At 44.6% G+C, this 144,179-nt stretch overlaps 1 protein-coding gene across 1 annotated transcript; it reads right to left on the bottom strand.

Annotated features, from left to right (window-relative positions):
• Nucleotides 1-29,094: 29,094 nt before the first annotated feature.
• lad1 (ladinin) lies at nucleotides 29,095-141,826 on the bottom strand. The gene is made up of 12 exons (XM_055891092.1): nucleotides 141,641-141,826; nucleotides 138,011-138,187; nucleotides 135,886-136,132; nucleotides 111,076-111,134; nucleotides 110,753-110,885; nucleotides 110,469-110,558; nucleotides 95,816-95,859; nucleotides 75,616-75,661; nucleotides 65,194-65,237; nucleotides 64,974-65,040; nucleotides 58,479-58,703; nucleotides 29,095-29,585 (listed from the first exon to the last, which is right to left on the bottom strand). Exons 1-12 carry the CDS (start codon nucleotides 141,676-141,678, stop codon nucleotides 29,484-29,486), a joined length of 1,272 nt encoding a protein of 423 aa, XP_055747067.1. The 5' UTR covers nucleotides 141,679-141,826; the 3' UTR covers nucleotides 29,095-29,483.
• Nucleotides 141,827-144,179: the final 2,353 nt, after the last annotated feature.

Genomic DNA, 144,179 nt, shown 5'->3' with positions numbered 1-144,179 from the left:
AGGTTCTAGGTGTTGGTTCGAACCATATAGGTTCTAGGTGTTGGGTAGAACCAGCTAGTTTCCAAATGTTGGGTAGAACCAACTAGTTTCCATAAGTTGGGTAGAACCAGCTAGTTTCCAAATGTTGGGTAGAACCAGCTAGTTTCCATAAGTTGGGTAGAAACAGCTAGTTTCCATAAGTTGGGTAGAACCAGCTAGTTTCCATAAGTTGGGTAGAACCAACTAGTTTCCAAATGTTGGGTAGAACCAGCTAGTTTCCATAAGTTGGGTAGAACCAGCTAGTTTCCAAATGTTGGGTAGAACCAGCTAGTTTCCATAAGTTGGGTAGAACCAGATAGTTTTCAAATGTTGGGTAGAACCAGCTAGTTTTCATAAGTTGGGTAGAACCAGCTAGTTTCCAAATGTTGGGTAGAACCAGCTAGTTTCCATAAGTTGGGTAGAACCAGCTAGTTTCCATAAGTTGGGTAGAACCAGCTAGTTTCCAAATGTTGGGTAGAACCAGCTAGTTTCCATAAGTTGGGTAGAACCAGCTAGTTTCCATAAGTTGGGTAGAACCAGCTAGTTTCCATAAGTTGGGTAGAACCAGCTAGTTTCCATAAGTTGGGTAGAACCAGCTAAGTTCCGGGGTGTTGGTTAGAGCCAGCTATGTTCTAGGTGTTGGTTAGAACCAGCTAGGTTCTAGGTGTTGGTTAGAACCAGATAGGTTCTAGGTGTTGGGTAGAACCAGCTAGTTTCCAAATGTTGGGTAGAACCAACTAGTTTCCATAAGTTGGGTAGAACCAGCTAGTTTCCAAATGTTGGGTAGAACCAGCTAGTTTCCAAATGTTGGGTAGAACCAACTAGTTTCCAAATATTGGGTAGAACCAGCTAGTTTCCATAAGTTGGGTAGAACCAGCTAGTTTCCAAATGTTGGGTAGAACCAGCTAGTTTCTATAAGTTGGGTAGAACCAGCTAGTTTCCATAAGTTGGGTAGAACCAGCTAGTTTCCAAATGTTGGGTAGAACCAGCTAGTTTCCATAAGTTGGGTAGAACCAACTAGTTTCCATAAGTTGGGTAGAACCAGCTAGTTTCCAAATGTTGGGTAGAACCAGCTAGTTTCCAAATGTTGGGTAGAACCAGCTAGTTTCCAAATGTTGGGTAGAACCAGCTAGTTTCCACATAATGGATAAAACCAGCTAGTTTCCAGATGTTGGGTAGAACCAGCTAGTTTCCAAATGTTGGGTAGAACCAGCTAGTTTCCAAATGTTGGGTAGAACCAGCTAGTTTCCACACGTTGGGTAGAACCAGCTAGTTTCCACATAATGGATAGAACCAGCTAGTTTCCAAATGTTGGGTAGAACCAGCTAGTTTCCATAAGTTGGGTAGAACCAGCTAGTTTCCATAAGTTGGTTCGAACCAGCTAGTTTCCATAAGTTGGGTAGAACCAACTAGTTTCCAAATAATGGATCGAACCAGCTAGTTTCCAAATGTTGGGTAGAACCAGCTAGTTTCCATAAGTTGGGTAGAACCAGCTAGTTTCCATAAGTTGGTTAGAACCAGCTAGTTTCCAAATGTTGGGTAGAACCAGCTAGTTTCCAAATGTTGGGTAGAACCAGCTAGTTTCCATAAGTTGGGTAGAACCAACTAGTTTCCAAATAATGGATCGAACCAGCTAGTTTCCATAAGTTGGGTAGAACCAGCTAGTTTCCATAAGTTGGTTAGAACCAGCTAGTTTCCAAATGTTGGGTAGAACCAGCTAGTTTCCAAATGTTGGGTAGAACCAACTAGTTTCCATAAGTTGGGTAGAACCAGCTAGTTTCCATAAGTTGGGTAGAACCAGCTAGTTTCCATAAGTTGGGTAGAACCAGCTAGTTTCCAAATTTTGGGTAGAACCATCTAGTTTTCATAAGTTGGGTAGAACCAGCTAGTTTCCAAATGTTGGGTAGAACCAGCTAGTTTCCATAAGTTGGGTAGAACCAGCTAGTTTCCATAAGTTGGGTAGAACCAGCTAGTTTCCAAATGTTGGGTAGAACCAGCTAGTTTCCATAAGTTGGGTAGAACCAGCTAGTTTCCATAAGTTGGGTAGAACCAGCTAGTTTCCATAAGTTGGGTAGAACCAGCTAGTTTCCATAAGTTGGGTAGAACCAGCTAGTTTCCAATTCTTGGGTAGAACCATCTAGGTTCCAGATGTTGGGTAGAACCAGCTAGTTTCCATAAGTTGGTTCGAACCAGCTAGTTTCCATAAGTTGGGTAGAACCAACTAGTTTCCAAATAATGGATCGAACCAGCTAGTTTCCAAATGTTGGGTAGAACCAGCTAGTTTCCATAAGTTGGGTAGAACCAGCTAGTTTCCATAAGTTGGTTAGAACCAGCTAGTTTCCAAATGTTGGGTAGAACCAGCTAGTTTCCAAATGTTGGGTAGAACCAGCTAGTTTCCATAAGTTGGGTAGAACCAACTAGTTTCCAAATAATGGATCGAACCAGCTAGTTTCCATAAGTTGGGTAGAACCAGCTAGTTTCCATAAGTTGGTTAGAACCAGCTAGTTTCCAAATGTTGGGTAGAACCAGCTAGTTTCCAAATGTTGGGTAGAACCAACTAGTTTCCATAAGTTGGGTAGAACCAGCTAGTTTCCATAAGTTGGGTAGAACCAGCTAGTTTCCATAAGTTGGGTAGAACCAGCTAGTTTCCAAATTTTGGGTAGAACCATCTAGTTTTCATAAGTTGGGTAGAACCAGCTAGTTTCCAAATGTTGGGTAGAACCAGCTAGTTTCCATAAGTTGGGTAGAACCAGCTAGTTTCCATAAGTTGGGTAGAACCAGCTAGTTTCCAAATGTTGGGTAGAACCAGCTAGTTTCCATAAGTTGGGTAGAACCAGCTAGTTTCCATAAGTTGGGTAGAACCAGCTAGTTTCCATAAGTTGGGTAGAACCAGCTAGTTTCCATAAGTTGGGTAGAACCAGCTAGTTTCCAATTCTTGGGTAGAACCATCTAGGTTCCAGATGTTGGGTAGAACCAGCTAGTTTCCATAAGTTGGTTCGAACCAGCTAGTTTCCATAAGTTGGGTAGAACCAACTAGTTTCCAAATAATGGATCGAACCAGCTAGTTTCCAAATGTTGGGTAGAACCAGCTAGTTTCCATAAGTTGGGTAGAACCAGCTAGTTTCCATAAGTTGGTTAGAACCAGCTAGTTTCCAAATGTTGGGTAGAACCAGCTAGTTTCCAAATGTTGGGTAGAACCAGCTAGTTTCCATAAGTTGGGTAGAACCAACTAGTTTCCAAATAATGGATCGAACCAGCTAGTTTCCATAAGTTGGGTAGAACCAGCTAGTTTCCATAAGTTGGTTAGAACCAGCTAGTTTCCAAATGTTGGGTAGAACCAGCTAGTTTCCAAATGTTGGGTAGAACCAACTAGTTTCCATAAGTTGGGTAGAACCAGCTAGTTTCCATAAGTTGGGTAGAACCAGCTAGTTTCCATAAGTTGGGTAGAACCAGCTAGTTTCCAAATTTTGGGTAGAACCATCTAGTTTTCATAAGTTGGGTAGAACCAGCTAGTTTCCAAATGTTGGGTAGAACCAGCTAGTTTCCATAAGTTGGGTAGAACCAGCTAGTTTCCATAAGTTGGGTAGAACCAGCTAGTTTCCAAATGTTGGGTAGAACCAGCTAGTTTCCATAAGTTGGGTAGAACCAGCTAGTTTCCATAAGTTGGGTAGAACCAGCTAGTTTCCATAAGTTGGGTAGAACCAGCTAGTTTCCATAAGTTGGGTAGAACCAGCTAGTTTCCAATTCTTGGGTAGAACCATCTAGGTTCCAGATGTTGGGTAGAACCAGCTAGTTTCCATAAGTTGGGTAGAACCAGCTAGTTTCCATAAGTTGGGTAGAACCAGCTAGGTTCCATAAGTTGGGTAGAACCAGCTAGTTTCCATAAGTTGGGTAGAACCAGCTAGTTTCCATAAGTTGGGTAGAACCAGCTAGTTTCCATAAGTTGGGTAGAACCAGCTAGGTTCCATAAGTTGGGTAGAACCAGCTAGGTTCCATAAGTTGGGTAGAACCAGCTAGTTTCCATAAGTTGGGTAGAACCAGCTAGTTTCCATAAGTTGGGTAGAACCAGCTAGGTTCCATAAGTTGGGTAGAACCAGCTAGTTTCCATAAGTTGGGTAGAACCAGCTAGTTTCCATAAGTTGGGTAGAACCAGCTAGGTTCCATAAGTTGGGTAGAACCAGCTAGTTTCCAAATGTTGGGTAGAACCAGCTAGTTTCCAAATGTTGGATAGAACCAGCTAGTTTCCAAATGTTGGATAGAACCAGCTAGTTTCCAAATGTTGGGTAGAAACAGCTAGTTTCCATAAGTTGGGTAGAACCAGCTAGTTTCCAATTCTTGGGTAGAACCAACTAGTTTCCAAATGTTGGATAGAACCAGCTAGTTTCCAAATGTTGGATAGAACCAGCTAGTTTCCAAATGTTGGGTAGAACCAGCTAGTTTACAAATGTTGGATAGAACCAGCTAGTTTACAAATGTTGGATAGAACCAGCTAGTTTACAAATGTTGGGTAGAAACAGCTAGTTTCCAAATGTTGGATAGAACCAGCTAGTTTCCAAATGTTGGATAGAACCAGCTAGTTTCCAAATGTTGGGTAGAACCAGCTAGTTTCCAAATAATGGATAGAACCAGCTAGTTTCCAAATGTTGGGTAGAACCATCTAGTTTCCATAAGTTGGGTAGAACCAGCTAGTTTCCATAAGTTGGTTAGAACCAGCTAGTTTCCATAAGTTGCGTAGAACCAGCTAGTTTCCATAAGTTGGGTAGAACCATCTAGTTTCCATAAGTTGGGTAGAACCAGCTAGTTTCCAAATGTTGGGTAGAACCAGCTAGTTTCCATAAGTTGGGTAGAACCAGCTAGTTTCCATAAGTTGGGTAGAACCAGCTAGTTTCCATAAGTTGGGTAGAACCAGCTAGTTTCCAATTCTTGGGTAGAACCATCTAGGTTCCAGATGTTGGGTAGAACCAGCTAGTTTCCATAAGTTGGGTAGAACCAGCTAAGTTCCGGGGTGTTGGCTAGAGCCAGCTATGTTCTAGGTGTTGGTTAGAACCAGCTAGGTTCTAGGTGTTGGTTAGAACCAGATAGGTTCTAGGTGTTGGGTAGAACCAGCTAGTTTCCAAATGTTGGGTAGAACCAACTAGTTTCCATAAGTTGGGTAGAACCAGCTAGTTTCCAAATGTTGGGTAGAACCAGCTAGTTTCCAAATGTTGGGTAGAACCAACTAGTTTCCAAATATTGGGTAGAACCAGCTAGTTTCCATAAGTTGGGTAGAACCAGCTAGTTTCCAAATGTTGGGTAGAACCAGCTAGTTTCTATAAGTTGGGTAGAACCAGCTAGTTTCCATAAGTTGGGTAGAACCAGCTAGTTTCCAAATGTTGGGTAGAACCAGCTAGTTTCCATAAGTTGGGTAGAACCAACTAGTTTCCATAAGTTGGGTAGAACCAGCTAGTTTCCAAATGTTGGGTAGAACCAGCTAGTTTCCAAATGTTGGGTAGAACCAGCTAGTTTCCAAATGTTGGGTAGAACCAGCTAGTTTCCACATAATGGATAAAACCAGCTAGTTTCCAGATGTTGGGTAGAACCAGCTAGTTTCCAAATGTTGGGTAGAACCAGCTAGTTTCCAAATGTTGGGTAGAACCAGCTAGTTTCCACACGTTGGGTAGAACCAGCTAGTTTCCACATAATGGATAGAACCAGCTAGTTTCCAAATGTTGGGTAGAACCAGCTAGTTTCCATAAGTTGGGTAGAACCAGCTAGTTTCCATAAGTTGGTTCGAACCAGCTAGTTTCCATAAGTTGGGTAGAACCAACTAGTTTCCAAATAATGGATCGAACCAGCTAGTTTCCAAATGTTGGGTAGAACCAGCTAGTTTCCATAAGTTGGGTAGAACCAGCTAGTTTCCATAAGTTGGTTAGAACCAGCTAGTTTCCAAATGTTGGGTAGAACCAGCTAGTTTCCAAATGTTGGGTAGAACCAGCTAGTTTCCATAAGTTGGGTAGAACCAACTAGTTTCCAAATAATGGATCGAACCAGCTAGTTTCCATAAGTTGGGTAGAACCAGCTAGTTTCCATAAGTTGGTTAGAACCAGCTAGTTTCCAAATGTTGGGTAGAACCAGCTAGTTTCCAAATGTTGGGTAGAACCAACTAGTTTCCATAAGTTGGGTAGAACCAGCTAGTTTCCATAAGTTGGGTAGAACCAGCTAGTTTCCATAAGTTGGGTAGAACCAGCTAGTTTCCAAATTTTGGGTAGAACCATCTAGTTTTCATAAGTTGGGTAGAACCAGCTAGTTTCCAAATGTTGGGTAGAACCAGCTAGTTTCCATAAGTTGGGTAGAACCAGCTAGTTTCCATAAGTTGGGTAGAACCAGCTAGTTTCCAAATGTTGGGTAGAACCAGCTAGTTTCCATAAGTTGGGTAGAACCAGCTAGTTTCCATAAGTTGGGTAGAACCAGCTAGTTTCCATAAGTTGGGTAGAACCAGCTAGTTTCCATAAGTTGGGTAGAACCAGCTAGTTTCCAATTCTTGGGTAGAACCATCTAGGTTCCAGATGTTGGGTAGAACCAGCTAGTTTCCATAAGTTGGTTCGAACCAGCTAGTTTCCATAAGTTGGGTAGAACCAACTAGTTTCCAAATAATGGATCGAACCAGCTAGTTTCCAAATGTTGGGTAGAACCAGCTAGTTTCCATAAGTTGGGTAGAACCAGCTAGTTTCCATAAGTTGGTTAGAACCAGCTAGTTTCCAAATGTTGGGTAGAACCAGCTAGTTTCCAAATGTTGGGTAGAACCAGCTAGTTTCCATAAGTTGGGTAGAACCAACTAGTTTCCAAATAATGGATCGAACCAGCTAGTTTCCATAAGTTGGGTAGAACCAGCTAGTTTCCATAAGTTGGTTAGAACCAGCTAGTTTCCAAATGTTGGGTAGAACCAGCTAGTTTCCAAATGTTGGGTAGAACCAACTAGTTTCCATAAGTTGGGTAGAACCAGCTAGTTTCCATAAGTTGGGTAGAACCAGCTAGTTTCCATAAGTTGGGTAGAACCAGCTAGTTTCCAAATTTTGGGTAGAACCATCTAGTTTTCATAAGTTGGGTAGAACCAGCTAGTTTCCAAATGTTGGGTAGAACCAGCTAGTTTCCATAAGTTGGGTAGAACCAGCTAGTTTCCATAAGTTGGGTAGAACCAGCTAGTTTCCAAATGTTGGGTAGAACCAGCTAGTTTCCATAAGTTGGGTAGAACCAGCTAGTTTCCATAAGTTGGGTAGAACCAGCTAGTTTCCATAAGTTGGGTAGAACCAGCTAGTTTCCATAAGTTGGGTAGAACCAGCTAGTTTCCAATTCTTGGGTAGAACCATCTAGGTTCCAGATGTTGGGTAGAACCAGCTAGTTTCCATAAGTTGGTTCGAACCAGCTAGTTTCCATAAGTTGGGTAGAACCAACTAGTTTCCAAATAATGGATCGAACCAGCTAGTTTCCAAATGTTGGGTAGAACCAGCTAGTTTCCATAAGTTGGGTAGAACCAGCTAGTTTCCATAAGTTGGTTAGAACCAGCTAGTTTCCAAATGTTGGGTAGAACCAGCTAGTTTCCAAATGTTGGGTAGAACCAGCTAGTTTCCATAAGTTGGGTAGAACCAACTAGTTTCCAAATAATGGATCGAACCAGCTAGTTTCCATAAGTTGGGTAGAACCAGCTAGTTTCCATAAGTTGGTTAGAACCAGCTAGTTTCCAAATGTTGGGTAGAACCAGCTAGTTTCCAAATGTTGGGTAGAACCAACTAGTTTCCATAAGTTGGGTAGAACCAGCTAGTTTCCATAAGTTGGGTAGAACCAGCTAGTTTCCATAAGTTGGGTAGAACCAGCTAGTTTCCAAATTTTGGGTAGAACCATCTAGTTTTCATAAGTTGGGTAGAACCAGCTAGTTTCCAAATGTTGGGTAGAACCAGCTAGTTTCCATAAGTTGGGTAGAACCAGCTAGTTTCCATAAGTTGGGTAGAACCAGCTAGTTTCCAAATGTTGGGTAGAACCAGCTAGTTTCCATAAGTTGGGTAGAACCAGCTAGTTTCCATAAGTTGGGTAGAACCAGCTAGTTTCCATAAGTTGGGTAGAACCAGCTAGTTTCCATAAGTTGGGTAGAACCAGCTAGTTTCCAATTCTTGGGTAGAACCATCTAGGTTCCAGATGTTGGGTAGAACCAGCTAGTTTCCATAAGTTGGGTAGAACCAGCTAGTTTCCATAAGTTGGGTAGAACCAGCTAGGTTCCATAAGTTGGGTAGAACCAGCTAGTTTCCATAAGTTGGGTAGAACCAGCTAGTTTCCATAAGTTGGGTAGAACCAGCTAGTTTCCATAAGTTGGGTAGAACCAGCTAGGTTCCATAAGTTGGGTAGAACCAGCTAGGTTCCATAAGTTGGGTAGAACCAGCTAGTTTCCATAAGTTGGGTAGAACCAGCTAGTTTCCATAAGTTGGGTAGAACCAGCTAGGTTCCATAAGTTGGGTAGAACCAGCTAGTTTCCATAAGTTGGGTAGAACCAGCTAGTTTCCATAAGTTGGGTAGAACCAGCTAGGTTCCATAAGTTGGGTAGAACCAGCTAGTTTCCAAATGTTGGGTAGAACCAGCTAGTTTCCAAATGTTGGATAGAACCAGCTAGTTTCCAAATGTTGGATAGAACCAGCTAGTTTCCAAATGTTGGGTAGAAACAGCTAGTTTCCATAAGTTGGGTAGAACCAGCTAGTTTCCAATTCTTGGGTAGAACCAACTAGTTTCCAAATGTTGGATAGAACCAGCTAGTTTCCAAATGTTGGATAGAACCAGCTAGTTTCCAAATGTTGGGTAGAACCAGCTAGTTTACAAATGTTGGATAGAACCAGCTAGTTTACAAATGTTGGATAGAACCAGCTAGTTTACAAATGTTGGGTAGAAACAGCTAGTTTCCAAATGTTGGATAGAACCAGCTAGTTTCCAAATGTTGGATAGAACCAGCTAGTTTCCAAATGTTGGGTAGAACCAGCTAGTTTCCAAATAATGGATAGAACCAGCTAGTTTCCAAATGTTGGGTAGAACCATCTAGTTTCCATAAGTTGGGTAGAACCAGCTAGTTTCCATAAGTTGGTTAGAACCAGCTAGTTTCCATAAGTTGCGTAGAACCAGCTAGTTTCCATAAGTTGGGTAGAACCATCTAGTTTCCATAAGTTGGGTAGAACCAGCTAGTTTCCAAATGTTGGGTAGAACCAGCTAGTTTCCATAAGTTGGGTAGAACCAGCTAGTTTCCATAAGTTGGGTAGAACCAGCTAGTTTCCATAAGTTGGGTAGAACCAGCTAGTTTCCAATTCTTGGGTAGAACCATCTAGGTTCCAGATGTTGGGTAGAACCAGCTAGTTTCCAAATGTTGGGTAGAACCAGCTAGTTTCCATAAGTTGGGTAGAACCAGATAGTTTTCAAATGTTGGGTAGAACCAGCTAGTTTTCATAAGTTGGGTAGAACCAACTAGTTTCCATAAGTTGGGTAGAACCAGCTAGTTTCCAAATGTTGGGTAGAACCAGCTAGTTTCCATAAGTTGGGTAGAACCAGCTAGTTTCCATAAGTTGGGTAGAACCAGCTAGTTTCCATAAGTTGGGTAGAACCAGCTAGTTTCCAATTCTTGGGTAGAACCATCTAGGTTCCAGATGTTGGGTAGAACCAGCTAGTTTCCATAAGTTGGTTCGAACCAACTAGTTTCCAAATAATGGATCGAACCAGCTAGTTTCCATAAGTTGGGTAGAACCAGCTAGTTTCCATAAGTTGGTTAGAACCAGCTAGTTTCCAAATGTTGGGTAGAACCAGCTAGTTTCCAAATGTTGGGTAGAACCAACTAGTTTCCATAAGTTGGGTAGAACCAGCTAGTTTCCATAAGTTGGGTAGAACCAGCTAGTTTCCATAAGTTGGGTAGAACCAGCTAGTTTCCAAATTTTGGGTAGAACCATCTAGTTTTCATAAGTTGGGTAGAACCAGCTAGTTTCCAAATGTTGGGTAGAACCAGCTAGTTTCCATAAGTTGGGTAGAACCAGCTAGTTTCCATAAGTTGGGTAGAACCAGCTAGTTTCCAAATGTTGGGTAGAACCAGCTAGTTTCCATAAGTTGGGTAGAACCAGCTAGTTTCCATAAGTTGGGTAGAACCAGCTAGTTTCCATAAGTTGGGTAGAACCAGCTAGTTTCCATAAGTTGGGTAGAACCAGCTAGTTTCCAATTCTTGGGTAGAACCATCTAGGTTCCAGATGTTGGGTAGAACCAGCTAGTTTCCATAAGTTGGGTAGAACCAGCTAGTTTCCATAAGTTGGGTAGAACCAGCTAGGTTCCATAAGTTGGGTAGAACCAGCTAGTTTCCATAAGTTGGGTAGAACCAGCTAGTTTCCATAAGTTGGGTAGAACCAGCTAGTTTCCATAAGTTGGGTAGAACCAGCTAGGTTCCATAAGTTGGGTAGAACCAGCTAGGTTCCATAAGTTGGGTAGAACCAGCTAGTTTCCATAAGTTGGGTAGAACCAGCTAGTTTCCATAAGTTGGGTAGAACCAGCTAGGTTCCATAAGTTGGGTAGGATCAGCTAGTTTCCATAAGTTGGGTAGAACCAGCTAGTTTCCATAAGTTGGGTAGAACCAGCTAGTTTCCAAATGTTGGATAGAACCAGCTAGTTTCCAAATGTTGGGTAGAAACAGCTAGTTTCCATAAGTTGGGTAGAACCAGCTAGTTTCCAATTCTTGGGTAGAACCAACTAGTTTCCAAATGTTGGATAGAACCAGCTAGTTTCCAAATGTTGGATAGAACCAGCTAGTTTCCAAATGTTGGGTAGAACCAGCTAGTTTACAAATGTTGGATAGAACCAGCTAGTTTACAAATGTTGGATAGAACCAGCTAGTTTACAAATGTTGGGTAGAAACAGCTAGTTTCCAAATGTTGGATAGAACCAGCTAGTTTCCAAATGTTGGATAGAACCAGCTAGTTTCCAAATGTTGGGTAGAACCAGCTAGTTTCCAAATAATGGATAGAACCAGCTAGTTTCCAAATGTTGGGTAGAACCATCTAGTTTCCATAAGTTGGGTAGAACCAGCTAGTTTCCATAAGTTGGTTAGAACCAGCTAGTTTCCATAAGTTGCGTAGAACCAGCTAGTTTCCATAAGTTGGGTAGAACCATCTAGTTTCCATAAGTTGGGTAGAACCAGCTAGTTTCCAAATGTTGGGTAGAACCAGCTAGTTTCCATAAGTTGGGTAGAACCAGCTAGTTTCCATAAGTTGGGTAGAACCAGCTAGTTTCCATAAGTTGGGTAGAACCAGCTAGTTTCCAATTCTTGGGTACAACCATCTAGGTTCCAGATGTTGGGTAGAACCAGCTAGTTTCCAAATGTTGGGTAGAACCAGCTAGTTTCCATAAGTTGGGTAGAACCAGATAGTTTTCAAATGTTGGGTAGAACCAGCTAGTTTTCATAAGTTGGGTAGAACCAACTAGTTTCCATAAGTTGGGTAGAACCAGCTAGTTTCCAAATGTTGGGTAGAACCAGCTAGTTTCCATAAGTTGGGTAGAACCAGCTAGTTTCCATAAGTTGGGTAGAACCAGCTAGTTTCCATAAGTTGGGTAGAACCAGCTAGTTTCCATAAGTTGGGTAGAACCAGCTAGTTTCCAATTCTTGGGTAGAACCATCTAGGTTCCAGATGTTGGGTAGAACCAGCTAGTTTCCATAAGTTGGGTAGAAACAGCTAGTTTCCATAAGTTGGGTAGAACCAGCTAGTTTCCATAAGTTGGGTAGAACCAACTAGTTTCCAAATGTTGGGTAGAACCAGCTAGTTTCCATAAGTTGGGTAGAACCAGCTAGTTTCCAAATGTTGGGTAGAACCAGCTAGTTTCCACATAATGGATAGAACCAGCTAGTTTCCAGATGTTGGGTAGAACCAGCTAGTTTCCACAAGTTGGGTAGAACCAGCTAGTTTCCAAATGTTGGGTAGAACCAGCTAGTTTCCACAAGTTGGGTAGAACCAGCTAGTTTCCAAATGTTGGGTAGAACCAGCTAGTTTCCACAAGTTGGGTAGAACCAGTTAGTTTCCAAATAATGGATAGAACCAGCTAGTTTCCAAATGTTGGATAGAACCAGCTAGTTTCCAAATGTTGGATAGAACCAGCTAGTTTCCAAATGTTGGATAGAACCAGCTAGTTTCCAAATGTTGGATAGAACCAGCTAGTTTCCAAATGTTGGGTAGAACCAGCTAGTTTCCAAATGTTGGATAGAACCAGCTAGTTTCCAAATGTTGGATAGAACCAGCTAGTTTCCAAATGTTGGGTAGAAACAGCTAGTTTCCATAAGTTGGGTAGAACCAGCTAGTTTCCAATTCTTGGGTAGAACCAACTAGTTCCCAAATGTTGGATAGAACCAGCTAGTTTCCAAATGTTGGATAGAACCAGCTAGTTTCCAAATGTTGGGTAGAAACAGCTAGTTTCCAAATGTTGGATAGAACCAGCTAGTTTCCAAATGTTGGATAGAACCAGCTAGTTTCCAAATGTTGGGTAGAACCAGCTAGTTTCCAAATAATGGATAGAACCAGCTAGTTTCCAAATGTTGGGTAGAACCAGCTAGTTTCCATAAGTTGGGTAGAACCAGCTAGTTTCCATAAGTTGGTTAGAACCAGCTAGTTTCCATAAGTTGGGTAGAACCAGCTAGTTTCCATAAGTTGGGTAGAACCAGCTAGTTTCCATAAGTTGGGTAGAACCAGCTAGTTTCCAAATGTTGGGTAGAACCAACTAGTTTCCAAATGTTGGGTAGAACCAGCTAGTTTCCAAATGTTGGGTAGAACCAGCTAGTTTCCATAAGTTGGGTAGAACCAGCTAGTTTCCAAATGTTGGGTAGAACCAACTAGTTTCCATAAGTTGGGTAGAACCAGCTAGTTTCCAAATGTTGGGTAGAACCAGCTAGTTTCCATAAGTTGGGTAGAACCAGCTAGTTTCCATAAGTTGGGTAGAACCAGCTAGTTTCCATAAGTTGGGTAGAACCAGCTAGTTTCCATAAGTTGGGTAGAACCAGCTAGTTTCCAATTCTTGGGTAGAACCATCTAGGTTCCAGATGTTGGGTAGAAACAGCTAGTTTCCATAAGTTGGGTAGAACCAGCTAGTTTCCATAAGTTGGGTAGAACCAGCTAGTTTCCATAAGTTGGGTAGAACCAGCTAGTTTCCATAAGTTGGGTAGAACCAGCTAGGTTCCAAATGTTGGATTGAACCAGCTAGTTTCCATAAGTTGGGTAGAACCAGCTAGTTTCCATAAGTTGGGTAGAACCAGCTAGGTTCCTGGTGTTGGCTAGAGCCAGCTATGTTCTAGGTGTTGGTTAGAACCAGCTAGGTTCTAGGTGTTGGTTAGAACCAGCTAGGTTCTAGGTGTTGGGTAGAATCAGCTAGTTTCCAGATGTTAGGTAGAACCGGCTAGGGTTGAGATGTTGGGTAGAACCAGCTAGTATCCAGGTGTTGGGTAAAAACAGATAGCTTCCAGTCCTTCATTGGAACCAGCTGGTTTCCAGTCCTTCAGTACAACCTGCTAAGTTCCATTCTTTGAGTAGAACCAGCTAGGTTCCAATCCTTCAGTAGAACCAGCTAGGTTCAAGATGTTGGATAGAACCAGCTAGGTTTGTGGTGTTGGGTAGAACCTGCTAGCTTCCAGGTATTGGGTAGAACCTGCTAGGTTCCAGGTATTGGGTAGAACCAGTTAGTTTCCAGGTGTTGGGTAGAACCAGCTAGTTCCCAGGTGTTGGGTAGAACCAGCTAGTTCCCAGGTGTTGGGTAGAACCAGCTAGTTCCCAGGTGTTGGGTAGAACCAGCTAGTTCCCAGGTGTTGGGTAGAACCAGCTAGTTCCCAGGTGTTGGGTAGAACCAGCTAGTTCCCTGGTGTTGGGTAGAACCAGCTAGTTCCCAGGTGTTGGGTAGAACCAGCTAGTTCTCAGGTGTTGGGTAGAACCAGCTAGTTCCCTGGTGTTGGGTAGAACCAGATAGTTTCCAGGTGTTGGCTAGGTTTTAGGGTTCTCTTATCAAACATGCATACCTTTCTAACTCAATTCTGGCTTGCGTGGAGATTCTAGAATTTGCTGAGCAAATTTTGTGGGGGGACTTTTCAACTTTTGCATGCAACATATATGTATGCTTTCATTGATAAATCAGAGACATACTATATTTGAGTTTATAAAAGAAAGCACAATGGCAAATTTGATCGCATGTCTCTAGAGGTGTGGGCAGAATGTTGTAATTTTTTCAGTGACTTAAATGCTTGCAGCCGTTAGCGAGTTCTAAACACTGGCATTGTTCAATATCGATTGTCTGTTGAACATTTAAAGTAAATGCTGCCTACAGGCCAAACTTCTATGCAAAACACAAATTGTTTTTCAATATTAGCTTGCAATACAATTGATCAACCACTAGATGGTGTGCATGCACATGGTTTGTCTTTTCACAGTCCCTAAATCCAGAACACATTCAAGAAAGCATACAGTATTATATAGAGCCAGTATTAACAGTACTAACCCTAGAACGCGTACAGTATTATATAGAGCCAGTACTAACAGTACTAACCCTAGAAAGCATACAGTATTATATAGAGCCAGTATTAACAGTACTAACCCTAGAAAGCATACAGTATTATATAGAGCCAGTATTAACAGTACTAACCCTAGAAAGCATACAGTATTATATAGAGCCAGTATTAACAGTACTAACCCTAGAAAGCATACAGTATCATATAGAGCCAGTACTAACAGTACTAACCCTAACCCTAGAAAGCGTACAGTATTATATAGAGCCAGTATTAACAGTACTAACCCTGACCCTAGAAAGCATACAGTATTATATAGAGCCAGTATTAACAGTACTAATCCTAGAAAGCGTACAGTATTATATAGAGCCAGTATTAACAGTACTAACCCTTGAACGCGTACAGTATTATATAGAGCCAGTATTAACAGTACTAACCCTAGAAAGCATACAGTATTATATAGAGCCAGTATTAACAGTACTAACCCTAGAAAGCATACAGTACTATATAGAGACAGTATTGCATGGAACTTCGTTCCGTCTCATATTACTCAAATGAAAAGCAAACCTGCTTTTAAAAAACAGATAAAGTAACACCTCACGGCACAACGCCTCTTGGGTTTAGTTAGTGGTTTAGATCTGGTCTCTTTTGGGTTTAATTAGCGGTATAGGTTATGTTCAGTAAAGTAGACCTTTAAAGTTGATGTGGTTGTTACTGACAAGAAGCACATGGCTGAGCTCTTTAATCACCACTTCATTAAGTCAGGATTCGTATTTGACTCATCCATGCCTCCTTGCCCGTCCAACATTTCCTCATCTCCCACCTCTTCTAATGCTACTACTCCGAATGCTCCTCCATCTTTTCCCCCTGCCTCGCTACAAAGTATCTCCCTGGAGACGGTCACTGAGTCCAAGGTGCAAAAGGAGCTCCAGAAACTTGACCCCTAAAAAACATCTGGGTCAGATGGGTTAGACCCTTTCTTCTTTAAGTTTGCTGCTCCTATCATCGCCAAGCCTACAGTATCTCTGACCTTTTTAACCTGTCTCTCCTCTCTGGGGAGGTTACCATTGCTTGGAAGGCAGCCATGGTGCCTCCTTTATTTAAAGGGGGAGATCAAGCTGATGCTAACTGTTAATGGCCAATTTCTATTTTGCCCTGTTTATCAAAAGTGTTGGAAAAACTTGTCAATAATCAACTGACTGGCTTTCTTGATGTCTATAGTTTTCTCTCTGGTATGCAATCTGGTTTCCATTCAGGTTATGGATGTGTCACTTTAAAGGTCCTCAATGATGTCACCATCGCCCTTGATTATAAACAATGTTGTGCTGCTATTTTTATCGGCTAAGGAGTATTGGTGTCTCTGAGGGGTCTTTGGCCTGGTTTGCTAACTACCTCTCTCAAAGAGTGCAGTGTATAAAGTCAGAAAATCTGCTGTCTCAGCCACTGCCTGTCACCAAGGGAGTACCCCAAGGCTCGATCCTAGGTCCCACACTCTTCCCAATTTACATCAACAACATTGCTCAGGCAGTAGGAAGCTCTCTCATCCATTTATATGCTGATGATACAGTCTTATACTCAGCTGGCCCCTCCCCGGATTTTGTGTTTTAATGCTCTACAACAAAGCTTTCTTAGTGTCCAACAATCTTTCTCTACCCTTAACCTTGTTCTGAACACCTCCAAAACAAAGGTCATGTGGTTTGGTAAGAAGAATGCCCCTCTCCCCACAGGTGTGATTATTACCTCTGAGGGTTTAGAGCTTGAGGTAGTCACCTCATACAAGTACTTAGGAGTATGGCTAGACGATACACTGTCCTTCTCTCAGCACATATCAAAGCTGCAGGCTAAAGTTAAATCTAGACTTGGTTTCCTCTATCGTAATCGCTCCTCTTTCACCCCAGCTGCCAAACTAACCCTGATTCAGATGACCATCCTACCTATGCTAGATTACTGAGACATAATTTATAGATCGGCAGGTAAGGGTGCTCGAGTGGCTAGATATTATTTACCATTCGGCCATCAGATTTGCCACCATTGCTCCTTATAGGACACATCACTGCACTCTGTACTCCTCTGTAAACTGGTCATCTCTGTATACCCGTCGCAAGACCCACTGGTTGATGCTTATTTATAAAACCCTCTTAGGCCTTGCTGCCTTGCTGCGGGCGATTCCCTGATCCACCTCTACGCAGACGACACCATTCTGTATACTTCTGGCCCTTCCTTGGACACTGTGCTATCTAACCTCCAAACGAGCTTCAATGCCATACAACACTCCTTCCGTGGCCTCCAACTGCTCTTAAACGCTAGTAAAACCAAATGTATGCTTTTCAACCGTTCGCTGCCTGCACCCGCACGCCCGACTAGCATCACCACCCTGGACGGTTCCGACCTAGAATATGTGGACATCTATAAGTACCTAGGTGTCTGGCTAGACTGCAAACTCTCCTTCCAGACTCATATCAAACATCTCCAATCCAAAATCAAATCTAGAGTCGGCTTTCTATTTCGCAACAAAGCCTCCTTCACTCACGCCGCCAAACTTACCCTAGTAAAACTGACTATCCTACCGATCCTCGACTTCGGCGATGTCATCTACAAAATAGCTTCCAATACTCTACTCAGCAAACTGGATGCAGTTTATCACAGTGCCATTCGTTTTGTTACTAAAGCACCTTATACGACCCACCACTGCGACCTGTATGCCCTAGTCGGCTGGCCCTCGCTACATGTTCGTCGTCAGACCCACTGGCTCCAGGTCATCTACAAGGCTATGCTAGGTAAAGTGCCGCCTTATCTCAGTTCACTGGTCACGATGGCTACACCCACCCGTAGCACGCGCTCCAGCAGGTGTATCTCACTGATCATCCCTAAAGCTAAAACCTCATTTGGCCGCCTTTCCTTCCAGTTCTCTGCTGCCTGCGACTGGAACGAATTGCAAAAATCTCTGAAGTTGGAGACTTTTATCTCCCTCAACAACTTTAAACATCTGCTATCTGAGCAGCTAACCGATCGCTGCAGCTGTACATAGTCCATCTGTAAACAGTCCACCCAATTTACCTACCTCATCCCCATACTGTTTTATTTATTTACTTTTCTGCTCTTTTGCACACCAGTATCTCTACTTGCACATGATCATCTGATGATTTATCACTCCAGTGTTAATCTGCTAAATTCTAATTATTCGATTTATGGCCTACCTCCTCATGCCTTTTGCACACATTGTATATAGATTCTCTTTTTTCTACCATGTTATTGACTTGTTTATTGTTTACTCCATGTGTAACTCTGTGTTGTCTGTTCACACTGCTTTGCTTTATCTTGGCCAGGTCGCAGTTGCAAATGAGAACTTGTTCTCAACTAGCCTATCTGGTTAAATAAAGGTGAAAAAAAAAAAAAAAAAAAAAAAAGGCCTCACCCTCCCCCCTATCTGAGATATCTACTGCAGCCCTCATCCTCCACATACAACACCCGTTCTGCCAGTCACATTCTGTTAAAGGTCCCCAAAACACACACATCCCTGGGTCGCTCCTCTTTTCAGTTCGCTGCAGCTAGCGACTGGAACAAGCTGCAACAAACACTCAATCTGGACAGTTTTATCTCAATCTCTTCATTCAAAGACTCAATCATGGACACTCTTACTGACAGTTGTGGCTGCTTTGAGTGATGCATTGTTGTCTCTACCTTCTTGCCCTTTGTGTTGTTGTCTGTGCCCAATAATGTTTGTACCCTGTTTTGTGCTGCTACCATGTTGTGCTGATGCCATTTTGTTTTGCTACCATGTTGTTGTCATGTTGTGTTGCTACCATGCTGTGTTGTCATGTTGTGTTTTACCATGCTGTGTTGTCATGTGTTGCTGCCATGTTATGTTGTCTTATGTCTCTCTTTATGTAGTGATGTGTTGTCTCTCTTTATGTAGTGATGTGGTGTCTCTATGTTGTGTTGTGGTGTCTCTCTTTATGTAGTGATGTGTCGTCTCTCTTTATGTAGTGATGTGTTGTCTCTCTTTATGTAGTGATGTGTTGTCTCTCTTTATGTAGTGATGTGTCGTCTCTCTCTATGTAGTGATGTGTCGTCTCTCTTTATGTAGTGATGTGGTGTCTCTCTCTATGTAGTGATGTGGTGTCTCTCTCTATGTAGTGATGTGTTGTCTCTCTTTATGTAGTGATGTGTCGTCTCTCTCTATGTAGTGATGTGTTGTCTCTCTCTATGTAGTGATGTGGTGTCTCTCTCTATGTAGTGATGTGTTGTCTCTCTTTATGTAGTGATGTGGTGTCTCTCTTTATGTAGTGATGTGTTGTCTCTCTTTATGTAGTGATGTGTCGTCTCTATGTTGTGATGTGTCGTCTCTCTTTATGTAGTGATGTGTCTCTCTTTATGTTGTGATGTGTCGTCTCTCTTTATGTAGTGATGTGTCGTCTCTCTTTATGTAGTGATGTGTCTCTCTTTATGTTGTGATGTGTCGTCTCTCTTTATGTAGTGTTGTGTCGTCTCTCTTTATGTAGTGATGTGTTGTCTCTCTTTATGTAGTGATGTGTTGTCTCTATGTAGTGTTGTGGTGTCTCTCTTTATGTAGTGTTGTGTTGTCTCTCTTTATGTAGTGATGTGGTGTCTCTCTTTATGTAGTGTTGTGGTGTCTCTTTATGTAGTGTTGTGGTGTCTCTCTTTATGTAGTGATGTGGTGTCTCTCTTTATGTAGTGATGTGGTGTCTCTCTTTATGTAGTGATGTGTTGTCTCTCTTTATGTAGTGTTGTCTCTCTTTATGTAGTGATGTGTCGTCTCTATGTTGTGATGTGTCATCTCTCTCTATGTAGTGATGTGTTGTCTCTCTTTATGTAGTGTTGTGTTGTCTCTCTTTATGTAGTGATGTGGTGTCTCTCTTTATGTAGTGATGTGTCGTCTCTCTCTATGTAGTGTTGTGGTGTCTCTCTTTATGTAGTGATGTGTTGTCTCTCTTTATGTAGTGATGTGTTGTCTCTCTTTATGTAGTGTTGTCTCTCTTTATGTAGTGATGTGGTGTCTCTCTTTATGTAGTGTTGTGGTGTCTCTCTTTATGTAGTGATGTGGTGTCTCTCTTTATGTAGTGATGTGTCGTCTCTCTTTATGTAGTGTTGTCTCTCTTTATGTAGTGTTGTGGTGTCTCTCTTTATGTAATGATGTGTCGTCTCTCTTTATGTAGTGATGTGTTGTCTCTCTTTATGTAGTGTTGTGTTGTCTCTATGTTGTGATGTGTCTCTCTTTATGTAGTGATGTGGTGTCTCTCTTTATGTAGTGATGTGTTGTCTCTCTTTATGTAGTGATGTGTCTCTCTTTATGTAGTGATGTGTCGTCTCTCTTTATGTAGTGATGTGTTGTCTCTCTTTATGTAGTGATGTGTCTCTCTTTATGTAGTGATGTGTTGTCTCTCTTTATGTAGTGATGTGTTGTCTCTATGTTGTGATGTGTCTCTCTTTATGTAGTGATGTGGTGTCTCTCTTTATGTAGTGATGTGTTGTCTCTCTTTATGTAGTGATGTGGTGTCTCTCTTTATGTAGTGTTGTGGTGTCTCTCTTTATGTAGTGTTGTGTTGTCTCTCTTTATGTAGTGTTGTGGTGTCTCTCTTTATGTAGTGGTGTCTCTCTTTATGTTGTGATGTGGTGTCTCTCTTTATGTAGTGATGTGTTGTCTCTCTTTATGTAGTGATGTGGTGTCTCTCTTTATGTAGTGATGTGTCTCTCTTTATGTAGTGTTGTCTCTCTTTATGTAGTGTTGTGGTGTCTCTCTTTATGTAGTGATGTGTCGTCTCTCTTTATGTAGTGATGTGTTGTCTCTCTTTATGTAGTGGTGTCTCTCTTTATGTAGTGATGTGTTGTCTCTCTTTATGTTGTGATGTGTCGTCTCTCTTTATGTAGTGTTGTGGTGTCTCTCTTTATGTAGTGATGTGTCGTCTCTCTTTATGTAGTGATGTGTTGTCTCTCTTTATGTAGTGATGTGTTGTCTCTCTTTATGTAGTGATGTGTCGTCTCTCTTTATGTAGTGATGTGGTGTCTCTCTTTATGTAGTGATGTGTCGTCTCTCTTTATGTAGTGATGTGTCGTCTCTCTTTATGTAGTGATGTGGTGTCTCTCTTTATGTAGTGATGTGGTGTCTCTCTTTATGTAGTGATGTGTCGTCTCTCTTTATGTAGTGTTGTGGTGTCTCTCTTTATGTAGTGATGTGTCGTCTCTCTTTATGTAGTGTTGTGGTGTCTCTCTTTATGTTGTGATGTGTTGTCTCTCTTTATGTAGTGATGTGCCGTCTCTCTCTATGTAGTGATGTGGTGTCTCTATGTTGTGATGTGTTGTCTCTATGTAGTGATGTGTTGTCTCTCTTTATGTTGTGATGTGTCGTCTCTCTTTAAATCAAATCAAATCAAATCAAATTTTATTAGTCACATACACATGGTTAGCAGATGTTAATGCGAGTGTAGCGAAATGCTTGTGCTTCTAGTTCCGACAATGCAGTAATAACCAACAAGTAATCTAACCTAACAATTCCACAACTACTACCTTATACACACACACAAGTGTAAAGGGATAAAGAATATGTACATAAAGATATATGAATGAGTGGTGGTACAGAACGGCATGGCAAGATGCAGTAGATGGTATAGAGTACGGTATATACATATGAGATGAGTACTGTAGGGTATGTAAACATAAAGTGGCATAGTTTAAAGTGGCTAGTGGTACATGTATTACATTAAGATGGCAAGATGCAGTAGATGATATAGAGTACAGTATATACATATGAGATGGGTAATGTAGGGTATGTAAACATTATATTAAGTGGCATTGTTTAAAGTGGCTAGTGGTACATTTTTACATAATTTCCATCAATTCCCATTTTTAAAGTGGCTGGAGTTGAGTCAGTATGTTGGCAGCGGCCGCTAAATGTTAGTGGTGGCTGTTTAACAGTCTGATGGCCTTGAGATAGAAGCTGTTTTTCAGTCTCTCGGTCCCTGCTTTGATGCACCTGTACTGACCTCGCCTTCTGGATGATAGCGGGGTGAACAGGCAGTGGCTTGGGTGGTTGTTGTCCTTGATGATCTTTATGGCCTTCCTGTGACATCGGGTGGTGTAGGTGTCCTGGAGGGCAGGTAGTTTGCCCCCGGTGATGCGTTCTGCAGACCTCACTACCCTCTGGAGAGCCTTACGGTTGTGGGCGGAGCAGTTGCCGTACCAGGCGGTGATACAGCCCGACAGGATGCTCTCGATTGTGCATCTGTAGAAGTTTGTGAGTGCTTTTGGTGACAAGCCGAATTTCTTCAGCCTCCTGAGGTTGAAGAGGCGCTGCTGCGCCTTCTTCACAACGCTGTCTGTGTGGGTGGACCAATTCAGTTTGTCCGTGATGTGTACACCGAGGAACTTAAAACTTTCCACCTTCTCCACTACTGACCCGTCGATGTGGATAGGGGGGTGCTCCCTCTGCTGTTTCCTGAAGTCCACAATCATCTCCTTTGTTTTGTTGACGTTGAGTGTGAGGTTATTTTCCTGACACCACACTCCGAGGGCCCTCACCTCCTCCCTGTAGGCCGTCTCGTCGTTGTTGGTAATCAAGCCTACCACTATAGTGTCATCCGCAAACTTGATGATTGAGTTGGAGGCGTGCATGGCTACGCAGTCGTGGGTGAACAGGGAGTACAGGAGAGGGCTCAGAACGCACCCTTGTGGGGCCCCAGTGTTGAGGATCAGCGGGGTGGAGATGTTGTTACCTACCCTCACCACCTGGGGGCGGCCCGTCAGGAAGTCCAGGACCCAGTTGCACAGGGCGGGGTCGAGACCCAGGGTCTCGAGCTTGATGACGAGTTTGGAGGGTACTATGGTGTTAAATGCTGAGCTGTAATCGATGAACAGCATTCTCACATGGGTATTCCTCTTGTCCAGATGGGTTAGGGCAGTGTGCAGTGTGGTTGCGATTGCGTCGTCTGTGGACCTATTGGGTCGGTAAGCAAATTGGAGTGGGTCTAGGGTGTCCGGTAGGGTGGAGGTGATATGGTCCTTGACTAGTCTCTCAAAGCACTTCATGATGACGGAAGTGAGTGCTACGGGGCGGTAGTCGTTTAGCTCAGTTACCTTAGCTTTCTTGGGAACAGGAACAATGGTGGCCCTCTTGAAGCATGTGGGAACAGCAGACTGGGATAAGGATTGATTGAATATGTCCGTAAACACACCAGCCAGCTGGTCTGCGCATGCTCTGAGGACGCGGCTGGGAATGCCGTCTGGGCCTGCAGCCTTGCGAGGGTTAACACGTTTAAATGTTTTACTCACCTCGGCTGCAGTGAAGGAGAGCCCGCAGGTTTTGGTAGGGGGCCGTGTCAGTGGCACTGTATTGTCCTCAAAGCGGGCAAAAAAGTTGTTTAGCCTGTCTGGGAGCAAGACATCCTGGTCCGCGACGGGGCTGGTTTTCTTTTTGTAATCCGTGATTGACTGTAGACCCTGCCACATACCTCTTGTGTCTGAGCTGTTGATTTGCGACTCGATTTTGTCTCTGTACTGGGACTTAGCCTGTTTGATTGCCTTGCGGAGAGAATAGCTACACTGTTTGTATTCGGTCATGCTTCCGGTCACCTTGCCCTGGTTAAAAGCAGTGGTTCGCGCTTTCAGTTTCACGCGAATGCTGCCGTCAATCCACGGTTTCTGGTTTGGGAATGTTTTAATCGTTGCTGTGGGTACGACATCGTCAATGCACTTCCTAATGAACTCGCTCACCGAATCAGCATATTCGTCAATATTGTTGTTGGACGCAATGCGGAACATATTCCAATCCGCGTGATCGAAGCAGTCTTGAAGCGTGGATTCAGATTGGTCGGACCAGCGTTGAACAGACCTGAGCGCGGGAGCTTGTTGTTTTAGTTTCTGTTTGTAGGCTGGAATCAACAAAATGGAGTCGTGGTCAGCTTTTCCGAAAGGGGGGCGGGGGAGGGCCTTATATGCGTCGCGGAAATTAGTATAACAATGATCTAGGGTTTTTCCAGCCCTGGTAGCACAATCGATATGCTGATAGAATTTAGGGAGTTTTGTTTTTAGATTAGCCTTGTTAAAATCCCCAGCTACGATGAATGCAGCCTCAGGGTGTGTGGTTTCCAGTTTACAAAGAGTCAGATAAAGTTCGTTCAGGGCCATCGATGTGTCTGCTTGGGGGGGAATATATACGGCTGTGATTATGATTGAAGAGAATTCCCTTGGTAGATAATGCGGTCGACATTTGATTGTGAGGAGTTCTAGATCAGGTGAACAGAATGACTTGAGTTCCTGTGTGTTGTTATGATGATCACACCACGTCTCGTTAATCATAAGGCATACCCCCCCGCCCCTCTTCTTACCAGAAAGATGTTTGTTTCTGTCGGCGCGATGCATGAAGAAACCAGCTGGCTGCACCGACTCCGTTAGCGTCTCTTGAGTTAGCCATGTTTCCGTGAAGCAGAGCACGTTGCAATCCCTGATGTCTCTCTGGAATGCTACCCGTGCTCGGATTTCATCAACCTTATTGTCAAGAGACTGGACATTGGCGAGTAGTATGCTAGGGAGTGGAGCGCGATGTGCCCGTCTCCGAAGCCTGACCACGAGACCGCCTCGTTTGCCCCTTTTACGGCGTCGCACAGGGTCGCCGGCTGGGATCAGATCCATTGTATTGGGTGGAAGGCAAAACACTGGATCCGTTTCGGGAAAGTCATATTCCTGGTAGGAACGATGATGAGTTGACGTTAATCGTATATTCAGTAGTTCCTCCCGACTGTATGTAATGAAACCTAAGATTACCTGGGGTACCGATGTAAGAAATAACACATAAAAAAACAAAATACTGCATGTTTTCCAAGGAACGCGAAGCGAGGCGGCCATCTCTTTTCGGCGCCGGAAGTTGTCTTTATGTAGTGATGTGCCGTCTCTCTCTATGTAGTGATGTGGTGTCTCTATGTAGTGATGTGGTGTCTCTATGTTGTGATGTGTTGTCTCTATGTTGTGATGTGTTGTCTCTATGTTGTGATGTGTCGTCTCTATGTTGTGATGTGTCGTCTCTCTTTATGTAGTGTTGTGGTGTCTCTCTTTATGTAGTGTTGTGTTGTCTCTCTTTATGTAGTGTTGTGTTGTCTCTCTCTTTATGTAGTGATGTGTCATCTCTCTTTATGTAGTGATGTGTCGTCTCTCTTTATGTAGTGTTGTGTTGTCTCTCTCTTTATGTAGTGATGTGTTGTCTCTCTTTATGTAGTGATGTGTTGTCTCTCTTTATGTAGTGATGTGGTGTCTCTCTTTATGTAGTGTTGTGTCGTCTCTCTCTATGTAGTGATGTGTTGTCTCTCTTTATGTAGTGTTGTGTTGTCTCTCTCTTTATGTAGTGATGTGTTGTCTCTCTTTATGTAGTGATGTGTCGTCTCTCTTTATGTAGTGATGTGGTGTCTCTCTTTATGTAGTGATGTGGTGTCTCTCTTTATGTAGTGTTGTGTTGTCTCTCTCTATGTAGTGATGTGTCGTCTCTCTTTATGTAGTGATGTGTCGTCTCTCTCTATGTAGTGATGTGGTGTCTCTCTTTATGTAGTGATGTGTTGTCTCTCTTTATGTAGTGATGTGGTGTCTCTCTTTATGTAGTGATGTGTTGTCTCTCTTTATGTAGTGATGTGGTGTCTCTCTTTATGTAGTGATGTGTTGTCTCTCTTTATGTAGTGATGTGGTGTCTCTCTTTATGTAGTGATGTGTCGTCTCTCTATGTAGTGATGTGTTGTCTCTCTTTATGTAGTGATGTGTCGTCTCTCTTTATGTAGTGATGTGTTGTCTCTCTTTATGTAGTGATGTGGTGTCTCTCTTTATGTTGTGATGTGTTGTCTCTCTTTATGTAGTGATGTGTCGTCTCTCTTTATGTAGTGATGTGTTGTCTCTCTTTATGTTGTGATGTGTCTCTCTTTATGTAGTGATGTGTCGTCTCTCTATGTAGTGATGTGTCTCTCCTTATGTAGTGATGTGTTGTCTCTCTTTATGTAGTGATGTGGTGTCTCTCTTTATGTAGTGATGTGTCGTCTCTCTTTATGTAGTGATGTGTCGTCTCTCTATGTAGTGATGTGTTGTCTCTCTTTATGTAGTGATGTGGTGTCTCTCTTTATGTAGTGATGTGTTGTCTCTCTTTATGTAGTGATGTGGTGTCTCTCTTTATGTTGTGATGTGTTGTCTCTCTTTATGTTGTGATGTGTCGTCTCTCTTTATGTAGTGATGTGTTGTCTCTCTTTATGTAGTGATGTGTCGTCTCTCTTTATGTAGTGATGTGTTGTCTCTCTTTATGTTGTGATGTGTCGTCTCTCTTTATGTAGTGATGTGTTGTCTCTCTTTATGTTGTGATGTGTCGTCTCTCTTTATGTAGTGATGTGTTGTCTCTCTCTATGTAGTGATGTGGTGTCTCTATGTAGTGATGTGTTGTCTCTATGTTGTGATGTGTCGTCTCTCTTTATGTAGTGTTGTGTTGTCTCTCTTTATGTAGTGATGTGGTGTCTCTCTTTATGTAGTGTTGTGTTGTCTCTCTTTATGTTGTGATGTGTCGTCTCTCTTTATGTAGTGATGTGTTGTCTCTCTTTATGTAGTGATGTGGTGTCTCTCTTTATGTTGTGATGTGTCGTCTCTCTTTATGTAGTGGTGTGTCTCTCTTTATGTAGTGATGTGTTGTCTCTCTTTATGTAGTGATGTGTCGTCTCTATGTTGTGATGTGTCGTCTCTCTTTATGTAGTGATGTGTTGTCTCTCTTTATGTAGTGATGTGTTGTCTCTATGTTGTGATGTGTCGTCTCTCTTTATGTAGTGATGTGTCTCTCTTTATGTAGTGATGTGTCTCTCTCTATGTTGTGATGTGTCGTCTCTCTTTATGTAGTGATGTGTCTCTCTCTATGTTGTGATGTGTCGTCTCTCTTTATGTTGTGATGTGTCGTCTCTCTTTATGTTGTGATGTGTCGTCTCTCTTTATGTAGTGATGTGTCTCTCTCTATGTTGTGATGTGTCGTCTCTCTTTAAGTTGTGATGTGTTGTCTCTCTTTATGTAGTGATGTGTCTCTCTCTATGTAGTGATGTGTTGTCTCTCTTTATGTAGTGATGTGGTGTCTCTCTTTATGTAGTGATGTGTTGTCTCTCTTTATGTAGTGATGTGGTGTCTCTCTTTATGTTGTGATGTGTCGTCTCTCTTTATGTAGTGATGTGTTGTCTCTCTTTATGTAGTGATGTGTCGTCTCTCTTTATGTAGTGATGTGTTGTCTCTCTTTATGTTGTGATGTGTCGTCTCTCTTTATGTAGTGATGTGTTGTCTCTCTCTATGTAGTGATGTGGTGTCTCTATGTAGTGATGTGTTGTCTCTATGTTGTGATGTGTCGTCTCTCTTTATGTAGTGTTGTGTTGTCTCTCTTTATGTAGTGATGTGGTGTCTCTCTTTATGTAGTGTTGTGTTGTCTCTCTTTATGTAGTGATGTGTCGTCTCTCTTTATGTAGTGATGTGTTGTCTCTCTTTATGTAGTGATGTGGTGTCTCTCTTTATGTTGTGATGTGTCGTCTCTCTTTATGTAGTGGTGTGTCTCTCTTTATGTAGTGATGTGTTGTCTCTCTTTATGTAGTGATGTGTCGTCTCTATGTTGTGATGTGTCGTCTCTCTTTATGTAGTGATGTGTTGTCTCTCTTTATGTAGTGATGTGTTGTCTCTATGTTGTGATGTGTCGTCTCTCTTTATGTAGTGATGTGTCTCTCTTTATGTAGTGATGTGTCTCTCTCTATGTTGTGATGTGTCGTCTCTCTTTATGTAGTGATGTGTCTCTCTCTATGTTGTGATGTGTCGTCTCTCTTTATGTTGTGATGTGTCGTCTCTCTTTATGTTGTGATGTGTCGTCTCTCTTTATGTAGTGATGTGTCTCTCTCTATGTTGTGATGTGTCGTCTCTCTTTAAGTTGTGATGTGTTGTCTCTCTTTATGTAGTGATGTGTCTCTCTCTATGTTGTGATGTGTCGTCTCTCTTTATGTAGTGATGTGTCGTCTCTCTTTATGTAGTGATGTGTCTCTCTTTATGTAGTGATGTGTTGTCTCTCTTTATGTAGTGATGTGTCGTCTCTCTCTATGTAGTGATGTGTCTCTCTTTATGTAGTGATGTGTTGTCTCTCTTTATGTAGTGATGTGTCGTCTCTCTTTATGTAGTGATGTGTCTCTCTTTATGTAGTGATGTGTTGTCTCTCTTTATGTAGTGATGTGGTGTCTCTCTTTATGTAGTGATGTGTTGTCTCTCTTTATGTAGTGATGTGGTGTCTCTCTTTATGTAGTGATGTGTTGTCTCTCTTTATGTAGTGATGTGTCGTCTCTCTCTATGTAGTGATGTGTCTCTCTTTATGTAGTGATGTGTTGTCTCTCTTTATGTAGTGATGTGTCGTCTCTCTTTATGTAGTGATGTGTCTCTCTTTATGTAGTGATGTGGTGTCTCTCTTTATGTAGTGATGTGTTGTCTCTCTTTATGTTGTGATGTCTCTCTTTATGTAGTGATGTGGTGTCTCTCTTTATGTAGTGATGTGTTGTCTCTCTTTATGTAGTGATGTGGTGTCTCTCTTTATGTAGTGATGTGTTGTCTCTCTTTATGTAGTGATGTGTCGTCTCTCTTTATGTAGTGATGTGGTGTCTCTCTTTATGTAGTGATGTGGTGTCTCTCTTTATGTAGTGATGTGGTGTCTCTCTTTATGTAGTGATGTGTCGTCTCTCTTTATGTAGTGATGTGTTGTATCTCTTTATGTAGTGATGTGTTGTCTCTCTTTATGTAGTGATGTGTCGTCTCTCTTTATGTAGTGATGTGGTGTCTCTCTTTATGTAGTGATGTGGTGTCTCTCTTTATGTAGTGATGTGGTGTCTCTCTTTATGTAGTGATGTGTTGTCTCTCTTTATGTAGTGATGTGTTGTCTCTCTTTATGTAGTGATGTGGTGTCTCTCTTTATGTAGTGATGTGTCTCTCTTTATGTAGTGATGTGTTGTCTCTCTTTATGTAGTGATGTGGTGTCTCTCTTTATGTAGTGATGTGTTGTCTCTCTTTATGTAGTGATGTGGTGTCTCTCTTTATGTAGTGATGTGTTGTCTCTATGTAGTGATGTGGTGTCTCTCTTTATGTAGTGATGTGTTGTCTCTATGTAGTGATGTGGTGTCTCTCTTTATGTAGTGATGTGTTGTCTCTCTTTATGTAGTGATGTGTCGTCTCTCTTTATGTAGTGATGTGGTGTCTCTCTTTATGTAGTGATGTGGTGTCTCTCTTTATGTAGTGATGTGTTGTCTCTATGTAGTGATGTGGTGTCTCTCTTTATGTAGTGATGTGTTGTCTCTCTTTATGTAGTGATGTGTCGTCTCTCTCTATGTAGTGATGTGGTGTCTCTCTTGTTGCGATGTGTGTTATTTCCTATATTTTTATTTAATTTATTTTAATCACCCGCCCACGCAGGAGGCCATTAGCCTTTTTGGTAGGCCATCATTGTAAATACAAATGTTTTCTTTACTGACTTGCCTAGTTAAATAAAGGTTAAATAAATACATAAATATAAAGACCAGGAGGATATAAAGTGTTGATATAAAATGTTTTATTTAGGGTTAAAGGTTAGACACATTCTTAGGAGTTATGTTTAGGGGTTAGGGTTAGGGGTCAGGGGTTATGGGATTTAATATGGTAGGATTAGGGTTAGGTTTGAAACAGATTAAGGTTAAGAAAGCATTGGCATAGCTAGTAGAGTCATTTTAGGCAGTACAGAAAGATTCACCTTATTACAATTACAATCCCAAAATTCCCTAAATCAGGTTAGAGTAAGTTACCTTTAAAAGTGTTCAAATAATCACCTGCCGCTAACCTCTCCTTTCCTCTATTCCTCCCCTCCTCCACATCTTTCTTTCTCCCTACCTCAGTCTGTATGCACTTTTGAACTGTAAAACTAAGGTTAACATTGAGTCCTTCTTCACTTATCGACCTTGGTGTGGGGGTTTGGGTTAGGAGAGCTGTCCTCCCCGGCACTCTCAAACGCACTCCGCTTACTGGGGATATCAACATGATGCAGATCCTAGAGAGAGAGAAGAGAGCGATCGTGATTCTGTCCACTCAGCACACATTCACCATAGAGGATGGAGCTGTGTTGGGCCAAGTGCAGACACTATAGAGTATGGAGCTGTGTTGGGCCAGGTGCAGACACTATAGAGGATGGAGCTGTGTTGGGCCAGGTGAAGACACTATAGAGTATGGAGCTGTGTTGGGCCAAGTGCAGACACTATCGAGTATGGAGCTGTGTTGGGCCAAGTGCAGACACTATAGTGGATGGAGCTGTGTTGGACCAAGTGAAGACACCATAGAGGATGGAGCTGTGTTGGGCTAGGTGCAGACACTATAGAGGATGGAGCTGTGTTGGGCCAGGTGAAGACACCATAGTGGATGGAGCTGTGTTGGGCCAAGTAAAGACACCATAGAGGATGGAGCTGTGTTGGGCCAAGTGTAGACACTATAGAGGATGGAGCTGTGTTGGGCCAGGTGTAGACACTATAGAGGATGGAGCTGTGTTGGGCCAAGTGAAGACACCATAGAGGATGGAGCTGTGTTGGGCCAAGTGAAGACACTATAGAGGATGGAGCTGTGTTGGGCCAAGTGCAGACACTACAGTGGATGGAGCTGTGTTGGGCCAGGTGAAGACACCATAGAGGATGGATCTGTGTTGGGCCAAGTGTAGACACTATAGAGGATGGAGCTGTGTTGGGCCAGGTGTAGACACTATAGAGGATGGAGCTGTGTTGGGCCAAGTGCAGACACCATAGAGTATGGAGCTGTGTTGGGCCAAGTAAAGACAACATAGAGTATGGAGCTGTGTTGGGCCAAGTGCAGACACTATAGAGGATGGAGCTGTGTTGGGCCAAGTGAAGACACTATAGAGGATGGAGCTGTGTTGGGCCAAGTAAAGACACCATAGAGTATGGAGCTGTGTTGGGCCAAGTGAGGACACTATAGAGGATGGAGCTGTGTTGGGCCAGGTGTAGACACTATAGAGGATGGAGCTGTGTTGGACCAGGTGTAGACACTATATAGGTTGGAGCTGTGTTGGACCAGGTGCAGACACTATAGAGTATGGAGCTGTGTTGGGCCAGGTGAAGACACTATAGAGTATGGAGCTGTGTTGCGCCAAGTGCAGATACTATAGTGGATGGAGCTGTGTTGGGCCAGGTGCAGACACTATAGAGGATGGAGCTGTGTTGGGCCAAGTGAAGACACTATAGAGGATGGAGCTGTGTTGGGCCAGGTGCAGACACCATAGAGGATGGAGCCGTGTTGGGCCAAGTAAAGACACCATAGAGGATGGAGCTGTGTTGGGCCAAGTAAAGACACCATAGAGTATGGAGCTGTGTTGGGCCAAGTGAAGACACCATAGAGGATGGAGCTGTGTTGGGCCAAGTGAAGACACTATAGAGTATGGAGCTGTGTTGGGCCAAGTGAAGACACTATAGAGTATGGAGCTGTGTTGCGCCAAGTGCAGATACTATAGTGGATGGAGCTGTGTTGGGCCAGGTGCAGACACTATAGAGGATGGAGCTGTGTTGGGCCAAGTGAAGACACTATAGAGGATGGAACTGTGTTGGGCCAGGTGCAGACACCATAGAGGATGGAGCCGTGTTGGGCCAAGTAAAGACACCATAGAGGATGGAGCTGTGTTGGGCCAAGTAAAGACACCATAGAGTATGGAGCTGTGTTGGGCCAAGTGAAGACACCATAGAGGATGGAGCTGTGTTGGGCCAAGTGAAGACACTATAGAGTATGGAGCTGTGTTGGGCCAAGTGAAGACACTATCGAGTATGGAGCTGTGTTGGGCCAAGTGCAGACACTATAGTGGATGGAGCTGTGTTGGACCAAGTGAAGACACCATAGAGGATGGAGCTGTGTTGGGCTAGGTGCAGACACTATAGAGGATGGAGCTGTGTTGGGCCAGGTGAAGACACCATAGTGGATGGAGCTGTGTTGGGCCAAGTAAAGACACCATAGAGGATGGAGCTGTGTTGGGCCAAGTGTAGACACTATAGAGGATGGAGCTGTGTTGGGCCAGGTGTAGACACTATAGAGGATGGAGCTGTGTTGGGCCAAGTGAAGATACCATAGAGGATGGAGCTGTGTTGGGCCAAGTGAAGACACTATAGAGGATGGAGCTGTGTTGGGCCAAGTGCAGACACTACAGTGGATGGAGCTGTGTTGGGCCAGGTGAAGACACCATAGAGGATGGATCTGTGTTGGGCCAAGTGTAGACACTATAGAGGATGGAGCTGTGTTGGGCCAAGTGAAGACACCATAGAGGATGGAGCTGTGTTGGGCCAAGTGAAGACACTATAGAGGATGGAGCTGTGTTGGGCCAAGTGCAGACACTACAGTGGATGGAGCTGTGTTGGGCCAGGTGAAGACACCATAGAGGATGGATCTGTGTTGGGCCAAGTGTAGACACTATAGAGGATGGAGCTGTGTTGGGCCAGGTGTAGACACTATAGAGGATGGAGCTGTGTTGGGCCAAGTGCAGACACCATAGAGTATGGAGCTGTGTTGGGCCAAGTAAAGACAACATAGAGTATGGAGCTGTGTTGGGCCAAGTGCAGACACTATAGAGGATGGAGCTGTGTTGGGCCAAGTGCAGACACTATAGAGGATGGAGCTGTGTTGGGCCAAGTAAAGACACCATAGAGTATGGAGCTGTGTTGGGCCAAGTGAGGACACTATAGAGGATGGAGCTGTGTTGGGCCAGGTGTAGACACTATAGAGGATGGAGCTGTGTTGGACCAGGTGTAGACACTATAGAGGATGGAGCTGTGTTGGGCCAGGTGCAGACACTATAGAGTATGGAGCTGTGTTGCGCCAAGTGCAGATACTATAGTGGATGGAGCTGTGTTGGGCCAGGTGAAGACACCATAGAGGATGGAGCTGTGTTGGGCCAAGTGAAGACACTATAGAGTATGGAGCTGTGTTGGGCCAAGTGAAGACACTATAGAGTATGGAGCTGTGTTGCGCCAAGTGCAGATACTATAGTGGATGGAGCTGTGTTGGGCCAGGTGCAGACACTATAGAGGATGGAGCTGTGTTGGGCCAAGTGAAGACACTATAGAGGATGGAACTGTGTTGGGCCAGGTGCAGACACCATAGAGGATGGAGCCGTGTTGGGCCAAGTAAAGACACCATAGAGGATGGAGCTGTGTTGGGCCAAGTAAAGACACCATAGAGTATGGAGCTGTGTTGGGCCAAGTGAAGACACCATAGAGGATGGAGCTGTGTTGGGCCAAGTGAAGACACTATAGAGTATGGAGCTGTGTTGGGCCAAGTGAAGACACTATCGAGTATGGAGCTGTGTTGGGCCAAGTGCAGACACTAAAGTGGATGGAGCTGTGTTGGACCAAGTGAAGACACCATAGAGGATGGAGCTGTGTTGGGCTAGGTGCAGACACTATAGAGGATGGAGCTGTGTTGGGCCAGGTGAAGACACCATAGTGGATGGAGCTGTGTTGGGCCAAGTAAAGACACCATAGAGGATGGAGCTGTGTTGGGCCAAGTGTAGACACTATAGAGGATGGAGCTGTGTTGGGCCAGGTGTAGACACTATAGAGGATGGAGCTGTGTTGGGCCAAGTGAAGACACCATAGAGGATGGAGCTGTGTTGGGCCAAGTGAAGACACTATAGAGGATGGAGCTGTGTTGGGCCAAGTGCAGACACTACAGTGGATGGAGCTGTGTTGGGCCAGGTGAAGACACCATAGAGGATGGATCTGTGTTGGGCCAAGTGTAGACACTATAGAGGATGGAGCTGTGTTGGGCCAGGTGTAGACACTATAGAGGATGGAGCTGTGTTGGGCCAAGTGCAGACACCATAGAGTATGGAGCTGTGTTGGGCCAGGTGTAGACACTATAGAGGATGGAGCTGTGTTGGGCCAGGTGAAGACACTATAGAGGATGGAGCTGTGTTGGGCCAAGTGCAGACACTATAGAGGATGGAGCTGTGTTGGGCCAAGTAAAGACACCATAGAGTATGGAGCTGTGTTGGGCCAAGTGAGGACACTATAGAGGATGGAGCTGTGTTGGGCCAGGTGTAGACACTATAGAGGATGGAGCTGTGTTGGACCAGGTGTAGACACTATATAGGTTGGAGCTGTGTTGGACCAGGTGCAGACACTATAGAGGATGGAGCTGTGTTGGGCCAGGTGCAGACACTATAGAGTATGGAGCTGTGTTGCGCCAAGTGCAGATACTATAGTGGATGGAGCTGTGTTGGGCCAGGTGCAGACACTATAGAGGATGGAGCTGTGTTGGGCCAAGTGCAGACACTATAGAGGATGGAGCTGTGTTGGGCCAGGTGCAGACACCATAGAGGATGGAGCCGTGTTGGGCCAAGTAAAGACACCATAGAGGATGGAGCTGTGTTGGGCCAAGTAAAGACACCATAGAGTATGGAGCTGTGTTGGGCCAAGTGAAGACACCATAGAGTATGGAGCTGTGTTGGGCCAAGTGCAGACACTATAGAGGTTGGAGCTGTGTTGGGCCAAGTGAAGACACCATAGAGTATGGAGCTGTGTTGGGCCAAGTTTAGACACTATAGAGTATGGAGCTGTGTTGGGCCAAGTGAAGACACTATAGAGGATGGAGCTGTGTTGGGCCAGGTTTAGACACTATAGAGGATGGAGCTGTGTTGGGTCAAGTGCGGACACTATAGAGGATGGAGCTGTGTTGGGCCAAGTGCAGACACTATAGAGGATGGAGCTGTGTTGGGCCAAGTGAAGACACCATAGAGTATGGAACTGTGTTGGGCCAAGTGAAGACACTATAGAGTATGGAGCTGTGTTGGGCCAAGTAAAGACACTATAGTGGATGGAGCTGTGTTGGGCCAAGTGCGGACACTATAGAGGATGGAGCTGTGTTGGGCCAAGTGAAGACACTATAGAGGATGGAGCTGTGTTGGGCCAAGTGCAGACACTATAGAGGATGGAGCTGTGTTGGGCTAAGTGAAGACACCATAGAGTATGGAGCTGTGTTGGGCCAAGTGTAGACACTATAGAGTATGGAGCTGTGTTGGGCCAAGTGGAGACACTATAGAGGATGGAGCTGTGTTGGGCCAGGTGTAGACACTATAGAGGATGGAGCTGTGTTGGGCCAGGTGAAGACACCATAGTGGATGGAGCTGTGTTGGGCCAGGTGCAGACACTATAGAGGATGGATCTGTGTTGGGCCAGGTGAAGACACCATAGAGGATGGAGCCGTGTTGGGCCAAGTGAAGACACCATAGAGGATGGAGCTGTGTTGGGCCAAGATAAGACACCATAGAGTATGGAGCTGTGTTGGGCCAAATGAAGACACCATAGAGTATGGAGCTGTGTTGGGCCAAGTGCAGACACTATAGAGGTTGGAGCTGTGTTGGGCCAAGTGAAGACACCATAGAGTATGGATCTGTGTTGGGCCTAGTGAAGACACCATAGAGTATGGATCTGTGTTGGGCCAAGATTAGACACTATAGAGGATGGAGCTGTGTTGGGCCAGGTGCAGACACCATAGAGGATGGAGCCGTGTTGGGCCAAGTGAAGACACCATAGAGGATGGAGCTGTGTTGGGCCAAGTAAAGACACCATAGAGTATGGAGCTGTGTTGGGCCAAGTGAAGACACCATAGAGTATGGAGCTGTGTTGGGCCAAGTGAAGACACTATAGAGGTTGGAGCTGTGTTGGGCCAAGTGAAGACACCATGGAGTATGGAGCTGTGTTGGGCCAAGTTTAGACACTATAGAGTATGGAGCTGTGTTGGGCCAAGTGAGGACACTATAGAGGATGGAGCTGTGTTGGGCCAGGTTTAGACACTATAGAGGATGGAGCTGTGTTGGGCCAAGTGCGGACACTATAGAGGATGGAGCTGTGTTGGGCCAAGTGAAGACACTATAGAGGATGGAGCTGTGTTGGGCCAAGTGAAGACACTATAGAGTATGGAACTGTGTTGGGCCAAGTGAAGACACTATAGAGGATGGAGCTGTGTTGGGCTAGGTGCAGACACTATAGAGGATGGAGCTGTGTTGGGCCAAGTGCAGACACTATAGAGGATGGAGCTGTGTTGGGCCAAGTGAAGACACCATAGAGTATGGAACTGTGTTGGGCCAAGTGAAGACACTATAGAGTATGGAGCTGTGTTGGGCCAAGTGAAGACACTATAGAGGATGGAGCTGTGTTGGGCCAGGTGTTGACACTATAGAGTATGGAGCTGTGTTGGGCCAAGTGAAGACACTATAGAGGATGGAGCTGTGTTGGGCCAAGTGAAGACACTATAGTGGATGGAGCTGTGTTGGGCCAAGTGCGGACACTATAGAGGATGGAGCTGTGTTGGGCCAGGTGTATACACTATAGAGTATGGAGCTGTGTTGCGCCAAGTGCAGACACTATAGTGGATGGAGCTGTGTTGGGCCAAGTGCAGACACTATAGAGGATGGAGCTGTGTTGGGCCAGGTGTAGACACTATAGAGGATGGAGCTGTGTTGGGCCAAGTGCAGACACCATAGAGTATGGAGCTGTGTTGGGCCAAGTAAAGACACTATAGAGGATGGAGCTGTGTTGGGCCAAGTAAAGACACCATAGAGGATGGAGCTGTGTTGGGCCAAGTGTAGACACTATAGAGGATGGAGCTTTGTTGGGCCAGGTGTAGACACTATAGAGGATGGAGCTGTGTTGGGCCAAGTGAAGACACCATAGAGGATGGAGCTGTGTTGGGCCAAGTGCAGACACCATAGAGGATGGAGCTGTGTTGGGCCAAGTGGAGACACTATAGTGGATGGAGCTGTGTTGGGCCAAGTGTAGACACTATAGAGGATGGAGCTGTGTTGGGCCAGGTGTAGACACTATAGAGGGTGGAGCTGTGTTGGGCCAAGTGAAGACACCATAGAGTATGGAGCTGTGTTGGGCCAAGTAAAGACACCATAGAGTATGGAGCTGTGTTGGGCCAAGTGAAGACACTATAGAGGATGGAGCTGTGTTGGGCCAAGTGCAGACACTATAGAGGATGGAGCTGTGTTGGGCCAAGTAAAGACACCATAGAGTATGGAGCTGTGTTGGGCCAAGTGAGGACACTATAGAGGATGGAGCTGTGTTGGGCCAGGTGTAGACACTATAGAGGATGGAGCTGTGTTGGACCAGGTGTAGACACTATATAGGATGGAGCTGTGTTGGGCCAGGTGCAGACACTATAGAGGATGGAGCTGTGTTGGGCCAAGTGCAGACACTATAGAGGATGGAGCTGTGTTGGGCCAGGTGCAGACACCATAGAGGATGGAGCCGTGTTGGGCCAAGTGAAGACACCATAGAGGATGGAGCTGTGTTGGGCCAAGTAAAGACACCATAGAGTATGGAGCTGTGTTGGGCCAAGTGAAGACACCATAGAGTATGGAGCTGTGTTGGGCCAAGTGAAGACACTATAGAGGTTGGAGCTGTGTTGGGCCAAGTGAAGACACCATAGAGTATGGAGCTGTGTTGGGCCAAGTTTAGACACTATAGAGTATGGAGCTGTGTTGGGCCAAGTGCAGACACTATAGAGGATGGAGCTGTGTTGGGCCAGGTTTAGACACTATAGAGGATGGAGCTGTGTTGGGCCAAGTGCGGACACTATAGAGGATGGAGCTGTGTTGGGCCAAGTGCAGACACTATAGAGGATGGAGCTCTGTTGGGCCAAGTGAAGACACCATAGAGTATGGAACTGTGTTGGGCCAAGTGAAGACACTATAGAGTATGGAGCTGTGTTGGGCCAAGTGAAGACACTATAGAGGATGGAGCTGTGTTGGGCTAGGTGCAGACACTATAGAGGATGGAGCTGTGTTGGGCCAAGTGCAGACACTATAGAGGATGGAGCTGTGTTGGGCCAGGTGTAGACACTATAGAGGATGGAGCTGTGTTGGGCCAGGTGTAGACACTATAGAGGATGGAGCTGTGTTGGGCCAAGTGCAGACACTATAGAGGATGGAGCTGTGTTGGGCCAAGTGAAGACACTATAGAGGATGGAGCTGTGTTGGGCCAAGTGCAGACACTATAGAGGATGGAGCTGTGTTGGGCTAAGTGAAGACACCATAGAGTATGGAGCTGTGTTGGGCCAAGTGAAGAACCTATAGAGTATGGAGCTGTGTTGGGCCAAGTAAAGACACTATAGAGGATGGAGCTGTGTTGGGCCAGGTGTAGACACTATAGAGGATGGAGCTGTGTTGGGCCAGGTGAAGACACCATAGTGGATGGAGCTGTGTTGGGCCAGGTGGAGACACTATAGTGGATGGAGCTGTGTTGGGCCAAGTGAAGACACCATAGAGTATGGAGCTGTGTTGGGCCAAGTGAAGACACTATAGAGTATGAAGCTGTGTTGGGCCAAGTGAGGACACTATAGAGGATGGAGCTGTGTTGGGCCAGGTGTAGACACTATAGAGTATGGAGCTGTGTTGGGCCAAGTGAAGACACTATAGAGGATGGAGCTGTGTTGGGCCAGGTGTAGACACTATAGAGGATGGAGCTGTGTTGGGCCAGGTGTAGACACTATAGAGGATGGAGCTGTGTTGGGCCAAGTGAGGACACTATAGAGAATGGAGCTGTGTTGGGCCAAGTGAAGACACTATAGAGGATGGAGCTGTGTTGGGCCAAGTAAAGACACCATAGAGGATGGAGCTGTGTTGGGCCAAGTGTAGACACTATAGAGGATGGAGCTGTGTTGGGCCAGGTGTAGACACTATAGAGGATGGAGCTGTGTTGGGCCAAGTGGAGACACCATAGAGGATGGAGCTGTGTTGGGCCAAGTGGAGACACTATAGAGGATGGAGCTGTGTTGGGCCAGGTGAAGACACCATAGAGGATGGATCTGTGTTGGGCCAAGTGTAGACACTATAGAGGATGGAGCTGTGTTGGGCCAGGTGTAGACACTATAGAGGGTGGAGCTGTGTTGGGCCAAGTGAAGACACCATAGAGTATGGAGCTGTGTTGGGCCAAGTAAAGACACCATAGAGTATGGAGCTGTGTTGGGCCAAGTGAGGACACTATAGAGGATGGAGCTGTGTTGGGCCAGGTGTAGACACTATAGAGGATGGAGCTGTGTTGGACCAGGTGTAGACACTATATAGGATGTAGCTGTGTTGGGCCAGGTGCAGACACTATAGAGTATGGAGCTGTGTTGCGCCAAGGGCAGATACTATAGTGGATGGAGCTGTTTTGGGCCAGGTGCAGACACCATAGAGGATGGAGCTGTGTTGGGCCAAGTGAAGACACTATAGTGGATGGAGCTGTGTTGGGCCAGGTGAAGACACCATAGAGGATGGATCTGTGTTGGGCCAAGTGTAGACACTATAGAGGATGGAGCTGTGTTGGGCCAGGTGTAGACACTATAGAGGGTGGAGCTGTGTTGGGCCAAGTGAAGACACCATAGAGTATGGAGCTGTGTTGGGCCAAGTAAAGACACCATAGAGTATGGAGCTGTGTTGGGCCAAGTGAGGACACTATAGAGGATGGAGCTGTGTTGGGCCAGGTGTAGACACTATAGAGGATGGAGCTGTGTTGGACCAGGTGTAGACACTATATAGGATGGAGCTGTGTTGGGCCAGGTGCAGACACTATAGAGTATGGAGCTGTGTTGCGCCAAGGGCAGATACTATAGTGGATGGAGCTGTGTTGGGCCAGGTGCAGACACTATAGAGGATGGAGCTGTGTTGGGCCAAGTGAAGACACTATAGAGGATGGAGCTGTGTTGGGCCAGGTGAAGACACCATAGAGGAAGGAGCCGTGTTGGGCCAAGTGAAGTAACCATAGAGGATGGAGCTGTGTTGGGCCAAGTAAAGACACCATAGAGTATGGAGCTGTGTTGGGCCAAGTAAAGACACCATAGAGGATGGAGCCGTGTTGGGCCAAGTGAAGTAACCATAGAGGATGGAGCTGTGTTGGGCCAAGTGAAGACACCATAGAGTATGGAGCTGTGTTGGGCCAAGTGCAGACACCATAGAGTATGGAGCTGTGTTGGGCCAAGTGCAGACACTATAGAGGTTGGAGCTGTGTTGGGCCAAGTGAAGACACCATAGAGTATGGAGCTGTGTTGGGCCAAGTTTAGACACTATAGAGTATGGAGCTGTGTTGGGCCAAGTGAAGACACTATAGAGGATGGAGCTGTGTTGGGCCAGGTTTAGACACTATAGAGGATGGAGCTGTGTTGGGCCAAGTGCAGACACTATAGAGGATGGAGCTGTGTTGGGCCAAGTGCAGACACTATAGAGGATGGAGCTGTGTTGGGCCAAGTGAAGACACCATAGAGTATGGAACTGTGTTGGGCCAAGTGAAGACACTATAGAGTATGGAGCTGTGTTGGGCCAAGTGAAGACACTATAGAGGATGGAGCTGTGTTGGGCTAGGTGCAGACACTATAGAGGATGGAGCTGTGTTGGGCCAAGTGCAGACACTATAGAGGATGGAGCTGTGTTTGGCCAGGTGTAGACACTATAGAGGATGGAGCTGTGTTGGGCCAGGTGTAGACACTATAGAGGATGGAGCTGTGTTGGGCCAAGTGCAGACACTATAGAGGATGGAGCTGTGTTGGGCCAAGTGAGGACACTATAGAGGATGGAGCTGTGTTGGGCCAAGTGCAGACACTATAGAGGATGGAGCTGTGTTGGGCTAAGTGAAGACACCATAGAGTATGGAGCTGTGTTTGGCCAAGTGTAGAACCTATAGAGTATGGAGCTGTGTTGGGCCAAGTGCAGACACTATAGAGGATGGAGCTGTGTTGGGCCAGGTGAAGACACCATAGTGGATGGAGCTGTGTTGGGCCAGGTGCAGACACTATAGTGGATGGAGCTGTGTTGGGCCAAGTGAAGACACCATAGAGTATGGAGCTGTGTTGGGCCAAGTCAAGACACTATAGAGTATGGAGCTGTGTTGGGCCAAGTGAGGACACTATAGAGGATGGAGCTGTGTTGGGCCAGGTGTAGACACTATAGAGGATGGAGCTGTGTTGGGCCAGGTGTAGACACTATAGAGGATGGAGCTGTGTTGGGCCAAGTGCAGACACTATAGAGGATGGAGCTGTGTTGGGCCAAGTGAGGACACTATAGAGGATGGAGCTGTGTTGGGCCAAGTGCAGACACTATAGAGGATGGAGCTGTGTTGGGCTAAGTGAAGACACCATAGAGTATGGAGCTGTGTTTGGCCAAGTGTAGAACCTATAGAGTATGGAGCTGTGTTGGGCCAAGTGCAGACACTATAGAGGATGGAGCTGTGTTGGGCCAGGTGTAGACACTATAGAGGATGGAGCTGTGTTGGGCCAGGTGAAGACACCATAGTGGATGGAGCTGTGTTGGGCCAGGTGCAGACACTATAGTGGATGGAGCTGTGTTGGGCCAAGTGAAGACACCATAGAGTATGGAGCTGTGTTGGGCCAAGTCAAGACACTATAGAGTATGGAGCTGTGTTGGGCCAAGTGAGGACACTATAGAGGATGGAGCTGTGTTGGGGCAGGTGCAGACACCATAGAGGATGGAGCTGTGTTGGGCCAGGTGTAGACACTATAGAGTATGGAGCTGTGTTGGGCCAAGTGAAGACACTATAGAGGATGGAGCTGTGTTGGGCCAGGTGTAGACACTATAGAGGATGGAGCTGTGTTGGGCCAAGTGAAGACACTATAGAGGATGGAGCTGTGTTGGGCCAAGTGAAGACACTATAGAGGATGGAGCTGTGTTGGGCCAAGTGAAGACACTATAGAAGATGGAGCTGTGTTGGGCCAAGTGAAGACACCATAGAGTATGGAGCTGTGTTGGGCCAAGTGGAGACACTATAGAGGATGGAGCTGTGTTGGGCCAAGTGAAGACACCATAGAGTATGGAGCTGTGTTGGGCCAAGTGAAGACACTATAGAGGATGGAGCTGTGTTGGGCCAGGTGTAGACACTATAGAGGATGGAGCTGTGTTGGACCAGGTGTAGACACTATATAGGATGGAGCTGTGTTGGGCCAGGTGCAGACACTATAGAGGATGGAGCTGTGTTGGGCCAGGTGAGGACACTATAGAGTATGGAGCTGTGTTGCGCCAAGTGCAGACACTATAGTGGATGGAGCTGTGTTGGGCCAGGTGGAGACACTATAGAGGATGGAGCTGTGTTGGGCCAAGTACAGACACTATAGAGGATGGAGCTGTGTTGGGCCAGGTGAAGACACCATAGAGGATGGAGCCGTGTTGGGCCAAGTGAAGACACCATATAGGATGGAGCTGTGTTGGGCCAAGTGAGGACACCATAGAGTATGGATCTGTGTTGGGCCAAGTGCAAACACTATAGAGGTTGGAGCTGTGTTAGGCCAAGTGAAGACACCATAGAGTATGGAGCTGTGTTGGGCCAGGTGTAGACACTATAGAGGATGGAGCTGTGTTGGGCCAAGTGTAGACACTATAGAGGTTGGAGCTGTGTTAGGCCAAGTGCAGACACTATAGTGGATGGAGCTGTGTTAGGCCAAGTGCAGACACTATAGTGGATGGAGCTGTGTTGGGCCAAGTACAGACACTATAGAGGATGGAGCTGTGTTGGGCCAAGTTAAGAACCATAGAGGATGGAGCTGTGTTGGGCCAAGTGTAGACACTATAGAGGATGGAGCTGTGTTGGGCCAAGTGCAGACACCATAGAGGATGGAGCTGTGTTGGGCCAGGTGAGGACACTATAGAGTATGGAGCTGTGTTGCGCCAAGTGCAGACACTATAGTGGATGGAGCTGTGTTGGGCCAAGTGCAGACACCATAGAGTATGGAGCTGTGTTGGGCCAAGTAAAGACACTATAGAGGATGGAGCTGTGTTGGGCCAATTTAAGAACCATAGAGGATGGAGCTGTGTTGGGCCAAGTGTAGACACTATAGAGGATGGAGCTGTGTTGGGCCAAGTGAAGACACTATAGTGGATGGAGCTGTGTTGGGCCAGGTGCAGACACAATAGAGGATGGAGCTGTGTTGGGCCAAGTGTAGACACTATAGAGGATGGAGCTGTGTTGGGCCAGGTGTAGACACTATAGAGGATGGAGCTGTGTTGGGCCAAGTGAAGACACCATAGAGTATGGAGCTGTGTTGGGCCAAGTGAAGACACTATAGAGGATGGAGCTGTGTTGGGCCAGGTGTAGACACTATAGAGGATGGAGCTGTGTTGGACCAGGTGTAGACACTATATAGGATGGAGCTGTGTTGGGCCAGGTGCAGACACTATAGAGGATGGAGCTGTGTTGCGCCAAGTGCAGACACTATAGTGGATGGAGCTGTGTTGGGCCAGGTGGAGACACTATAGAGGATGGAGCTGTGTTGGGCCAAGTACAGACACTATAGAGGATGGAGCTGTGTTGGGCCAGGTGAAGACACCATAGAGGATGGAGCCGTGTTGGGCCAAGTGAAGACACCATATAGGATGGAGCTGTGTTGGGCCAAGTGAGGACACCATAGAGTATGGATCTGTGTTGGGCCAAGTGCAAACACTATAGAGGTTGGAGCTGTGTTAGGCCAAGTGAAGACACCATAGAGTATGGAGCTGTGTTGGGCCAGGTGTAGACACTATAGAGGATGGAGCTGTGTTGGGCCAAGTGTAGACACTATAGAGGATGGAGCTGTGTTGGGCCAAGTGAAGACACTATAGAGTATGGAGCTGTGTTGGGCCAAGTGAAGACACTATAGAGTATGGAGCTGTGTTGCGCCAAGTGCAGACACTATAGTGGATGGAGCTGTGTTGGGCCAAGTGCAGACACCATAGAGTATGGAGCTGTGTTGGGCCAAGTAAAGACACTATAGAGGATGGAGCTGTGTTGGGCCAATTTAAGAACCATAGAGGATGGAGCTGTGTTGGGCCAAGTGTAGACACTATAGAGGATGGAGCTGTGTTGGGCCAAGTGAAGACACTATAGTGGATGGAGCTGTGTTGGGCCAGGTGCAGACACAATAGAGGATGGAGCTGTGTTGGGCCAAGTGTAGACACTATAGAGGATGGAGCTGTGTTGGGCCAGGTGTAGACACTATAGAGGATGGAGCTGTGTTGGGCCAAGTGAAGACACCATAGAGTATGGAGCTGTGTTGGGCCAAGTGAAGACACTATAGAGGATGGAGCTGTGTTGGGCCAGGTGTAGACACTATAGAGGATGGAGCTGTGTTGGACCAGGTGTAGACACTATATAGGATGGAGCTGTGTTGGGCCAGGTGCAGACACTATAGAGGATGGAGCTGTGTTGCGCCAAGTGCAGACACTATAGTGGATGGAGCTGTGTTGGGCCAGGTGGAGACACTATAGAGGATGGAGCTGTGTTGGGCCAAGTACAGACACTATAGAGGATGGAGCTGTGTTGGGCCAGGTGAAGACACCATAGAGGATGGAGCCGTGTTGGGCCAAGTGAAGACACCATATAGGATGGAGCTGTGTTGGGCCAAGTGAGGACACCATAGAGTATGGATCTGTGTTGGGCCAAGTGCAAACACTATAGAGGTTGGAGCTGTGTTAGGCCAAGTGAAGACACCATAGAGTATGGAGCTGTGTTGGGCCAGGTGTAGACACTATAGAGGATGGAGCTGTGTTGGGCCAAGTGTAGACACTATAGAGGATGGAGCTGTGTTGGGCCAAGTGAAGACACTATAGAGTATGGAGCTGTGTTGGGCCAAGTGAAGACACTATAGAGTATGGAGCTGTGTTGCGCCAAGTGCAGACACTATAGTGGATGGAGCTGTGTTGGGCCAAGTACAGACACTATAGAGGATGGAGCTGTGTTGGGCCAAGTTAAGAACCATAGAGGATGGAGCTGTGTTGGGCCAAGTGTAGACACTATAGAGGATGGAGCTGTGTTGGGCCAAGTGCAGACACCATAGAGTATGGAGCTGTGTTGGGCCAAGTAAAGACACTATAGAGGATGGAGCTGTGTTGGGCCAATTTAAGAACCATAGAGGATGGAGCTGTGTTGGGCCAAGTGTAGACACTATAGAGGATGGAGCTGTGTTGGGCCAAGTGAAGACACTATAGTGGATGGAGCTGTGTTGGGCCAGGTGCAGACACAATAGAGGATGGAGCTGTGTTGGGCCAAGTGTAGACACTATAGAGGATGGAGCTGTGTTGGGCCAGGTGTAGACACTATAGAGGATGGAGCTGTGTTGGGCCAAGTGAAGACACCATAGAGGATGGAGCTGTGTTGGGCCAAGTGAAGACGCCATAGATTATGGAGCTGTGTTGGGCCAAGTGCAGACACTATAGAGGATGGAGCTGTGTTGGGCCAAGTCAAGACACCATAGAGTATGGAGCTGTGTTGGGCCAAGTGCAGACACTATAGAGGATGGAGCTGTGTTGGGCCAAGTGGAGACACCATAGAGTATGGAGCTGTGTTGGGCCAAGTGTAGACACTATAGAGTATGGAGCTGTGTTGGGCCAGGTGTATACACTATAGAGGATGGAGCTGTGTTGGGCCAGGTGAAGACACCATAGTGGATGGAGCTGTGTTGGGCCAGGTGCAGACACTATAGTGGATGGAGGTTTGTTGGGCCAAGTGAAGACACCATAGAGTATGGAGCTGTGTTGGGCCAAGTGAAGACACTATAGAGTATGGAGCTGTGTTGGGCCAAGTGAGGACACTATAGAGGATGGAGCTGTGTTGGGCCAGGTGAGGACACCATAGAGGATGGAGCTGTGTTGGGCCAGGTGTAGACACTATAGTGTATGGAGCTGTGTTGGGCCAAGTGCAGACACTATAGAGGATGGAGCTGTGTTGGGCCAGGTGTAGACACTATAGAGGATGGAGCTGTGTTGGGCCAAGTGCAGACACTATAGAGGATGGAGCTGTGTTGGGCCAAGTGAAAACACCATAGAGTATGGAGCTGTGTTGGGCCAAGTGAAGACACTATAGAGGATGGAGCTGTGTTGGGCCAAGTAAAGACACCATAGAGGATGGAGCTGTGTTGGGCCAAGTGTAGACACTATAGAGGATGGAGCTGTGTTGGGCCAGGTGTAGACACTATAGAGGATGGAGCTGTGTTGGGCCAAGTGCAGACACTATAGAGGATGGAGCTGTGTTGGGCCAAGTGAAAACACCATAGAGTATGGAGCTGTGTTGGGCCAAGTGAAGACACTATAGAGCACAGGTGTCAAACTCATTCCACGGAGGGCCGAGTGTCTGCGGGTTTTCGCTCCACCCTTGTACTTGATTGATGAATTAACATCACTAATTAGTTAGGAACTCCCCACACCTGGTTGTCTAGGGCTTTATTGAAAGGAAAGACCAAAAACCTGCAGACACAAGGCCCTCCGTGGAATGAGTTTGACACCCCTGCTATAGAGGATGGAGCTGTGTTGGGCCAAGTAAAGACACCATAGAGGATGGAGCTGTGTTGGGCCAAGTGTAGACACTATAGAGGATGGAGCTGTGTTGGGCCAGGTGTAGACACTATAGAGGATGGAGCTGTGTTGGGCCAAGTGAAGACACCATAGAGGATGGAGCTGTGTTGGGCCAAGTGCAGACACTATAGAGGATGGAGCTGTGTTGGGCCAAGTGAAGACACTATAGAGGATGGAGCTGTGTTGGGCCAGGTGTAGACACTATAGAGGATGGAGCTGTGTTGGGCCAAGTGAAGACACCATAGAGGATGGAGCTGTGTTGGGCCAAGTGCAGACACCATAGAGTATGGAGCTGTGTTGGGCCAAGTGCAGACACTATAGAGGATGGAGCTGTGTTGGGCCAAGTGAAGACACTATAGAGGCTGAAGCTGTGTTGGGCCAGGTGAAGACACTATAGAGGATGGAGCTGTGTTGGGCCAGGTGCAGACACTATAGAGTATGGAGCTGTGTTGCGCCAAGTGCAGACACTATAATGGATGGAGCTGTGTTGGGCCAGGTGAAGACACTATAGAGGATGGAGCTGTGTTGGGCCAAGTGAAGACACTATAGAGGATGGAGCTGTGTTGGGCTAGGTGCAGACACTATAGTGGATGGAGCTGTGTTGGGCCAAGTGAAGACACTATAGAGGATGGAGCTGTGTCGGGCCAAGTGCACACACTATAGAGGATGGAGCCGTGTTGGGCCAGGTGTAGACACTATAGAGGATGGAGCTGTGTTGGGCCAAGTGAAGACACCATAGAGTATGGAGCTGTGTTTGGCCAAGTGCAGACACTATAGAGGATGGAGCTGTGTTGGGCCAGGTGAAGACACTATAGAGGATGGAGCTGTGTTGGGCTAGGTGCAGACACTATAGTGGATGGAGCTGTGTTGGGCCAAGTGAAGACACTATAGAGTATGGAGCTGTGTTGCGCCAAGTGCAGACACTATAGAGGATGGAGCTGTGTTGGGCCAGGTGAAGACACTATAGAGGATGGAGCTGTGTTGGGCCAAGTACAGACACTATAGAGGATGGAGCTGTGTTGGGCCAGGTGCAGACACCATAGAGGATGGAGCCGTGTTGGGCCAAGTGAAGACACCATAGAGGATGGAGCTGTGTTGGGCCAAGTAAAGACACCATAGAGTATGGAGCTGTGTTGGGCCAAGTGAAGACACCATAGAGTATGGAGCTGTGTTGGGCCAAGTGCAGACACTATAGAGGTTGGAGCTGTGTTGGGCCAAGTGAAGACACCATAGAGTATGGAGCTGTGTTGGGCCAAGTGTAGACACTATAGAGTATGGAGCTGTGTTGGGCCAAGTTCAGACACTATAGAGGATGGAGCTGTGTTGGGCCAGGTGTAGAAACTATAGAGGATGGAGCTGTGTTGGGCCAAGTGCAGACACTATAGAGGATGGAACTGTGTTGGGCCTAGTGAAGACACTATAGAGGATGGAGCTGTGTTGGGCCAAGTGAAGACACCATAGAGTATGGAGCTGTGTTGGGCCAAGTGCAGACACTATAGAGTATGGAGCTGTGTTGGGCCAAGTGAAGACACTATAGAGGATGGATGGAGCTGTGTTGGGCTAGGTGCAGACACTATAGAGGATGGAGCTGTGTTGGGCCAAGTGAAGACACTATAGAGGATGGAGCTGTGTTGGGCCAGGTGTAGACACTATAGAGGTTGGAGCTGTGTTGGGCCAGGTGTAGACACTATAGAGGATGGAGCTGTGTTGGGCCAAGTGTAGACACTATAGAGGATGGAGCTGTGTTGGGCCAAGTAAAGACACTATAGTGGATGGAGCTGTGTTGGGCCAGGTGTAGACACAATAGAGGATGGAGCTGTGTTGGGCCAAGTGAAGACACTATTGAGGATGGAGCTGTGTTGCGCCAGGTGTAGACACTATAGAGGATGGAGCTGTGTTGGGCCAAGTAAAGACACAATAGAGGATGGAGCTGTGTTGTGCCAAGTGCAGACACCATAGAGTATGGAGCTGTGTTGGGCCAAGTGCAGACACTATAGAGGATGGAGCTGTGTTGGGCCAAGTAAAGACACCATAGAGTATGGAGCTGTGTTGGGCCAAGTGAAGACACTATAAAGGATGGAGCTGTGTTGGGGCAGGTGTAGACACTATAGAGGATGGAGCTGTGTTGGGCCAGGTGTAGACACTATAGAGGATGGAGCTGTGTTGGGCCAGGTGCAGACACTATAGAGGATGGAGCTGTGTTGGGCCAGGTGGAGACACTATAGAGTATGGAGCTGTGTTGCGCCAAGTGCAGACACTATAGTGGATGGAGCTGTGTTGGGCCAGGTGCAGACACTATAGAGGATGGAGCTGTGTTGGGCCAAGTGCAGACACTATAGAGTATGGAGCTGTGTTGTGCCAAGTGCAGACACTATAGAGGATGGAGCTGTGTTGGGCCAAGTGAAGACACTATAGAGGATGGAGCTGTGTTGGGCCAAGTGCAGACACTATAGAGGATGGAGCTGTGTTGGGCCAAGAGAAGACACTATAGAGGATGGAGCTGTGTTGGGCCAAGAGAAGACACCATAGAGGATGGAGCTGTGTTTGGCCAAGTGAAGACACCATAGAGTATGGAGCTGTGTTGGGCCAGGTGCAGACACCATAGAGGATGGAGCTGTGTTGGGCCAGGTGCAGACACTATAGTGGATGGAGCTGTGTTGGGCCAAGTGAGGACACCATAGAGGATGGAGCTGTGTTGGGCCAAGTGAAGACACCATAAAGTATGGAGCTGTGTTGGGCCAAGTGCAGACACTATAGAGGATGGAGCTGTGTTGGGCCAAGTGAAAACACTATAGAGGATGGAGCTGTGTTGGGCCAGGTGCAGACACTATAGAGGATGGAGCTGTGTTGGGCCAAGTGCAGACACTATAGAGTATGGAGCTGTGTTGGGCCAAGTGAAGACACTATAGAGGATGGATCTGTGTTGGGCCAAGTAGAGACACCATAGAGGATGGAGCTGTGTTGGGCCAAGTGTAGACACTATAGAGTATGGAGCTGTGTTGTGCCAAGTGCAGACACTATAGAGGATGGAGCTGTGTTGGGCCAAGTGAAGACACTATAGAGGATGGAGCTGTGTTGGGCCAAGTGCAGACACTATAGAGGATGGAGCTGTGTTGGGCCAGGTGCAGACACTATAGTGGATGGAGCTGTGTTGGGCCAGGTGCAGACACTATAGAGGATGGAGCTGTGTTGGGCCAGGTGTAGACACTATAGAGGATGGAGCTGTGTTGGGCCAAGTGCAGACACTATAGAGGATGGAGCTGTGTTGGGCCAAGTGCAGACACTATAGTGGATGGAGCTGTGTTGGGCCAAGTGACGACACTATAGTGGATGGAGCTGTGTTGGGCCAAGTGTAGACACCATAGAGGATGGAGCTGTGTTGGGCCAAGTGAAGACACCATAGAGTATGGAGCTGTGTTGCGCCAAGTGCAGACACTATAGAGTATGGAGCTGTGTTGGGCCAAGTGAAGACACCATAGAGGATGGAGCTGTGTTGGGCCAAGTGAGACACTATAGAGGATGGAGCTGTGTTGGGCCAAGAGTAGACACTATAGAGGATGGAGCTGTGTTGGGCCAAGTGAAGACACCATAGAGGATGGAGCTGTGTTTGGCCAAGTGAAGACACCATAGAGTATGGAGCTGTGTTGGGCCAGGTGTAGACACTATAGAGGATGGAGCTGTGTTGGGCCAAGTGAAGACACCATAGAGGATGGAGCTGTGTTGGGCCAAGTGCAGACACCATAGAGTATGGAGCTGTGTTGGGCCAAGTGCAGACACTATAGAGGATGGAGCTGTGTTGGGCCAAGTTAAGACACCATAGAGTATGGAGCTGTGTTGGGCCAAGTGAAGACACTATAGAGGCTGAAGCTGTGTTGGGCCAGGTGAAGACACTATAGAGGATGGAGCTGTGTTGGGCCAGGTGCAGACACTATAGAGTATGGAGCTGTGTTGCGCCAAGTGCAGACACTATAGTGGATGGAGCTGTGTTGGGCCAGGTGAAGACACTATAGAGGATGGAGCTGTGTTGGGCCAAGTGAAGACACTATAGAGGATGGAGCCGTGTTGGGCCAGGTGTAGACACTATAGAGGATGGAGCTGTGTTGGGCCAAGTGAAGACACCATAGAGTATGGAGCTGTGTTTGGCCAAGTGCAGACACTATAGAGGATGGAGCTGTGTTGGGCCAGGTGAAGACACTATAGAGGATGGAGCTGTGTTGGGCTAGGTGCAGACACTATAGTGGATGGAGCTGTGTTGGGCCAAGTGAAGACACTATAGAGTATGGAGCTGTGTTGCGCCAAGTGCAGACACTATAGAGGATGGAGCTGTGTTGGGCCAGGTGAAGACACTATAGAGGATGGAGCTGTGTTGGGCCAAGTACAGACACTATAGAGGATGGAGCTGTGTTGGGCCAGGTGCAGACACCATAGAGGATGGAGCCGTGTTGGGCCAAGTGAAGACACCATAGAGGATGGAGCTGTGTTGGGCCAAGTAAAGACACCATAGAGTATGGAGCTGTGTTGGGCCAAGTGAAGACACCATAGAGTATGGAGCTGTGTTGGGCCAAGTGCAGACACTATAGAGGTTGGAGCTGTGTTGGGCCAAGTGAAGACACCATAGAGTATGGAGCTGTGTTGGGCCAAGTGTAGACACTATAGAGTATGGAACTGTGTTGGGCCAAGTTCAGACACTATAGAGGATGGAGCTGTGTTGGGCCAGGTGTAGAAACTATAGAGGATGGAGCTGTGTTGGGCCAAGTGCAGACACTATAGAGGATGGAACTGTGTTGGGCCTAGTGAAGACACTATAGAGGATGGAGCTGTGTTGGGCCAAACGAAGACACCATAGAGTATGGAGCTGTGTTGGGCCAAGTGCAGACACTATAGAGTATGGAGCTGTGTTGGGCCAAGTGAAGACACTATAGAGGATGGATGGAGCTGTGTTGGGCTAGGTGCAGACACTATAGAGGATGGAGCTGTGTTGGGCCAAGTGAAGACACTATAGAGGATGGAGCTGTGTTGGGCCAGGTGTAGACACTATAGAGGTTGGAGCTGTGTTGGGCCAGGTGTAGACACTATAGAGGATGGAGCTGTGTTGGGCCAAGTGTAGACACTATAGAGGATGGAGCTGTGTTGGGCCAAGTGAAGACACTATAGTGGATGGAGCTGTGTTGGGCCAGGTGTAGACACAATAGAGGATGGAGCTGTGTTGGGCCAAGTGAAGACACTATTGAGGATGGAGCTGTGTTGGGCCAGGTGTAGACACTATAGAGGATGGAGCTGTGTTGGGCCAAGTGAAGACACTATAAAGGATGGAGCTGTGTTGGGGCAGGTGTAGACACTATAGAGGATGGAGCTGTGTTGGGCCAGGTGTAGACACTATAGAGGATGGAGCTGTGTTGGGCCAGGTGCAGACACTATAGAGGATGGAGCTGTGTTGGGCCAGGTGGAGACACTATAGAGTATGGAGCTGTGTTGCGCCAAGTGCAGACACTATAGTGGATGGAGCTGTGTTGGGCCAGGTGCAGACACTATAGAGGATGGAGCTGTGTTGGGCCAAGTGCAGACACTATAGAGTATGGAGCTGTGTTGTGCCAAGTGCAGACACTATAGAGGATGGAGCTGTGTTGGGCCAAGTGAAGACACTATAGAGGATGGAGCTGTGTTGGGCCAAGTGAAGACACTATAGAGGATGGAGCTGTGTTGGGCCAAGAGAAGACACTATAGAGGATGGAGCTGTGTTGGGCCAAGAGAAGACACCATAGAGGATGGAGCTGTGTTTGGCCAAGTGAAGACACCATAGAGTATGGAGCTGTGTTGGGCCAGGTGCAGACACCATAGAGGATGGAGCTGTGTTGGGCCAGGTGCAGACACTATAGTGGATGGAGCTGTGTTGGGCCAAGTGAGGACACTATAGAGTATGGAGCTGTGTTGGGCCAAGTGAAGACACTATAGAGGATGGATCTGTGTTGGGCCAAGTAGAGACACCATAGAGGATGGAGCTGTGTTGGGCCAAGTGAAGACACTATAGAGGATGGAGCTGTGTTGGGCCAAGTGCAGACACTATAGAGGATGGAGCTGTGTTGGGCCAGGTGCAGACACTATAGTGGATGGAGCTGTGTTGGGCCAGGTGCAGACACTATAGAGGATGGAGCTGTGTTGGGCCAGGTGTAGACACTATAGAGGATGGAGCTGTGTTGGGCCAGGTGCAGACACCATAGAGTATGGAGCTGTGTTGGGCCAAGTGCAGACACTATAGTGGATGGAGCTGTGTTGGGCCAAGTCACGACACTATAGTGGATGGAGCTGTGTTGGGCCAAGTGAAGACACTATAAAGGATGGAGCTGTGTTGGGCCAAGTGAAGACACCATAGAGTATGGAGCTGTGTTGCGCCAAGTGCAGACACTATAGAGTATGGAGCTGTGTTGGGCCAAGTGAAGACACCATAGAGGATGGAGCTGTGTTGGGCCAAGTGAAGACACTATAGAGGATGGATCTGTGTTGGGCCAAGTAGAGACACCATAGAGGATGGAGCTGTGTTGGGCCAAGTGAAGACACTATAGAGGATGGAGCTGTGTTGGGCCAAGTGCAGACACTATAGAGGATGGAGCTGTGTTGGGCCAGGTGCAGACACTATAGTGGATGGAGCTGTGTTGGGCCAGGTGCAGACACTATAGAGGATGGAGCTGTGTTGGGCCAGGTGTAGACACTATAGAGGATGGAGCTGTGTTGGGCCAGGTGCAGACACCATAGAGGATGGAGCTGTGTTGGGCCAAGAGAAGACACCATAGAGGATGGAGCTGTGTTTGGCCAAGTGAAGACACCATAGAGTATGGAGCTGTGTTGGGCCAGGTGCAGACACCATAGAGGATGGAGCTGTGTTGGGCCAGGTGCAGACACTATAGTGGATGGAGCTGTGTTGGGCCAAGTGAGGACACTATAGAGTATGGAGCTGTGTTGGGCCAAGTGAAGACACTATAGAGGATGGATCTGTGTTGGGCCAAGTAGAGACACCATAGAGGATGGAGCTGTGTTGGGCCAAGTGAAGACACTATAGAGGATGGAGCTGTGTTGGGCCAAGTGCAGACACTATAGAGGATGGAGCTGTGTTGGGCCAGGTGCAGACACTATAGTGGATGGAGCTGTGTTGGGCCAGGTGCAGACACTATAGAGGATGGAGCTGTGTTGGGCCAGGTGTAGACACTATAGAGGATGGAGCTGTGTTGGGCCAGGTGCAGACACCATAGAGTATGGAGCTGTGTTGGGCCAAGTGCAGACACTATAGTGGATGGAGCTGTGTTGGGCCAAGTCACGACACTATAGTGGATGGAGCTGTGTTGGGCCAAGTGAAGACACCATAGAGGATGGAGCTGTGTTGGGCCAAGTGAAGACAGCATAGAGTATGGAGCTGTGTTGGGCCAAGTGAAGACACTATAGAGGATGGAGCTGTGTTGGGCCAAGTGAAGACACCATAGAGTATGGAGCTGTGTTGGGCCAAGTGAAGACACCATAGAGGATGGAGCTGTGTTGGGCCAAGTGAAGACACTATAGAGGATGGAGCTGTGTTGGGCCAAGAGTAGACACTATAGAGGATGGAGCTGTGTTGGGCCAAGTGAAGACACCATAGAGGATGGAGCTGTGTTTGGCCAAGTGAAGACACCATAGAGTATGGAGCTGTGTTGGGCCAGGTGCAGACACCATAGAGGATGGAGCTGTGTTGGGCCAAGTGAAGACACCATAGAGTATGGAGCTGTGTTGGGCCAAGTGAAGACACCATAGAGTATGGAGCTGTGTTGGGCCAAGTGAAGACACCATAGAGGATGGAGCTGTGTTGGGCCAAGTGAAGACACTATAGAGGATGGAGCTGTGTTGGGCCAAGAGTAGACACTATAGAGGATGGAGCTGTGTTGGGCCAAGTGAAGACACCATAGAGGATGGAGCTGTGTTTGGCCAAGTGAAGACACCATAGAGTATGGAGCTGTGTTGGGCCAGGTGCAGACACCATAGAGGATGGAGCTGTGTTGGGCCAGGTGAAGACACTATAGAGTATGGAGCTGTGTTGGGCCAAGTGAAGACACCATAGAGGATGGAGCTGTGTTGGGCCAAGTGTAGACACAATAGAGGATGGAGCTGTGTTGGGCCAAGTGAAGACACTATTGAGGATGGAGCTGTGTTGGGCCAGGTGTAGACACTATAGAGGATGGAGCTGTGTTGGGCCAAGTGAAGACACAATAGAGGATGGAGCTGTGTTGTGCCAAGTGCAGACACCATAGAGTATGGAGCTGTGTTGGGCCAAGTGCAGACACTATAGAGGATGGAGCTGTGTTGGGCCAAGTAAAGACACCATAGAGTATGGAGCTGTGTTGGGCCAAGTGAAGACACTATAAAGGATGGAGCTGTGTTGGGGCAGGTGTAGACACTATAGAGGATGGAGCTGTGTTGGGCCAGGTGTAGACACTATAGAGGATGGAGCTGTGTTGGGCCAGGTGCAGACACTATAGAGGATGGAGCTGTGTTGGGCCAGGTGGAGACACTATAGAGTATGGAGCTGTGTTGCGCCAAGTGCAGACACTATAGTGGATGGAGCTGTGTTGGGCCAGGTGCAGACACTATAGAGGATGGAGCTGTGTTGGGCCAAGTGCAGACACTATAGAGTATGGAGCTGTGTTGTGCCAAGTGCAGACACTATAGAGGATGGAGCTGTGTTGGGCCAAGTGAAGACACTATAGAGGATGGAGCTGTGTTGGGCCAAGTGAAGACACTATAGAGGATGGAGCTGTGTTGGGCCAAGAGAAGACACTATAGAGGATGGAGCTGTGTTGGGCCAAGAGAAGACACCATAGAGGATGGAGCTGTGTTTGGCCAAGTGAAGACACCATAGAGTATGGAGCTGTGTTGGGCCAGGTGCAGACACCATAGAGGATGGAGCTGTGTTGGGCCAGGTGCAGACACTATAGTGGATGGAGCTGTGTTGGGCCAAGTGAGGACACTATAGAGTATGGAGCTGTGTTGGGCCAAGTGAAGACACTATAGAGGATGGATCTGTGTTGGGCCAAGTAGAGACACCATAGAGGATGGAGCTGTGTTGGGCCAAGTGAAGACACTATAGAGGATGGAGCTGTGTTGGGCCAAGTGCAGACACTATAGAGGATGGAGCTGTGTTGGGCCAGGTGCAGACACTATAGTGGATGGAGCTGTGTTGGGCCAGGTGCAGACACTATAGAGGATGGAGCTGTGTTGGGCCAGGTGTAGACACTATAGAGGATGGAGCTGTGTTGGGCCAGGTGCAGACACCATAGAGTATGGAGCTGTGTTGGGCCAAGTGCAGACACTATAGTGGATGGAGCTGTGTTGGGCCAAGTCACGACACTATAGTGGATGGAGCTGTGTTGGGCCAAGTGAAGACACTATAAAGGATGGAGCTGTGTTGGGCCAAGTGAAGACACCATAGAGTATGGAGCTGTGTTGCGCCAAGTGCAGACACTATAGAGTATGGAGCTGTGTTGGGCCAAGTGAAGACACCATAGAGGATGGAGCTGTGTTGGGCCAAGTGAAGACACTATAGAGGATGGATCTGTGTTGGGCCAAGTAGAGACACCATAGAGGATGGAGCTGTGTTGGGCCAAGTGAAGACACTATAGAGGATGGAGCTGTGTTGGGCCAAGTGCAGACACTATAGAGGATGGAGCTGTGTTGGGCCAGGTGCAGACACTATAGTGGATGGAGCTGTGTTGGGCCAGGTGCAGACACTATAGAGGATGGAGCTGTGTTGGGCCAGGTGTAGACACTATAGAGGATGGAGCTGTGTTGGGCCAGGTGAAGACACCATAGAGGATGGAGCTGTGTTGGGCCAAGAGAAGACACCATAGAGGATGGAGCTGTGTTTGGCCAAGTGAAGACACCATAGAGTATGGAGCTGTGTTGGGCCAGGTGCAGACACCATAGAGGATGGAGCTGTGTTGGGCCAGGTGCAGACACTATAGTGGATGGAGCTGTGTTGGGCCAAGTGAGGACACTATAGAGTATGGAGCTGTGTTGGGCCAAGTGAAGACACTATAGAGGATGGATCTGTGTTGGGCCAAGAGAAGACACCATAGAGGATGGAGCTGTGTTTGGCCAAGTGAAGACACCATAGAGGATGGAGCTGTGTTGGGCCAAGTGAAGACACTATAGAGGATGGAGCTGTGTTGGGCCAAGTGCAGACACTATAGAGGATGGAGCTGTGTTGGGCCAGGTGCAGACACTATAGTGGATGGAGCTGTGTTGGGCCAGGTGCAGACACTATAGAGGATGGAGCTGTGTTGGGCCAGGTGTAGACACTATAGAGGATGGAGCTGTGTTGGGCCAGGTGCAGACACCATAGAGTATGGAGCTGTGTTGGGCCAAGTGCAGACACTATAGTGGATGGAGCTGTGTTGGGCCAAGTCACGACACTATAGTGGATGGAGCTGTGTTGGGCCAAGTGAAGACACCATAGAGGATGGAGCTGTGTTGGGCCAAGTGAAGACACCATAGAGTATGGAGCTGTGTTGCGCCAAGTGCAGACACTATAGAGTATGGAGCTGTGTTGGGCCAAGTGAAGACACCATAGAGGATGGAGCTGTGTTGGGCCAAGTGAAGACACTATAGAGGATGGAGCTGTGTTGGGCCAAGAGTAGACACTATAGAGGATGGAGCTGTGTTGGGCCAAGTGAAGACACCATAGAGGATGGAGCTGTGTTTGGCCAAGTGAAGACACCATAGAGTATGGAGCTGTGTTGGGCCAGGTGCAGACACCATAGAGGATGGAGCTGTGTTGGGCCAGGTGAAGACACTATAGAGTATGGAGCTGTGTTGGGCCAAGTGAAGACACCATAGAGGATGGAGCTGTGTTGGGCCAAGTGAAGACACTATAGAGGATGGAGCTGTGTTTGGCCAAGAGAAGACACTATAGAGGATGGAGCTGTGTTGGGCCAAGTGAAGACACCATAGAGGATGGAGCTGTGTTTGGCCAAGTGAAGACACCATAGAGTATGGAGCTGTGTTGGGCCAGGTGCAGACACCATAGAGGATGGAGCTGTGTTGGGCCAGGTGAAGACACTATAGTGGATGGAGCTGTGTTGGGCCAAGTGAGGACACCATAGAGGATGGAGCTGTGTTGGGCCAAGTGAAGACACCATAGAGTATGGAGCTGTGTTGGGCCAAGTGCAGACACTATAGAGGATGGAGCTGTGTTGGGCCAGGTGCAAACACTATAGAGGATGGAGCTGTGTTGGGCCAGGTGCAGACACCATAGAGGATGGAGCTGTGTTGGGCCAAGTGCAGACACTATAGAGTATGGAGCTGTGTTGGGCCAAGTGAAGACACTATAGAGGATGGATCTGTGTTGGGCCAAGTGGAGACACCATAGAGGATGGAGCTGTGTTGGGCCAAGTGTGGACACTATAGAGTATGGAGCTGTGTTGGGCCAAGTGCAGACACTATAGAGTATGGAGCCGTGTTGGGCCAGGTGCAGACACTATAGAGGATGGAGCTGTGTTGGGCCAAGTGCAGACACTATAGAGGATGGAGCTGTGTTGGGCCAAGTGCTGACACTATAGAGGATGGAGCTGTGTTGGGCCAGGTGAAGACACTATAGAGGATGGAGCTGTGTTGGGCCAAGTGAAGACACCATAGAGGATGGAGCTGTGTTGGGCCAAGTGAAGACACCATAGAGGATGGAGCTATGTTGGGCCAGGTGCAGACACTATAGAGGATGGAGATGTGTTGGGCCAAGTGCAGATACTATAGAGTATGGAGCTGTGTTGGGCCAAGAGCATACACTATAGAGGATGGAGCTGTGTTGGGCCAAGTGAAGACACTATAGAGCAGGGGTGTCAAACTCATTCCACGGAGGGCCTAGTGTCTGCAGGTTTTTGGTTTTTCCTCTCAATAAAGCCCTAGACAACCAGGTGTGGGGAGTTCCTAACTAATTAGTGATGTTAATTCATCAATCAAGTACAAGGGAGGAGCGAAAACCCGCAGACACTCGGCCCCCCGTGGAATGAGTTTGACACCTGTGCTATAGAGTATGGAGCTGTGTTAGGCCAAGTGCAGACACTATAGAGGATGGGGCTGTGTTGGGCCAAGTGAAGACACTATAGAGGATGGAGCTGTGTTGGGCCAGGTGAAAAACACTATAGAGGATGGAGCTGTGTTGGGCCAGGTGCAGACACCAGCTTACACGCTTAACGTGTCAGTCAGTCAGTGTGTGTGTCTGTCTGTATCCACACCACAGTCAGAGCAGAGACAGGGCTCCCTAGTGCTGCACTGATGAAGCTGTGATCTAGCGGTTAGACCTGGTAATAACCTTTATCATTAAACCACTGTTGGCTTAGTGCCATCATCCATCACATCCATGAATGAGGATTATATTTTATGACAATTTTAATTAACTTCCTGAATTGACCTACTTCCTGGAACGTGGTACGATGGTTGTCTGAGTGTTCTGCCACACTGTGGGGTTGTGGGTGGAGCCAGTTGGGTTGTAAGTAACACTGGTGAATAAGTGGGAGGGGCTATTTGGGCTGTGGGTGGAGTTAGTTGTGGGAGGGGCTATGTACTCACCATGGGTTTGTGGGCAGAGCCACCAGGTCTGTTGTTCTTGCTGACCCAGCGGTTGATGCGGTCGGAGATCCCAGACGCGAATCTGCGAGGTTCCTGTCTGAGGACCCCAGGGCTGCATGGAGCTGCTGCCTGATCCTTTTCAAATAGGCATCTCTTCTTCGAAACCTCATCCAGCAGGAACAGGGTCCTCTGGGCAATGTCGGGAGAACGCAGAGACTCAGACTTCTACAGGATTAGAGACAGGGAGGGTTAGGTTAAGACAGAGAGCGTTAGGTTAAGACAGAGAGCGTTAGGTTAAGACAGAGAGGGTTAGGGTAAGACAGAGAGGGTTAGGGTAAGACAAAGAGGGTTAGGGTAAGACAGAGAGGGTTAGGGTAAGACAGAGAGACAAAGAGGGTTAGGGTAAGACAGAGAGGGTTAGGGTTAGAGACCATTTTAATTTTAATTTAAATTGTTATTCTTTATTTATCCAGGTTAGAGTTATTGAGATAAAATCTATTTTTCAAGAGATACCAAGACAGCATCAGGAGTAACAACATTTGAGACAAATATCAGACATAGGGCTCTATTTTCGGCTGGTGTTTACGGCGATATTGTCAAACGCACTTTAGTTTGCAATTTGGGCATGTAAATACATTCGCACGGGCATTTTCCAGCCCAGGTTATAATATACCTGTCTTATACCAGTCCAGGTTATAATATACCTGTCTTATACCAGCCCAGGTTATAATATACCTGTCTTATACCAGCCCAGGTTATAATATACCTGTCTTATATCAGCCCAGGTTATAATATACCTGTCTTATATCAGCCCAGGTTATAATATACCTGTCTTACACCAGCCCAGGTTATAATATACCTGTCTTATACCAGCCCAGGTTATAATATACCTGTCTTATATCAGCCCAGGTTATAATATACCTGTCTTATACCAGCCCAGGTTATAATATACCTGTCTTATACCAGCCCAGGTTATAATATACCTGTCTTATACCAGCCCAGGTTATAATATACCTGTCTTATACCAGCCCAGGTTATAATATACCTGTCTTATACCAGCCCAGGTTATAATATACCTGTCTTATACCAGCCCAGGTTATAATATACCTGTCTTATACCAGCCCAGGTTATAAAATACCTGTCTTATACCAGCCCAGGTTATAATATACCTGTCTTATACCAGCCCAGGTTATAATATACCTGTCTTATACCAGTCCAGGTTATAATATACCTGTCTTATACCAGCCCAGGTTATAATATACCTGTCTTATATCAGTCCAGGTTATAATATACCTGTCTTATACCAGCCCAGGTTATAATATACCTGTCTTATACCAGCCCAGGTTATAATATACCTGTCTTATACCAGCCCAGGTTATAATATACCTGTCTTATATCAGCCCAGGTTATAATATACCTGTCTTATACCAGCCCAGGTTATAATTTACCTGTCTTATACCAGCCCAGGTTATAATATACCTGTCTTATACCAGTCCAGGTTATAATATACCTGTCTTATACCAGCACAGGTTATAATATACCTGTCTTATACCAGCCCAGGTTATAATATACCTGTCTTATACCAGCCCAGGTTATAATATACCTGTCTTATACCAGCCCAGGTTATAATATACCTGTCTTATACCAGCCCAGGTTATAATATACCTGTCTTATACCAGCCCAGGTTATAATATACCTGTCTTATATCAGTCCAGGTTATAATATACCTGTCTTATACCAGCCCAGGTTATAATATACCTGTCTTATACCAGCCCAGGTTATAATATACCTGTCTTATATCAGCCCAGGTTATAATATACCTGTCTTATATCAGCCCAGGTTATAATATACCTGTCTTATACCAGCCCAGGTTATAATATACCTGTCTTATACCAGCCCAGGTTATAATATACCTGTCTTATACCAGCCCAGGTTATAATATACCTGTCTTATACCAGCCCAGGTTATAATATAACTGTCTTATACCAGTCCAGGTTATAATATACCTGTCTTATACCAGCCCAGGTTATAATATACCTGTCTTATACCAGCCCAGGTTATAATATACCTGTCTTATACCAGCCCAGGTTATAATATACCTGTCTTATACCAGCCCAGGTTATAATATACCTGTCTTATATCAGCCCAGGTTATAATATACCTGTCTTATACCAGTCCAGGTTATAATATACCTGTCTTATACCAGCCCAGGTTATAATATACCTGTCTTATACCAGCCCAGGTTATAATATACCTGTCTTATACCAGCCCAGGTTATAATATACCTGTTTTATACCAGCCCAGGTTATAATATACCTGTCTTATATCAGCCCAGGTTATAATATACCTGTCTTATACCAGTCCAGGTTATAATATACCTGTCTTATACCAGCCCAGGTTATAATATACCTGTCTTATATCAGCCCAGGTTATAATATACCTGTCTTATATCAGCCCAGGTTATAATATACCTGTCTTATATCAGCCCAGGTTATAATATACCTGTCTTATATCAGCCCAGGTTATAATATACCTGTCTTATACCAGTCCAGGTTATAATATACCTGTCTTATACCAGTCCAGGTTATAATATACCTGTCTTATACCAGCCCAGGTTATAATATACCTGTCTTATATCAGCCCAGGTTATAATATACCTGTCTTATATCAGCCCAGGTTATAATATACCTGTCTTATACCAGCCCAGGTTATAATTTACCTGTCTTATACCAGCCCAGGTTATAATATACCTGTCTTATACCAGTCCAGGTTATAATATACCTGTCTTATACCAGCACAGGTTATAATATACCTGTCTTATACCAGCCCAGGTTATAATATACCTGTCTTATACCAGCCCAGGTTATAATATACCTGTCTTATACCAGCCCAGGTTATAATATACCTGTCTTATACCAGTCCAGGTTATAATATACCTGTCTTATACCAGCCCAGGTTATAATATACCTGTCTTATATCAGTCCAGGTTATAATATACCTGTCTTATACCAGCCCAGGTTATAATATACCTGTCTTATACCAGCCCAGGTTATAATATACCTGTCTTATATCAGCCCAGGTTATAATATACCTGTCTTATATCAGCCCAGGTTATAATATACCTGTCTTATACCAGCCCAGGTTATAATATACCTGTCTTATACCAGCCCAGGTTATAATATACCTGTCTTATACCAGCCCAGGTTATAATATACCTGTCTTATACCAGCCCAGGTTATAATATAACTGTCTTATACCAGTCCAGGTTATAATATACCTGTCTTATACCAGCCCAGGTTATAATATACCTGTCTTATACCAGCCCAGGTTATAATATACCTGTCTTATACCAGCCCAGGTTATAATATACCTGTCTTATACCAGCCCAGGTTATAATATACCTGTCTTATATCAGCCCAGGTTATAATATACCTGTCTTATATCAGCCCAGGTTATAATATACCTGTCTTACACCAGCCCAGGTTATAATATACCTGTCTTATACCAGCCCAGGTTATAATATACCTGTCTTATATCAGTCCAGGTTATAATATACCTGTCTTATATCAGCCCAGGTTATAATATACCTGTCTTATACCAGCCCAGGTTATAATATACCTGTCTTATACCAGCCCAGGTTATAATATACCTGTCTTATACCAGCCCAGGTTATAATATACCTGTCTTATATCAGCCCAGGTTATAATATACCTGTCTTACACCAGCCCAGGTTATAATATACCTGTCTTATACCAGCCCAGGTTATAATATACCTGTCTTATACCAGCCCAGGTTATAATATACCTGTCTTATACCAGTCCAGGTTATAATATACCTGTCTTATATCAGCCCAGGTTATAATATACCTGTCTTATACCAGCCCAGGTTATAATATACCTGTCTTATATCAGCCCAGGTTATAATATACCTGTCTTATACCAGCCCAGGTTATAATATACCTGTCTTATATCAGCCCAGGTTATAATATACCTGTCTTTTATCAGCCCAGGTTATAATATACCTGTCTTATATCAGCCCAGGTTATAATATACCTGTCTTATATCAGCCCAGGTTATAATATACCTGTCTTATACCAGCCCAGGTTATAATATACCTGTCTTATATCAGCCCAGGTTATAATATACCTGTCTTATATCAGCCCAGGTTATAATATACCTGTCTTATACCAGCCCAGGTTATAATATACCTGTCTTATACCAGCCCAGGTTATAATATACCTGTCTTATATCAGCCCAGGTTATAATATACCTGTCTTACACCAGCCCAGGTTATAATATACCTGTCTTATACCAGCCCAGGTTATAATATACCTGTCTTATACCAGCCCAGGTTATAATATACCTGTCTTATACCAGTCCAGGTTATAATATACCTGTCTTATATCAGCCCAGGTTATAATATACCTGTCTTATACCAGCCCAGGTTATAATATACCTGTCTTATATCAGCCCAGGTTATAATATACCTGTCTTATACCAGCCCAGGTTATAATATACCTGTCTTATACCAGCCCAGGTTATAATATACCTGTCTTATACCAGTCCAGGTTATAATATACCTGTCTTATACCAGTCCAGGTTATAATATACCTGTCTTATACCAGCCCAGGTTATAATATACCTGTCTTATATCAGCCCAGGTTATAATATACCTGTCTTATATCAGCCCAGGTTATAATATACCTGTCTTATACCAGCCCAGGTTATAATTTACCTGTCTTATACCAGCCCAGGTTATAATATACCTGTCTTATACCAGTCCAGGTTATAATATACCTGTCTTATACCAGCACAGGTTATAATATACCTGTCTTATACCAGCCCAGGTTATAATATACCTGTCTTATACCAGCCCAGGTTATAATATACCTGTCTTATACCAGCCCAGGTTATAATATACCTGTCTTATACCAGTCCAGGTTATAATATACCTGTCTTATACCAGCCCAGGTTATAATATACCTGTCTTATATCAGTCCAGGTTATAATATACCTGTCTTATACCAGCCCAGGTTATAATATACCTGTCTTATACCAGCCCAGGTTATAATATACCTGTCTTATATCAGCCCAGGTTATAATATACCTGTCTTATATCAGCCCAGGTTATAATATACCTGTCTTATACCAGCCCAGGTTATAATATACCTGTCTTATACCAGCCCAGGTTATAATATACCTGTCTTATACCAGCCCAGGTTATAATATACCTGTCTTATACCAGCCCAGGTTATAATATACCTGTCTTATACCAGCTTGACTTGTGCTCAGATGGGCGGACATATTTGAGACGTGTCCTTAAGAACAAGATCCAAAGTGCTAATTTCAGGCAGCGCTGATAGGGATATTTAAGACCAACCATCCTTGTTGCACTAGGCCGAGCAGATATTTAAGACCAACCATCCCTGTTGCACTAGGCCGAGCAGATATTTAAGACCAACCATCCCTGTTGCACTAGGCCGAGCAGATATTTAAGACCAACCATCCCTGTTGCACTAGGCCGAGCAGATATTTAAGACCAACCAAAAGCTGGTTCTCGTGGCAACAGTTGGTTATGTCATAAATTTTGACAGCAGAAACGAATCCAGGCTGAATCACATCCGACCGTGATTGGGAGTCCCATAGGGCACACAATTGGCCCAGCGTCGTCCGGGTTTGGCCGGTGTAGGCTGTCATTGTAAATGAGAATTTGTTCTTAACTGACTTGCCTAGTTAAATAAAGGTGAAATAAAATAGAAAATAAATTCAAAAAGTACGCTCGGATCAACTCTTAAAGAGATGGGTGGGGCTAAAGCTTAAGAGGGTGTGAACAATGCTGAATGGGTGGAGACAAAGAAGAGCTCTCCAATAGTAGTACAAAAACATTCAAAGGCCATTTTCTCGAAAGAGAGTTTACAGGTTCATCAATTTTCAAAGGAAAATGACTTTCCCATTGTTCCTCAACTGTAGTGAATGATACACCATGTTGTAGCTCTGAGTCTTTACTTTTATCCAATGGAAAAAACACAATTTCACATTTTTTTACATATGACCGATTTGAAACGGTCGGTCACATATGTGACGTTATATGTGACGTTATATGTGACGTTATATGTGATGTTGTGTGATGTTACGTGTGATGTTACGTGTGATGTTATGTGATGTTGTGTGATGTTATGTGTGATGTTATATGATGTTGTGTGATGTTATGTGATGTTGTGTGATGTTATGTGTGATGTTATATGATGTTGTGTGATGTTATGTGACGTTATGTGTGATGTTATATGTGATGTTACGTGTGATGTTATGTGTGATGTTATATGATGTTGTGTGATGTTATGTGACGTTATGTGTGATGTTATATGTGATGTTACGTGTGATGTCACGTGTGATGTTATGTGTGATGTTATATGATGTTGTGTGATGTTATGTGACGTTATGTGTGACGTTATGTGATGTTGTGTAATGTTATGTGTGATGTTATATGATGTTCTACCTGAGCGGCATGGGCCAGTCTCTCCATCTTCTCCTGGATGGAACGGGATGACACCCTCTGTTTGGAACTACATGGGGACAGGGTTAGAGTCCGAAGTTAGGGGACAGGGTTAGAGTTTAGAGATTAGGGTTACATTTTAGGGTAAGGGGTTACGAACAGGCATTATTATTATATTCTTATAGTGTCAGTATAAAACATGTTAAATGTTCACCAGACTCACTTCCTTTGGAAAGGTGATGCTTTGTCCTGCTCCTCAGTTTGGTCCTGGAAAACACAGATACTGTTATATAACTAGAATTTATAGTTTGTTTCAAAAGCTTTGGGGATATAGCATGTGATACACAAAACTCAATACAGATCATCAAAAAGGCAGTCGTTTCAAAACTCATTTTCAATTGACTAAGGACAACACAAAATCATACAGTCACTTTTCACTAAACTTAATCAGTGTTTCATCTAGAAATACGTTGCAATACATGTTTATATAAAGGGTTAGGTCCAGGCCCTGTGATACATGTTTATATAAAGGGTTAGGTCCAGGCTCTGTGATACATGTTTATATAAAGGGTTAGGTCCAGGCTCTGTGATACATGTTTATATAAAGGGTTAGGTCCAGGCTCTGTGATACGTGTTTATATAAAGTAATTCCCTTTCACAATGCAATGCTCACATTACTTTAGGTATGATTCTCTTCTTATTTGTTAAAATATATTTGACTATTACTTAATCTGACTTCTCTACAGATTTAAAAAACGACATAATGAAAATGTCTGTGAAGAAGAAATATATAAAATATGATTTAAACTGTAATGTACTATTATGATGCCTATTCTGATTTTCCTTCACAGTAAGTAAAACAAAAAGCTGATTGACCAGATCAGAGATGTACTGTACGTACCAAATGCATCCTCTGTACAGTAAAACAACTGCATCCTCTGTACAGTAAAACAACTGCATCCTCTGTACAGTAAAACAACTGCATCCTCTGTACAATAAAACAACTGCATCCTCTGTACAGTAAAACAACTGCATCCTCTGTACAATAAAACTGCATCCTCTGTAAAGTAAAACAACTGCATCCTCTGTACAGTAAAACAACTGCATCCTCTGTACAGTAAAACAACTGCATCCTCTGTACAGTAAAACAACTGCATCCTCTGTACAATAAAACAACTGCATCATTTACATTACATTTACATTTAAGTCATTTAGCAGACGCTCTTATCCAGAGCGACTTACAAGTTGGTGCATTCACCTTATGATATCCAGTTGAACAACCACTTTACAATAGTGCATCTAACTCTTTTAAGGGGGGGGGGGGGGTTAGAAGGATTACTTTATCCTATCCTAGGTATTCCTTAAAGAGGTGGTGTTTCAGGTGTTTCTGGAAGGTGGTGATTGACTCCGCTGACCTGGCTCTGTGATACATGTTTATGTTTATGTACAGTAAAACAACTGCATCCTCTGTACAATGAAACAACTGCATCCTCTGTAAAGTAAAACAACTGCATCCTCTGTACAGTAAAACAACTGCATCCTCTGTACAGTAAAACAACTGCATCCTCTGTACAGTAAAACAACTGCATCCTCTGTACAGTAAACATTTGTTGGGATCTTTTTGATGGTGGACAAAGTTAAAATGTGTTCCATTTTGAGTTTGCATCCCAATATTACACTTTATGTACATCACACGTTTGACAGAGACACCGGCTTTTGTGAGTTTTTTTACATTTAAATAATCTTTATAAATTATGAAAATATGAATAACATTCCACCCATGAGGAAAAGTAGGGTGCTTTGATCATTGACTGCAGGAAAGGGCTATTTAGCAGACTTATTCAAAGCAGAGGTTGAAACCTAAATTATTTTCCAATCATTTCGTTCTGAACAGAATTTCTTTCATTCCGTTCCAATGTTCCGACCAGCAAAATAAAGTTCTGAATCGGTTTGATCCCCGATAAAGTACCGGTTTATTTCGTTCCTTTCTGTTCCTTTTCAAACCTCTGAATATGATGTTTATTTACATTTAGCTTGACATTAAATGACCAATCAGTGTGGATAAAGCAGCTGCTATGGAGTGGGCAAGCTATCTCCTCGTTTTATACATGCGCAATGAACCGACAAGTGAATGCCGCAACAAATACAATTTTATTTGTCACATGCGCCGAATACAACAGGTACAACCTTACCATGAAAGGCTTACTTACAAGCCCTTAACCAACAATGCAGTTTTAAGAAAATAGAGTTACGAAAATATTTACTAAATAAACTAAAGTTAAAAAAAATAACACAATAAAATAACAATATCGAGGCTATATACAGGGGGTACGGGTACCGAGTCAATGTACAGGTTAGTCGAGGTAATTTGTACTTGTAGGTAGGGGTAAAGTGACTATGCATAGATAATAAACAGAGAGTAGCAGCAGTAGTGTAAAAACAAAGGGGGGGGGGGGGGCAATGCAAATAGTCCAGGTGGCCATTTGATCAGCAGTCTTAAGGCTTGGAGGTAGAAGCTGTTAAGGAGCTTTTGGACCTAGACTTGGCACTCCGGTACTGCAGAGAGAACAGTTTATGACTTTTTTGGGGGGGCCTTCCTATAGAGGTAGAGTATAGAGTTCCTGGATGGCAGGAAGCTTGGCCCCATGATGTACTGGGCCGTACGCACTACCCTCTGTAGCAACTTACAGTCGGATGCCGAGCAGTTGCAATGCCAGGCGGTGATGCAACAGGTCAGGATGCTCTTGATGGTGCAGCTGTAGAACTTTTTGAGGATCTGGGGACTCTTACAAAATCTTTTCAGTTTCCTGAGACTGACATTTTTTATTTGTTACTTTACCCCTACCTACATTTGTTACATGTAGGTAGGGGTAAAGTGAATATAGATAACTGTCTTGATATGTTTGCACCATGATAGTTTGTTGGTGATGTGGACACCAAGGAACTTTGAACTTTCGATCTGCACCACTACAGCCCCGTCGATGTTAATGGGGGCCTGTTCGACCCTCCTTTTCCTGTAGTCCACGGTCAGTTCCTTTGTCTTGCTCACATTGAGGGAGAGGTTGTTGTCTTGGCACCACACTGCCAGGTCTCTGACCTCCTCCCTATAGGCTGTCTCATTGTTGTCGGTGAACGTCAGCAAACTTAATGAGAGTGTTGGAGTCGTGCTAGGCCACGCAGTCGTGGGTTAATGAGGTAGTTGGATGGGCTATTTACAGATGGACTATGTACAGGTGCAGTGATCTATGAGCTGCTCTGATAGCTGGTGCTTAAAGTTAGTGAGGGAGATATGAGTCTCCAGCTTCAGTGATTTTTGCAGTTCGTTCCAGTCATTGGCAGCAGAGAACTGGAAGAAAAGGTGGCCAAATGGGGAATTGGCTTTGGCGGGGCTTTACCTAGCAAAGACTTATAGATGACCTGGTGCCAGTGGGTTTGGCGATGAATATGTAGCGAGGGCCAGCCAAAGAGAGCGTACAGGTCGCAGTGGTGGGTGGTATATGGAGCTTTGGTGACAGAACAGATGGCACTGTGATACACTGCATCCAGTTTGCTGAGCACAGTGTTGGAGGCTATTTTGTAGATGACATCGCCGAAATCGAGGATCAGTAGGATGGTCAGTTTTACGAGGGTATGTTTGGCAGCATTAGTGAAGGATGCTTCGTTGCAAAATAGGAAGCCGATTCTAGATTTAATTTTGGATTGGAGATGCTTAACGTCTTATGGCTGGGGGCAGTATTGAGTAGCTTGGATGAATAAGGTGCCCAGAGTAAACTGTCTGCAACTCATGCCCAGTTGCTAATATATGCAATGTATTAGTAGATTTGGATAGAAAACACTCCGAAGTTTCTACAACTGTTTGAATGATGTCTGTGAGTATAACATAACTCATATGGCAAGGAAAAACCTGAGAAAAAATCCAACCAGGAAGTGGGAAATCTGAGGTTTGTATATGTTTTCAACTCTTGGCCTATCGAAGATACAGTGGGATATTGGGCATATTGCACTTCCTAAGGCTTCCACTAGATGTCAACAGTCTTTAGAACCTTGTTTGATGCTTCTACTGTGAAGGAGGGGGGAATGAGGGCTCTTTGAGTCAGTGGTCTGGCAGAGTGCCACGAGCTCAGTCTCGCGCGTTCACGTGAGAGCGAGCTCTGTTCCATTGCATTTCTACAGACAAAGGAATTCTCCTGTTGGAACATTATTGAAGATGTATGTTAAAAACATCCTAAAGATTGATTCTATACTTCATTTGACATGTTTCTACGAACTGTAATATGACTTTTCGTCTGAACTTTTGCCTGGACCTGCCCTCCAAAAGGAGGTATTTGGACATAAATTATGGACTTTATGGAACAAATCAAACATTTATTGTGGAACTGGGATTCCTGGGAGTGCATTCTGAAGATCATCAAAGGTAAGTGAATATTTATAATGCTATTTCTGACATCTGTTGACTCCACAACATGGCGGATTTCTTTATGGTTGTTTTGGTCTCTGAGCGCTGTACTCAGATTATAGCATGGTGTGCTTTTTTCCGTAAAGTTTTTTAGAAATCTGACACAGCGGTTGCATTAAGGAGAAGTGGATCTAAAATTCCATGCATAACAATTGTACCTTTTCGCAAAGTTTATTATGAGTATTTCTGTAAATTGATGTGGCTCTCTGCAAAATCACCGGATGTTTTGGAGGCAAAACATTACTGAACGTAACGCGCCAATGTAAACTCAAATTTTGGGATATAAATATGAACTTTACCGAACAAAACATACATGTATTGTGTAACATGAAGTCCTATGAGTGTCATCTGATGAAGATCATCAAAGGTTAGTGATTAATTCTATCTCCATTTATGCTTTTTGTGACTCCTCTCTTTGGCTGGAAAAATGGCTGTGTTTTTCTGTGAATAGGTGCTGACCTAACATAATGATATGTTGTGCTTTCGTTGGTGGGAAGTTTTCTTTAAAATTGTGTAAAGTACTTGTATGTCTGAGGAATTTTAATTATGAGATTTATGTTGTTTTGAATTTGGAGCCCTGCACTTTCACTTGCTGTTGTCATATCGATCCTGTTAACGGGATCCCAGCCGTAAGAAGTTAATGTGAGTCTGGAAGGAGAGTTTACAGTCTAGCCAGACACCTAGGTATTTGTAATTGTCCACATATTCTAAGTCAGAACCGTCCAGAGTAGTGATGCTGGACTGGCGGGCAGGTTCGGGCAGCGATCGTTTGAAGAGCATGCATTTAGTTTTACTGGCATTGAAGCTGGTCTGGAGGGTTGTTAACACAGTGTCCAAAGAAGGGCCAGAAGTAACACAGCATGGTGTCGTCTGCATAGAGGTGGATCAGAGAATCACCAGCAGCAAGAGAGACATCATTGATGTATACAGAGAAGAGAGTCGGCCCGAGAATTGAACCCTGTAGCACCCCCATAGAGACTGCTAGAGGTCCTGACAACAGGCCCTCCGATTTGACACACTGAACTCTATCAGAGAAGTAGTTGGTGAACCAGGCGAGGCAGTACATTGAGAAACCAAGGCTGTTGAGTCTGCCGATAAGAATGTGGTGATTGACAGAGTCGAAAGCCTTGGTCAGGTCGATGAATACAGCTGCACAGTATTGTCTGTTATCGATGGAGGTTATGATATCGTTTAGGACCTTGAGCGTCGCTGAGGTGCACCCATGACCAGCTCGGAAACCAGATTGCATAGCGGAGAAGGTACGGTGGGATTCGAAATGGTCGGTAATCTTTTTGTTAACTTGGCTTTCGAAGACCTTAGAAAGGCAGGGTAGGATAGATATAGGTCTGTAGCAGTTTGGATCTAGAGTGTCTCCCGCTTTGAAAAAGGGGGATGACCGCAGCAGCTTTCCAATCTTTGGGAATCTCAGACAATGGGAAAAAGAGGAGATCATTTTGGGATGATAATTTTAGAAAGAGAGGGTCCCCATTGTCTAGCGTGGCTGATTTGTAGGGGTCCAGATTTTGCAGCTCTTTCAGAACATCAGCTATCTGGATTTGGGTGAAGGAAAAATGGGGGAGGCTTGGGCGAGTTGCTCTGGGGGGTGCAGGGCTGTTGACCGGGGTTTGGGGTAGCCAGGTGGAAAGCATGGCCAGTCGTAGAAAAATGCTTATTGAAATTCTCAATTATAGTGGATTCATCGGTGGTGACAGTGTTTCCTAGCCTCAGTGCAGTGGGCAGCTGGGAGGAGGTGCTCTTATTCTCCATGGACTTTACAGTGTCCCAGAACTTTTTTGGAGTTTGTGCCACAGCACGCAAATTTCTGTTTGAAAAAGCTAGCCTTAGCATTCCTAACTGCCTGTATATATTGGTTCCTAACTTCCCTGAAAAGTTGCATATCACGGGGGCTATTTGATGCTAATGCAATACGCCACAGGATGTTTTTCTGCTGGTCAAGGGCAGTCAGGTCTGGAGGGAACCACAGGCTATATCTGTTCCTGGTTTAAAAAAAAAATGGAATGGGGCATTCTTATTTAAGATGGTGAGGAAGGCACTTTTAAAGAATAACCAGGCATCCTCTACTGACGGGATGAGGTCAATATCATTCCAGGATACCCGGGCCAGGTTGATTAGAAAGGCTTGCTCGCAGAAGTGTTTTAGGGAGTTTGACAGTGATGAGGAGTGGTTGTTTGACCGCAGACCCATTACAAATGCAGGCAATGAGGCAGTGATCGCTGAGATCCTGGTTAAAAACAGCAGAGGTGTATTTGGAGTGCAGGTTGGTTAGGATGATATCTATGAGGGTGCCTGTGTTTACAGATTTGGGGTTGTACCTGGTAGGTTCATTGATCATTTGTGTGAGATTGAGGGCATCAAGCTTAGATTGTAGGATGGCCGGAGTGTTAAGCATGTCCCAGTTTATGTCACCTAACATCACGAGCTCTGAAGATAGATGGGGGGCAATCAATTCACATATGGTGTCCTGGGCACAGCTGGGGACAGAGGGTGGTCTATAGCAAGCGGCAACAGTGAGAGACTTGTTTCTGGAAAGGTGGATTTTTAAAAGTAGAAGCTCGAATTGTTTGGGTACAGACCTGGATAGTAAGACAGAACTCTGCAGGCCATCTCTGCAGTAGATTGCAACTCCGCCGTATTTGGTAGTTCTATCTTGTCTGAAAATGTTATAGTTAGGGATGGAAATGTCAGGGTTTTTGGTGGTCTTCCTAAGCCAGGATTCAGACACGGCTAGGAAATCCGGATTGCCAGAGTGTGCAAAAGCAGTGAATAAAACAAACTTAGGGAGGAGGCTTCTGATGTTAACATGCATGAAACAAGGCTTTTACGGTTACAGAAGTCAACAAAAATGAGAGCACCTGGGGAATAGGAGTGGAGCTAGGCACTGCAGGTCCTGGATTAACCTCTACATCACCAGAGGAACAGAGGAGGAGAGGAGGATAAGGGTACGGCAAAAGGCTATAAGAACTGGTCGTCTCGTACGTTCGGAACAGAGAGTAAAAGGAGCAGGTTTCTGGGCACGGTAGAATAGATTCAAGGCATAATGTAGAGACAAAGGTATGGCAAAATAGGTATAGTGGCCCAAGAAATTGGCCGATGGATCTCTTCAGTTAACAGTTCGATATGCTCTAGACAGCTAGCAGGCCGCCGTTAGCAGGCTAGCAGATGGGCATTCAGGGGACGTCGCGACGTTGTAGCCAGTTGAAGAACCCCCTCGGGCAGATTACATCGGTAGTCCAGTCGTGAAGGATCGGTGGGGCTCCGAACCGGCAGTAAAAAGGGGTCCAGGCCAATTGGCAAAATAGGTATTGTAGCCCAGGAGTTGCTGATGGACCTCTTCAGCTAGCCGGGAGATGGGCCTACCATGGGCTAGCTCCAGGCTAATTGGTGCTTGCTTCGGGACAGAGACGGTAGCCAGAAGTAGCCACTCGGATTGCAGCTAGCTAGCTGAGATGATCCAGGTGAAAAGGTTCAGAGCTTGCGGTAGGAATCCGGGGATATGGAGAGAAAATAAGAATTATTATTATTATTATTTATTTATTATTATTAAATATTTATCATTATTTACAATGACGGCCTACCCCAGCTAAACCCTAACCCGGATGGCGCTTGGCCAAGTGTGCGCCGCCCTATGGGACCCCTCATCACATCCGGTTGTGATACAGCCTGGAACTGAACCAGGGTCTGTAAGACGCCTCTAGCACTGAGATGCAGTGCCTTAGACCGCTGTGCCACTCGGGAGGTTCAGCGTGGCAGATATTGTTTTTCTACCCTTACTACCCGGGGGCATCAGGAAGTGCAGGATCCAGTTGCAGAGGGAGGTGTTTAGTCCCAGGGTCCTTAACTTAGTGATGAGCTTTGAGGGCACTATGGTGTTGAATGCTGGGCTGTAGTCAATGAACAGAATTCTCACATAGGTGTTCATTTTGTCCAGGTGGGAAAGGGCAGTGTGGAGTGCAATTGGGATTGCATCATCTGTTGATCTGTTGGGGCGGTATGCGAATTGGATGGGTCTAGGCTCCCCAGGATGATGGTATTGATGCGAGCCATGACCAGCCTTTCAAAGCACTTCATGGCTACGGACATAAGTGCTAGTCATTTAAGACGGTTACCTTCGCTTTCTTGGGCACATGGAGTATGGTGGTCTGCTTGAAACGTTGGTATTACAGACTCGGTCAGGGAGAGGTTGAAAATATCAGTGAAGACACTTACCAGTTGGTTAATGCTGAGTACACGTCCCGGTAATCCGTCTGGCCCCGCTCAGTTTTCTCACGCAATTGCATAGCATATTCATCTTCTGCACATCTACCATTCCAGTGTTTAATTGCTATATTGTAATTACTTCGCCATAATGGCCTATTTATTGCCTTACCTCCCTTATCTTACCTCATTTCCACACACTGTATATAGACTGTTCTACTCTATGTTTGTTTATTCCATGTGTAACTCTGTGTTGTTGTTTGTGTCGCACTGCTTTGCTTTATCTTGGCCAGGTCGCAGTTGTAAATGAGAACTTGTTCTGGCCTACCTGGTTAAATAAAGGTTAAATAAAAAATACAAAAAATATATAGAAATGTTGAGCAACATGAGCTCATGGGCTCTCATGAAGTGTTTGATTAGATTTTAAATTACATTTGTATTGATGTCAGAGTGATTAGAGGGACAACAGAGTGCTGAGGACCAGGCAGTTAGAATGTTTGGTAGGCTACTAATGACCATCAGCAGCATCAGAGCTTGGAGAAGCCTAATTACAGACTAAATGTTCACGTGGAATTTGACTGCCATCATGACTGGCAGTAATACGGTCACTGTAACAGTCCACCCCATTGGGTATCTCACCGCACAGATTAAAAGTACATTTACATTATAAAACTTCTGACAGACAATGTCTTTATAGAACTCCCAGAAGGCATGAACTATAGAGTCCTTTTCTTTTACATTTAAGATTTGACTCTTCTGTTGTGCTGTCGAATTTGTGAATTTTGTCTCTTGTATAATTAGTTTATACTGGATTAAGTTTACCGTTTTGTTAACTGTAATTTCATTAGTTATGTTCCAAAACTCCCTCCATCTTGTGCCTATATCAGTTATTTTTAAGTCTGATTTCAGTACTTCATATTTTTTTCTAAGAGATTGTCATTTGGCTTTCTGCAAGGTTTTGTATGTCTTACCAATCATATGAGTGTATTTTTCTTTGTCAAATAGGATTCCCTCAACATCGCTCTGATGTCCAAAAGCTTTCTGGATGAAATTTGATGATATAAAACATATAAGTTGCAAATATTGGCCAGTCCAAAATGTATTTTTTAATTCTGTCATGGAAAAAATTATATTTCCTGTTACCAAGTCATTTCCAGTTTCAATGCCTTTAATTTTCCATGTAGACCAATGGATTGTTCTATAGGGTTGTGTTTTTAGGGTTATTGTAGAATCCATTTCATGAAGTTAATTTTCTTAGCTCCATCCTTTGAAAACAAACACGTGAAAAGATTCTGGGGATGAGCATGCTTCAATATTTACCCATTCTTCCTCTTTAGTGCATTTAACATTATGTTGCAAGTAAAAGCTTTGGTGGCGAGCACAATTCCAAATCTGGAAGATTAAACCCACCCTCAGATTTAGGTACATATAAAACTTCCCTTTTAATTCTATGAGTTTATTTGCCCATATGAAGTCTGTAATGGCCGAGTGTACGTTTTGTATGTTCAGTCCATTTTAATGAGCAGTGCAAGTGTATAGCCTAATGTGAAAACAGCGTAATATTCTGTAATTTACAGTACTGTACCATATTACATTCAAAGGACAATTTTGAAATGTTAGATTTTTTTGCTATTGGATTAACTGGTTGTTAAAATAACTAAATTGAGAAGATATCATTATGTTTTGGTGATTAAATCAACAGTGATTAAATCAATGTTCTAATGGTATTTCACAGTAAATGTATATTTTGGATTAATGGTTATGTGGTGAAATATGTTTTCATGGCAACAAAGACTAGTCTTAACTAGTCTTGCCTAGTTAATTTAAAAAAAATTCGAACAAAATTAATGCACAATATGAGTCGTTTCAGGTTTTAGTTTTAGTTTAAAAAAATTCATACATACACCAAAGCGATAGAAAAATCATATTTTTTATATCATAAACCCCTGACCTTTAACCCAAACTGTAACTCACCGAGCTACTGGGTTCAAATGTCTTGGAGGCCATCCGGACGCTGGCACTAAGAGAGAGAGACACAGAGAGAGAGAGAGAGAGAGAGAGGGAGATGGAGAGGAGAGAGAGAGAGGGAGAGAGAGAGAGAGAGAGAGAGAGAGAGAGGAGAGAGATGGAGAGGAGAGATAGAGACATTGAAAGGATAGAGAGGAGAGATTGGGAGGAGAGAGAGATTGAAAGACAAAGTTGGAGAAAATAAAAGATAATTGATCATCAAACATAACAGCCATGATGTAGCAAGCATCACAGTCAGAGGTGTGTATGTTAGAGCTCTGCTACCCGACCTGAACCCGACATTATACATCGGCATAGGGGGTAGGGCCTGTTTTTTTCATCAATATCTGGTCTGATTTATTAATTCAACCATTTTAAAAACAAGCACACATAGAACTTGAAAAAGACATACATGCATGCACATGAGTACAATCATTGAGGATAACACAAAGTCTGGGACTTATTTCCATTGTGGTCCTCTTTAGACAAGATGGCAAGATCCAACACAGAGAGATAATAAAACATAAAAACAAAGAAGAACATCCATCTCATCATTGCAAGAAAGTACCTTATCCAGCACCTGTTTCGGCACATATGATCAAGACCTGGTCGTCCCTAACATGGAACATAATATAGAACACTAATAGAACTACATCAATGTAAAAACGGCACACCTAGCCTACATATCAATACACACAAACTACATTACCCAGGTATCAATACACACAAACTACAGTACCTACATATCAATACACACAATCTACAGTACCTAGGTCAAATAGGGGAGATGCATTTTGCCGTGAAGTGTTGCTGAATCTGTTTTTTAAAACCAGGTTTTCTGTTCATTTGAGCAATATGAGCTGGAAGAGAGTTTCATGCAATAATGCCTCTATATAATACGGTACACTTTTTTGAATATGTTCTGGATTTGGGGACTGTGAAAAGACCCCTGGTGGCATGTCTGGTGGGGTAAGTGTGTGTGTCAGAGCTGTGTGTAAGTTGACTATGCAAACAATTAGGGATTTTCAACACATGAATGTTTCTTATAAAAAGAAGAAGTGATGCAGTCAGTCTCTCCTCAACTCTTAGCCAAGAGAGACTGGCTGCATAGTATTTATATCAGCCCTCTGATTAAAATGAAGAGTAAGACGTGCTGCTCTGTTTTGAGCCAGCTGCAGTTTAACTAAATCTAATTGTATTTGTCACATGCGCCGAATACAACAGGTACAACCGTGACAGTGAAATGCTTCTTAACCAACAAAGTTTTAAGAAGTTTTAAGAAAAAAAAGTTAAGTAAAAATTGAAAATAAAAGTTACAAATAATTAAACAGCAGCAGTAAAATAACAATAGCGAGGTTACAGTTGAAGTTTACATGCAATTAGGTTGGAGTCATTAAAACTTGTTTTTCAACCACTCCACAAATGTCTTGTTAACAAACTATAGTTTTGGTAAGTCGGTTAGGACATCTACTTTGTGCTTGACACAAGTAATTTTTCCAACAATTGTTAACAGACAGATTATTTCACTGTATCACAATTCCAGTGGGACAAAAGTTTACATACACTAAGTTGACTGTGCCTTTAAACAGCTTGGAAAATTCCAGAAAATAATGTCATGGCTTTAGAAGCTTCTGATAGGCTAATTGACATAATTTGAGTCAATTGGAGGTGTACCTGTGGAAGTATTTCAAGGCCTACCTTCAAACTCAGTGCCTCTTTGCTTGACATCATCGGAAAATCAAAAGAAATCAGCCAAGACCTCAAAAAAAAATGGTAGACCTCCACAAGCCTGGTTTACCTTGGGAGCAATTTCCAAACGCATGAAGGTACCACGTTCATCTGTACAAACAATAGTACGCAAGTATAAACACCATGGGACCACGCAGCCATCATACCGCTCAGGAAGGAGACGCGTTCTGTCTCCTAGAGATGAACGTACTTTGGTGCGAAAAGTGCAAATCAATCCCAGAACAACAGCAAAGGACCTTTTTAATTTTTAAACATTTATTTTCACCTTTATTTAACCAGGTGGCCAGTTGAGAACACGTTCTCATTTACAACTGTGACCTGGCCAAGATAAAGCAAAGCAGTGCGACACAAACAAAACAGAGTTACACATGGAATAAACAAACGTATAGTCAATAACACAATAGAAAAAGTCTATATAACTTGCAGACTTGTTTACGTGCTGCTGTGCGTTTTGTTGCCAACCTTACTTTGCTACCTGGCAACTTTACGGTTTTTACTTTTTAATTACCGTTTATATTTTTTGTTTTTCCCTCACTCTTTTTTCATTCAACTTTTTCACTCCGAACGCTTTATCTGGAAGTGGTTCGTCAGGACTTCCACCAGCCGAAGCTAAGTAGTAACATTAACATGATGTCTTCTAATTGCAGTCGCTGTACTCATAATATACAGGAGAACGATCGCCTTATGGCGAGGATAGCCGTGCTGCAACCCCAGCTTCAGACGCAATCGTTAGGCAAGGGTAATTTCAGTGTAGGAAAGTATGAAACAGCGTCTGTGCCACCAGTAAGTACAGATACTAACATTAGTATAAATCCCCCCGCACAGTCCCCGCAGCCGGACAACTTTCTCATGGCTTCTGGAGGGAAATGCTGTAGGAATGCTCAACCGGTGTCGCTCATTCAGCCGACAGAAACTTTCAACCGGTTCTCCCCATTAAGCAGCGAGTCGGAGTCAGAGGCCAAGCCTTCTCTGGTCTCTAACTCCTCCCGTTACGGGGTCTGAGACGCCGAAGATTCCCACCATTAGCTCTGACAAATTGAAAACGCTAGTCATTGGCGACTCCATTACCCGCAGTATTAGACTTAAAACGAATCATCAGGCGATCATACACTGTTTACCACGGGGCAGGGCTACCGACGTTAAGGCTAATCTGAAGATGGTGCTGGCTAAAGCTAAAACTGGTGAGTGTAGAGAGTATAGAGATATTGTTATCCACGTCGGCACCAACGATGTTAGGATGAAACAGTCAGAGGTCACCAAACGCAACATAGCTTCAGCGTGTAAATCAACTAGAAAGATGTGTCGGCATCGAGTAATTGTCTCTGGCCCCCACCCAGTTAGGGGGAGTGATGAGCTCTACAGCAGAGTCTCACAACTCAATCGCTGGTTGAAAACTGTTTTCTGCCCCTCCCAAAAGATAGAATTTGTAGATAATTGGCCCTCTTTCTGGGACTCACCCACAAACAGGACCAAGCCTGGCCTGGTGAGGAGTGACAGACTCCATCCTAGCTGGAGGGGTGCTCTCATCTTATCTACGAACATAGACAGGGCTCTAACTCCCCTAGCTCCACAATGAAATAGGGTGCAGGCCTGGCAGCAGGCTGTTAGCCAGCCTGCCAGCTTAGTGGAGTCTGCCACTAGCACAGTCAGTGTAGTCAGCTCAGCTATCCCCATTGAGACCGTGTCTGTGCCTCGACCTAGGTTGGGCAAAACTAAAGATGGCGGTGTTCGCCTTAGCAATCTCACTAGAATAAAGACCTCCTCCATTCCTGCCATTATTGAAAGAGATCGTGATACATCACATCTCAAAATAGGGTTACTTAATGTTAGATCCCTCACTTCAAAGGCAGTTATAGTCAATGAACTAATCACTGATCATAATCTTGATGTGATTGGCCTGACTGAAACATGGCTTAAGCCTGATGAATTTACTGTGTTAAATGAGGCCTCACCTCCTGGTTACACTAGTTACCATATCCCCTGTGCATCCCGCAAAGGCCGAAGTGTTGCTAACATTTACGATAGCAAATTTCAATTTACAAAAACCCCCGACGTTTTTGTTTTTTGAGCTTCCAGTCATGAAATCTATGCCGCCTACTCAAGCGCTTTTTATAGCTACTGTTTACAGGCCTCCTGGGCCATATACAGCGTTCCTCAATAAGTTGCTATCGGACCTTGTAGTCATAGCAGATGATATTCCAATTTTTGGTTACTTTAATATTCACATGGAAAAGTCCACAGACTCACTCCAAAAAGGCTTTCGGAGCTTCATCGACTCAGTGGGTTTTGTCCAACATGTCTCTGGACCTACTCACTGCCACAGTCATACTCTGGACCTAGTTTTGTCCCATGGAATAAATGTTGTGGATCTTAATGTTTTTCTCATAATCCTGGACTATCGGACCACCATTTTATTACGTTTGCAATCGCAACAAATAATCTGCTCAGACCCCAACCAACGAGCATCAAAAGTCGTGCTATAAATTCTCAGACAACCCAAAGATTCCTTGATGCCCTTTCAGACTCCCTCTGCCTATCCAAAAATCAGTTAATTAAACACCTAACTGAGGAACTCAATTTAACCTTGCGCAATACCCTAGATGCAGTTGCACCCGTAAAAACGAAAAACATTTGTCATAAGAAACTAGCTCCCTGGTATACAGAAAATACCCGAGCTCTGAAGCAAGCTTCCAGAAAATTGGAACGGAAATGGAGCCACACCAAACTGGAAGTCTTCCGACTAGCTTGGAACGACAGTACCGTGCAGTATCGAAGAGCCCTCACTGCTGCTCGATCATCCTATTTTTCTAACTTAATTGAGGAAAATACGAACAATCCTACACTTATTTTTGATACTGTCCCAAAGCTAACTAAAAAGCAGCATTCCCCAAGAGGATGGTTTTCACTTCAGCAGTAATAAATTCATGAACTTCTTTGAGGAAAAGATCATGATCATTAGAAAGCAAATTACGGACTCCTCTTTAAATCTGCGTATTCCTCCAAAGCTCAGTTGTCCTGAGTCTGCACAACTCTGCCAGGACCTAGGATCAAGGGAGAAACTCAAGTGTTTTAGTACTATATCTCTTGACACAATGATGAAAATAATCATGGCCTCTAAACCTTCAAGCTGCATACTGGACCCTATTCCAACTAAACTACTGAAAGAGCTGCTTCCTGCGCTTGGCCCTCCTATGTTGAACATAATAAACGACTCAGCCAATATAAAAAACTATCGGCCTATATCGAATCTTCCATTCCTCTCAAACATTTTTGAAAAAGCTGTTGCGCAGCAACTCACTGCCTTCCTGAAGACAAACAATGTATACAAAATGCTTCAGTCTGGTTTTAGACCCCATCATAGCACTGAGACTGCACTTGTGAAGGTGGTAAATTACCTTTTAATGGTGTCAGACTGAGGCTCTGCATCTGTCCTCGTGCTCCTAGACCTTAGTGCTGCTTTTGATACCATCGATCACCACATTCTTTTGGAGAGATTGGAAAACCAAATTGGTCTACACGGACAAGTTCTGGCCTGATTTAGATCTTATCTGTCGGAAAGATATCAGTTTGTCTCTGTGAATGGGTTGTCCTCTGACAAATCAACTGTAAATTTCGGTGTTCCTCAAGGTTCCGTTTTAGGACCACTATTGTTTTCACTATATATTTTACCTCTTGGGGATGTCATTCGAAAACATAATGTTAACTTTCACTGCTATGCGGATGACACACAGCTGTACATTTCAATGAACCATGGCGAAGCCCCAAAATTTCCCTCGCTAGAAGCCTTTGTTTCAGACATAAGGAAGTGGGTGGCTGCAAACTTTCTACTTTTAAACTCGGACAAAACAGAGATGCTTGTTTTAGGTCCCAAGAAACAAAGAGATCTTCTGTTGGATCTGACAATTAATCTTGATGGTTGCACAGTCGTCTCAAATAAAGCTGTGAAGGACTTCGGCATTACTCTAGACCCTGATCTCTCTTTTGACAAACATATGAAGACTGTTTCAAGGACAGCTGTTTTCCATCTACGTAACATTGCAAAAATCAGAAACGTTCTGTCCAAAAATGATGCAGAAAAATTAATCCATGCTTTTGTTACTTCTAGGTTAGACTACTGCAATACTCTACTTTCCTGCTACCCGGATAAAGCACTAAATAAACTTCAGTTAGTGCTAAATACGGCTGCTAGAATCCTGACTAGAACCAAAAAATTTGATCATATTACTCCAGTGCTAGCCTCCCTACACTGGCTTTCTTTTAAGGCAAGGGCTGATTTCAAGGTTTTACTGCTAACCTACAAAGCATTACATGGGCTTGCTCCTACCTATTTTTCCGATTTGGTCCTGCCGTACATACCTACACGTACGCTACGGTCACAAGATGCAGGCCTCCTAATTGTCCCTAGAATTTCTAAGCAAACAGCTGGAGGCAGGGCTTTCTCCTATAGAGCTCAATTTTTATGGAATGGTCTACCTACCCATGTGAGAGACGCAGACTCAACCTCTCAGTTGAGTCTCAACCTTTAAGTCTTTACTGAAGACTCGTCTCTTCAGTAGGTCATATGATTGAGTGTAGTCTGGCCCAGGAGTGTGAAGGTGAACGGAAAGGCTCTGGAGCAACGAACCGCCCTTGCTGTCTCTGCCTGGCCGGTTTGCCTCTCTCCACTGGGATTCTCTGCCTCTAACCCTATTACAGGGGCTGAGCCACTGGCTTACTGGTGCTCTTCCATGCCGTCCCTAGGAGGGGTGCGTCACTTGAGTGGGTTGAGTCACTGACGTGATCTTCCTGTCTGGGTTGGCGCCCCCCCTTGGTTTGTGCTGTGGTGGAGATCTTTGTGGGCTATACTCTGCCTTGTCTCAGGATGGTAAGTTGGTGGTTGAAGATATCTCTCTAGTGGTGTGGGGGCTGTGCTTTGGCAAAGTGGGTGGGGTTATATCCTGTCTGTTTGGTCCTGTCCGGGGGTATTATTGGATGTGGCCACAGTGTCTCCTGACCCCTCCTGTCTCAGCCTCCAGTATTTATGCTGCAGTAGTTCATGTGCCGGGGGGCTTGGGTCAGTCTGTTATATATGGAGTTCTTATCCGGTGTCTTGTGTGTATTTAAGTATGATCTCTCTAATTCTCTCTTTCTTTCTCTCTCTCTCAGAGGACCTAAGCCCTAGGACCATGCCTCAGGACTACCTGGCATGATGACTCCTTGCTGTCCCCAGTCCACCTGGCCGTGCTGCTGCTCCAGTTAACTGTTCTGCCTGCGGCTATGGAACCCTGACCTGTTCACCGGACGTGCTACCTCTCCCAGACCTGCTGTTCTCAACTCTCTAGAGACAGCAGGAGCGGTAGAGATACTCTCATTGATCAGCTATGAAAAGCCAACTGACATTTACTCCTGAGGTGCTGACTTGTTGCACCCTCGACAACTACTGTTATTATTATAATTTGACCATGCTGGTCATTTATGAGCATTTGAACATCTTGGCCATGAACTGTTATAATCTCCACCCGGCACAGCCAGGAAAGGACTGGCCACACCTCATAGCCTGGTTCCTCTCTAGGTTTCTTCCTAGGTTTTCAAATCGAATCAAAGTTTGTGTCACGTGCGCCGAATACAACAGGTGTAGACCTTACAGTGAAACGCTTACTTACAGGCTCTAACCAATAGTGCGGAAAAAAAGGTATGTTTGTGTGTAGGTAAGTAAAGAAATAAAACAACAGTAAAAATACATTTGAAAAAAGAGTAGCAAGGCTATATACAGACACCGGTTAGTCAGGCTGATTGAGGTAGATGTACATGTAGATATTGCTAAAGTGACTATGCATATATGATGAACAGAGAGTAGCAGAAGCGTAAAAAGAGGGGTTGGCGGGTGGTGGGACACCATGCAGATAGCCCGGTTAGCCAATGTGCGGGAGCACTGGTTGGTCGGCCCAATTGAGGTAGTATGTACATGAATGTATAGTTAAAGTGACTATGCATATATGATTAACAGAGAGTAGCAGCAGCGTAAAAAAGAGGGGTTGGGGGGGATGGGGGGCACACAATGCAAATAGTCCGGGTAGCCATTTGATTACCTGTTCAGGAGTCTTATGTCTTGGGGGTAAAAACTGTTGAGAAGCCTTTTTGTTCTTGACTTGGCACTGTGGTACCGCTTGCCATGCGGTAGTAGAGAGAACAGTCTATGACTGGGGTGGCTGGGGTCTTTAACAATTTTTAGGGCCTTCCTCTGACACTGCCTGGTATAGAGGTCCTGGATGGCAGGCAGCTTAGCCCCAGTGATGTACTAGGCCGTACACACTACCCTCTGTAGTGCCTTGCGGTCAGAGGCCGAGCAATTGTCGTACCAGGCAGTGATGCCACCAGTCAGGATGCTCTCAATGTTGCAGCTGTAGAAACTTTTGAGGATCTCAGGACCCATGCCAAATCTTTTTAGTTTCCTGAGGGGGAATAGGCTTTGTCGTGCCCTCTTCACGACTGTCTTGGTGCGTTTGGACCATTCTAGTTTGTTTTTGATGTGGACACCAAGGAACTTGAAACTCTCAACCTGTTCCACTACGTCACTGGGCAGCTCACGGCTGTGCTTCCCTTTGTAGTTTGTAATTGTTTGTAAGCCCTCCCAAATCCGACGAGCGTCGGAACCGGTGTAGTACAATTCAATCTTAGTCCTGTATCTTTGCTTTGCCTGTTTGATGGTTCGTCGATGGGCATAGCGGAATTTCTTGTAAGCTTCCGGGTTAGAGGCCAGTTGAAAGCAGCAGCTCTACCCTTTAGCTAAGTGCAGATGTTGCCAGTAATACATGGCTTCTGGTTGGGATATGTACGTACAGTCACTGTGAGGACGACGTCATCAATGCACTTATTGATGAAGTCAGTGACTAATGTGTTGTACTCCTCAATGCCATCGGAAGAATCCTGGAACATATTTCAGTCTGTGCTAGAAAGAGTCCTGTAGCTTAGTATCTGCTTCATCTGACCACTTTCTTGTCGACCGAGTCACTGGTGCTTCCGGCTTTAGATTTTGTTCGTAAGCAGGAATCAGAAGAAAATAATTGTCAGATTTGCCAAATGGATAGCGATGGAGAGATTTGTATGCATCTCTGTATGTGGAGTAAAAGCGGTCTAGAATTTTTTCCCCCTCTGGTTGCACATTTAACATGCTGGTAGAAATGAGGTAAAACTGATTTGAGTTTCTGCATTAAAGTCCCCGGCCACTAGGAGCACCGCCTCTGGATGAGCGCTTTCCTGTTTGCTATACAGCTCATTGAGTGTTGTCCTGTCTGCTTATTGCCTTATACAGCTCATTTAGTGCAGTCTTAGTGCTAGCATCGGTTTGTGGTGGTAAATAGACAGCTACGAAAAATACAGATGAAAACTCTCTTGGTAAATAGTGTGGTCTACAGTTTATCATGAGATACTCTACCTCAGGCGAGCAAAACCTCAAGACTTCCTTAGATTTTGTTCACCAGTTGTTGTTTACAAATATACATAGACCGCCACCCCTTGTCTTACCATTTACATTTACATTACATTTAAGTCATTTAGCAGACGCTCTTATCCAGAGCGACTTACAAATTGGTGCATTCACCTTATGACATCCAGTGGAACAGCCACTTTACAATAGTGCATCTAGATCTTTTAAGGGGGGGGGGGGGGGGGGGGGGGGGGCAGAAGGATTGCTTTATCCTAGGTATTCCTTGAAGAGGTGGGGTTTCAGGTGTCTCCGGAAGGTGGTGATTGACTCCGCTGTCCTGGCGTCGTGAGGGAGTTTGTTCCACCATTGGGGTGCCAGAGCAGCGAACAGTTTTGACTGGGCTGAGCGGGAACTGTACTTCCTCAGTGGTAGGGAGGCGAGCAGGCCAGAGGTGGATGAACGCAGTGCCCTTGTTTGGGTGTAGGGCCTGATCAGAGCCTGAAGGTACTGAGGTGCCGTTCCCCTCACAGCTCCGTAGGCAAGCACCATGGTCTTGTAGCGGATGCGAGCTTCAACTGGAAGCCAGTGGAGAGAGCGGAGGAGCGGGGTGACGTGAGAGAACTTGGGAAGGTTGAACACCAGCCGGGCTGCGGCGTTCTGGATGAGTTGTAGGGGTTTAATGGCACAGGCAGGGAGCCCAGCCAACAGCGAGTTGCAGTAATCCAGACGGGAGATGACAAGTGCCTGGATTAGGACCTGCGCCGCTTCCTGTGTGAGGCAGGGTCGTACTCTGCGGATGTTGTAGAGCATGAACCTACAGGAACGGGCCACCGCCTTGATGTTGGTGGAGAACGACAGGGTGTTGTCCAGGATCACGCCAAGGTTCTTAGCGCTCTGGGAGGAGGACACAATGGAGTTGTCAACCGTGATGGCGAGATCATGGAACGGACAGTCCTTCCCCGGGAGGAAGAGCAGCTCCGTCTTGCCGAGGTTCAGCTTGAGGTGGTGATCCGTCATCCACACTGATATGTCTGCCAGACATGCAGAGATGCGATTCGCCACCTGGTCATCAGAAGGGGGAAAGGAGAAGATTAATTGTGTGTCGTCTGCATAGCAATGATAGGAGAGACCATGTGAGGTTATGACAGAGCCAAGTGACTTGGTGTATAGCGAGAATAGGAGAGGGCCTAGAACAGAGCCCTGGGGGACACCAGTGGTGAGAGCGCGTGGTGAGGAGACAGATTCTCGCCACGCCACCTGGTAGGAGCGACCTGTCAGGTAGGACGCAATCCAAGCGTGGGCCGCGCCGGAGATGCCCAACTCGGAGAGGGTGGAGAGGAGGATCTGATGGTTCACAGTATCGAAGGCAGCCGATAGGTCTAGAAGGATGAGAGCAGAGGAGAGAGAGTTAGCTTTAGCAGTGCGGAGCGCCTCCGTGATACAGAGAAGAGCAGTCTCAGTTGAGTGACTAGTCTTGAAACCTGACTGATTTGGATCAAGAAGGTCATTCTGAGAGAGATAGCAGGAGAGCTGGCCAAGGACGGCACGTTCAAGAGTTTTGGAGAGAAAAGAAAGAAGGGATACTGGTCTGTAGTTGTTGACATCGGAGGGATCGAGTGTAGGTTTTTTCAGAAGGGGTGCAACTCTCGCTCTCTTGAAGACGGAAGGGACGTAGCCAGCGGTCAAGGATGAGTTGATGAGCGAGGTGAGGTAAGGTAGAAGGTCTCCGGAAATGGTCTGGAGGAGAGAGGAGGGGATAGGGTCAAGCGGGCAGGTTGTTGGGCGGCCGGCCGTCACAAGACGCGAGATTTCATCTGGAGAGAGAGGGGAGAAAGAGGTCAAAGCACAGGGTTGGGCAGTGTGAGCAGAACCAGCGGTGTCGTTTGACTTAGCAAACGAGGATCGGATGTCGTCGACCTTCTTTTCAAAATGGTTGACGAAGTCGTCTGCAGAGAGGGAGGAGGGGGGGGGAGGGGGAGGAGGATTCAGGAGGGAGGAGAAGGTGGCAAAGAGCTTCCTAGGGTTAGAGGCAGATGCTTGGAATTTAGAGTGGTAGAAAGTGGCTTTAGCAGCAGAGACAGAAGAGGAAAATGTAGAGAGGAGGGAGTGAAAGGATGCCAGGTCCGCAGGGAGGCGAGTTTTCCTCCATTTCCGCTCGGCTGCCCGGAGCCCTGTTCTGTGAGCTCGCAATGAGTCGTCGAGCCACGGAGCGGGAGGGGAGGACCGAGCCGGCCTGGAGGATAGGGGACATAGAGAGTCAAAGGATGCAGAAAGGGAGGAGAGGAGGGTTGAGGAGGCAGAATCAGGAGATAGGTTGGAGAAGGTTTGGGCAGAGGGAAGAGATGATAGGATGGAAGAGGAGAGAGTAGCGGGGAAGAGTATAAAAGGCCACTGCTCTGCCAAAAAAGCTTAACACCCGCCAGCTGTATGTTGTTCATGTCGTCGTTCAGCCACGACTCGGTGAAACAGATTACAGTTTTTAATGTCCCGTTGGTAGGATATGCGTGATCGTAGTTCGTCTATTTTATTATCGATTGATTGTACGTTGGCTAATTGGACCGAAGGTAAAGGTAGATTACCCTCTCAGCATCGGATCCTTACAAGGCACCAGGACCTTCGTCCCCGATATCTCCGTCTCTTTCTGCTGCGAATGATGGGGATGAAGGCCTTGTCTGGCGTCTGAAGTAAATCCTTCCCTTCCTTCTACGACTCGTTGAAGAAAAAGTCTTCCTCCAGTACGGGGTGAGTAACCGCTGTCCTGATATCTAGAAGCTCTTTTCAGTCATAAGACACGGTGGCTAAAACATGATGTACAAAATAAGTTACAAATAACGCGAAAAAACATACACAATAGCACAATTGGTTACATGATCGTAAAACGGCAGCCATCTCCTTCGGCGCCATTAGGTCAACTAGGTCTTTCTTTGCAGCACTTCAATGGACCATAAAAAAGAAAAAACACCAGTCTCAATGTCAACAGTGAAGAGGCGACTCCAGAATGCTGGCCTTCTAGACAGCACAGAACAGCGCAAACTGGCTCTGCAAAGAAAAAGCCATATCTCAGACTGGCCAATAAAAATCTAATATTAAGATGGGCAAAATAACACAGACACTGGACAGAGGAACTCTACCTAGAAGGCCAGAATCCCGGAGTCGCCTCTTCACTGTTGACATTGAGACTGGTGTTTTGTGGGTACTATTTCATGAAGCTGCCAGTTGAGGACTATTTCATGAAGCTGCCAGTTGAGGCGTCTGTTTCTCAAACTAGACTGTCCTCTTGCTCAGTTGTGCACCGGGGCCTCCCACTTCTCTTTCTATTCTGGTTAGAGCCAGTTTGCGCTGTTCTGTGAATGGAGTAGTACACAGCATTGTACAAGATCTTCAGTTTCTTGGCAATTTCTCGCATGGAATAGCCTTCATTTATCAGAACAAGAATAGATTGATCAGTTTCAGAAGAAAGTGCTTTGTTTATGGCCATTTTGAGCCTGTAATCGAACCCACAAATGCTGATGCTCAACTAGTTTAAAGAAGGTTTTATTGCTTTATTGCTTTATTGACAGTTTTATTGCTTCTTTAATTAGCACAACTATTTTCAGCTGTGCTAACATAATTGCCTTTTAAAATGATAAACTTAGATTAGCTAACACAATGTCCTATTGGAACACAGGAGTGATAGTTGCTGATAATGGGCCTCTGTACGCATTCCATTAAAAATCTGCCATTTCCAGCTACAATAGTAATTTACAATATCAACAATGTCTACACTGTATTTCTGATCAATTTTATGTTATTTTAATGGACAAAAAATGTGCTTTTCTTTCAAACCAAGGACATTTCTAAGTGACCCCAAACATTTGAACGGTAGTGTACATTATCTCAACAACAGGTTATGGTCAATAATATCAAAGTCTGCATTGCAATCTCACAGTACAGCTCCCACAATATTTTTCTTGTTAATTTCTTTCAACCAATCGTCATTCATTTGTGTCAGTGCAGTACATGTTGAGTGCCCTTCTCTATAAGCATGCTGTAAGTCTGAAAAATGACATTGAATTTGTTTAAACACCATTTTTTCCAACAGTTTGCTAAGAGCTGGCAGCAAGCCGATAGGTCTGCTGTTAGAACCAGTAAAGGCCACTTTACCACTCTTGGGTAGCAGAATGACTTTGGCTTCGCTCCAGGCCTGAGGACAAAGACTTTCCTCTCGGCTCAGATTAAAGATATGACAGATAGGAGTGGCTATAGAGTCAGCCACCATCCTCAGTAGCTTTCCATCTAAGTTGTCAATGCCAGGAGGTTTGTCATTATTAATCGATAACAATAATTTTTCCATCTCTCCCACACTACCTTTACAAAATTGAAACTTGCAATGCTTTTCTTATACATTTATCTGTGCATTAGTACGATGGCTCACTGTTCGCTGTTGGCCTAAATTCCTGCCTAAATTTGCCCACCTTGCCAATGAAGTAATAATTAAAATAATTGGCACAATCAAATGGTTTTGTGATGAATAAACCATCTGATTCGATGAAGGATGTTGAATTTGTCTTTCTGCCTAGAATTGTATTTAATGTAGCCCAAAGTGTGTATTTTTTGATAATTATTTTTGTCATTGACCTAGGCTTCATAATATAGTTTTGTCTTGTTGTTTAATCACATAATTTCTCAATTTACAGGAAGTCAGCCAGTCAGATGTGGTGTCAGAATTATTAGCCCCTCCTTTTTCCCATCTCTTCTTCGATTCCTCATCAATCCATGGAACAGTTCTAACAGTCAGTTTCAAGGTAGATGTTTAGCAATAATTGGAAGGAGCAATTTAATAAATTCATCAAATGCAGCGCCTGGATGCTCCTCATTAATCACATCAGACCAACACATATTTGTAACATCATCCACATAAGAGTCACAGCAAAATATTTTTTATTGATCTTTATACACTATTATAAAACTTTTGGAACTTTGTCTTTCCTGGATATAGCCACTATATTGTGATCACTGCATCCAATGGGGACGGATACAGATTTAGAACAAAGTTCTACATTATTAGTAAAAATGTGATCAATACATGTGGATGATCTTATTCATGTAGTTTTCTAAACAGCCTGGTAGGTTGATTAATAACCTGAACCAGATTACAGGCACTGGTTACAGTGAGAAGCTTCCTGTTGAGCGGACAGATCATAAAAACCTGTCAATATTCAGGTTCCCAAGAAAGTAGACCTCTCTGTTAACATCACATACACTATCAAGAATTTTACACATTTAGAAACTGACTCTCAGCACTTGGTGGCCTATAGCAACAACCCAAATGAGTAGGCTTAAGATGAGGCAGGTGAACCTGCAACCACAACACTTCAATAACACTTGACATGAGACCTTCTCTAAGTATTACAGGGATATAGCTCTGAATATATATATATATATATATATATATATATTGTGGTATCCCAGGAGGTCTACCACGGGGGATAGTAATAGAGGGGAGGTACGTGAGGCGATGTTGGCTCCCTCTGCTGGGAATATGGGAGCTGGGCACCCCGACACGGACAGCTCCAAGTGGAGGTAATTAGAGGAAAGTGCCAACCAGCCGGGGAGGCCAAATAAAAGGAGCACGGTGGCACACCGCGGGAGAGAACGGGGAGAGAGACGGACACCAGTCGAAAGGAGAGAACGGAGAGAGAGACGGACACCAGTCAAGAGAGAGAACGGGGAGAGAGACGGACACCAGTCAAGAGAGAGAACGGGGAGAGAGACGGACACCAGTCGAAAGGAGAGAACGGAGAGAGAGACGGACACCAGTCAAGAGAGAGAACGGGGAGAGAGACGGACACCAGTCAAGAGAGAGAACGGGGAGAGAGACGGACACCAGTCAAGAGAGAGAACAGGGAGAGAGACGGACACCAGTCAAGAGAGAGAACGGGGAGAGAGACGGACACCAGTCAAGAGAGAGAACGGGGAGAGAGACGGACACCAGTCAAGAGAGAGAACGGGGAGAGAGACGGACACCAGTCAAGAGAGAGAACGGGGAGAGAGACGGACACCAGTCGAAAGGAGAGAACGGAGAGAGAGACGGACACCAAGCGAAAGGAGAGAACGGGGAGAGAGAACGACACCAGTCAAGAGAGAGAACGGGGAGAGAGACGGACACCAGTCAAGAGAGAGAACGGAGAGAGAGACGGACACCAGTCAAGAGAGAGAACGGGGAGAGAGACGGACACCAGTCAAGAGAGAGAGAGACGGACACCAGTCAAGAGAGAGAAGGGAGAGAGAGACGGACACCAGTCAAGAGAGAGAACGGGGAGAGAGACGGACACCAGTCAAGAGAGAGAACGGGGAGAGAGACGGACACCAGTCAAGAGAGAGAACGGGGAGAGAGACGGACACCAGTCAAGAGAGAGAACGGGGAGAGAGACGGACACCAGTCAAGAGAGAGAAGGGGGAGAGAGACGGACACCCTTCAAGAGAGAGAACGGGGAGAGAGACGGACACCAGTCAAGAGAGAGAAGGGGGAGAGAGACGGACACCAGTCAAGAGAGAGAACGGGGAGAGAGACGGACACCAGTCAAGAGAGAGAAGGGGGAGAGAGACGGACACCAGTCAAGAGAGAGAACGGGGAGAGAGACGGACACCAGTCAAGAGAGAGAAGGGGGAGAGAGACGGACACCAGTCAAGAGAGAGAAGGGGGAGAGAGACGGACACCAGTCAAGAGAGAGAAGGGGGAGAGAGACGGACACCAGTCAAGAGAGAGAAGGGGGAGAGAGACGGACACCAGTCAAGAGAGAGAACGGGGAGAGAGACGGACACCAGTCAAGAGAGAGAAGGGGGAGAGAGACGGACACCAGTCAAGAGAGAGAAGGGGGAGAGACAGACACCAGTCAAGAGAGAGAAGGGGGAGAGAGACGGACACCAGTCAAGAGAGAGAACGGGGAGAGAGACGGACACCAGTCAAGAGAGAGAACGGGGAAAGAGACGGACACCAGTCAAGAGAGAGAACGGGGAGAGAGACGGACACCAGTCAAGAGAGAGAACGGGGAGAGAGACGGACACCAGTCAAGAGAGAGAACGGGGAGAGAGACGGACACCAGTCAAGAGAGAGAACGGGGAGAGAGACGGACACCAGTCAAGAGAGAGAAGGGGGAGAGAGACGGACACCAGTCAAGAGAGAGAACGGGGAGAGAGACGGACACCAGTCAAGAGAGAGAAGGGGGAGAGAGACGGACACCAGTCAAGAGAGAGAAGGGGGAGAGAGACGGACACCAGTCAAGAGAGAGAACGGGGAGAGAGACGGACACCAGTCAAGAGAGAGAACGGGGAGAGAGACGGACACCAGTCGAAAGGAGAGAACGGAGAGAGAGACGGACACCAAGCGAAAGGAGAGAACGGGGAGAGAGAACGACACCAGTCAAGAGAGAGAACGGGGAGAGAGACGGACACCAGTCAAGAGAGAGAACGGAGAGAGAGACGGACACCAGTCAAGAGAGAGAACGGGGAGAGAGACGGACACCAGTCAAGAGAGAGAAGGGAGAGAGAGACGGACACCAGTCAAGAGAGAGAAGGGAGAGAGAGACGGACACCAGTCAAGAGAGAGAACGGGGAGAGAGACGGACACCAGTCAAGAGAGAGAACGGGGAGAGAGACGGACACCAGTCAAGAGAGAGAACGGGGAGAGAGACGGACACCAGTCAAGAGAGAGAAGGGGGAGAGAGACGGACACCAGTCAAGAGAGAGAACGGGGAGAGAGACGGACACCAGTCAAGAGAGAGAAGGGGGAGAGAGACGGACACCAGTCAAGAGAGAGAACGGGGAGAGAGACGGACACCAGTCAAGAGAGAGAAGGGGGAGAGAGACGGACACCAGTCAAGAGAGAGAAGGGGGAGAGAGACGGACACCAGTCAAGAGAGAGAAGGGGGAGAGAGACGGACACCAGTCAAGAGAGAGAAGGGGGAGAGAGACGGACACCAGTCAAGAGAGAGAAGGGGGAGAGAGACGGACACCAGTCAAGAGAGAGAAGGGGGAGAGAGACGGACACCAGTCAAGAGAGAGAAGGGGGAGAGAGACGGACACCAGTCAAGAGAGAGAAGGGGGAGAGAGACGGACACCAGTCAAGAGAGAGAAGGGGGAGAGAGACGGACACCAGTCAAGAGAGAGAAGGGGGAGAGAGACGGACACCAGTCAAGAGAGAGAACGGGGAGAGAGACGGACACCAGTCAAGAGAGAGAACGGGGAGAGAGACGGACACCAGTCAAGAGAGAGAAGGGGGAGAGAGACGGACACCAGTCAAGAGAGAGAAGGGGGAGAGACAGACACCAGTCAAGAGAGAGAAGGGGGAGAGAGACGGACACCAGTCAAGAGAGAGAACGGGGAGAGAGACGGACACCAGTCAAGAGAGAGAACGGGGAAAGAGACGGACACCAGTCAAGAGAGAGAAGGGGGAGAGAGACGGACACCAGTCAAGAGAGAGAACGGGGAGAGAGACGGACACCAGTCAAGAGAGAGAACGGGGAGAGAGACGGACACCAGTCAAGAGAGAGAACGGGGAGAGAGACGGACACCAGTCAAGAGAGAGAAGGGGGAGAGAGACGGACACCAGTCAAGAGAGAGAAGGGGGAGAGAGACGGACACCAGTCAAGAGAGAGAACGGGGAGAGAGACGGACACCAGTCAAGAGAGAGAAGGGGGAGAGAGACGGACACCAGTCAAGAGAGAGAACGGGGAGAGAGACGGACACCAGTCAAGAGAGAGAACGGGGAGAGAGACGGACACCAGTCAAGAGAGAGATCGGGGAGAGAGAACGACACCAGTCAAGAGAGAGAATGGGGAGAGAGACGGACACCAGTCAAGAGAGAGAACGGGGAGAGAGACGGACACCAGTCAAGAGAGAGAACGGGGAGAGAGACGGACACCAGTCAAGAGAGAGAACGGGGAGAGACCGACACCAAGCCACAGCAGAGGAGAAGGACCGAGCCAAACCTCAGTCATTTTCTTTGTTATGTTTATTTTCTGTCTTAGTAAAGCTGTTTTTGCGGACTAAAACCTCCCTGTCTCTGTGTCAATCGCTGCACGCTCAACCCAACACCCCACGGTTTACCACATTATATATAAATATAGCAACACACATAAGAACTCCAGTTGTATCCTTGTATTGCTACTGCTGTATAGTCTCAGAAATGGCTAATATATGAATGTTATCTGATGTCAGTTTTTGATTTCATGAACCTTATTTCTAAGGCTCCATATATTAATATGGGATATTTAAAGCCCTTTCCTGGGTAGCTGATCTGAGATAGACATAATATGGAAAAGAGCAAACAAAGCAAGATAAAAAATATATACATTCAGCAGGCCAATAATGGTGTGTGTGTGTGTGTGTGTGTGTGTGTGTGTGTGCACTGTGGGGGTTGAAGCTTATGAACCTATAGGCTTGGCTCGCTCATCGCTTCCAGGCTTTTGGGAGGGTGGACGGACAATGAGCCTGTCATAGCGGATGTAAGCATTGTCCCCACGCGCTCTGGCAGCTTTCATGGCTGGGATCAGTTCTTTCCTCTTCTGGTGCACAGCTTCAGGATAGTTCTCGTTGAGGAAGATATACGTTCCTCTCAAGTTCTTGGCTCTTTCCAGAACAGCTACCTTGTCCTTGAACCTCAGGATCCTGACCACTATCAGCCTGGGCCTGTCACCTGGGCCTATCACCTGGGCCTATCACTTGGGCCTGTCACCTGGGCCTGTCACCTGGGGCCTGTCATCTGGGGCCTGTCATCTGGGCCTGTCACTCGGGCCTGTCACCTGGGCCTGTCACCTGGGCCTGTCACCTGGGCCTGTCACCTGGGCCTGTCACCAGGGCCTGTCACCTGGGCCTATCACCTGGGCCTGTCACCTGGGCCTATCACCTGGGCCTGTCACCTGGGCCTGTCACCTGGGCCTGTCACCTGGGCCGGTGGTGGGTTTTCCAGTCCTGTAGGCGCGCTCCACCTCAATCTTCCTGAGGTCCATCTTCAGTTTCTCAGAGATCATTTCCCTTACTTTGTCCTCAGTCTCCATTCAGGTCTCATGTGGATATTCTGCAATTCCGCTGTTCCACCTTGATTGTCCCTTGAGATAATCTGATTTCTCCGTCATTGTTATCATATATTCACATACAGAACTGATGTCCTCTCTCATTGACTTACAGATTGCTGTCATCTTGATGTTCTCCTGTTGAAACTCATTGAGCTGACCCTGGGAGAACTGAAAACTGTTCTTCAGGTCCTGGACCTCTCTGGTCAGGTCGTCCATTCTGTTATTAGTTGACTCCACCAGTATTGTTCTTCAGGTCCTGGACCTCTCTGGTCAGGTCGTCCATTCTGTTATTAGTAGAATCCACCAGTAGTTGGACAAAAACTTGAAGCTATTTTCTTGTTGTTGTAACAACTTCTTGTTCAACTCTTTTTGTTTGTTAAAAAAAATCCTTCACCTGTGATAGAGAAACCCCTGTTCCCACTGGCATTGGTCTCTTTCATGGTAGCAACGTAGGCTATGCTGTGACTCCTTGCAGTTCCAGACAGGGAAGGTCACAGGGAAGATGGAAACAGCAACAAACAGCAGAAATTGGATCAGCCACAAGCCCGGGCTGCGTTCAAGCCCTCAAGGAAACCCCTTTAGCTTGATAGACAGCTAACAGTGGCAGCTAGGCTAGCTACTAAGCCAAGCAGCTCCTCAAACCCAGATTTGGTCCGCAGGACAGATAGTAGCGGTCAACTGATGCCAACCACGTAGCGGGATCCAAACTCAAAAGGTAGCTAGCTAGTAACCAAACACTTTTTCAGAGACTTTCAAAACAACAAACCAAGCTCTCTCTCGTTCTGCGTTCAAAAGGAAGTGACGACATGCACTTGATGGCCAGTCATTCAGAGTCTTTCAGAATACCTCAAACATGGCCTTAAATTTGGCAGAAGCCATCGGGCAATGGTGAATGTCATGGGCATGGGTAGGGCTCGGGCTTATCTAATGTGTGTGTGTGTGTGTGTGTGTCTGTTACCTCCTCTGTAAAGGCATGCTTTCCTCCTCTTTCTTCCTCAGCATCTGTGGACAGAGAGAGCATGTGATGGTAAAGACAGTAGTACTGTATGTAATATATAACCTGTGTGTGATGGTAAAGACAGTAGTACTGTATGTAATATATAACCTGTGTGTGTGATGGTAAAGACAGTAGTACTGTATGTAATGTATAACCTGTGTGTGATGGTAAAGACAGTAGTACTGTATGTAATATATAACCTGTGTGTGATGGTAAAGACAGTAGTACTGTATGTAATATATAACCTGTGTGTGATGGTAAAGACAGTAGTACTGTATGTAATATATAACCTGTGTGTGATGGTAAAGACAGTAGTACTGTATGTAATATATAACCTGTGTGTGTGTGTGATGGTAAAGACAGTAGTAATGTATGTAATATATAACCTGTGTGTGATGGTAAAGACAGTAGTACTGTATGTAATATATAACCTGTGTGTGATGGTAAAGACAGTAGTACTGTATGTAATGTATAACCTGTGTGTGTGATGGTAAAGACAGTAGTACTGTATGTAATATATAACCTGTGTGTGATGGTAAAGACAGTAGTACTGTATGTAATATATAACCTGTGTGTGATGGTAAAGACAGTAGTACTGTATGTAATATATAACCTGTGTGTGTGTGTGATGGTAAAGACAGTAGTAATGTATGTAATATATAACCTGTGTGTGATGGTAAAGACAGTAGTACTGTATGTAATGTATAACCTGTGTGTGATGGTAAAGACAGTAGTACTGTATGTAATATATAACCTGTGTGTGTGTGATGGTAAAGACAGTAGTACTGTATGTAATATATAACCTGTGTGTGATGGTAAAGACAGTAGTACTGTATGTAATATATAACCTGTGTGTGATGGTAAAGACAGTAGTACTGTATGTAATATATAACCTGTGTGTGATGGTAAAGACAGTAGTACTGTATGTAATATATAACCTGTGTGTGATGGTAAAGACAGCAGTACTGTATGTAATATATAACCTGTGTGTGATGGTAAAGACAGCAGTACTGTATGTAATATATAACCTGTGTGTGATGGTAAAGACAGCAGTACTGTATGTAATATATAACCTGTGTGTGTGTGATGGTAAAGACAGTAGTAATGTATGTAATGTATAACCTGTGTGTGATGGTAAAGACAGTAGTACTGTATGTAATGTATAACCTGTGTGTGATGGTAAAGACAGTAGTACTGTATGTAATGTATAACCTGTGTGTGATGGTAAAGACAGTAGTACTGTATGTAATATATAACCTGTGTGTGATGGTAAAGACAGTAGTACTGTATGTAATGTATAACCTGTGTGTGTGATGGTAAAGACAGTAGTACTGTATGTAATATATAACCTGTGTGTGATGGTAAAGACAGTAGTACTGTATGTAATATATAACCTGTGTGTGATGGTAAAGACAGTAGTACTGTATGTAATATATAACCTGTGTGTGATGGTAAAGACAGTAGTACTGTATGTAATATATAACCTGTGTGTGATGGTAAAGACAGTAGTACTGTATGTAATATATAACCTGTGTGTGTGTGTGATGGTAAAGACAGTAGTAATGTATGTAATGTATAACCTGTGTGTGATGGTAAAGACAGTAGTACTGTATGTAATGTATAACCTGTGTGTGATGGTAAAGACAGTAGTACTGTATGTAATGTATAACCTGTGTGTGATGGTAAAGACAGTAGTACTGTATGTAATATATAACCTGTGTGTGATGGTAAAGACAGTAGTACTGTATGTAATGTATAACCTGTGTGTGTGATGGTAAAGACAGTAGTACTGTATGTAATATATAACCTGTGTGTGATGGTAAAGACAGTAGTACTGTATGTAATATATAACCTGTGTGTGATGGTAAAGACAGTAGTACTGTATGTAATATATAACCTGTGTGTGATGGTAAAGACAGTAGTACTGTATGTAATATATAACCTGTGTGTGATGGTAAAGACAGTAGTACTGTATGTAATATATAACCTGTGTGTGATGGTAAAGACAATAGTACTGTATGTAATATATAACCTGTGTGTGATGGTAAAGACAGTAGTACTGTATGTAATATATAACCTGTGTGTGATGGTAAAGACAGTAGTACTGTATGTAATATATAACCTGTGTGTGATGGTAAAGACAGCAGTACTGTATGTAATGTATAACCTGTGTGTGATGGTAAAGACAGCAGTACTGTATGTAATATATAACCTGTGTGTGATGGTAAAGACAGCAGTACTGTATTTAATATATAACCTGTGTGTGATGGTAAAGACAGTAGTACTGTATGTAATATATAACCTGTGTGTGATGGTAAAGACAGTAGTACTGTATGTAATATATAACCTGTGTGTGATGGTAAAGACAGTAGTACTGTATGTAATATATAACCTGTGTGTGTGTGTGATGGTAAAGACAGTAGTAATGTATGTAATATATAACCTGTGTGTGATGGTAAAGACAGTAGTACTGTATGTAATGTATAACCTGTGTGTGATGGTAAAGACAGTAGTACTGTATGTAATGTATAACCTGTGTGTGATGGTAAAGACAGTAGTACTGTATTTAATATATAACCTGTGTGTGATGGTAAAGACAGTAGTACTGTATGTAATATATAACCTGTGTGTGATGGTAAAGACAGTAGTACTGTATGTAATATATAACCTGTGTGTGTGTGTGATGGTAAAGACAGTAGTAATGTATGTAATATATAACCTGTGTGTGATGGTAAAGACAGTAGTACTGTATGTAATGTATAACCTGTGTGTGATGGTAAAGACCGTAGTACTGTATGTAATGTATAACCTGTGTGTGATGGTAAAGACAGTAGTACTGTATGTAATATATAACCTGTGTGTGATGGTAAAGACAGTAGTACTGTATGTAATATATAACCTGTGTGTGATGGTAAAGACAGTAGTACTGTATGTAATATATAACCTGTGTGTGATGGTAAAGACAGTAGTACTGTATGTAATATATAACCTGTGTGTGATGGTAAAGACAGTAGTACTGTATGTAATGTATAACCTGTGTGTGATGGTAAAGACAGTAGTACTGTATGTAATGTATAACCTGTGTGTGATGGTAAAGACAGTAGTACTGTATGTAATATATAACCTGTGTGTGATGGTAAAGACAGTAGTACTGTATGTAATGTATAACCTGTGTGTGATGGTAAAGACAGTAGTACTGTATGTAATATATAACCTGTGTGTGATGGTAAAGACAGTAGTACTGTATGTAATATATAACCTGTGTGTGATGGTAAAGACAGTAGTACTGTATGTAATATATAACCTGTGTGTGATGGTAAAGACAGTAGTACTGTATGTAATGTATAACCTGTGTGTGTGATGGTAAAGACAGTAGTACTGTATGTAATGTATAACCTGTGTGTGATGGTAAAGACAGTAGTACTGTATGTAATATATAACCTGTGTGTGATGGTAAAGACAGTAGTACTGTATGTAATATATAACCTGTGTGTGATGGTAAAGACAGTAGTACTGTATGTAATATATAACCTGTGTGTGATGGTAAAGACAGTAGTACTGTATGTAATATATAACCTGTGTGTGATGGTAAAGACAGTAGTACTGTATGTAATATATAACCTGTGTGTGATGGTAAAGACAGTAGTACTGTATGTAATATATAACCTGTGTGTGATGGTAAAGACAGTAGTACTGTATGTAATATATAACCTGTGTGTGATGGTAAAGACAGTAGTACTGTATGTAATATATAACCTGTGTGTGATGGTAAAGATAGTAGTACTGTATGTAATATATAACCTGTGTGTGATGGTAAAGACAGTAGTACTGTATGTAATATATAACCTGTGTGTGATGGTAAAGACAGTAGTACTGTATGTAATATATAACCTGTGTGTGATGGTAAAGACAGTAGTACTGTATGTAATATATAACCTGTGTGTGATGGTAAAGACAGTAGTACTGTATGTAATATATAACCTGTGTGTGATGGTAAAGACAGCAGTACTGTATGTAATGTATAACCTGTGTGTGATGGTAAAGACAGCAGTACTGTATGTAATATATAACCTGTGTGTGATGGTAAAGACAGCAGTACTGTATTTAATATATAACCTGTGTGTGATGGTAAAGACAGTAGTACTGTATGTAATATATAACCTGTGTGTGATGGTAAAGACAGTAGTACTGTATGTAATATATAACCTGTGTGTGATGGTAAAGACAGTAGTACTGTATGTAATATATAACCTGTGTGTGTGTGTGATGGTAAAGACAGTAGTAATGTATGTAATATATAACCTGTGTGTGATGGTAAAGACAGTAGTACTGTATGTAATGTATAACCTGTGTGTGATGGTAAAGACAGTAGTACTGTATGTAATGTATAACCTGTGTGTGATGGTAAAGACAGTAGTACTGTATTTAATATATAACCTGTGTGTGATGGTAAAGACAGTAGTACTGTATGTAATATATAACCTGTGTGTGATGGTAAAGACAGTAGTACTGTATGTAATATATAACCTGTGTGTGTGTGTGATGGTAAAGACAGTAGTAATGTATGTAATATATAACCTGTGTGTGATGGTAAAGACAGTAGTACTGTATGTAATGTATAACCTGTGTGTGATGGTAAAGACCGTAGTACTGTATGTAATGTATAACCTGTGTGTGATGGTAAAGACAGTAGTACTGTATGTAATATATAACCTGTGTGTGATGGTAAAGACAGTAGTACTGTATGTAATATATAACCTGTGTGTGATGGTAAAGACAGTAGTACTGTATGTAATATATAACCTGTGTGTGATGGTAAAGACAGTAGTACTGTATGTAATATATAACCTGTGTGTGATGGTAAAGACAGTAGTACTGTATGTAATGTATAACCTGTGTGTGATGGTAAAGACAGTAGTACTGTATGTAATATATAACCTGTGTGTGATGGTAAAGACAGTAGTACTGTATGTAATGTATAACCTGTGTGTGATGGTAAAGACAGTAGTACTGTATGTAATATATAACCTGTGTGTGATGGTAAAGACAGTAGTACTGTATGTAATATATAACCTGTGTGTGATGGTAAAGACAGTAGTACTGTATGTAATATATAACCTGTGTGTGATGGTAAAGACAGTAGTACTGTATGTAATGTATAACCTGTGTGTGTGATGGTAAAGACAGTAGTACTGTATGTAATGTATAACCTGTGTGTGATGGTAAAGACAGTAGTACTGTATGTAATGTATAACCTGTGTGTGATGGTAAAGACAGTAGTACTGTATGTAATATATAACCTGTGTGTGATGGTAAAGACAGTAGTACTGTATGTAATATATAACCTGTGTGTGATGGTAAAGACAGTAGTACTGTATGTAATATATAACCTGTGTGTGATGGTAAAGACAGTAGTACTGTATGTAATATATAACCTGTGTGTGATGGTAAAGACAGTAGTACTGTATGTAATATATAACCTGTGTGTGATGGTAAAGACAGTAGTACTGTATGTAATATATAACATGTGTGTGATGGTAATGACAGTAGTACTGTATGTAATATATAACCTGTGTGTGATGGTAAAGATAGTAGTACTGTATGTAATATATAACCTGTGTGTGATGGTAAAGACAGTAGTACTGTATGTAATATATAACCTGTGTGTGATGGTAAAGACAGTAGTACTGTATGTAATATATAACCTGTGTGTGATGGTAAAGACAGTAGTACTGTATGTAATATATAACCTGTGTGTGATGGTAAAGACAGTAGTACTGTATGTAATATATAACCTGTGTGTGATGGTAAAGACAGTAGTACTGTATGTAATATATAACCTGTGTGTGATGGTAAAGACAGTAGTACTGTATGTAATATATAACCTGTGTGTGATGGTAAAGACAGTAGTACTGTATGTAATATATAACCTGTGTGTGATGGTAAAGACAGTAGTACTGTATGTAATATATAACCTGTGTGTGATGGTAAAGACAGTAGTACTGTATGTAATATATAACCTGTGTGTGATGGTAAAGACAGTAGTACTGTATGTAATATATAACCTGTGTGTGATGGTAAAGACAGTAGTACTGTATGTAATATATAACCTGTGTGTGATGGTAAAGACAGTAGTACTGTATGTAATATATAACCTGTGTGTGATGGTAAAGACAGTAGTACTGTATGTAATATATAACCTGTGTGTGATGGTAAAGACAGCAGTACTGTATGTAATATATAACCTGTGTGTGATGGTAAAGACAGTAGTACTGTATGTAATATATAACCTGTGTGTGATGGTAAAGACAGTAGTACTGTATGTAATATATAACCTGTGTGTGATGGTAAAGACAGTAGTACTGTATGTAATATATAACCTGTGTGTGATGGTAAAGACAGTAGTACTGTATGTAATATATAACCTGTGTGTGATGGTAAAGACAGTAGTACTGTATGTAATATATAACCTGTGTGTGATGGTAAAGACAGCAGTACTGTATGTAATGTATAACCTGTGTGTGATGGTAAAGACAGCAGTACTGTATGTAATATATAACCTGTGTGTGATGGTAAAGACAGCAGTACTGTATTTAATATATAACCTGTGTGTGATGGTAAAGACAGTAGTACTGTATGTAATATATAACCTGTGTGTGATGGTAAAGACAGTAGTACTGTATGTAATATATAACCTGTGTGTGATGGTAAAGACAGTAGTACTGTATGTAATATATAACCTGTGTGTGTGTGTGATGGTAAAGACAGTAGTAATGTATGTAATATATAACCTGTGTGTGATGGTAAAGACAGTAGTACTGTATGTAATGTATAACCTGTGTGTGATGGTAAAGACAGTAGTACTGTATGTAATGTATAACCTGTGTGTGATGGTAAAGACAGTAGTACTGTATTTAATATATATCCTGTGTGTGATGGTAAAGACAGTAGTACTGTATGTAATATATAACCTGTGTGTGATGGTAAAGACAGTAGTACTGTATGTAATATATAACCTGTGTGTGTGTGTGATGGTAAAGACAGTAGTAATGTATGTAATATATAACCTGTGTGTGATGGTAAAGACAGTAGTACTGTATGTAATGTATAACCTGTGTGTGATGGTAAAGACCGTAGTACTGTATGTAATGTATAACCTGTGTGTGATGGTAAAGACAGTAGTACTGTATGTAATATATAACCTGTGTGTGATGGTAAAGACAGTAGTACTGTATGTAATATATAACCTGTGTGTGATGGTAAAGACAGTAGTACTGTATGTAATATATAACCTGTGTGTGATGGTAAAGACAGTAGTACTGTATGTAATATATAACCTGTGTGTGATGGTAAAGACAGTAGTACTGTATGTAATGTATAACCTGTGTGTGATGGTAAAGACAGTAGTACTGTATGTAATATATAACCTGTGTGTGATGGTAAAGACAGTAGTACTGTATGTAATGTATAACCTGTGTGTGATGGTAAAGACAGTAGTACTGTATGTAATATATAACCTGTGTGTGATGGTAAAGACAGTAGTACTGTATGTAATATATAACCTGTGTGTGATGGTAAAGACAGTAGTACTGTATGTAATATATAACCTGTGTGTGATGGTAAAGACAGTAGTACTGTATGTAATATATAACCTGTGTGTGATGGTAAAGACAGTAGTACTGTATGTAATATATAACCTGTGTGTGATGGTAAAGACAGTAGTACTGTATGTAATATATAACCTGTGTGTGATGGTAAAGACAGTAGTACTGTATGTAATATATAACCTGTGTGTGATGGTAAAGACAGTAGTACTGTATGTAATATATAACCTGTGTGTGATGGTAAAGACAGTAGTACTGTATGTAATATATAACCTGTGTGTGATGGTAAAGACAGTAGTACTGTATGTAATATATAACCTGTGTGTGATGGTAAAGACAGTAGTACTGTATGTAATATATAACCTGTGTGTGATGGTAAAGACAGTAGTACTGTATGTAATATATAACCTGTGTGTGATGGTAAAGACAGTAGTACTGTATGTAATGTATAACCTGTGTGTGATGGTAAAGACAGTAGTACTGTATGTAATATATAACCTGTGTGTGATGGTAAAGACAGTAGTACTGTATGTAATATATAACCTGTGTGTGATGGTAAAGACAGTAGTACTGTATGTAATATATAACCTGTGTGTGATGGTAAAGACAGTAGTACTGTATGTAATATATAACCTGTGTGTGATGGTAAAGACAGTAGTACTGTATGTAATATATAACCTGTGTGTGATGGTAAAGACAGTAGTACTGTATGTAATATATAACCTGTGTGTGATGGTAAAGACAGTAGTACTGTATGTAATATATAACCTGTGTGTGATGGTAAAGACAGCAGTACTGTATGTAATATATAACCTGTGTGTGATGGTAAAGACAGTAGTACTGTATGTAATATATAACCTGTGTGTGATGGTAAAGACAGTAGTACTGTATGTAATATATAACCTGTGTGTGATGGTAAAGACAGTAGTACTGTATGTAATATATAACCTGTGTGTGATGGTAAAGACAGTAGTACTGTATGTAATATATAACCTGTGTGTGATGGTAAAGACAGTAGTACTGTATGTAATATATAACCTGTGTGTGATGGTAAAGACAGTAGTACTGTATGTAATATATAACCTGTGTGTGATGGTAAAGACAGCAGTACTGTATGTAATATATAACCTGTGTGTGATGGTAAAGACAGTAGTACTGTATGTAATGTATAACCTGTGTGTGTGTGTGATGGTAAAGACAGTAGTAATGTATGTAATATATAACCTGTGTGTGATGGTAAAGACAGTAGTACTGTATGTAATATATAACCTGTGTGTGATGGTAAAGACAGTAGTACTGTATGTAATGTATAACCTCCACTGATAAGAGTTGACATTAGAACACCATCTTTACCAATGATTAGGTTAACCATATCCACTACGTTACAAGGCGTGAACGCACTGTTAACTCTAACCACTACCATACAGGGTGTGTACCTAGTGTTTACTCTATTGTGGATAAAGAGTTACCTGTCTAACAGAACACAGAAGGTGTTATTTAATATAATCAAGGTAGAATCCGAAATTCACCAGGGAAGCGGTCTAGGCCCATTACTAACTTCAAACAATTCTTTAAAACCATTTAAACATAATACATAGGAACGTTGTGCTGGACTATGGTAGATGAATAATCAATCTATCTTTTTAGACTGTTAGAGTATTTATCTGGTCAATATGTCAGTGTTTTATGTCTGTTTGTAACAGTGATATGACACTAATCCGGACGCTCATAAGAAATCCCGCTATGCCCTCAGACGAACCATCAAACAGGTAAAGCCTCAATACAGGACTAATATTGAATCCTACTGCACTGGCTCTGACACTCGTCGGATGTGGCACGGCTTGAAAAATATTACGGACTACAAAGGGAAACCCAGCCGCGAGGTGCCCAGTGACACGAGCCAACCAGACGAGATGAATGCCTTTTATGCCTCGGGGCAAGCAACACTGAAGCGTGCATGAGATCACTAGCGGTTCCAGACGACTGTGTAATCACACTCTCCATAGTCGATGTGAGTAAGACCTTTAAAAAGATCAACATTCACAAAGCCGCAGGGCCAGATGGAGTACCAGGACGTGTACTGAAGGCATGCGCACACCAACTGGCTAGTGTCTTCACTGACATGTTCAACCTCTCCCTGACTGAGTCTGTAATACCTACATGTTTCAAGTAGACCACCATAGTCCCTGTGCCCAAGGAAGCGAAGGTAACCTGCTTACCGCCCGTAGCACTCACGTCTGTAGCCATGAAGTGCTTTGAAAGGTTGGTAATGGCTCACATCAACACCATTATCCCAGAAACCCTAGACCCACTCTAATTTGCATACCGCCCAAACAGATCCACAGATGATGCAATCTCTATTGCACTCCACACTGCCCTTTCCCACGTAGACAAAAGGAACACTTATGTGAGAATGCTATTCATTGACTACAGCTCAGCGTTCAACACCATAGTACCCTCAAAGCTCATCACTAAGCTAAGGACCCTGGGATTAAACACCTCCCTCTGCAACTGGCTCCTGGACTTCCTGACGGGCCGCCCCCAGGTGGTGAGAGTAGGTAGCAACACATCTGCCAAGCTGATCCTCAACACTGGAGCTCCCCAGGGGTACGTGCTCAGTCCCCTCCTGTACTCCCTGTTCACCCACGACTGCATGGCCAGGCACGACTCCAACACCATCATTACGTTTGCAGACGACACAGCAGTGGTAGGCCTGATCACCGACAACGACGAGACAGCCTATAGGGAGGAAGTCAGAGACCTGGCCGGGTGGTGCCAGAATAGCAACCTATCCCTCAACGTAACCAAGACTAAGGAGATGATTGTGGACTACAGGAAAAGGAGGACCGAGCACGCCCCTATTCTCATCGATGGGGCTGTAGTGGAGCAGGTTGAGAGTTAAGTTCCTCGGTGTCCACATCAAAAACAAACTAGAATGGTCCAAACGCACCAAGACAGTCGTGAAGAGGGCACGACAAAGCCTATTCCCCCTCAGGAAACTAAAAAGATTTGGCATGGGTCCTGAGATCCTCAAAAGGTTCTACAGCTACAACATCGAGAGCATCCTGACCGGTTGCATCACTGCCTGGTACGACAATTGCTCGGCCTCTGACCGCAAGGCACTACAGAGGGTAGTGCGTACGGCCTAGTACATCACTGGGGCTAAGCTGCCTGCCATCCAGGACCTCTACACCAGGCAGTGTCAGAGGAAGGCCCTAAAAATTGTTAAAGACCCCAGCCACCCCAGTCATAGACTGTTCTCTCTACTACCGCATGGCAAGCGGTACCACAGTGCCAAGTCAAGAACAAAAAGGCTTCTCAACAGTTTTTACCCCCAAGCCATAAGACTCCTGAACAGGTAATCAAATGGCTACCCGGACTATTTGCATTGTGTGTCCCCCCCAACCCCTCTTTTTACGCTGATGCTACTCTCTGTTAATCATATATGCATAGTCACTTTAACTATACATTCATGTACATACTACCTCAATTGGGCCGACCAACCAGTGCTCCCGCACATTGGCTAACCGGGCTATCTGCATTGTGTCCCGTCACCCACCACCCAAACCTCTCTTTTTACGCTGCTGCTACTCTCTGTTTATCATACATGCATAGTCACTTTAACTATACATTCATGTACATACTACCTCAATTGGGCCGACCAACCAGTGCTCCCGCACATTGGCTAACCGGGCTATCTGCATTGTGTCCCGTCACCCACCACCCAAACCTCTCTTTTTACGCTGCTGCTACACTCTGTTCATCATATATGCATAGTCACTTTAACCATATCTACATGCCTGACTAACCGGTGTCTGTATGTAGCCTCGCTACTTTTATAGCCTCGCTACTTTTATAGCCTGTCTTTTTCACTGTTGTTTTATTTCTTTACCTACCTATTGTTCACCTAATACCTTTTTTGCACTATTGGTTAGAGCCTGTAAGTAAGCATTTCACTGTAAGGTCTACACCTGTTGTATTCGGCGCACATTACAGCTTTGACTTGATTTGATTTCAGTCAGGTTTGTAGGCCTCCTTGCTCGCACATGCTTTTTCAGTTCTGCCCACACATTTTCTATAGGTTTGAGGTCAGGGCTTTGTGATGGCCACTCCAATACATTGACTTTGTTGTCCTTAAGCCATTTTGCCACAACTTTGGAAGTATGCTTGGGGTCATTGTCTATTTGGAAGACCCATTTGTGACCAAGCTTTAACTTCCTGACTGAGGTCTTGAGATGTTGCTTGAATATATCCACATAATTTTCCTCCTTCATGATCCTTCCTGTTTTGTGACGTGCACCTGCAGAAAAGCACAGCACAACATGATGTTGCTTCACAGTTGGGATGGTGTTCTTCGGCTTGCAAGCCTCCCTCTTTTTCATCCAAACATAACGATGGTCATTATGGCCAAACAGTTCTATTTTTGTTTCATCAGACCAGAGGACATTTCTCCAAAAAGTACAATCTTTGTCCCCATGTGCAGTTGCAAACCATAGTCTGGCTTTTTTATGACGGTTTTGGAGCAGTGGCTTCTTCCTTGCTGATCGGCCTTTCAGGTTATGTCGATATAGTACTCGTTTTACTGTGGATATAGATACTTTTGTACCTGTTTCCCCCTGCATCTTCACAAGGTCCTTTGCTGTTGTTCTGGGATTGATTTGCACTTTTTGCACCAAAGTACGTTCATCTCTAGGAGACAGAAAGAGACTCCTTCCTGAGCAGTATGACGGCTGCATGGTCCCATGGGGTTTATACTTGCGTACTATTGTTTGTACAGATAAACGTTGTACCTTCAGGCATTTGGAAATTGCTCTCAAGGATGAACCAGACTTGTGGAGGTCTACAATTTTTTTCTGAGGTCTTGGCTGATTTCTTTTGATTTTTCCATGATGTCAGGCAAAGAGGCACCGAGTTTGAAGGTAGGCCTTGAAATACATCCACAGGTACACCTCCAATTGACTCAAATGATGTCTATTAGCCTATCAGAAGCTTCTAAAGCCATGACATACTTTTCTGGAATTTTCCAAGCTGTTTAAAGGCACAGTCAACTTAGTGTATGTAAACTTCTGATCCACTGGAATTGTGATACAGTGAATTATATGTGAAATAATCTGTCTGTAAACAACTGCATTGTTGGTTAAGGGCTTGTAAGTCAACATTTCACGGTAAGGTCTACACCTGTTGTATTCGGCGCATTTATTTATTTGATTTGATTTTAAAATCCCTCTAACTCTACTCTACAGTTCTAGACTGACTAACTACATTTCTAGACTGACTCCCTCGACAGTTCTAGACTGACTAACTACAGTTCTAGACTGACTAACTGTAACGGCTGTCGTCTTCCTCTTCCTCGGACGAGGAGACTAGAGAAGGATCGGTGGACCAATACGCAGCGAGGTATGATGCCATAATGAAATTTAATGACAAGCGACGAACACTGACACGAACTATACTTGAAATCTACAAAATAACAAACACGACGTAGACAGACCTGAACATGGAACTTACATAAAGACACGAAAGAACTCACCAACAGGAACAGACTACATAAAGCGAACAAACCGAAAACAGTCCCGTGTGGTGTACAGACACAGACACGGAAGACACAGGAGACAATCACCCACAAACAAACAGTGTGAACAGCCAACCTATATATGGTTCTCAATCAGAGGAAAACGTCAAACACCTGTCTCTGATTGAGAACCATATAAGGCTAATTACAAGTGACCTAAACAATGAAACACAAAACATATAATGCCCACCCCAACTCACGCCCTGACCCTCTAAACATATACAAAAATAACATAAAATAGGTCAGGAACGTGACACTAACTACAGTTCTAGACTGACTCCCTCGACAGTTCTAAGCTCCCTCTACCTCGACAGTTCTAAGCTCCCTCTACCTCGACAGTTCTAAACTCCCTCTACCTCGACAGTTCTAAACTCCCTCTACCTCGACAGTTCTAAACTCCCTCTACCTCGACAGTTCTAAACTCCCTCTACCTCGACAGTTCTAAACTCCCTCTACCTCGACAGTTCTAAACTCCCTCTACCTCGACAGTTCTAAACTCCCTCTACCTCGACAGTTCTAAACTCCCTCTACCTCGACAGTTCTAAACTCCCTCTACCTCGACAGTTCTAAACTCCCTCTACCTCGACAGTTCTAAACTCCCTCTACCTCGACAGTTCTAAACTCCCTCTACCTCGACAGTTCTAAACTCCCTCTACCTCGACAGTTCTAAACTCCCTCTACAGGTCTAAACTCCCTCTACCTCGACAGTTCTAAACTCTCTCTAACTCTACTCGTGTTACATCTGCCCCTGCCACACCCTACTTCTCATCCTCCCTAACCTGCCGCCACTCCCCCGGTGCTCTCTCCCTCTCTGTATGAGTGTAGATAGGTGTGCTGAGGCAGAGCAGATCCCCACCAGCTGCAACCTGTTCCATAATCAAGACCTCTACAAACACTCAGTCCTGCCACTTCCACGCTGCCAGATCGTAATCTCTGCTCAGTCAGTCTACGCTTCAAGCCGTTTGTTCCTGCATATAACTTGTTATCCTCTTGTGCCTGTTTTTGCTAGCCTGACGCTGCTTTTCCCTCCCCTACAGTTCCGCCCGCTCTGCCTCTGGTCCCTGTCCCCAGTCCCTCGTCTCGTCAGTCCTGCTTTCGTGTCCTGGACCCCCACTCTACGGCTTCCTTGGAATCCGCTCCAGACCTGCTTACCCTGCCCTCGCTCCCCTTGCCTCAGCCTCAGTCCCTGGTTCCCTGCCGTTGTTCAATAAATACCGTAGTCACCTTATCCCTGCCTCCTCGTCCGAGTCTGCACTTGGGTTCACCTGCTCCGCCCGTATAACAACTCTACAGTTCTAAATCCCCACTAACTCTACTCTACAGTTCTAAACTCACTCCAACTCTACAGTTTACAGTCAAATTCTGACCAACAGAACAACATAACAGTGTTTAAAACCCTATTTTCTAGCCACAGGTGTTTATAGCATGTGTTAGTTACCCTGAAGGAGACGGTCCTAGAGCTCTGTCTGGCGAAGGCTGGTCTGGCCGTCTGCTCCAAACTAATCTGCTCCAATCCATTAACACTGCCCTAAACACACACACACACAATGCACACAGACACACACACACAATGAAAAGGTTAAACCATCAACACAGAGTATAAAGCTGTCTTTTAGAGTACAGTGTAAAGTCTTATTGATTTTAACACTAGAGGGTGCTCTTGCACAGTTACAGAGACTGTATGTCTGTGAGTAGTGGCAAAAGTCCAACTGTGTGTATTACCTCTGTGTGTCCGTAGTGGGTGGGGCTCTGAGCTCCTCTAGCGGGGGACAGCGGCGTTGTGGGAGAATGGGGGCTCATGGGACTTGTATGCCCGCTGGGGGAGGGACTCTTATCAAAGGAGATGGACAGAGAACTAAAGGAAGGGATAACAGGAAGTTAGAGAACTACTGGAAGAGATAACAGGAAGTTTGAGAACTACAGGAAGCAATAACAGGATGTTATAGAACAACAGGAAGAGATAACAGGAAGTTAGAGAACTACAGGAATAGGTCAAATTGGACAGACACTTGGCAGACTAATTTATCTAGGGGCCGTGTTCTTACCTGACAAACTTGAAGGGAGGTTTGGAGTCTGGGCCTGGGTCCTGGGAACCATTCTGCTGCTGTTACAACACATAATATATAGACAGTAGACCTTACCATGAAATGCTTACTTACAAGCCCTTAACCAACAACACACACTCTTGGTGGCTCTTGGTGGTGGTGGTCAGCTAGTGAAGAGGTCCCTACTTAATCACGTCACATAGCCTAGGCTAGTCATCTCCCTACTGAATTTGAATCGTGGGAAAGAAAATTGACCTCATCCCGTCAGTAGAGGATGCCTGATCGTTCTTTTAAAGCAATTTCCTCTCCATCTTAAATAAGCATGCCCCATTCAAAAAAATGTTGAACTAAGAACAGATATAGCCCTTGGTTCACCCCAGACTTGACTGCCCTTGACCAGCACAAAAACATCCTGTGGCGTTCTGCATTAGAATCGAATAGCCCCCGCGATATGCAACTGTTCAGGGAAGTCAGGAACCAATATACTCAGTCAGTTAGGAAAGCTAAGGCTAGCTTCTTCAAACAGAAACTTGCATCCTGTAGCACTAATTCCAAAAAGTTTTGGGACACTAAAGTCAATGGCGAATAAGAGCACCTCCTCCCAGCTGCCCACTACACTGAGGATAGGAAACATTGTCACCACCAATAAATCTACAATAATCGATCTTTTCCATAAGCATTTTCCTATGCCTGGCCATGCTTTCCACCTGGCTACCCCTACCCCGGTCAACATCTCAGCACCCCCTGCAGCAACTTGCCCAAGCCCCCCCCCCTGCTTCTCCTTCACCCAAATCCAGACAGCTGATGTTCTGAAAGAGCTGCAAAATCTGGAAACCTACAAATCAGCTGGGCTAGACAATCTGGACCCTCTCTTTCTAAAATGATCCACCAAAATTGTTGCAACCCCTATTACTAGCCTATTCAACCTCTCGTGTCGTCTGAGATCCCCAAAGATTGGAAAGCTGCCGCGGTCATCCCCCTCTTCAAAGGGGGAGACACTCTAGACCTATATCCATCCTGCCCTGCGTCTCTGAAATCTTCGAAAGCCAAGTTAACAAACAGATCACCGGCCATTTCGAATACCACCGTACCTTCTCCACTATGCAGTCTGGTTTCCGAGCTGGTCATGGGTGCACCTCAGCCACGCTCAAGGTCCTAACGATATCATAACCACCATCGATAAAAGACTACTGTGCAACCGTCTTCATCGACCTGGCCAAGGCTTTCGACTCTGTCAATCACCGCATTCTTATCGGCAGACTCAATAGCCTTGACTTCTCAAATGACTGCATCGCCTGGTTCACCAACTACTTCTCAGATAGAGTTCAGTGTCTCAAATCGGAGGGCCTGTTGTCCGGACCTCTGGCAGTCTCTATGGGGGTGCCACAGGGTTCAATTCTCGGGCCGACTCTTTTCTCTGTATATATCAATGATGTCGCTCCTGCTGCTGGTGATTCTCTGATCGACTTCTACGCAGATGACACCATTCTGTATACATCTGGCCCTTCTTTGGACACTGTGCTAACAGACCTCCAAACGAGCTTCAATGCCATACCACACTCCTTCCAAGGCCTCCAATTGCTTTTAAATGCAAGTAAAACTAAGTGCATGCTCTTCAACCGATTGCTGCCCGCACCCTCCCGCCAGACTAGCATCACTACTCTGGACGGTTCTGACTTAGAATATGTGGACAACTACAAATACCTAGGTGTCTGGTTAGACTGTAAACTCTCCTTCCAGACTCACATTAAGCATCTCCAATCCAAAATTAAATCTGGAATTGGCTTCCTATTTCGCAAAAGAAAGCATCCTTCACTCATGCTGCTAAACATACCCTCGTAAAACTGACTATCCTACCGATCCTTGACTTCGGCGATGTCATTTCAAAATAGCCTCCAACACTCTACTCAGCAAACTGGATGTAGTCTATCACAGTGCCATCTGTTCTGTCACCAAAGCCCCATATACTACCCACCACTGCGACCTGTATGCTCTCGTAGGCTGGCCCTCGCTACATATTCGTCACCAGACCCACTGGCTCCAGGTCATCTATAAGTCTTTGCTAAGTAAATCCCCGCCTTATCTCAGCTCACTGGTCACCATAGCAACACCCACCCGTAGCACGCGCTCCAGCAGGTATATTTCACTGGTCACCCCCAAAGCCAACACTTCCTTTGGCCGCCTTTCCTTCCAGTTCTCTGCTGCCAATGACTGGAACGAATTGCAAAAATCATATGAAGCTGGAGTCTTATATCTCCCTCTCTCTAACTTTAAGCATCAGCTGTCAGAGTAGCTTACCGATCACTGTACCTGTACACAGCCAATCTGTAAATAGCATACCCAACTACGTCATCCCCATATTGTTACTTATTCTCTTGCTCTTTTGCACCCCAGTGTCTCTACTTGCACATCAATATCTGCACATCTATCACTCCAGTGTTAATGCTAAATTGTAATTATTTCGCCTCCATGGCCTATTTATTGCCTTACCTCCCTACTCTTCTACATTTGCACGCACTGTACATAGATTTTTCTATTGTGTTATTGACTGTACGTTTGTTTATGTGTAACTCTGTGTTGTTTTTGTCGCACTGCTTTGCTTTATCTTGGCCAGGTCGCAGTTGTAAATGAGAACTTGTTCTCAACTGGCCTACCTGGTTAAATAAAGGTGAAATAAAAAATAAATTAAAAAATAAAGAAAGGATGAGAAAAGTCAATCGAGTTTTTTCAAGTAAAAAAATCCAGAGAAAATGGTGAATCAAACCTTGAACGAGCGAGAGCACTATCAGTGACGGAGGAGAGGAGTGAGGGGTGTTCCTGATGGCGACGCCTTAGCTAGCAGCGATGCTAATCCCGCCAGTTCAGCATCACCACCGGCACCTCCACTAGCTTGGCTTACTAGCGAGTCAGACTCAGTGGGAGAGGGAGACGGGGAGCTGGGGGATGGGGGGCAGTGCATCCACCGACGAAGTGCTCGGAGAAGGTGCAATTTCCAGTTTAAGAACAATCAAACATATAGATACAGAACCAAAATAGGTAAATAAAGGTTATATTTAAAATAAATGTAAAAATACATATAACCCCTGGCTTGTCATGCAGAATTCAAAGTTCGGTTGGACAACATGCAACACAGTAGTGAGCTTGGGGCTAGAAACGACTGTAGGGATTAAACTAGCAAAAGAGTGGGTGGAATGTACAGTAAATTAACTTCCTACGCATCAGATGTAAAATAACAACAACAAAGATCCCTCCCCGAAAAAAGGTTTTTGAACATGCCTGAACCAAGGCGCATTTGGTGGCAACAAGCCAAGTAGACCAGGCTAAAGAGGACACCCAGGTTACAGTTAACCCTTGGGCAGCAGGTAGCCTAGTGGTTAGAGTGTTGGACTAGTAACCGAAAGGTTGCAAGATTGAATCGCCGAGCTGACAAGGTAAAAATCTGTTGTTCTGCCCCTGAACAAGGCAGTAATCCCGCTGTTCCTAGGCCGTCATTGAAAATAAGAATTTGTTCTTAACTGACTTACCTAGTTAAATAAAGTTAAATTAAAAATATTATGAATTGACTGGGTCGCATCCATAGATACAGAACAAAAAAACTTATTGACTGGGTTGCGTCCATAGATACAGAACAAAAAGACTGAATGACTGGGTTGTGTCCATAGATACAGAACAAAAAGACTGAATGACTGGGTTGTGTCCATAGATACAGAACAAAAAGACTGAATGGCTGGGTCGCGTCTCTGTCAACCGAACCGATAGAATGAACGACCAGCCGGCTTGGGTAGCCACCCTCGATTTGTCTCAGGACTATATTTTGTGGGTGGACGAAACAGTAAGAATAAATTCATCAAAATAACTATGTCTCGGGCCTAACAACACCTGTGCCAATATATCCTCCGAACCCCAGCTTCTCGGGCATTATTACTTAAATAACATAGACCTGATCAAACATGTCCTGGACATTTATATTTTACTGGTCCACTTAGTTATCTTCCAAAATCTCTTACAGTACCACTTAGAGTCTCTTACAATAACTGATGCAGTTAAAGTATCTTACAGTAACTGATCCACTTAGTTAAAGTCTCTCCTGTGTGATCACTGTTGGGTGCCCAAACTTAACAGGAAAAAACATTAACCTTTTGAAAAGGATACAAGATCAAGTAGCTGAGCTGAACCCAGATCAGACAATTATTTTCCTGCATTGCATTATTCATCAGGAGGTGCTCTGTAAATGTGTTCTGAAAATGAGCCATGTTGTGGATACAGTCACTAAAGTGGTAAACTTCATAAGAGAAAAATCTTTAAACCACAGGCAGTTTGTCTCACTGTTGGAAGAGACAGAGTCGGGTCATGCAGATCTCCCTGACCACACAAACATGAGATGGCTGAGTTAGGGGAAGGTGCTTTAAAGGTTGTGGGACCTGAAGTCGGAGAATGCTGAGTTTTTGCAAATGAAAGGAAAATGTGGATTTCCCTCAACTGCAAGATAAAAAATGTTTGGCTGATTTTGCCTTCACCGTGGACATTATGGCACTGTCACGCCCTGACCTTAGTTCCTTGTTTATGTCTCTATTTTGGTTAGGTCAGGGCGTGAGTTGGGGTGGGCATTCTATGTTTTGTTCTATGTTTTGTAGTTCTGTGTTTTGGCCTGGTATGGTTCCCAATCAGAGGCAGCTGTCAATCGTTGTCTCTGATTGAGAACCATACTTAGGTAACCTGTTCCGACCTGTGTTGGTGGGTAGTTGTTTTCTTTTTTGTGTGTCTACACCCGATAGAACTGTTTCGTTTGTGCCGTTTTGATAATTTTTGTTCTAGTGTTCGGTTATAATAAAAATGGACACGAACCACGCTGCACCTTGGTCCTCACCTTCTTCCACCAACAGGCGTTACAGGCCCTCATGAACGAACTGACTTCCAAACTACAAGGAAAGGGCCTTTTTGCACATCAGATGTACAGCCTTGTCAAAGCCTTCAAGGGAAAATGACTCCTCCTGACCCGTCAAGTAGAAGTCAACAATCTCACCCACCTTCCGACACTACTAGTCTGTTCCCTATCAGTTGACCAGCGGGAGAAGTATACATCGCTGCTACTTTGAACGGTGAGTTTTCTCGTCGTTTTGAGGATTTGAAAGTGTGGGAAAATGACATGCTGTTGGTTTCCTCTCCTTTCACCTTCAATGTGGATAACGCTCCCACTGACCTGCAACTTGAACTTATCCATCTTCAGTCTTATGCAGTGATTGGAGAACTATTCAAAACATTGTCACTGACGAGGTTCTATGCATCTCTCGATGACCAAAACTTTACAAAGATTAGGAGTGGAGCTCAGAAGATGTTTGTACTGTTTGGGTCAACCTATGTATGTGAACAGACATGTTCAGTGATGAAATATAACAAGTCAAGGAACAGATCATCTCTTACTGACTCTCACCTCTCAGCAGTCCTGCTCATAGCGACGTCAGAAACTATACCTGACTTCACTGCTCTAGTCAATGCCCATCAGAGACTTCACTGCTCTAGTCAATGCCCATCAGAGACTTCACTCCTCTAGTCAATGCCCATCAGAGACTTCACTCCTCTCACTGATTGAGGAGTTTAAATGTGATGTTGAGCTCTCTCTCTTTCTTGTGTTTTTGTGCATTACCATTAACAAGAGTTCTGTCCATGGTGCTGAATGCACAGTGTACTTTAACCTAGATCTTCATCATGAAAAGACCTACCAAAAGGAGAACTTGGATGTGGTTTATTTCTCTACATGTTAAAAAACTAAAATAAGTTGCATATCTGGATGTGATTTACAGTAGATATATCTGTCAACACAGTCATACACATGATGTATAATCCTGTACTATGAGTCTGGCCCGCGATGGCAAACATATATTCTAATATGGCCCTCCATGGAAAATAATTACCCAGGCCTGTTTTAGTTAGTACCTGATATTAACTGATCCACTTCTCTCACAGTAACTGTATTCCTACAGAACAGCTGTTATGAAGGCTTTATCAAGCAACACAATACAAAGTAAAAGCTCTTTGAGGAAAAGTTCCTTTTGCTAAACAGAGGGTTAGGGTGAGGTTAAAGAGCACTGAGTTCTCAACCAACAGGATCGCATCAAACCACACCCAGTTAGTCTGGCACAATGGGACCTTGCAGTGTTCTACCATGTCTAACCTGTCAGGACTCTGTGTGTGTGTGTGTGTGTGTGTGTGTGTGTGTGTGTGTGTGTGTGTGTGTGTGTGTGTGTGTGTGTGTGTGTGTGTGTGTGTGTGTGTGTGTGTGTGTGTGTGTGTGTGTGAGTGAGAATGGGTCAATCTGTAGGCGTGTGCGAGGCTGAAAGTGTTCCCCAGGGAGAAAGGAGAAAGGTCCCCTGTTAATGGAGTAGATTATTAACAAATGGTAGGGGTTAGAGTTAACACTAGTTACACACCCTGTATGGTAGGGGTTAGAGTTAGAGTTAACACTAATTACACACCCTGTATGGTAGGGGTTAGGGTTAACACTAGGTACACACCCTGTATGGTAGGGGTTAGGGTTAACACTAGTTACACACCCTGTATGGTAGGGGTTAGGGTTAACACTAGTTACACATCCTGTATGGTAGGGGTTAGGGTTAACACTAGGTACACACCCTGTATGGTAGGGGTTAGTGTTAACACTAGTTACACACCCTGTATGGTAGGGGTTAGTGTTAACACTAGTTACACATCCTGTATGGTAGGGGTTAGAGTTAACACTAGTTACACACCCTGTATGGTAGGGGTTAGGGTTAACACTAGTTACACATCCTGTATGGTAGAGGTTAGGGTTAGGGTTAACACTAGTTACACATCCTGTATGGTAGAGGTTAGGGTTAACACTAGTTACACACCCTGTATGGTAGGGGTTAGGGTTAACACTAGTTACACATCCTGTATGGTAGGGGTTAGGGTTAGGGTTAACACTAGTTACACATCCTGTATGGTAGAGGTTAGGGTTAACACTAGTTACACACCCTGTATGGTAGGGGTTAGTGTTAACACTAGGTACACACCCTGTATGATAGGGGTTAGGGTTAGGGTTAACACTAGTTACACATCCTGTATGGTAGAGGTTAGGGTTAACACTAGTTACACACCCTGTATGGTAGGGGTTAGTGTTAACACTAGGTACACACCCTGTATGATAGGGGTTAGGGTTAGGGTTAACACTAGTTACACACCCTGTATGGTAGGGGTTAGGGTTAGTGTTAACACTAGTTACACATCCTGTATGGTAGGGGTTAGGGTTAACACTAGTTACACACCCTGTATGGTAGGGGTTAGGGTTAACACTAGTTACACATCCTGTATGGTAGAGGTTAGTGTTAACACTAGTTACACACCCTGTATGGTAGGGGTTAGGGTTAGTGTTAACACTAGTTACACACCCTGTATGGTAGGGGTTAGAGTTAACACTAGGTACACACCCTGTATGGTAGGGGTTAGGGTTAACACTAGTTACACATCCTGTATGGTAGGGGTTAGGGTTAACACTAGTTACACACCCTGTATGGTAGGAGTTAGGGTTAGGGTTAACACTAGTTACACACCCTGTATGGTAGGGGTTAGAGTTAACACTAGTTACACATCCTGTATGGTAGAGGTTAGGGTTAACACTAGTTACACACCCTGTATGGTAGGGGTTAGGGTTAACACTAGTTACACATCCTGTATGGTAGGGGTTAGGGTTAACACTAGTTACACATCCTGTATGGTAGGGGTTAGGGTTAACACTAGTTACACACCCTGTATGGTAGGGGTTAGGGTTAACACTAGTTACACACCCTGTATGGTCGGGGTTAGGGTTAACACTAGTTACACACCCTGTATGGTAGAGGTTAGTGTTAACACTAGTTACACATCCTGTATGGTAGGGGTTAGGGTTAGAGTTAACACTAGTTACACACCCTGTATGGTAGGGGTTAGGGTTAACACTAGTTACACACCCTGTATGGTAGGGGTTAGAGTTAACACTAGTTACACACCCTGTATGGTAGGGGTTAGGGTTAACACTAGGTACACATCCTGTATGGTAGGGGTTAGTGTTAACACTAGTTACACACCCTGTATGGTAGGGGTTAGGGTTAACACTAGTTAAACACCCTGTATGGTAGAGGTTAGGGTTAACACTAGTTACACACCCTGTATGGTAGGGGTTAGGGTTAACACTAGTTACTCATCCTGTATGGTAGGGGTTAGGGTTAAGACTAGTTACACATCCTGTATGGTAGGGGTTAGGGTTAACACTAGTTACACACCCTGTATGGTAGGGGTTAGGGTTAACACTAGTTACACACAATGTATGGTAGGGGTTAGGGTTAGGGTTAACACTAGTTACACACCCTGTATAGTAGGGGTTAGGGTTAACACTAGTTACACACCCTGTATGGTAGGGGTTAGAGTTAACACTAGTTACACATCCTGTATGGTAGGGGTTAGGGTTAACACTAGTTACACATCCTGTATGGTAGGGGTTAGGGTTAACACTAGTTACACACCCTGTATGGTAGGGGTTAGGGTTAACACTAGTTACACATCCTGTATGGTAGGGGTTAGGGTTAACACTAGTTACACACTCTGTATGGTAGGGGTTAGGGTTAACACTAGTTACACATCCTGTATGGTAGGGGTTAGGGTTAACACTAGTTACACACCCTGTATGGTAGGGGTTAGAGTTAACACTAGTTACACATCCTGTATGGTAGGGGTTAGGGTTAACACTAGTTACACACCCTGTATGGTAGGGTTAGGGTTAACACTAGGTACACACCCTGTATGGTAGGGGTTAGGGTTAACACTAGTTACACACCCTGTATGGTAGGGGTTAGAGTTAACACTAGTTACACACCCTGTATGGTAGGGGTTAGGGTTAGGGTTAACACTAGTTACACACCCTGTATGGTAGGGGTTAGGGTTAACACTAGTTACACATCCTGTATGGTAGTGGTTAGTGTTAACACTAGTTACACACCCTGTATGGTAGGGGTTAGGGTTAACACTAGTTACACACCCTGTATGGTAGAGGTTAGGGTTAACACTAGTTACACACCCTGTATGGTAGGGGTTAGGGTTAACACTAGTTACACACCCTGTATGGTAGGGGTTAGTGTTAACACTAGTTACACATCCTGTATGGTAGAGGTTAGGGTTAACACTAGTTACACACCCTGTATGGTAGGGGTTAGGGTTAACACTAGTTACACACCCTGTATGGTAGAGGTTAGGGTTAACGCTAGTTACACACCCTGTATGGTAGGGGTTAGGGTTAACACTAGTTACACACCCTGTATGGTAAGGGTTTGGGTTAACACTAGTTACACATCCTGTATGGTAGGGGTTAGGGTTAACACTAGTTACACACCCTGTATGGTAGGGGTTAGGGTTAACACTAGTTACACACCCTGTATGGTAGGGGTTAGGGTTAGAGTTAACACTAGTTACACACCCTGTATGGTAGAGGTTAGGGTTAACACTAGTTACACACCCTGTATGGTAGAGGTTAGGGTTTTCACCATAGTTACACACCCTGTATGGTAGCGGTTAGGGTTAACACTAGTTACACACCCTGTATGGTAGGGGTTAGTGTTAACACTAGTTACACATCCTGTATGGTAGGGGTTAGAGTTAGGGTTAACACTAGTTACACATCCTGTATGGTAGGGGTTAGGGTTAGGGTTAACACTAGTTACACACCCTGTATGGTAGAGGTTAGTGTTAACACTAGTTACACACCCTGTATGGTAGGGGTTAGGGTTAACACTAGTTACACACCCTGTATGGTAGGGGTTAGGGTTAGAGTTAACACTAGTTACACACCCTGTATGGTAGGGGTTAGGGTTAACACTAGTTACACATCCTGTATGGTAGAGGTTAGGGTTAACACTAGTTACACACCCTGTATGGTAGGGGTTAGGGTTAACACTAGATACACACCCTGTATGGTAGGGGTTAGGGTTAACACTAGTTACACACCCTGTATGGTAGGGGTTAGGGTTAACACTAGGTACACACCCTGTATGGTAGGGGTTAGTGTTAACACTAGTTACACATCCTGTATGGTAGGGGTTAGGGTTAACACTAGGTACACACCCTGTATGGTAGGGGTTAGGGTTAGTGTTAACATTAGTTACACATCCTGTATGGTAGAGGTTAGGGTTAACACTAGTTACACACCCTGTATGGTAGGGGTTAGGGTTAACACTAGTTACACACCCTGTATGGTAGGGGTTAGGGTTAACACTAGTTACACATCCTGTATGGTAGGGGTTAGGGTTAGTGTTAACACTAGTTACACACCCTGTATGGTAGGGGTTAGAGTTAACACTAGTTACACACCCTGTATGGTAGGGGTTAGGGTTAACACTAGTTACACACCCTGTATGGTAGGGGTTAGGGTTAACACTAGTTACACATCCTGTATGGTAGAGGTTAGGGTTAACACTAGGTACACACCCTGTATGGTAGGGGTTAGGGCTAACACTAGTTACACACCCTATATGTTAGGGTTAGGGTTAACACTAGTTACACATCCTGTATGGTAGGGGTTAGGGTTAACACTAGTTACACACCCTGTATGGTAGGGGTTAGGGTTAACACTAGTTAAACACCCTGTATGGTAGAGGTTAGGGTTAACACTAGTTACACACCCTGTATGGTAGGGGTTAGGGTTAACACTAGTTACTCATCCTGTATGGTAGGGGTTAGGGTTAAGACTAGTTACACATCCTGTATGGTAGGGGTTAGGGTTAACACTAGTTACACACCCTGTATGGTAGGGGTTAGGGTTAACACTAGTTACACACAATGTATGGTAGGGGTTAGGGTTAGGGTTAACACTAGTTACACACCCTGTATGGTAGGGGTTAGGGTTAACACTAGTTACACACCCTGTATGGTAGGGGTTAGAGTTAACACTAGTTACACATCCTGTATGGTAGGGGTTAGAGTTAACACTAGTTACACATCCTGTATGGTAGGGGTTAGGGTTAACACTAGTTACACATCCTGTATGGTAGAGGTTAGGGTTAACACTAGTTACACACCCTGTATGGTAGGGGTTAGTGTTAACACTAGTTACTCATCCTGTATGGTAGGGGTTAGGGTTAAGACTAGTTACACATCCTGTATGGTAGGGGTTAGGGTTAACACTAGTTACACACCCTGTATGGTAGGGGTTAGGGTTAACACTAGTTAAACACCCTGTATGGTAGAGGTTAGGGTTAACACTAGTTACACACCCTGTATGGTAGGGGTTAGGGTTAACACTAGTTACTCATCCTGTATGGTAGGGGTTAGGGTTAGGGTTAACACTAGTTACACATCCTGTATGGTAGGGGTTAGGGTTAACACTAGTTACACACCCTGTATGGTAGGGGTTAGGGTTAACACTAGTTAAACACCCTGTATGGTAGAGGTTAGGGTTAACACTAGTTACACACCCTGTATGGTAGGGGTTAGGGTTAACACTAGTTACTCATCCTGTATGGTAGGGGTTAGGGTTAAGACTAGTTACACATCCTGTATGGTAGGGGTTAGGGTTAACACTAGTTACACACCCTGTATGGTAGGGGTTAGGGTTAACACTAGTTACACACAATGTATGGTAGGGGTTAGGGTTAGGGTTAACACTAGTTACACACCCTGTATGGTAGGGGTTAGGGTTAACACTAGTTACACACCCTGTATGGTAGGGGTTAGAGTTAACACTAGTTACACATCCTGTATGGTAGGGGTTAGAGTTAACACTAGTTACACATCCTGTATGGTAGGGGTTAGGGTTAACACTAGTTACACATCCTGTATGGTAGGGGTTAGGGTTAACACTAGTTACACACCCTGTATGGTAGGGGTTAGGGTTAACACTAGTTAAACACCCTGTATGGTAGAGGTTAGGGTTAACACTAGTTACACACCCTGTATGGTAGGGGTTAGGGTTAACACTAGTTACTCATCCTGTATGGTAGGGGTTAGGGTTAGGGTTAACACTAGTTACACATCCTGTATGGTAGGGGTTAGGGTTAACACTAGTTACACACCCTGTATGGTAGGGGTTAGGGTTAACACTAGTTAAACACCCTGTATGGTAGAGGTTAGGGTTAACACTAGTTACACACCCTGTATGGTAGGGGTTAGGGTTAACACTAGTTACTCATCCTGTATGGTAGGGGTTAGGGTTAAGACTAGTTACACATCCTGTATGGTAGGGGTTAGGGTTAACACTAGTTACACACCCTGTATGGTAGGGGTTAGGGTTAACACTAGTTACACACAATGTATGGTAGGGGTTAGGGTTAGGGTTAACACTAGTTACACACCCTGTATGGTAGGGGTTAGGGTTAACACTAGTTACACACCCTGTATGGTAGGGGTTAGAGTTAACACTAGTTACACATCCTGTATGGTAGGGGTTAGAGTTAACACTAGTTACACATCCTGTATGGTAGGGGTTAGGGTTAACACTAGTTACACATCCTGTATGGTAGAGGTTAGGGTTAACACTAGTTACACACCCTGTATGGTAGGGGTTAGTGTTAACACTAGTTACTCATCCTGTATGGTAGGGGTTAGGGTTAGGGTTAAAACTAGATACACACCCTGTATGGTAGGGGTTAGGGTTAACACTAGTTACACACCCTGTATGGTAGGGGTTAGTGTTAACACTAGTTACACATCCTGTATGGTAGGGGTTAGGGTTAACACTAGGTACACACCCTGTATGGTAGGGGTTAGGGTTAGTGTTAACATTAGTTACACATCCTGTATGGTAGAGGTTAGGGTTAACACTAGTTACACACCCTGTATGGTAGGGGTTAGGGTTAACACTAGTTACACACCCTGTATGGTAGGGGTTAGGGTTAACACTAGTTACACATCCTGTATGGTAGGGGTTAGAGTTAACACTAGGTACACACCCTGTATGGTAGGGGTTAGGGTTAACACTAGTTACACACCCTGTATGGTAGGGGTTAGGGTTAACACTAGTTACACATCCTGTATGGTAGGGGTTAGGGTTAACACTAGTTACACACCCTGTATGGTAGGGGTTAGAGTTAACACTAGTTACACACCCTGTATGGTAGGGGTTAGGGTTAACACTAGTTACACACCCTGTATGGTAGGGGTTAGGGTTAACACTAGTTACACATCCTGTATGGTAGAGGTTAGGGTTAACACTAGGTACACACCCTGTATGGTAGGGGTTAGGGTTAACACTAGTTACACACCCTGTATGGTAGGGGTTAGGGTTAACACTAGTTACACACCCTATATGTTAGGGTTAGGGTTAACACTAGTTACACATCCTGTATGGTAGGGGTTAGGGTTAACACTAGTTACACACCCTGTATGGTAGGGGTTAGGGTTAACACTAGTTAAACACCCTGTATGGTAGAGGTTAGGGTTAACACTAGTTACACACCCTGTATGGTAGGGGTTAGGGTTAAGACTAGTTACACATCCTGTATGGTAGGGGTTAGGGTTAAGACTAGTTACACATCCTGTATGGTAGGGGTTAGGGTTAACACTAGTTACACACCCTGTATGGTAGGGGTTAGGGTTAACACTAGTTACACACAATGTATGGTAGGGGTTAGGGTTAGGGTTAACACTAGTTACACACCCTGTATGGTAGGGGTTAGGGTTAACACTAGTTACACACCCTGTATGGTAGGGGTTAGAGTTAACACTAGTTACACATCCTGTATGGTAGGGGTTAGAGTTAACACTAGTTACACATCCTGTATGGTAGGGGTTAGGGTTAACACTAGTTACACATCCTGTATGGTAGGGGTTAGGGTTAACACTAGTTACACATCCTGTATGGTAGGGGTTAGGGTTAACACTAGTTACACACCCTGTATGGTAGGGGTTAGGGTTAACACTAGTTACACACCCTGTATGGTAGGGGTTAGGGTTAGGGTTAACACTAGTTACACATCCTGTATGGTAGAGGTTAGGGTTAACACTAGTTACACACCCTGTATGGTAGGGGTTAGTGTTAACACTAGTTACACACCCTGTATGGTAGGGGTTAGGGTTAACACTAGGTACACACCCTGTATGGTAGGGGTTAGAGTTAACACTAGTTACACATCCTGTATGGTAGGGGTTAGGGTTAACACTAGTTACACACCCTGTATGGTAGGAAACACTGTCACCACCGACAAATCCACTATAATTGAGAATTTCAATAAGCATTTTTCTACGGCTGGCCATGCTTTCCACCTGGCTACCCCTACCCCGGACAACAGCACTGCCCTCCCCTCTGCTACTCGCCCAAGCCTTCCCCATTTCTCTTTCTCCCAAATACAGTCAGCTGATGTTCTAAATGAGCTGCAAAATCTGGACCCTTACAAATCAGCCGGGCTAGATAATCTGGACCCTTTCTTTCTAAAACTATCTGCTGAAATTGTTGCCACCCCTATTACTAGCCTCTTCAACCTCTCTTTCGTGTCGTCTGAGATCCCCAAAGATTGGAAAGCAGCTGCGGTTATCCCCCTCTTCAAAGGGGGGGACACCCTTGACCCTAACTGCTACAGACCTATATCTATCCTACCCTGCCTTTCTAAGGTCTTCGAAAGCCAAGTCAACAAACAGATTACCGACCATTTCGAATCCCACCACACCTTCTCCGCAATGCAATCTGGTTTCAGAGCTGGTCATGGGTGCACCTCAGCCACGCTCAAGGTCATAAACGATATCGTAACCGCCATCGATAGGAAACAATACTGTGCAGCCGTATTCATTGACCTGGCCAAGGCCTTTGACTCTGTCAATCACCACATCCTCATTGGCAGACTCGACAGCCTTGGTTTCTCTAATGATTGCCTCGCCTGGTTCACCAACTACTTCTCTGATCGAGTTCAGTGTGTCAAATCGGAGGGTCTGTTGTCCGGGCCTCTGGCAGTCTCTATGGGGGTGCCACAGGGTTCAATTCTTGGACCGACTCTCTTCTCTGTTTACATCAATGATGTCGCTCTTGCTGCTGGTGATTCTCTGATCCACCTCTACGCAGACGACACTATTCTGTATACTTCTGGCCCTTCTTTTGACACTGTGTTAACAACCCTCCAGGCGAGCTTCAATGCCATACAACTCTCCTTCCGTGGCCTCCAACTGCTCTTAAATACAAGTAAAACCAAATGCATGCTCTTCAACCGATCGCTGCCTGCTCCTGCCCGCCTGTCCAACATCACTACTTTGGACGGCTCTGACTTAGAATATGTGGACAACTACAAATACCTAGGTGTCTGGTTAGACTGTAAACTCTCCTTCCAGACTCACATCAAACATCTCCAATCCAAAGTCAAATCTAGAATTGGCTTCCTATTCCGCAACAAAGCATCCTTTACTCATGCTGCCAAACATACCCTTGTAAAACTGACCATCCTACCAATCCTCGACTTCGGTGATGTCATTTACAAAATAGCCTCCAAACCCTACTCAATAAATTGGATGCAGTCTATCACAGTGCCATCCGTTTTGTCACCAAAGCCCCATATACTACCCACCACTGCGACCTGTACACTCTCGTTGGCTGGCCCTCGCTTCATACTCGTCGCCAAACCCACTGGTTCCAGGTCATCTACAAGACCCTGCTAGGTAAAGTCCCCCCTTATCTCAGCTCGCTGGTCACCATAGCAGCACCTACCTGTAGCACGCGCTCCAGCAGGTATATCTCTCTAGTCACCCCCAAAACCAATTCTTCCTTTGGACGCCTCTCCTTCCAGTTCTCTGCTGCCAATGACTGGAACGAACTACAAAAATCTCTGAAACTGGAAACACCTATCTCCCTCACTAGCTTTAAGCACCAGCTGTCAGAGCAGCTCATTGATTACTGCATCTGTACATAACCCATCTACAATTTAGCCCAAACAACTACCTCTTTACCTACTGTATTTATTTATTAATTTATTTTGCTCCTTTGCACCCCATTATTTCTGTCTCTACTTTGCACTTTCTTCCACTGCAAACCAACCATTCCAGTGTTTTTTTTACTTGCTGTGTTGTACTCACTTCGCCTCCATGGCCTTTTATATTTTTATTTATTTATACATATATTTGTTTGCCTTCACCTCCCTTATCTCACCTCACTTGCTCACATTGTATATAGACTTATTTTTTTTTCACTGTATTATTGACTATATGTTTGTTTTACTCCATGTGTAACTATGTGTTGTTGTATGTGTCGAACTGCTTTGCTTTATCTTGGCCAGGTCGCAATTGTAAATGAGAACGTGTTCTCAATTTGCCTACCTGGTTAAATAAAGGTTAAATAAAATAAAAATAAATAAAATAAAAAAAAGGGTTAGGGTTAACACTAGGTACACACCCTGTATGGTAGGGGTTAGGGTTAGAGTTAACACTAGTTACACACCCTGTATGGTAGGGGTTAGGGTTAACACTAGTTACACACCCTGTATGGTAGGGGTTAGGGTTAGAGTTAACACTAGTTACACACCCTGTATGGTAGGGGTTAGGGTTAACACTAGTTACACATCCTGTATGGTAGGGGTTAGAGTTAACACTAGTTACACACCCTGTATGGTAGGGGTTAGGGTTAACACTAGTTACACACCCTGTATGGTAGGGGTTAGGGTTAGAGTTAACACTAGTTACACACCCTGTATGGTAGGGGTTAGGGTTAACACTAGTTACACATCCTGTATGGTAGGGGTTAGAGTTAACACTAGTTACACACCCTGTATGGTAGGGGTTAGGGTTAACACTAGTTACACACCCTGTATGGTAGGGGTTAGGGTTAGAGTTAACACTAGTTACACACCCTGTATGGTAGGGGTTAGGGTTAACACTAGTTACACACCCTGTATGGTAGGGGTTAGAGTTAACACTAGTTACACACCCTGTATGGTAGGGGTTAGGGTTAGGGTTAACACTAGTTACACACCCTGTATGGTAGGGTTTAGGGTTAACACTAGTTACACATCCTGTATGGTAGTGGTTAGTGTTAACACTAGTTACACACCCTGTATGGTAGGGGTTAGGGTTAACACTAGTTACACACCCTGTATGGTAGAGGTTAGGGTTAACACTAGTTACACACCCTGTATGGTAGGGGTTAGGGTTAACACTAGTTACACACCCTGTATGGTAGGGGTTAGAGTTAACACTAGTTACACACCCTGTATGGTAGGGGTTAGGGTTAGAGTTAACACTAGTTACACACCCTGTATGGTAGGGGTTAGGGTTAACACTAGTTACACATCCTGTATGGTAGGGGTTAGAGTTAACACTAGTTACACACCCTGTATGGTAGGGGTTAGGGTTAACACTAGTTACACACCCTGTATGGTAGGGGTTAGGGTTAGAGTTAACACTAGTTACACACCCTGTATGGTAGGGGTTAGGGTTAACACTAGTTACACATCCTGTATGGTAGGGGTTAGAGTTAACACTAGTTACACACCCTGTATGGTAGGGGTTAGGGTTAACACTAGTTACACACCCTGTATGGTAGGGGTTAGGGTTAGAGTTAACACTAGTTACACACCCTGTATGGTAGGGGTTAGGGTTAACACTAGTTACACACCCTGTATGGTAGGGGTTAGAGTTAACACTAGTTACACACCCTGTATGGTAGGGGTTAGGGTTAGGGTTAACACTAGTTACACACCCTGTATGGTAGGGTTTAGGGTTAACACTAGTTACACATCCTGTATGGTAGTGGTTAGTGTTAACACTAGTTACACACCCTGTATGGTAGGGGTTAGGGTTAACACTAGTTACACACCCTGTATGGTAGAGGTTAGGGTTAACACTAGTTACACACCCTGTATGGTAGGGGTTAGGGTTAACACTAGTTACACACCCTGTATGGTAGGGGTTAGTGTTAACACTAGTTACACATCCTGTATGGTAGAGGTTAGGGTTAACACTAGTTACACACCCTGTATGGTAGGGGTTAGGGTTAACACTAGTTACACACCCTGTATGGTAGAGGTTAGGGTTAACGCTAGTTACACACCCTGTATGGTAGGGGTTAGGGTTAGGGTTAACACTAGTTACACACCCTGTATGGTAGGGGTTAGGGTTAACACTAGTTACACATCCTGTATGGTAGGGGTTAGGGTTAACACTAGTTACACACCCTGTATGGTAGGGGTTAGGGTTAACACTAGTTACACACCCTGTATGGTAGGGGTTAGGGTTAGAGTTAACACTAGTTACACACCCTGTATGGTAGAGGTTAGGGTTAACACTAGTTACACACCCTGTATGGTAGAGGTTAGGGTTTTCACCATAGTTACACACCCTGTATGGTAGCGGTTAGGGTTAACACTAGTTACACACCCTGTATGGTAGGGGTTAGTGTTAACACTAGTTACACATCCTGTATGGTAGGGGTTAGAGTTAGGGTTAACACTAGTTACACATCCTGTATGGTAGGGGTTAGGGTTAGGGTTAACACTAGTTACACACCCTGTATGGTAGAGGTTAGTGTTAACACTAGTTACACACCCTGTATGGTAGGGGTTAGGGTTAACACTAGTTACACACCCTGTATGGTAGGGGTTAGGGTTAGAGTTAACACTAGTTACACACCCTGTATGGTAGGGGTTAGGGTTAACACTAGTTACACATCCTGTATGGTAGAGGTTAGGGTTAACACTAGTTACACACCCTGTATGGTAGGGGTTAGGGTTAACACTAGATACACACCCTGTATGGTAGGGGTTAGGGTTAACACTAGTTACACACCCTGTACGGTAGGGGTTAGGGTTAACACTAGGTACACACCCTGTATGGTAGGGGTTAGTGTTAACACTAGTTACACATCCTGTATGGTAGGGGTTAGGGTTAACACTAGGTACACACCCTGTATGGTAGGGGTTAGGGTTAGTGTTAACATTAGTTACACATCCTGTATGGTAGAGGTTAGGGTTAACACTAGTTACACACCCTGTATGGTAGGGGTTAGGGTTAACACTAGTTACACACCCTGTATGGTAGGGGTTAGGGTTAACACTAGTTACACACCCTGTATGGTAGGGGTTAGGGTTAACACTAGTTACACATCCTGTATGGTAGGGGTTAGGGTTAACACTAGTTACACACCCTGTATGGTAGGGGTTAGAGTTAACACTAGTTACACACCCTGTATGGTAGGGGTTAGGGTTAACACTAGTTACACACCCTGTATGGTAGGGGTTAGGGTTAACACTAGTTACACATCCTGTATGGTAGAGGTTAGGGTTAACACTAGGTACACACCCTGTATGGTAGGGGTTAGGGTTAACACTAGTTACACACCCTGTATGGTAGGGGTTAGGGTTAACACTAGTTACACACCCTATATGTTAGGGTTAGGGTTAACACTAGTTACACATCCTGTATGGTAGGGGTTAGGGTTAACACTAGTTACACACCCTGTATGGTAGGGGTTAGGGTTAACACTAGTTACACACCCTGTATGGTAGAGGTTAGAGTTAACACTAGTTACACATCCTGTATGGTAGGGGTTAGGGTTAGTGTTAACACTAGTTACACACCCTGTATGGTAGGGGTTAGGGTTAACACTAGTTACACACCCTGTATGGTAGTGGTTAGGGTTAGTGTTAACACTAGTTACACATCCTGTATGGTAGAGGTTAGGGTTAACACTAGTTACACACCCTGTATGGTAGGGGTTAGGGTTAACACTAGGTGCACACCCTGTATGGTAGGGGTTAGGGTTAACACTAGTTACACATCCTGTATGGTAGAGGTTAGGGTTAACACTAGTTACACACCCTGTATGGTAGGGGTTAGAGTTAACACTAGGTACACACCCTGTATGGTAGGGGTTAGTGTTAACACTAGTTACACACCCTGTATGGTAGGGGTTAGGGTTAACACTAGTTACACACCCTGTATGGTAGGGGTTAGGGTTAACACTAGTTACACACCCTGTATGGTAGGGGTTAGGGTTAGTGTTAACACTAGTTACACACCCTGTATGGTAGGGGTTAGGGTTAGAGTTAACACTAGTTACACATCCTGTATGGTAGGGGTTAGGGTTAACACTAGTTACACACCCTGTATGGTAGGGGTTAGAGTTAACACTAGTTACACACCCTGTATGGTAGGGGTTAGGGTTAACACTAGTTACACACCCTGTATGGTAGGGGTTAGGGTTAACACTAGTTACACACCCTGTATGGTAGGGGTTAGGGTTAACACTAGTTACACACCCTGTATGGTAGGGGTTAGGGTTAACACTAGTTACACACCCTGTATGGTAGGGGTTAGGGTTAGGGTTAACACTAGTTACACACCCTGTATGGTAGGGGTTAGGGTTAACACTAGTTACACACCCTGTATGGTAGGGGTTAGAGTTAACACTAGTTACACATCCTGTATGGTAGGGGTTAGGGTTAACACTAGTTACACACCCTGTATGGTAGGGATTAGGGTTAACACTAGTTACACACCCTGTATGGTAGGGGTTACTGTTAACACTAGGTACACACCCTGTATGGTAGGGGTTAGGGTTAACACTAGGTACACACCCTGTATGGTAGGGGTTAGGGTTAACACTAGTTACACACCCTGTATGGTAGGGGTTAGGGTTAACACTAGTTACACACCCTGTATGGTAGGGGTTAGGGTTAGGGTTAACACTAGGTACACACCCTGTATGGTAGGGGTTAGGGTTAACACTAGTTACACACCCTGTATGGTAGAGGTTAGAGTTAACACTAGTTACACACCCTGTATGGTAGGGGTTAGGGTTAACACTAGTTACACACCCTGTATGGTAGGGGTTAGGGTTAACACTAGTTACACACCCTGTATGGTAGGGGTTAGAGTGAACACTAGGTACACACCCTGTATGGTAGAGGTTAGTGTTAACACTAGTTACACATCCTGTATGGTAGGGGTTAGAGTTAACACTAGTTACACACCCTGTATGGTAGGGGTTAGGGTTAACACTAGTTACACACCCTGTATGGTAGGGGTTAGGGTTAACACTAGGTACACATCCTGTATGGTAGGGGTTAGGGTTAACACTAGTTACACACCCTGTGTGGTAGGGGTTAGAGTTAACACTAGTTACACATCCTGTATGGTAGGGGTTAGGGTTAGGGTTAACACTAGTTACACACCCTGTATGGTAGGGTTTAGGGTTAACACTAGTTACACATCCTGTATGGTAGGGGTTAGTGTTAACACTAGTTACACACCCTGTATGGTAGGGGTTAGGGTTAACACTAGTTACACACCCTGTATGGTAGAGGTTAGGGTTAACACTAGTTACACACCCTGTATGGTAGGGGTTAGGGTTAACACTAGTTACACACCCTGTATGGTAGGGGTTAGTGTTAACACTAGTTACACATTCTGTATGGTAGAGGTTAGGGTTAACACTAGTTACACACCCTGTATGGTAGGGGTTAGGGTTAACACTAGTTACACACCCTGTATGGTAGAGGTTAGGGTTAACACTAGTTACACACCCTGTATGGTAGGGGTTAGGGTTAACACTAGTTACACATCCTGTATGGTAGGGGTTAGGGTTAGGGTTAACACTAGTTACACACCCTGTATGGTAGGGGTTAGGGTTAACACTAGTTACACATCCTGTATGGTAGGGGTTAGAGTTAGGGTTAACACTAGTTACACATCCTGTATGGTAGGGTTTAGGGTTAGGGTTAACACTAGTTACACACCCTGTATGGTAGAGGTTAGTGTTAACACTAGTTACACACCCTGTATGGTAGGGGTTAGGGTTAACACTAGTTACACACCCTGTATGGTAGGGGTTAGGGTTACAGTTAACACTAGTTACACACCCTGTATGGTAGGGGTTAGGGTTAACACTAGGTACATACCCTGTATGGTAGGGGTTAGGGTTAACACTAGTTACACACCCTGTATGGTAGGGGTTAGGGTTAACACTAGTTACACACCCTGTATGGTAGGGGTTAGGGTTAACACTAGTTACACATCCTGTATGGTAGGGGTTAGGGTTAACACTAGTTACACATCCTGTATGGTAGGGGTTAGGGTTAACACTAGTTACACACCCTGTATGGTAGGGGTTAGAGTTAACACTAGTTACACACCCTGTATGGTAGGGGTTAGGGTTAACACTAGTTACACACCCTGTATGGTAGGGGTTAGGGTTAACACTAGGTACACACCCTGTATGGTAGGGATAGAGTTAACACTAGTTACACACCCTGTATGGTAGAGGTTAGGGTTAACACTAGGTACACACCCTGTATGGTAGGGGTTAGGGTTAACACTAGTTACACACCCTGGATGGTAGGGGTTAGGGTTAACACTAGTTACACACCCTGTATGGTAGGGGTTAGGGTTAACACTAGTTACACATCCTGTATGGTAGGGGTTAGGGTTAACACTAGTTACACACCCTGTATGGTAGGGGTTAGGGTTAACACTAGTTACACACCCTGTATGGTAGAGGTTAGAGTTAACACTAGTTACACATCCTGTATGGTAGGGGTTAGGGTTAGTGTTAACACTAGTTACACACCCTGTATGGTAGGGGTTAGGGTTAACACTAGTTACACACCCTGTATGGTAGGGGTTAGGGTTAGTGTTAACACTAGTTACACATCCTGTATGGTAGAGGTTAGGGTTAACACTAGTTACACACCCTGTATGGTAGGGGTTAGGGTTAACACTAGGTACACACCCTGTATGGTAGGGGTTAGGGTTAACACTAGTTACACATCCTGTATGGTAGAGGTTAGGGTTAACACTAGTTACACACCCTGTATGGTAGGGGTTAGGGTTAACACTAGTTGCACACCCTGTATGGTAGGGGTTAGTGTTAACACTAGTTACACACCCTGTATGGTAGGGGTTAGGGTTAAGACTAGTTACACATCCTGTATGGTAGGGGTTAGGGTTAACACTAGTTACACACCCTGTATGGTAGGGGTTAGGGTTAGTGTTAACACTAGTTACACATCCTGTATGGTAGAGGTTAGGGTTAACACTAGTTACACACCCTGTATGGTAGGGGTTAGGGTTAACACTAGTTACACACCCTGTATGGTAGGGGTTAGGGTTAACACTAGTTACACACCCTGTATGGTAGGGGTTAGGGTTAGTGTTAACACTAGTTACACACCCTGTATGGTAGGGGTTAGGGTTAGAGTTAACACTAGTTACACATCCTGTATGGTAGGGGTTAGGGTTAACACTAGTTACACACCCTGTATGGTAGGGGTTAGAGTTAACACTAGTTACACACCCTGTATGGTAGGGGTTAGGGTTAACACTAGTTACACACCCTGTATGGTAGGGGTTAGGGTTAGTGTTAACACTAGTTACACACCCTGTATGGTAGGGGTTAGGGTTAGAGTTAACACTAGTTACACATCCTGTATGGTAGGGGTTAGGGTTAACACTAGTTACACACCCTGTATGGTAGGGGTTAGGGTTAACACTAGTTAAACACCCTGTATGGTAGGGGTTAGGGTTAACACTAGTTACACATCCTGTATGGTAGGGGTTAGGGTTAACACTAGTTACACACCCTGTATGGTAGAGGTTATGGTTAACACTAGTTACACACCCTGTATGGTAGGGGTTAGGGTTAACACTAGTTACACATCCTGTATGGTAGGGGTTAGGGTTAACACTAGTTACACACCCTGTATGGTAGGGGTTAGAGTTAACACTAGTTACACATCCTGTATGGTAGGGGTTAGGGTTAGGGTTAACACTAGTTACACACCCTGTATGGTAGGGGTTAGGGTTAACACTAGTTACACACCCTGTATGGTAGGGGTTAGGGTTAACACTAGTTACACACCCTGTATGGTAGGGGTTAGGGTTAACACTAGTTACACACCCTGTATGGTAGGGGTTAGGGTTAACACTAGTTACACACCCTGTATGGTAGGGGTTAGGGTTAACACTAGTTACACACCCTGTATGGTAGGGGTTAGGGTTAGTGTTAACACTAGTTACACACCCTGTATGGTAGGGGTTAGGGTTAACACTAGGTACACACCCTGTATGGTAGGGGTTAGGGTTAACACTAGTTACACACCGTGTATGGTAGGGGTTAGGGTTAACACTAGTTACACACCCTGTATGGTAGGGGTTAGTGTTAACACTAGTTACACATTCTGTATGGTAGAGGTTAGGGTTAACACTAGTTACACACCCTGTATGGTAGGGGTTAGGGTTAACACTAGTTACACATCCTGTATGGTAGGGGTTAGGGTTAACACTCGTTACACATCCTGTATGGTAGGGGTTAGGGTTAACACTAGTTACACACCCTGTATGGTAGGGGTTAGGGTTAACACTAGTTACACATCCTGTATGGTAGGGGTTAGGGTTAACACTAGTTACACATCCTGTATGGTAGGGGTTAGTGTTAACACTAGTTACACATTCTGTATGGTAGAGGTTAGGGTTAACACTAGTTACACACCCTGTATGGTAGGGGTTAGGGTTAACACTAGTTACACATCCTGTATGGTTGGGGTTAGGGTTAACACTAGTTACACACCCTGTATGGTAGGGGTTAGGGTTAACACTAGTTACACACCCTGTATGGTAGGGGTTAGTGTTAACACTAGTTACACACCCTGTATGGTAGGGGTTAGGGTTAGGGTTAACACTAGTTACACACCCTGTATGGTAGGGGTTAGGGTTAACACTAGTTACACATCCTGTATGGTAGGGGTTAGGGTTAACACGATGTTATACATTACATACAGTACTACTGTCTTTAACATCACAAACACACACTCTCTGTCCTTACTGACACACTCACATCAAAATAGAGCCCTCCTTCCCTCTCACCTGTCTTTCTAAGGGGTTGGTAGGTATAGGGGTTGATGATATGGATGAGGGTGGGGTTGAGGGTGAAGGTTGGATGGGGGTGTCTATTGGAGGTGTCTGTCTCCCCCCTTCCTCCATATCCCCCAATAGCTCCACTCTCCCCTCCTCCTCTCCTTTCTGTCGTCTGAGAGTCTCTATGTGTCTGTTCCTCCTCCTCTCGTCTCGAACACTGAGCATCTCCTCAAAGTCCAGCTGGAGCAGCTCCGCACTGTAATACACAGTGTATATTAACATAAACACTAATACACAGTGTATATTAATTTAAACACTGTAATAAACAATGTATATTAACATAAACACTGTAATAAACAATGTATATTAACATAAACACTGTAATACACAATGTATATTAACATAAACACTGTAATACACCATGTATATTAACATAAACACTGTAATACACCATGTATATTAACATAAACACTGTTATACACACTGTATATTAACATAAACACTGTAATACACAATGTATATTAACAAACACGGTAATACACAGTGTATATTAATTTAAACACTGTAATAAACAATGTATATTAACATAAACACTGTAATAAACAATGTATATTAACATAAACACTGTAATACACAATGTATATTAACATAAACACTGTAATACACCATGTATATTAACATAAACACTGTAATACACCATGTATATTAACATAAACACTGTAATACACACTGTATATTAACATAAACACTGTAATACACAATGTATATTAACAAACACGGTAATACACAGTGTATATTAACAAACACTGTAATACACCATGTATATTAACATAAACACTGTAATACACCATGTATATTAACAAACACTGTAATACACCATGCATATTAACATAAACACTGTAATACACAATGTATATTAACATAAACACTGTAATACACACTGTATATTAACAAACACTGTAATACACATTGTATATTAACATAAACACTGTAATACACACTGTATATTAACATAAACACTGTAATACACAATGTATATTAACATAAACACTGTAATACACACTGTATATTAACATAAACACTGTAATACACAATGTATATTAACATAAACACGGTAATACACAATGTATATTAACATAAACACGGTAATACACAATGTATATTAACATAAACACGGTAATACACAATGTATATTAACATAAACACTGTAATACACAATGTATATTAACATAAACACTGTAATACACAATGTATATTAACATAAACACGGTAATACACAATGTATATTAACATAAACACGGTAATACACAATGTATATTAACATAAACACTAATACACAGTGTATATTAACATAAACACTGTAATACACAATGTATATTAACATAAACACTGTAATACACAATGTATATTAACATAAACACTGTAATACACCATGTATATTAACATAAACACTGTAATACACCATGTATATTAACATAAACACTGTAATACACAATGTATATTAACATAAACACTGTAATACACAATGTATATTAACATAAACACTGTAATACACAATGTATATTAACATAAACACTGTAATACACCATGTATATTAACATAAACACTGTAATACACCATGTATATTAACATAAACACTGTAATACACAATGTATATTAACATAAACACTGTAATACACCATGTATATTAACATAAACACTGTAATACACCATGTATATTAACATAAACACTGTAATACACCATGTATATTAACATAAACACTGTAATACACCATGTATATTAACATAAACACTGTAATACACCATGTATATTAACATAAACACTGTAATACACCATGTATATTAACATAAACACTGTAATACACCATGTATATTAACATAAACACTGTAATACACAATGTATATTAACATAAACACGGTAATACACAATGTATATTAACATAAACACTGTAATACACCATGTATATTAACATAAACACTGTAATACACAATGTATATTAACATAAACACTGTAATACACAATGTATATTAACATAATTAACTGCTGTTCTCCCTAGCATCTCGACAGAGAAAAACACACTTTGAAGTGTGTGTGTGTGTGTGAGCGTGTGATAACATGTATTTGTACTCTGACCTGGTGATGCTTGGAGCAGTGTCATTGGTGGGTTGGTTTCCGGGGGTGTGTCGGGGAGAAAGGTCGTTTCCAGGTGAAAGGCCATTGTCGGGGTCAGTGCTGCTATAGCTCCTCTCCTTCCTCCTCCTCTCCCTTTCCACTTCCTCTTCATCCTCCACTGTCCACTGGCGGGTAAGACTACACAGACCCACACAGTTTAACACTAGTGACCGAGGCTACTACAGGGACTTTTGAGGTTCTCATTAGATTTCAAAAAGGCTTTATAACCACACCATGCTTCACAAATCATCTGTATGAAGATGCAGTAGTATGAACAGCTGATGACAGGGTTAGGGATAACAACTCTCTTTGTAGGGTGCTCTCTGTGTGACGTGCTATCTGAGACGGTAGTCTGTGTGACGTGCTATCTGAGACGGTAGTCTGTGTGACGTGCTATCTGAGACGGTAGTCTGTGTGACGTGCTATCTGAGATGGTAGTCTGTGTGACGTGCTATCTGGATGGTAGTCTGTGTGACGTGCTATCTGAGATGGTAGTCTGTGTGACGTGCTATCTGAGACGGTAGTCTGTGTGACGTGCTATCTGAGACGGTAGTCTGTGTGACGTGCTATCTGAGACGGTAGTCTGTGTGACGTGCTATCTGAGACGGTAGTCTGTGTGACGTGCTATCTGAGACGGTAGTCTGTGTGACGTGCTATCTGAGATGGTAGTCTGTGTGACGTGCTATCTGGATGGTAGTCTGTGTGACGTGCTATCTGGATGGTAGTCTGTGTGACGTGCTATCTGAGACGGTAGTCTGTGTGACGTGCTATCTGAGACGGTAGTCTGTGTGACGTGCTATCTGAGACGGTAGTCTGTGTGACGTGCTATCTGAGACGGTAGTCTGTGTGACGTGCTATCTGAGACGGTAGTCTGTGTGACGTGCTATCTGAGATGGTACTCTGTGTGACGTGCTATCTGAGATGGTAGTCTGTGTGACGTGCTATCTGAGACGGTAGTCTGTGTGACGTGCTATCTGAGACGGTAGTCTGTGTGACGTGCTATCTGAGACGGTAGTCTGTGTGACGTGCTATCTGAGACGGTAGTCTGTGTGACGTGCTATCTGAAATGGTAGTCTGTGTGACGTGCTATCTGAGACGGTACTCTGTGTGACGTGCTATCTGAGACGGTACTCTGTGTGACGTGCTATCTGAGACGGTACTCTGTGTGACGTGCTATCTGAGACGGTAGTCTGTGTGACGTGCTATCTGAGACGGTAGTCTGTGTGACGTGCTATCTGAGACGGTACTCTGTGTGACGTGCTATCTGAGACGGTACTCTGTGTGACGTGCTATCTGAGACGGTAGTCTGTGTGACGTGCTATCTGAGACGGTAGTCTGTGTGACGTGCTATCTGAGACGGTAGTCTGTGTGACGTGCTATCTGAGACGGTAGTCTGTGTGACGTGCTATCTGAGACGGTAGTCTGTGTGACGTGCTATCTGAGACGGTAGTCTGTGTGACGTGCTATCTGAGACGGTAGTCTGTGTGACGTGCTATCTGAGACGGTAGTCTGTGTGACGTGCTATCTGAGACGGTAGTCTGTGTGACGTGCTATCTGAGACGGTAGTCTGTGTGACGTGCTATCTGAGACGGTAGTCTGTGTGACGTGCTATCTGAGACGGTAGTCTGTGTGACGTGCTATCTGAGACGGTAGTCTGTGTGACGTGCTATCTGAGACGGTAGTCTGTGTGACGTGCTATCTGAGACGGTAGTCTGTGTGACGTGCTATCTGGATGGTAGTCTGTGTGACGTGCTATCTGAGATGGTAGTCTGTGTGACGTGCTATCTGGATGGTAGTCTGTGTGACGTGCTATCTGAGATGGTACTCTGTGTGACGTGCTATCTGAAATGGTAGTCTGTGTGACGTGCTATCTGAGATGGTAGTCTGTGTGACGTGCTATCTGGATGGTACTTGTAAGATTTAGAGTTGTAGTTCTAATTCCTATTGACCCGATTGAGGCACACCTTATCAAGGATCTCAGCTTCATTTAACATTTCCCACATGTGCCTTTCTTTACCACTAATGTCTCTGACTAGACTGAACTAACCCAATGTTCTAATGGACAGCGACCACAGACAGAACAGGGACAGAAACGGGATAGGACCGACCGATAAGAGGTAGGGAATTCTTCAAACTCCCGTCAACATCAAACTCAGACTCGGAGCATCTCTTAATTTTCAGACCCCTTGAAGTATCAAAGAAAAACAATCTGATGATTTGGCCTTACTGCTATTAGCCCATACAAAACGCATTGAATAACAGATAGGCCTTACTGCTATTAGCCCATACAAAACGCATTGAATAACAGATAGGCCTTACTGCTATTAGCCCATACAAAACGCATTGAATAACAGATAGGCCTTACTGCTATTAGCCCATACAAAACGCATTGAATAACAGATAGGCCTTACTGCTATTAGCCCATACAAAACGCATTGAATAACAGATAGGCCTTACTGCTATTAGCCCATACAAAACGCATTGAATAACAGATTCACTACATGGAACATCAGACAGCCAGAACATCTAAAGGAATATTGTTCTGAAGTGTCTGTATCTGAGAGATATGAGAAAGATCAAGAATATAATTGTTTTTACATGTCGAGTCACCAGACATACAGTACTTTCACTCATTTTCCCAACTGGTACCGGGGGACCTTCAGACAAGTCTTGTGAGGCCTGTGGGCGTCTTAGAGCAAAACAACCATCATGTACAGTGTTCGTGAGAGTCACCTTTCCATAGAGGGTTTAGGGTTATTAGTATGTAACCCAAACTGTTGGGATGCTACAGACAGAAGTTGGCAGATCGGCTGTACTGACTTCAGACGAGTCCCGAGAAGCCTATGAGGGTTCATAGTAATTTGTAGGCAAAACCGTTCAGAAGACCAATTTTCAGGATGTCTCATGGTCTGACAGACACTGCTTTAGCTCTGTCACCTTTCATCGCAGATGCAGAAGCACGACACAGGTGGATGCAGTAGATTGAGATGGATATCATCCAGATATCTTTAGCTTCAACTGACTTTAGGGGGTTAACAACAGCAACATCACAGGACCACACAACATCCACCTCAACCCGATCCGTCATCTGATCAGCTTTCACTTTCCTTATCAATATCATGATCAACGACAGCAGTCACAAACCTCGGAAGACCATTCACTATTTACAAAAACAAAACAACATTCTGTTCTAACCATCTAAATCATCATTGATTTATGTTCACAGCGAAAACAGGTGTCTATTAGTGCGCAGTGCAGCTCTACTATAAATGAATTGTAGGCTATCGGTTATCGTTACAATCCTGACAGAAAGTCACCACGAACTAAAGCCTCATGTCCACCAGACACATCAACCTCTTTGCGTGCCGCATTGGGCTCCGGTGCGTTCTGTGTACTGCATGCGTTCAATATTTTCAAGTTGTGCATTTCTTTCTTCATGCGGTGGTACAAATGGAAGTACACACATTGACTCCAACTGGCTAGCTGTCAGCTAGTTAAAAAGTGAAGCACATATATTTCAAGTACGGAAAATGTGGGCTAGACAACCGGCAAAACAACACGCATATACATCAGGCGTAAACCAGCTCTTACCGGGACAGAGCCGACCAGTTCTTCCGGCTGATGGACATGGCAGCTGGGGTCCCAGTCGAGTTGAGGCCGGCTGTGAGGAAGTTTAGTCGGGAAAAGCGTCTGAGGCACCACGCTGAGTGGCTGTCAGAGTCGAATCAGTCAGCGGGACAGAATTACAGTCCACCTTTACCCTGCTAGATCACATGACCTAACTAACTACCTGGGAGAGAGAGTGAGGTAATGTTTTCGATCTTGTCCATGTATAGTTATGAAGGCAGTTCACTTCTAATAGCTGTAGTTTGATAAACGAGGTCAGGTGAATATAGACAGGAACACCCAACAGAGAGATATATAAGGGCATTCAGTTTGTCTAATATACTTCATCTTTCTACTTCTCCTGTTGTGCCCTGCATGCAGCCTGGCCTACTGTTAGGGATAGGGTTACCTATTCTCCTGTTGTGCCCTGCATGCAGACTGGCCTACTGTTAGGGATAGGGTTACCTATTCTCCTGTTGTGCCCTGCATGCAGACTGGCCTACTGTTAGGGATAGGGTTACCTATTCTCCTGTTGTGCCCTGCATGCAGACTGGCCTACTGTTAGGGATAGGGTTACCTATTCTCCTGTTGTGCCCTGCATGCAGACTGGCCTACTGTTAGGGATAGGGTTACCTATTCTCCTGTTGTGCCCTGCATGCAGACTGGCCTACTGTTAGGGATAGGGTTACCTGTCCTACTGTTAGGGATAGGGTTACCTATTCTCCTGTTATGCCCTGCATGCAGCCTGGCCTACTGTTAGGGATAGGGTTACCTGTCCTACTGTTAGGGATAGGGTTACCTGTCCTACTGTTAGGGATAGGGTTACCTGTCCTACTGTTAGGGATAGGGTTACCTATTCTCCTGTTGTGCCCTGCATGCAGCCTGGCCTACTGTTAGGGATAGGGTTACCTGTCCTACTGTTAGGGATAGGGTTACCTATTCTCCTGTTGTGCCCTGCATGCAGCCTGGCCTACTGTTAGGGATAGGGTTACCTGTCCTACTGTTAGGGATAGAGTTACCTATTCTCCTGTTGTGCCATGCATGCAGCCTGGCCTACTGTTAGGAATAGGGTTACCTGTCCTACTGTTAGGGATAGGGTTACCTATTCTCCTGTTGTGCCCTGCATGCAGCCTGGCCTACTGTTAGGGATAGGGTTACCTGTCCTACTGTTAGGGATAGGGTTACCTGTCCTACTGTTAGGGATAGGGTTACCTGGCCTACTGTTAGGGATAGGGTTACCTGTCCTACTGTTAGGGAAAGGGTTACCTGTCCTACTGTTATGGATAGGGTTACCTATTCTCCTGTTGTGCCCTGCATGCAGCCTGGCCTACTGTTAGGGATAGGGTTACCTGTCCTACTGTTAGGGATAGGGTTACCTGTCCTACTGTTAGGGATAGGGTTACCTGTCCTACTGTTAGGGATAGGGTTACCTATTCTCCTGTTGTGCCCTGCATGCAGCCTGGCCTACTGTTAGGGATAGGGTTACCTGTCCTACTGTTAGGGATAGGGTTACCTATTCTCCTGTTGTGCCCTGCATGCAGCCTGGCCTACTGTTAGGGATAGGGTTACCTGTCCTACTGTTAGGGATAGAGTTACCTATTCTCCTGTTGTGCCATGCATGCAGCCTGGCCTACTGTTAGGAATAGGGTTACCTGTCCTACTGTTAGGGATAGGGTTACCTATTCTCCTGTTGTGCCCTGCATGCAGCCTGGCCTACTGTTAGGGATAGGGTTACCTGTCCTACTGTTAGGGATAGGGTTACCTGGCCTACTGTTAGGGATAGGGTTACCTGTCCTACTGTTAGGGATAGGGTTACCTGGCCTACTGTTAGGGATAGGGTTACCTGTCCTACTGTTAGGGAAAGGGTTACCTGTCCTACTGTTATGGATAGGGTTACCTATTCTCCTGTTGTGCCCTGCATGCAGCCTGGCTTACTGTTAGGGATAGGGTTACCTGTCCTACTGTTAGGGATAGGGTTACCTGGCCTACTGTTAGGGATAGGGTTACCTGTCCTACTGTTAGGGATAGGGTTACCTGGCCTACTGTTAGGGATAGGGTTACCTGTCCTACTGTTAGGGATAGGGTTACCTGGCCTACTGTTAGGGATAGGGTTACCTGTCCTACTGTTAGGGAAAGGGTTACCTGTCCTACTGTTATGGATAGGGTTACCTATTCTCCTGTTGTGCCCTGCATGCAGCCTGGCCTACTGTTAGGGATAGGGTTACCTGTCCTACTGTTAGGGATAGGGTTACCTGTCCTACTGTTGTGCCCTGCATGCAGCCTGGCCTACTGTTAGGGATAGGGTTACCTGTCCTACTGTTAGGGATAGGGTTACCTATTCTCCTGTTGTGCCCTGCATGCAGCCTGGCCTACTGTTAGGGATAGGGTTACCTGTCCTACTGTTAGGGATAGAGTTACCTATTCTCCTGTTGTGCCATGCATGCAGCCTGGCCTACTGTTAGGAATAGGGTTACCTGTCCTACTGTTAGGGATAGGGTTACCTATTCTCCTGTTGTGCCCTGCA

Source organism: Salvelinus fontinalis, chromosome 31, assembly GCF_029448725.1.
Source record: "Salvelinus fontinalis isolate EN_2023a chromosome 31, ASM2944872v1, whole genome shotgun sequence".
NCBI lineage: Eukaryota > Metazoa > Chordata > Actinopteri > Salmoniformes > Salmonidae > Salvelinus > Salvelinus fontinalis.
The sequence above is the reverse complement of the archived record's forward strand: the minus strand, read 5'-3'. Positions and strand labels throughout refer to the sequence as shown.

Excerpts from the sequence above, each read along its gene's own strand:
- lad1 (XM_055891092.1), bottom strand. The coding sequence starts at position 141,678 with ATGTCCATCAGCCGGAAGAACTGGTCGGCTCTGTCCCG. Across the intron at positions 138,188-141,640 it reads AACTGGTCGGCTCTGTCCCG|TCTTACCCGCCAGTGGACAG; the intron begins GTAAGAGCTGGT and ends GGGTCTGTGTAG. Across the intron at positions 65,238-75,615 it reads CATTTGAACCCAGTAGCTCG|GACCAAACTGAGGAGCAGGA; the intron begins GTGAGTTACAGT and ends TGTGTTTTCCAG.